General features: G+C 36.9%; 9 protein-coding genes, 1 long non-coding RNA gene and 2 other non-coding genes across 16 annotated transcripts; 6 read left to right on the plus strand and 6 right to left on the minus strand.

Moving 5' to 3' along the window:
- Nucleotides 1-14439: 14439 nt before the first annotated feature.
- TRNAW-CCA (transfer RNA tryptophan (anticodon CCA)) lies at nucleotides 14440-14511 on the minus strand. Its single transcript has one exon. It is a non-coding gene; the product is annotated as a tRNA-Trp (tRNA).
- A 266-nt stretch (nucleotides 14512-14777) lies between these two features.
- On the plus strand, nucleotides 14778-14849 carry TRNAW-CCA (transfer RNA tryptophan (anticodon CCA)). The gene has a single exon. It is a non-coding gene; the product is annotated as a tRNA-Trp (tRNA).
- Nucleotides 14850-41300: 26451 nt separating this feature from the next.
- mad2 (mitotic arrest deficient 2) lies at nucleotides 41301-42437 on the minus strand. Its single transcript, XM_090158789.1, has 5 exons — nucleotides 42286-42437; nucleotides 42011-42157; nucleotides 41825-41942; nucleotides 41668-41771; nucleotides 41301-41591 (listed from the first exon to the last, which is right to left on the minus strand). The coding sequence occupies exons 1-5, from the start codon at nucleotides 42368-42370 to the stop codon at nucleotides 41425-41427; spliced, it is 621 nt and encodes a 206-aa protein (XP_090014915.1). The 5' UTR covers nucleotides 42371-42437; the 3' UTR covers nucleotides 41301-41424.
- Nucleotides 42438-42613: 176 nt separating this feature from the next.
- LOC149926530 (mucolipin-3-like) lies at nucleotides 42614-45088 on the plus strand. Of its 3 annotated transcripts, none has more exons than XM_090158732.1 (2): nucleotides 42614-42874; nucleotides 42937-45088. In XM_090158732.1, coding segments are annotated over exons 1-2 (1971 nt in total). In that variant the 5' UTR covers nucleotides 42614-42873; the 3' UTR covers nucleotides 44907-45088. The 3 variants fall into 3 exon arrangements, with proteins under 3 accessions (XP_090014858.1, XP_090014857.1, XP_090014859.1); XM_090158731.1 differs by having other exon boundaries at nucleotides 42614-42831; XM_090158733.1 differs by having other exon boundaries at nucleotides 42615-42851.
- A 99-nt stretch (nucleotides 45089-45187) lies between these two features.
- On the plus strand, nucleotides 45188-46536 carry LOC149926531 (epimerase family protein SDR39U1). The gene is made up of 6 exons (XM_090158726.1): nucleotides 45188-45304; nucleotides 45360-45466; nucleotides 45525-45610; nucleotides 45671-45792; nucleotides 45866-46012; nucleotides 46072-46536. Exons 1-6 carry the CDS (start codon nucleotides 45277-45279, stop codon nucleotides 46485-46487), a joined length of 906 nt encoding a protein of 301 aa, XP_090014852.1. The 5' UTR covers nucleotides 45188-45276; the 3' UTR covers nucleotides 46488-46536.
- A 244-nt stretch (nucleotides 46537-46780) lies between these two features.
- Nucleotides 46781-47968, minus strand: LOC149926532 (uncharacterized). The gene is made up of 2 exons (XM_090159117.1): nucleotides 47816-47968; nucleotides 46781-47743 (listed from the first exon to the last, which is right to left on the minus strand). The coding sequence occupies exons 1-2, from the start codon at nucleotides 47873-47875 to the stop codon at nucleotides 47030-47032; spliced, it is 774 nt and encodes a 257-aa protein (XP_090015243.1). The 5' UTR covers nucleotides 47876-47968; the 3' UTR covers nucleotides 46781-47029.
- Nucleotides 47969-51388: 3420 nt separating this feature from the next.
- MED16 (mediator complex subunit 16) lies at nucleotides 51389-55182 on the minus strand. The gene is made up of 19 exons (XM_090158948.1): nucleotides 55042-55182; nucleotides 54818-54964; nucleotides 54653-54758; nucleotides 54496-54588; nucleotides 54293-54427; nucleotides 54123-54228; nucleotides 53978-54061; nucleotides 53835-53915; nucleotides 53451-53775; nucleotides 53304-53368; nucleotides 53111-53239; nucleotides 52960-53055; nucleotides 52647-52898; nucleotides 52383-52579; nucleotides 52193-52307; nucleotides 52044-52130; nucleotides 51914-51979; nucleotides 51668-51857; nucleotides 51389-51585 (listed from the first exon to the last, which is right to left on the minus strand). Exons 1-19 carry the CDS (start codon nucleotides 55101-55103, stop codon nucleotides 51462-51464), a joined length of 2460 nt encoding a protein of 819 aa, XP_090015074.1. The 5' UTR covers nucleotides 55104-55182; the 3' UTR covers nucleotides 51389-51461.
- An 18883-nt stretch (nucleotides 55183-74065) lies between these two features.
- On the plus strand, nucleotides 74066-74484 carry LOC149926534 (uncharacterized). The gene is made up of 3 exons (XR_016474027.1): nucleotides 74066-74166; nucleotides 74274-74303; nucleotides 74368-74484. It is a non-coding gene; the product is annotated as an uncharacterized LOC149926534 (long non-coding RNA).
- On the minus strand, nucleotides 74424-76090 carry Fam92 (CBY1 interacting BAR domain containing protein Fam92). The gene is made up of 5 exons (XM_090159170.1): nucleotides 75937-76090; nucleotides 75637-75877; nucleotides 75401-75571; nucleotides 75010-75228; nucleotides 74424-74950 (listed from the first exon to the last, which is right to left on the minus strand). The coding sequence occupies exons 1-5, from the start codon at nucleotides 75951-75953 to the stop codon at nucleotides 74633-74635; spliced, it is 966 nt and encodes a 321-aa protein (XP_090015296.1). The 5' UTR covers nucleotides 75954-76090; the 3' UTR covers nucleotides 74424-74632.
- Nucleotides 76091-76270: 180 nt separating this feature from the next.
- Nucleotides 76271-77664, plus strand: LOC149926536 (uncharacterized). 2 transcript variants are annotated; one of them, XM_090159172.1, is made up of 7 exons: nucleotides 76271-76351; nucleotides 76452-76708; nucleotides 76764-76879; nucleotides 76942-77035; nucleotides 77092-77249; nucleotides 77311-77431; nucleotides 77492-77664. In XM_090159172.1, the coding sequence occupies exons 2-7, from the start codon at nucleotides 76490-76492 to the stop codon at nucleotides 77567-77569; spliced, it is 786 nt and encodes a 261-aa protein (XP_090015298.1). In that variant the 5' UTR covers nucleotides 76271-76351; nucleotides 76452-76489; the 3' UTR covers nucleotides 77570-77664. The 2 variants fall into 2 exon arrangements, with proteins under 2 accessions (XP_090015298.1, XP_090015297.1); XM_090159171.1 differs by lacking the exon at nucleotides 76271-76351 and having other exon boundaries at nucleotides 76361-76708.
- A 985-nt stretch (nucleotides 77665-78649) lies between these two features.
- On the minus strand, nucleotides 78650-94368 carry Snx16 (sorting nexin 16). 2 transcript variants are annotated; one of them, XM_090157649.1, is made up of 9 exons: nucleotides 94263-94368; nucleotides 87440-87975; nucleotides 81013-81102; nucleotides 80782-80930; nucleotides 79932-80001; nucleotides 79727-79863; nucleotides 79494-79658; nucleotides 79362-79430; nucleotides 78650-79296 (listed from the first exon to the last, which is right to left on the minus strand). In XM_090157649.1, exons 2-9 carry the CDS (start codon nucleotides 87944-87946, stop codon nucleotides 78903-78905), a joined length of 1581 nt encoding a protein of 526 aa, XP_090013775.1. In that variant the 5' UTR covers nucleotides 87947-87975; nucleotides 94263-94368; the 3' UTR covers nucleotides 78650-78902. The 2 variants fall into 2 exon arrangements, with proteins under 2 accessions (XP_090013775.1, XP_090013774.1); XM_090157648.1 differs by lacking the exon at nucleotides 94263-94368 and adding an exon at nucleotides 93867-93942.
- A 496-nt stretch (nucleotides 94369-94864) lies between these two features.
- LOC149926538 (tRNA (guanine(37)-N(1))-methyltransferase) lies at nucleotides 94865-96557 on the plus strand. The gene is made up of 3 exons (XM_090157650.1): nucleotides 94865-96030; nucleotides 96099-96245; nucleotides 96375-96557. The coding sequence occupies exon 1, from the start codon at nucleotides 94903-94905 to the stop codon at nucleotides 96019-96021; it is 1119 nt and encodes a 372-aa protein (XP_090013776.1). The 5' UTR covers nucleotides 94865-94902; the 3' UTR covers nucleotides 96022-96030; nucleotides 96099-96245; nucleotides 96375-96557.
- Nucleotides 96558-104778: the final 8221 nt, after the last annotated feature.

Raw genomic sequence — 104778 nt, forward strand, 5'->3', positions numbered from 1 at the left:
CGCTACAATGATCGTAACCGTACTAAACAATCTCGGGTGAGTTGAGTCATCGAGAATTGTCAAATGTGGCGAAGAGACAGTGACTTAATAAATATGTTAAAAAAAAACCTCTTGATGGAGATTTCGCGACGCCATCAGAGTGAGATAATCCACGATGAAGGGGAACTTGACGCAATCAAGGCTACACTGAAATAGAGTGCGAAAAATACCCGCCCGGAGGCGCCGAGAAGACAACTAAGTTTAGAGACAGCCTCTGGCTATTATTGTCTGGTAAAGGTGCCAGATTCGTTACGCGCTGTTGCGACTAGGGTTTGCGTATTTGACATTCTCATGGACCATAAAGAAAATTCACTTTCTAGAGCACTGACTTTAGAACAAAATAAATATCCCAAAGCAAAACAAACTAATACATTTAATTGACATATATTAAGTTGATGATTTATTATTTAATTTCATATAAACTTACAAACAAATAATTAATTACTGGTTATCTGTCGTGATAAACTAAGACTAGATTTCTTCTACTGTTCTTTGTCGTACACGTTTTAGTTTAATTCGGTAATTATTTTGGAAAACTTCAAAATAAAACATTTGTGTCTAAATAAACACATCTAAAATATTTGGATTTGAGTAAATAAACTTCTGTTAAGTTTAATAATAATCTTTTTCATCGTTTGGATAACATCAAAGTATAGTACATTTTCGAATCAGCTGTTAATAAAATTTCATCGTCCATCTTTTAAATTGTTTCGAATATATCAACAAAAATGCAAAACCTAGACTCCTCATGAAACATTTGTAGATTAATTAAGGACCACAAAATCTTTTGAATTTTGTAAAAAGGGTTTGAAAATGCCAAATTATTATTCGTGGAAGGAGAGGAGGGAGGTTAAAGGGAATATAACCTCGGGTATTTGGTGTGGAATAGCAACGTTTGCAGCTCTGGCCGCTCTTGCCTTTGGCTTTAAAAATGTTTGGCGCCACTGTACAGGGTAATTAAAATTAAAAGGGGTCTTCCATAAGGTTTGCTTTGCAGGTTATATTCCCTTTAACCTCGATTCAGACTAATTAGCCGAGCTCCTTAACGTCACATTCATACTAGGCGTTGAGAATTGGTCAGATGATATGCGTACGGAATATCGAGATTGGGACTTGGACTTTGTTTTTTCACCCGCAACTCTCCCGGATTTTGAGGGAAGTTTACCGCGGGATTCTGTGGGACGTTACCGGGAGATTTTGAGGGAAGTTTACCGGGGGATTTTGAGGGAAGTTTACCGGGGGATTTTGAGGGAAGTTTACCGGGGGATTTTGAGGGAAGTTTACCGGGGGATTTTGAGGGAAGTTTACCGGGGGATTTTGAGGGAGGTTTACCGGGGGATTCTGTGGGACGTTACCGGGTAATTTTGACGGACGTTTAACGCGGGATTCTGTGGGATGTTACCGGGAGATTTTGACGGACGTTTAACGCGGGATTCTGTGGGATGTTACCGGGAGATTTTGACGGACGTTTAACGCCGGATTCTGTGGGATGTTACCGGGAGATTTTGAGGGAAGTTTACCGGGAGATTTTGAGGGAAGTTTACCGGGGGATTTTGAGGGAGGTTTACCGGGGGATTCTGTGGGACGTTACCGGGTAATTTTGACGGACGTTTAACGCGGGATTCTGTGGGATGTTACCGGGAGATTTTGAGGGAAGTTTACCGGGGGATTTTTAGGGACGTATACCACGGGATTTTGAGGGACGTTACCGGGAGATTTTGAGGGACGTTTACCGGGGGATTTTGAGGGACGTTTACCGCGGGATTTTGAGGGACGTTTACCACGGGATTTTGAGGGACGTTTACCACGGGATTTTGAGGGACGTTTACCACGGGATTTTGAGGGACGTTTACCACGGGATTTTGAGGGACGTTTACCACGGGATTTTGAGGGATGTTTACCGGGGGATTTTGAGGGACGTTTACCGCGGGATTTTGAGGGACGTTACCGGGGGATTTTGAGGGACGTTTACCGCGGGATTTTAAGTGACGTTTACCGCGGGATTTTGAGGGACTTTACCGGGGGATTTTGAGGGACGTTTACCGCGGGATTTTGATTGACGTTTACCACGGGATTTTAAGTGACGTTTACCGCGGGATTTTGAGGGACGTTACCGGTGAATTTTGAGGGACGTTACCGGGGAATTTTGACGGACGTTTACCGCGTGATTTTGAGGGACGTTACCTGGGGATTTTGAGGGACGTTACCGTTGAATTTTGAGGGACGTTAACCACGGGATTGTGAGGGACGTTACCGGGGGATTGTGAGGGACGTTACCGGGGGATTGTGAGGGACGTTACCGGGGGATTGTGAGGGACGTTACCGGGGGATTGTGAGGGACGTTACCGGGGGATTGTGAGGGACGTTACCGGGGGATTGTGAGGGACGTTACCGGGGGATTGTGAGGGACGTTACCGGGGGATTGTGAGGGACGTTACCGGGGGATTGTGAGGGACGTTACCGGGGGATTGTGAGGGACGTTACCGGGTGATTTTGAGGGACGTTTACCGCGGGATTTTGATGGACGTTTACCGCGGGATTTTAAGTGATGTTTACCGCGGGATTTTGAGGGACGTTACCGGTGAATTTTTAGGGACGTTACCGGGGAATTTTGACGGACGTTTACCGCGTGATTTTGAGGGACGTTTACCACAGGATTTTAAGGAATTTGATTTTAGGGATAATTACCCTTGATAATTTAGAGGAAGATAACCACAGGATTTTGAGAAAGGTTGGGCCACAAGATTTCGAATGATATGCTCGGGCTTACGCTAAGCGCACTGTTTACGTCGCAACTAAAATCCCTGACTCTCTTCAAGGACAAACAAGATTCGGGTCGCTGAAACGGAGTCTATTTTGGTCACGGAACAGACCCCTTCCTTTTAAATTACCAAAAAAAAAAACACAATTTTGATAGTTGTAAATAAAACAAACTGGAATGAGCGTAAAAAGGGCTGCGCGTGGATTACGTGAGAGGGAGCACTAATATTCGGAAGGCGGTCCTCGGAGCCCACGGCGGAAGAAAGAACCAAAATCCTCCCCGAACGAAGAAACAAGGTCAAACGTATCGGGAAGTCAAACTCCGTAAATCGGCCATTTTCCGCCGAAAGAAATAAATTACATTTTCTCGCCATATGCAAATTATTTAAGCGAAAGAAAAAATCGGATTCTCTTATGCAAATATTGGCAAAAGTACGATTCCTTTATTTTGGGGGGAGGGAACGTAAACGCTGCCGAATAAGTTACGACAGTCTGCTTCGGGTGTTTGGGAACCCTCGTGCCGAAAACCGCCTCCATTATAAGGTTAGCCGGAGGTCAAAATGCCCCTTCCTCGCCGAAGGTAGTCGAATTTCCCGTACGAAACACCTGTGCCATAAAAGAACTAGCTGGCCTATCTATTAGAATATACGGGCACTAAATTTGGCTAGCTGAGATGAGCATTTGTAAACAATGTTATTTTAATACAACTTTCACACGATGGAAAACTCGAGGAGAGCTTACCAGGTTTCGCGGCTCCTCCCAGTTCTGATTTAACGTACCTTGATACGGTTCCCCCGTGGGCTACCTCTTGTGGAAGCTGACTGATATGGGTATAATTATCAACCCGGACCTGCCCCTTGGTTTGTAGTCCGCGACGATTGATGCTAAGACACACTGTAACAAATATCTCATATTTAAGCGGTTTATCTTACTCGTTAATGTAAAAATTAACTTTAAACACGCGAGATTATTCTTTTCCGTTAAGATGTAGTTACAGATTTAACTAATATTTCTTCAAATGCACTGAGAGAAAAAACATTACTGTCCAAATTACAGAAATATTCTGGGAGCACATGATGCCTGAAAATTTCAGTAAGATTTACGGGTTATACTGCTCGTAGAGTTTTCAGAAATAAAATTATGAAACGATATATCGTTATCCGCACTTACAGTAAATGTTCTGTTAACTTTACCGCGTGAGTCAGTGTTTCAAACCTCTATTTTCTAGAATTCTGTATCTCTTACCGAATGTTTTTTTTTACAGAAATACCCGTAAATTTTACTATTCTGTGTTTTTTACGGAATTTTTTGCGGCTAATACCCAAGGCACCACCTTAGACCTAAGTCATCAAGCAACTTTTAAAGACATTAATTCAGGTGGCCGGGATATAATGCGTAGGAGGGTGGTGGCAAGCCCTGCATGCCACGCGAGCCAACAGCTCCATAAACTAACTATTACCGTTAACCTCAGCAAGTTTTTATGGAAGGGGAAACCGAAGAGCTCGGGGGAAAACCTCTTAAACCAGTGGGGAGAGAACTTGCAAACTCAACGCGGAAGGAGTAGTTCCGGGTTTCCACCCAGTGCCACAAGTAGGGATCGAACCCGGCTCCTCTTGCTGCGAGGCGAAAGTGCGTTGGTATTCAGTGATACCAAATTGAAAATTTCAGCCAGAGATTACAACAATAGATTAATTGCGCCCTTTACGAACTCATCATGATGGTGTAAGAACTCTGGCAATCCTCGAAAACACCCGATATCAGTAGAACTAATACACAACTATGTGGTTCTATATGTCCATTGCAATTAATAGTGAAAATCCTCACAATTATTGTACGGCGTTTCGATATCCATCGAACAACGTCTATGCAGTGGCGTAACTAAGGACCCGCAGACCCCGCGACCATGACATTTTCACCAAATAGGGGGCCTTTTCGTTTTAAGTATTGATTTTTTAATTTATTTAAATTTTTAAATAAATAAAAAAATTATGCTTTAGCTATTGGTAAAAATGTAGAAATTTGGCAATATTTTCAGATAACTTGTAAAAATGGGGAAAATAAAAATAAAATGTTTTTTTTTATAAAGGCCCTTTTGATATCTCGCGGGGGAGCCCAAATTTTGTCGTTACGCCACTGCGTCTATGCTCGGGCATCCTTCGAAGTCCGACGTTCAGATAAATGTCCCAAAGTCAAAGGCTACGTTCAGCAGTAGTCAACGGGAAAAAACCCGATGGATTTGATATTTTCCACGGATGAGCTTTTTCGTCAAAATGACGTCGTAAGTTGCTGAACGCTTTTATTCAATCATCGGTGTTTTTTTAAATGCCGTAGCTTTTATAGTAGTTTTACGTCAGAAATGACGTCAGTCATCGGAAAAACCGACTCTTCCAGCCGATGACTTCAGTGAGTAACCGATGACTATCGTGACGTCAAAACCGGCAACTCGACAAAGCGTACAGTAGGAACCGATGTCACCGATTAGTAATCGGTGAGTCCGATGAGCTCTGCTGAACGTACCCAAAATATGCAATGGACAGCTCACTTATAGGACCACGTAGTTGTACATTAGCAGAGGTTCATAATAAACCCCTTCAGGGGAAGTATTCCATTTCTCATTAAACCCATGTTATTTTGAAGATAGATAATTCTGCGACAGTTCAAAAACCGCGGGCGCTTTCCATTGGTCCTTAGTATAATGACGTATTTGAAAGAGAAAAAAACTGAGAAACGCGTCCTAGCGCGCGCCATTGGAAAACAAGCTTTACATGTTGCTCTTACGTCACAAGACTTGGCTTTGGTAGAATTATCTTAGCACGCGCGATTTGCGCGAGCGTTGGAAAATAAGAAGCTCCGCGTCATTCGAGCGCGCGCTCGTTGTGAAAGAAAAGGTAAATATAGTGACGTAAGAGCAACATTAAAACAAGTGGGCTATGTTACTTTATAGAAAGAACTATTATAATTTGATTTACTGTTTTTCCTTATGAATTAAATTTACAAGTTATTGTTATGTAATTTTTACGTTAAAGTTTGTTTAACTAATTAAGATAAATAATAAATATGAAACAATGTCAGGAGTCTTTGTCAGAAATTAAACTTGAACCTGCAGTCTTGAGGATAAAGTATGTAATTTTTTAACTTTGGCTGCGTGTATTATATTACTAATTTTAACTGGTTTTCATTAAAAAATGCGATACATTTATTGTCTAGGAAATAAATATTATTGCTGAAGACTGTTTCGAAAAATTACCATCTGAATCAACGGAAGGAAAATAAATTAACAATATTGTACAACCTGAGAGAAAGTCTTATTTAGAAACAACCAGACCTGTTTCTGTTTTGTATCCAGAATAATGACAATAATAATCTCATAGTGGAGATATAGTTAAAAACATTGATTAAAATAATATAAATATTATACATTACATGAAGTCAATAACTAAACACTGAAGTATTCTTCAAATATTTTGTTTGAAAAATGTTGAACACATATAATCATGACAGAGCTGTTTTTGAAGGCTATGAAATGAAGTTCAAGCCAATTAAAAATAAAGTGTATATGATTGAAGTTTAATTTACTTTCAATACAATTATATTTAAAAATAAATTTTGGTTTTAATTAAAATACAATTTATAAGAAAACAAACTAATGTAATTACACAATAATAACAATAGGTATGAAATCCTATGTTTTTTTTTCATTGTTTTTATTTCACATAAATTTAATATTTATATTAAATAAATTATTTATCTCTTTATCACAGTTGTTCTAGTAGGATAAGTAACATTTGTACAAACTAAGTTTTAAATATATAATTCCCCTCATAATTAATATAATTTTCTCAGATGCATTATCTTCAATTCTTTACCTTACTTATGATTCTTTGTAGAATTCATATAAATTGTATTTCGTGATAAGGTAAACTTTTTACAAAAACAACCAAATTATTTCCCCAATATTTTGAATTACATTTTCCATTCACACTCTTTCCTATATTTTAAAAGATATTAAATATTAAATTTACTAAAATATTTTAACTTATTAAAAAGTATACCTTTCATAATTTTAAGAGCGATGTTAAACGTAATCCAAGACGCGTTGTTTTAAAGATCTTTACGTATGCCGATCGTAGACGACGGGCGGCGAACACGCGTATGGTGTAGGGTTATCACCATCCGCGAGTAGGACGCGTTTGTATTCCGCCGCGTTTAAAAAGAGCCCGTGCATGAGTGCCGCGGAATGATCTATCATGAATAAACCGAAGTGGGATACTTCCCCCGAAGGGGATTATTATGAACTTCGGATATTAGTTATATTGATATCGGCAGTTCCCGAAGATAGTTAGAGTTACTACGCAGTACAGATGAACCCCGAAAGGACGTAACCGGTCAACTGTCGGAATCTCTGGCGGAAATTCGTTGGTAATATTTACTTATGTGTTTTGTTTTTAATGAAAAAATCTCCGTATATTCCAATATTGTAAAATATTTATGTGAAAAATACAGAAATTTATCTCAGTGTGATTGAGATTAAGTCTGTACAAAAATATTTGGAAAAATCAGTTCAAGCGAATAACATCAGCAGTATAAGGAAATAGATATTATATACTTCTGATAGGACTATTCAAAAGCTCGCGCATTGGAAAACACAGTAGCGGAAAAGGTCAAAAGATGAAGCGTAATTAAAGATAATCAATTTATTTCGGAGGGAGAAAGGATAGGCTGAATAACTCGGGGCGATTGTTCTAAAAATAGTCAAGGGGCCCGCGGTAGCTTTGAAGGGCTCCCCGATACGCCAAATGTGGGCGTGGCCAGCCAATAAATTCCCGAATCCTTTCGAGAGCGCGCGCGCTTTGGATCCGCCGATCTGTCAAGGGTTCGATGCGTTGATTAAGATTTAACGAGATTTTAGCCCATTTATTTCCAAAGGTGTGAATTGACCAAGACATCCCAGTAGCACTCCCCCCTCCCCCCTTAATTACAGAAACGGGCAAACGATATAGCCGATCATCACAAATCACAAACGCTATCTGAAAAGAGCAGTTTCCGGACTTCAGATAGTCCCGTTTCTCCATTTGAGCCAAAATTACAATTATTAACGCTATCAACCTTGTTTTGGTCGACGTAAATTGCTGGCTTTCAATGGAGTTAACTAGTTCGCGGACGTCTCAACTCTCAGCTTTTAACACTTCCTTAGAACTTACATTAATCAAGGTATTAACTGGATAGCCAGAAAAATGTCTAAAAAACGAGATAGTTTTATAAAACGAACGCAGAGCAGCGATTTAGATGGAATTTGTAATGAGCTTAAATGAACAATGAGTTCAAAAATCTATTTTTATCACCAAATCAACTTAAAATTTTCCATTATTTCAACAAGCACTATATAAACAGTAACTTGTGGGTCCTGGCTCTCGGAAATATTACTTCTGGGAAATTTCCTTAAATATGTTGTATTTAAGCGTCTATTGAACCGAGAGAGTATCAATCGAATAAATCAATAAAATTTTAACGGTGGACGCGGCGGCAAAAATTTAACAACTATTACTAAAAGATACTACACTTCGATCTTATCCAATCAACTTGTTACTCACTTTCAAAAAAATATTTCATACGTAAAATTTGTTACTGCGAAAGATACTAATATTAAATATCAAAATAATTTTCTTCAGTTTAATTTTTGATACTTATATTATGTCATGGTAATTAATAATTTAATATTTATCAAATGAAATATTCGACGCTAAATCTTCGTTTTTTTTTACAAAACAAGATAATTTAGAAGTACTTCTCTAGATATAGATCTGTTTTATTTAAACATTTTTGATAAAGTATGTTATAAAATTACACCCAAAACTAAACAACATAGAAAGGACCTGAAACAAGCACGCCAAAAGATATCAAAGGTCCAGTTGATCTAAAACGATTCTTCATAAAAACGGGTGGTCCAATAAACAAGAATATACTTAAAGTCAAAATTACAATTCGGAAGTGTCAAATTGCGGGGTTTGGGGTCTCAAAGCTCAGTGATTATGTGGAAAAGCCGACGACCTTCCCCTCGAGAACGTCAAATTACAGCGCGCTGACAGTCTTCAACAAGCCACCCCCGACCGAAAACGAACTTGCCAAACACATACGAAATGTCTCTTCGATTTCAAACGAATCGGCAAGCCCACATGACCGACTAGTTAAGCCCGCCTTAGAAAACCTACAACCTCGAACTTCTAGCCAGTGATGGGCACGCTCCTCTCATTTTGAGCGTTAAATATCTTTATAAAAAAGGGCAAAACAGAAATGAGAGGAACGAAAATTTCACCGCTCAAAAAAGAGCGAAAAGAGAGGAGCTAAAATTTCACCGCTCATAAACGAAAGAAAATAACCGCTCAAAAAGAGCCAAGATAAAGGAGTTAAAATTTCGTCGCTCATAAACGAGCGAAAATTACCGCTCAAAAAAGAGCCAAGATAAAGGAGTTAAAATTTCGTCGCTCATAAACGAGTGAAAATTACCGCTCAAAAAGAGCCAAGATAAAGGAGTTAAAATTTCACCGCTCATAAACGAGCGAAAATAACCGCTCAAAAAGAGCCAAGATAAAGGAGTTAAAATTTCGTCGCTCATAAACGAGCGAAAATTACCGCTCAAAAAAGAGCCAAGATAAAGGAGTTAAAATTTCGCGCTCATAAACGAGTGAAAATTACCGCTCAAAAAGAGCCAAGATAAAGGAGTTAAAATTTTGTCGCTCATAAACGAGCGAAAATTACCGCTCAAAAAAGAGCCAAGATAAAGGAGTTAAAATTTCGTCGCTCATAAACGAGTGAAAATTTCGTCGCTCATAAACGAGTGAAAATTACCGCTCAAAAAGAGCCAAGATAAAGGAGTTAAAATTTCCACGCTCAAAAAAGAACGAGAAAAGAGAGAAGCTAAAATTTCACTGCTCATAAACGAGCAAAAATAACCGCTCAAAAAGAGCCAAGAGAAAGGAGCTAAAATTTCACCACTCAAAAAAGAGCGAAAATTTCATAATCGCGAGCGGATAACACACAAGTGAGCGCAAGCTGAGCGGTTCCTTATCAAAAATGCCCATCCCATTAGCAGTGTAGAGGTAGCATTACGGCGTACAGGCTTAACTCCTAGACGTTCCTCGTGCACGTTTCCGAGAGGTGGGCTTAACCAGTTTATTGAAACGGGACCGCCAGCAAGATTCACACTTCGGTGGTCTCGTTAAGCGCTAAAAGGCGAGGCGAAATAAAGAGAGCCGCTTTGAATAATACAGGCGTCGGTGTGATTATAGAGGGCCACGGGATGACGAGACCCCGGGGCCAGCGACACTAGCGCCGCAAACGGACAATTCCCGAGTGAGACATCAAAGGTGTTTCAACTCGTTTCGAGTCCGCTAGGACTACCCGGACAATAAAAACCCGACTTTCCATATCCTGTTTCGAGACTCGAAAAAAAATTACCGTATTATATTTTAAATTTTTAATTGAAAATTATTTGGCTCTAAAATTACAATACGCTCGTATTTTAAAAAGGTCAAAGGTCATTTTTAGTAACGTAACCACGAATTTAATTAACCCATGAATATTCAACTCTATAATTAGCCATGGTATACTCTGAGAGAACAAGGGGCGGAGCCTAATTTCGCGACATACGAGTGATTTACTTTTTAAGCCAATAAGAACTAATTCAGAAATGATGTCACTTTAGCGCAAAAGCAGAATTACTGCGAAATGACTTCTTACGTACGGTTCGGGTTATTTTGTTAAAAATAAGGTTTAAAGCTATAAATATTTCTAGAATAAAAATACGAAATGAAGGAAACCACTTAAACATACAAACTATTTCTGAAAAGCTAAGCCTAAGTGATACTTTGGAAGAAAACCTGAGACAGGGTTTGCCATATTATTATTATTATTATTATTATTAAATAATAAATTATCTGTTATAATTTTACTCTCGATTTTACTACAATAATAAATATTCTAATAATAATATTAAATAATGATAAATACTGCAAAAAGGAACCATAACGCGTCATTTTAGGAACTAACGCTTCGACTGCTTATAAATAGCAGCTGAGTTCTGCTTTGACTACGTCATTATAAATTGGCTCCGCCTCCCGCGTCACCGGAGGTGACCTTGGATATTCCAGTTGAATATTCATATGTTAAATACAGTAGATTCAAAACGTAAAGAAATAAAAAATGGGTGTATGTTTTTTTTGAACTTTTTATAAGTTGTTTGCGCAAAATCCGAGTGGCAAAATTGGACATAATAACAATAGAATAATTTCACCATTTTGTGCGGGTTTTTTTCTCTATGCGAAAAAGCATGGATGACGTCGCGTCACGTGAGACTGAAATCACTGAACACTGTACAATAGGCCTTTTTATAAAGTAACATTGGCCTTATTGTTTTATGTTGCTGCTGCGTCACGGGTGACGTATCGATGACGTTTTACTACGAAACGCCCTGGACATAAGAGTAAATTCGACGAGACACCTTGTTTTTAAGCATAATCTGAACTGAACTTCTACGTATTTCGTGACCAATGAGCTACATAAAAACAAGCTAAGCAAGGCCTAATAAACGTGCCTCTATATAACAATATAATTCGGCTCTTGAGATAAGTTACAATCGGGTAGAGGTCTATAGGCTTCGTGCGTAGTTTAAATATTGGTCACAAGTATCGCCGCCTACCGAGTTTTAAATTGAATATATGAAAGCTGTCTGCTCGTTCAAAATTATCTATGCACAACAGCTGAAGGTTTAAACCCTAAAACATTGAAATTCAAAAGTCGTCTGCTATTTCTTCACATATATAGTTGACTATAAGAGCTTCTTATCCGATCTTTTATTATTTAAAAGTATAGAAATTAAAGGGGCTCCAAAGTTCGGTGGCAAAAAAAAAAGAAAATTGAGCATTCTTTTCATTCCCCCCCCCCCCCCCACCCCTCACTCGGCCTTGGCAGAGGCGGGCAGAGTCAACCGTACATTTCGCACTTTACTGACTTTACGCCTATTTTGCCACCGAACTTGGGAGCCCCTTTAAGCCATTCATCTAAATAGATAAAGTGGATAGTGTCCCTTTAAGAATCAATAATTCAGCTAAGTTGGCTAATGTGCTCTGGGACTCTTGGGATCCAGGATCATCCAGCTGAAGTGTAGTGTAATAAAAGAGCTAAAGTGTACAATAGTGGATAGAGCCTGATATCGAAAAGGCGATAGCATAAATTGCAAGGTATACTGGGTAAAATTTATTTCGGGGAACATTTAAGCGCCATCAAACGGTAGAAACCTTTAAAAAATGTCACGTGGTTATAAAATTGCTTTAAAGATTACCGTTGAACAGCGACTTCCTGCTTCATTAAATAAATCTTTAAAAGTTTAACTTTTAAAGAAAGTCATACTTAAAATTTTGTGGTAAGTTATGTTTTTAAATATTTATACTTTTTTAATAGAAAAAAATTTTGCTAAACTTATTTTAACGACGACTCGGTTATTAGAATTATTACTGATATAGCGATGTTAAGTCTCTGACTATAAATTTGTAAAAAAATAAAGACTTGGAAGTTGGACTAGAAGTTCCAGGACGTACCGTTTCGCGGGACAGTATTTTTTGAGTTGGAGAATTAGGCCTAGTAAATGCACTTAATCAAATCGTGTTGGCGCCATCTATGGTGTTATTGGAAAACAAAACCTTAATATATTTTGTAAAAGTGTCTGCTTATAGAAACAGATGGCGCCAGCATGATTGGATAAAGTTGAAACTTAAAGGCATAGGTTTTCTTCTGCCTGTCCCCCTTTAAATTAACTTAGTGGAGCACAAATACCCTGGTGGTAGGCTAACCGCTGAACATGTTGGCCTAATTTAAAGGGGGACAGGCAGAACAAAACCTAGGCCTTTAAGCCTAATTCTCTTACTCTAATAAAACTTGTCCCGAGAATCCCAGATTTATTTGTATCTCTAGTTCATATTCTACCTCATTGGCTACGACCAAAATAATTTATGCTATGCTGTTAAAAACTACACCTAGTGAATGACATGAAATATTGTGAATTGAAATCTATTCTATTCACATACAAAATAGCTCATACCGACCAACAGAACCGAAGCTGTAGTAAATTTAATAAATCGTGCGGTCGCCATCTTGAAAGAATCGACATCTTGAAAAGACTTTAGATGTCTATCAAGTGCTCTCTGATAACCCATGACATAATGTATCCAGGCTTGGAAATTTTTTGATTTTTTAAAAAAATCGGATTTTTATTGATTGAATTTTTATTTTTATGGATTTTTTTTATTTTAATTAAAATTTCAAAGTTTTATATAATTTAGTATCATAATTTTACTTAAAACAAATGTTTTAATTTTTGAAGACTTAATCTATATATATGTATAATGAATTTATTAAATTTAAGCTAATAATCATATAGAAGTTTTTATTTTTAAAACCTTTTTTTGGTAGAATCCAATGCAACATTAGGGGGGCAAGTACAAGAAAGATTATATTTAAACCTAAATTATAGCTATTGGCGAGGTTTTTTCTTTTTCAAAAATTCTATATAAAAATTGATTTAAATCAATGATATTTTTTGCTCGTGATTTAAATCAAGTAGATTTAAATCATACAACCCTGAATGTATCAACCTCAAAATATTCGAATCAAACTAAAAACCACAATATACAATTGAACAACTAAAACCAATAATTAAGTAGTTACAATACTAAATCAATTTCACTTAATATAAAATTAAGCTAATATTATTAATTATCAAGGAAATTAAATAAAAAAAACAGTTAAACGTGAAATATAAAAAGGTAGCTAAAAAACTGAAGAAGATTATTATCGAAAAATTCATTTCCAAATAAATGGGTCAAGGAAAAGCAAGACCAACAGACAGCGAGAGGAAGATTTTTTCTTCGCGTTAAAACATTATACGAAAATTAAGAGAGAAAAAATATTGTCAAAGTACTAAAAATGGTCTAATAACGCGTGTTGGAAAAATTTCAGAATTAGTTATGGATGGGGAATATATATAAAAAAGAACTTTTAACAAGAATTTCTTTATTCTAAAAAGAACTACAAAGGCCTCTTATAAATTTTATTATTAGGAGACAAACATGGCAGATATATTTCAACATACAACGGTCTATGATAGCTGCAATATATAGGTTATCTCTTACCAAAATCTGACAGGCTATAAACGCCTTAAAGGTGGGCTTGCGGGCGGGGGGGGGGACAATTGACACCTATAAAATAACACTACGCCAATGCTCGCGCCTGTTCGCGCCAAAAATTAATTACCACTTCATGGCAGGAGGGGCCAGGGGTGCCGACACTAGAAGCGAAAAAAAATGACGTACTGTTGAGCTTTAATTTAATGTGACATTTCAGGAAGTTATTAAAAATATTTTTAGATAAATATACGCTCTCTTTAAGATTAGAGGTTATGATTTATTAGTCCTATTTTTCACCTGTCTACAACGTAACGAATAAACCAGGTGAAATATATAAAAAAAATTTTGGGCCAAAATATAAAAAGTTGTATTTAACATAAAATAATTTACAGGAATTTTACAACTTTATTTTTTAAAACACAGTTGAATTGTGAGAATAAACAAAAAAAAATAAAAAGTATCATGACCCGGACGTGATTCGAACACGCAGCCTTCTGATCTGGAGTCAGACGCGCTACCATTGCGCCACCGAGTCATATGATGCACTAGACTATCGTTGTCTTAAGTAGAAAAAACAGCGTTTGTAAATCGATTTATACAAATATATTATTTTGAATAATGTTAAAACCACTTACGTAATAAAATAGTGATTACAACGAATATAATTAAAATAATATCTTATTTATTTTAAATTATCAATTTTTGTCAATCGATAGGGCCGCCATTACGCACTAGATGGCGAATAAGTAGTAGCAATAGGAAAACGCGCGAAAATAATGATTTTTACTCCCATTCAATGTCGACCCGGTGGCGCAATGGTAGCGCGTCTGACTCCAGATCAGAAGGCTGCGTGTTCGAATCACGTCCGGGTCATGAATAATTTTATTAAACTTTTGTCTTAAAACCGTCGTGATAATTTGTGCGCGACAGCAGCAAACGTAGCGCCATCCATAGATTATTTGCTGAACTTTTATTATCAAGGCTAGCGGGATTTAAAAAAAAAGTCGTCTGCTAAATATTGATTCCGCAACGAATCTAGAGATGTCGCTAATGAAGTTACAAAGTTTCGTCTGCTATGACATAAATTTACAGTAACTTAATTCTTAACATATTTTTACAGTAGTTATTTTAAATTATCTTTTTAGAACCCCAACAACAATTTTACGGTTATATTTTTCCAAAAAAGATAAAAATATCGATATCAATATTTTACAGCTTTAGCTAACATATCCTAAACACAACCGTAATCTATTTAGGTTGTTATAGGACATTAGTGGTAATCAGAACGTATTATAGGACCTCCCAGGAGTCAACGGGGAAATACATGAATGATGGCCAAACATTGTTCTTTTTAAGAAACCAACTTCCATATCTAGCCCCGTTACAAAATGACAAGAAAAATGGATCTATATCTCTCTCAGAAATGGTGCCCCCTTTCGGTTGAGGTGGGGGTCACACGGGGCATTCTTGCGGGAAAAAAGTCATTTTCTTTTCTCATTCTTCGCTTAAAGGATGTTCTAACAATGTTATACGTTTATGATTGAGTGACTTGGTTTCGTACATCTTTTCCCCGTTAGCTAATAACCACCGTGACTTCAAAAGGTTAATTAGAAAGCTAATTAGAAAGTTCATAAGATGTCTTCATTTATCCTTTAAAAACTTACTAGTTTTTGGGAGGCCCTTAATTACACGATGTTGTAAAATAAGAGAAAATTTATTAATTGTTTCGCGTAATTTTAAAATTAATGAAAAAAGAAAATTTTTGGTTTTAAATTAATATAGACCCGAGCGGCCGGGTTGTTGATATTTTGATTTTTTAAATCAAATTTAAGCGGTATTTTGATTTTAATGATTTAAAAAAATATTTTGCCTATTTTTCTTGACATACTAGCCCAAAAGTATTCGCTTACAATTTTACACTCATTACTCTCAACCGTTAACTAGAGTTTTAGTGTATTTGGGACGTTTTATGTTATAATTATTACTCCTTAATTACTTTAAAATTGGTATAAATAGGAATGAAAAACGTCTGATTGGTCGGAATTGTAGTCTGCTACATAAATTCGTCTGCTGCTTGAAATTGGGTTAAGGTTAGCTAATGCAAAGTAATAACACTTTTGGGAATAATTCGTCAGGTCAATTAGGAAATATTTCCCTATATTGATTAAGGATTTGTATTGGTAATATAAACTAAATTTTAAATTAATCTTAGTTAAAATTAATTGATATATGTAATATATTTGAATTGCCATTACTACCTTTTCCATAACTACATTGAATCAATTATTTAAAAATAACTTGATTTAATTCATCGATTTAAATGAAATTAATTTATATCAGACAACCCCGCAATTAAATGTTCACCACCTTTTGGGATTCCTCGGCAATTTAACCCCCACCGTTGGTGAATTTCTGTCTACACCACTGAAGTCTCCAGAATACCAAACAAAATATACCATCTCCCACGCGATTGGTACAATTATTTATAACAATACCGTCCTAAGTAACACCAAAGAATGTATTTTTGCAGGATGACCATGTCGAGACGATCCGTGGGCACCATGGTCAAATTGTCCCCCTGTCACGAGAGGCGGAATGAAAAACGTCACCAGCTTTAATCGCATCGGAACTTCGAAAGATGTTAGGGAACCAATGAGAAAACGGGCTGATTGGATATTTTTTTGGGGGGAGGAGTTTACTGTTAGAGCGTGGGGTGGAAGGGGAGCTAAGCTAAAGATCGTCTCCACAAAATCATTCTCCCCAAGTAGAAATTAATTCTTGGTAACAGACATGGTAGACCTAATCGAAAATAAATGAAAGAAAATAACAGAAATTATTAATGTTCGGAACTAGAAACTTTTCTTCGGACATTTCTCAGATTTAAGTGGAAATAAAGGTGGAAAAAATCAAAGGAATAGCCGCCGCATGTAGGGTTCGCGAAAAGGTGAAATAAAATCTTTGTTTAGCGTACAAAGGCGGCCAAAAAAGGGGTACCTGACTGCGAAGAAAGGAACAGAGCTAAAAACTCGTTACGCCGATGATCGATCGGTTTTTGAATGTCGGGTTTGAGCTTCCATGTTTGGAGCGGACCCCTTTGACCACAGCCTTCCGAGACCATCACCCTCCAAAATGCAATTAATAGCCTCTAAGGCATATTTTGGGTTCCATCCATCGGGTCGCCCACGAACTAATAAATAGTTATTATACCCGACAGAAAACTTGAAGAAGTGTTAATGATATGTGGGTGTTTTCAAACGGGAATTCGATACCTAAGAAGGTGTCGGGTTTGGGGTGGTTTCAGTCACGTGATGTTTACCTAAAATGGACAACAGTGAACAGACAGTAAAACTGGGCGAGTCTCATGGCGGCGATTTGGAGTGGTTTATCTATATGAAAAAACACGAGTGACTTAGTGTCACGTGGGATTGTTAGTACCATAAGCCTTCAATTATCTCCCATAAGTATGTCAATTAGTGATAGTGATATTACCATAAGACTATAATTATTTACTTATAAGTGTGTCAATGAGTGACGTCATACCCCAACTAATAAGAGCCTCTAGCTAAAGAACGAATTATCAGTCGCCGGTCCAGTGCCTCGGCGCGCTCACACTAATTATGACAACGAGGCAAAGAGTGAGTATTAGGCCTAACGACTTAGCAACGGCTCTCAGTAAAACTTTAATGCGCGGAAGACAGGGAACGTACATGATTATGAAGTATAATTATTAACTTAGTGCACTTGGTTTACAGGTTTGTTGTGACCTTTTGTAAGTTTCACATACGTACCATGACCTTAGGTTTTTACGATTGCTCCGACATTCGTAAAAATCATGTACACTCTAGAGAAAAATGATGTTAGAAATCGTGAAATCAACTTAAAAATCCGAAATCTTGGCGAAATTCAGTTCTAAAATTTGGAAATCAGTCTTAAGAAAACAGAAATCAACTCGAAAATCGTGATCTGAAATTTTAAAATCAGTTTCTGATTTCAGAAATCACTTTGAGATTCTAAATCCCGAAGCCAAAATTTGCATGTGTCCGACCCACCATGGCTATAGCCGTGAATGATGTGAATAGGGGGAATGTATAAAGTTTTTTTAATTACATAATTATATTTTTAATTCTTTTAACCAGTGCCTTCCACAGCCAAACTTTCCACCATGAATTAATTTATTGGTTCGTCACTGCGTGGTATTCACGATAAATTTATACGAGATGGTGACTATGGCCCGAAGGCAGAATCAACGTCAGAGGGAAAACGGGTCTGACAATGACTGTTCTATAAACAATGATGACGCCTACGGAATACTACCTAAAACCAAAAATGTCAACGACCATGTTTCATTTTAAAGTAGTTACTATCACAAGGAAAAAATAATATTTGGATAATTTAAACATTGTTCTGGTAGCACTAAACCTTTATGAAGTTGTACCATCCCAATAGTTAAATAATGATGTAGAGATAACCCGGAGTGCAGTGCCGTATTTCCGCCTAGGCCAACCTAGGCCGCGGCCTAGGGGCCCATTATTGGAAGGGGCCCTCCAGTGACCGTAATTACTGTATTCGAAGGCATAAATCTATAATATCAATCGTAATTTATATTGGAGAAATTCCTAGATAGAAGATTTCGTTTTAAAATTACCAAAAATTCTGCCTGGCAGTTTACGGACGCAGCCTTTAATCGCAATGTTGCATAATTATCGCGTATTTAGTCGACGATTGTCAAGAGCTTTTATTTAGTAATATAACCGTAGAGCTCAGACTTCTACGATGAAACAGGGAAATTCAGACAGAGCCTAGTTCCAGGGATAAGAGTAAATGCAGCGCGTGAAAAGGGGCCAGACTCCTTATCTGCCTATGGGCCCAGGATCTCTAACAAGGAGAGTACCCGAGGTGTTTATTGCCGATTTAGTTCAAAGTCGGCCGTAATGTAGACCTATATGAGATATGAAATTTCCCAAAAGGAGACGTTGTACTACCCATTCGATTTGCCATGGCAACCGAAAATGTTTTTGACCACTTACAACCAAAATAAGATTTTTTTCCTTATTTTACCCAAAATGTGTTACAAATTTCCCCTAAAAATGTTTCAATTTACCCAAACTTGATGAAATTTACCTAAATGTGGTCCAAATTACACATTTCGTGATTTTCAAAATTTTTAAAAATTTTCGTAGCAAGGACCCTGTGAAACCGAGAAAATCCCATGCTTTTTTAAATGGAGATTTTAAGTGATCAAAAACATTTTCGGTTGCTATAGCGAAACGAATGGGTAGTGCAACGTCTCCTTTTGGGAAATTTCATATCTCATATACATTACGCCCGACTTTGAACAAAATCGGCAATAAACACCTTGGGTACTCTCCTTGTAAGTTTGACCTTGCCGGAGTGAACGAAGTTAATTTACTTCTGATCTAGCCAATCCGACATATCAATCATCCAAAAGTACAGTTTTAGTATACCAAAGAAAATGGTTACGTACAAAAACACCTGGATTTTGCAAAACAGTTTAGCAGGCTATTAGGAAATACAAATGACCCATTTTGAACCGAAGATCAAAATCATCACTCATTTCACCAAAAATAACAAAATAAGCAGGCGTATAAATTTACATATAAGTTCGTTACTATGTTAATTTTCACTTCCCTTTCGGTATAGAGTCAAAAACTAAGCCTTGTCTACAAAAACTACGAGATAATAAGCTCCAAGTCGGAACAATAATACCAAAAAACACAAGCAATTACTGTTCCTTTGGCTGTAAACAAAGGGGGTTCATTCCAGTATCCAGACTGGGGCAAAGCAGCTTCAAAACAACCCGGTTCATCCATGACTAAAGTTAAACCCTATAAAGATAGTTTGTTTCTATCATGGTTATACCTAAATCATGGTAAAAATTTCGTGAGAACCGCCTCAGGTTTTTTGCGCGTTTTCCCCCCGAATATAATTAAAAAGGTGATGAAAGGTTAGCTACCGTGGTGGCGAAGAAGAGTTGATTTTCGGCTTAGTAACGTCGCAACCTGCATCGCGTGTTCGGGACATCGTTTGGAACTTTTGGCGCTCATAAAAAATGTTGTAGCTATAGGCCTAGCAGATTTAATGCTTTTTCTTTGGCCAGATTTGGCGATAAAGTTACGGCCCAACACGTGTGTTTATGATAAAATACTTTAGTCGGAAAAAGGGCACACAACTACAGAAAGGGCAAGATGTAGTTTAGATGTAAATAGTTTTTTAACATAGCGCGCTTCGCTTTGTGTCTTGAGATATTTAATGATTTACCAAGTTTTAAAATACGATTACAAATTACGAACAAGCTCAAATTATTAATCTTATGAGATGTTTCAAAATTTGGTCGTTAAATATTGCTTGAACATGTCGAATTACGTTAAAACATGGGTGCTTATATTTATAATTTAAGATTTAAGTATTTCCCGAGATGAAAATTTTGAAGGTCGAGATTAGAGATTATGTTTTTATCCATAACCGAAAATTATCCGAAAAAAAACTTTTTTTTGCATATTAAATCGTTTTATGACAGCGAATAATATCCATAAATCAAAGAATATAGACCCCAGGAATCGAAAGAAAAACCGTTAATGTCTCGGCTCTCGAGTTGACGGTAGAGCTTCCGGCTAGGCGAATCAATAGAACCGGAAATAAGCCAGTCAACCTAGGTTTGCCTTCGGAGGCTAGAGACAAACAAATTATACTAGATGGAGCTGCAGTTTCCATTCCTGGGGTCTAAATTCTTTGCATAAATTAACAGTTAACCGAAATTTTTATGAATAATCGAAATTTTGGCGGTTAATTTATCTGTTCCGCCGAGCTCTAGTCGAGATAGCCATTTACTTTTAAAGATGGCCCATTTGGAACCCCTTTCCCTATAAAACCTCCTAAAACATAGTAAATTTTCTCTATTAAGGGGGAAGAATACAGTAAAAGCCTCTTTTTCGTTCAAGCTGAACGTTTCTGTTTTAACAATTACATAATTGTTATTAGGCTATATTTTTATTATTAGGCTGAACCTTCCTCTAGTGCTTAAAATAATTTTGATAATTCTAATATTAATAGTTAACGAGATATAAGGTCCTAACTAAAGGGTAGTTTGGGCACTTGCCCAACTTGTTTAGCTCCGGGGTCCAAATTAAAACGTAATAACTTAATTACTTTTAAATTTTAAATGGTCAAAATTATTTTAGTCACTAAACAAGAGGCTGTTCTACACTTAAATATTAATTTTATAAGTTAAAATACCAAATTAAAAGAGTTCAGCTTGAAATAGCGCGAAAGTAGACAATGGCTACTGTAGTCTTCCCCTTAATGATTCTTATAAACTCCAGAGTTTCCAGGTATAAGTGACGCCCTCCCGCCGAAATAGGAACAACATTTTGGTTGTCGCTTGCCGTTTAAATCACGATTTTAAAAATTAGCTAAATTATCGGGCATTTTTTTTAAAGGAGCCTTGTTTGATAGCAGCTTAAAAAAATTCGTAAAAATTTTTATACTTGTAATGCTTGCTTTCCACTAGCGGGCGTCATAATGCATTTTTCTTTACGCGCGTCAAAATGTTTGTACGCCCCAAAGTTGGGTGACGCACCGTTACGCGCCCTAGTGGAAACCAAGGCTTACATGTTGAGGTTAGCGGTAATAGTGAGTGTGGGGAGCTGTTGGCTCGCGTGGCATGAAGGGCTTGCCAACAGCCTTTTACGCATCGCAAACATTACCACCTAATTTAAAAGAATTAAAAGTCGCTCGATGACTTAGTACTAAGATGGTGCCCTGGGTATTACCCTAGCGGATTATTATTAATATGTTATTATTATTATTATTATTATTATTATTAACAGTTGGAAATATTTTCGAATAAGAATTAATTTTGCGAATATTAAAAATATTAAATAGCTACTGTAGTTTTTACCCAGAAATAATGATTAGTTATTATAATGTAAACCCTCCCAAGTAAGCCTTAAAACCGACATCCACCCAAGCAGATTTTCCCACACCATCCTTTTGAAAGACGCACATTCAGGCGGGATTTGGCCCAACTGGAAACTCTTTTCAGTTCATAGAACCTATGTTTTATTGATCCACAATTTTCAAACTCTGTTGACATTATTTTAAAAGAACCATTTAATTTATTGTACTAAATTACATAAAATAAATATTGGACAATTCAATATAAATTTGAGCTGTTTATCTACACTAACTTTGCTAACTTAATAAATTCATTAAAAGCTCTGTGGGTCATGCAAGGAAATTAATAAACAATAAAAATAAAAATGTAATTTCGAACGTTATTAAGTAACCCCCCACCCTCCCCCGCTTGGATGCGCCACGGCGACTAGTTTTAACTAAGCCCAAAAAAAATGCCCGGAAAATAGTCTAACACCATTCAAATCCAAAACAACAACTCCGGGATTAAACCAGAAACGGCAATCTATCGCGTATATCCATTACGTGTAAAAGTGATCCCGTTACACCACCACCACTCGACATGAGAAAAAATTGCCCTATTGTGAGTATTTTCTCTTTAGAATCCCGCGCGAAAATGATCCTAAAAGTGGAAGAATGAAGTGGTCGGGTAGAGAGTCTCGTTCCGGACCAACGAATTCACCTGCCTTGGGAATAAAAATATTCATGGACGTAGAACACACGTTCGTAAGTGCTGTTCGGGGACTAGCACGGGCGCGCGGGGCACAACGCGTAGTTTGCCCGAAATACAATAGACCTTTCGTTTTATGATGAGGGGCTCCCACCGTGTCCCGACGACGTCACAGCCTCCCCATTCGGAAGAGACCCCGCTCTTTAAAAATACAATACACTGGGGAGAGAGAGAGGTGTAAAATACGCGCTTTTAAATGATGGGTACTCCCCCTACCAGGACTTTCCTGGACCATTCGCTTTAATGGTTATGGATGGAAAAATGTACTCAACGCGGATTATTAAAATGATGCCGGGTTTACTCTACACTATATCTTTCAGGGATTTGACAATACAATTGGATCATTGGTTTAACCAGAAGTCTATAATATTTCGCGTAAGTTTGTCACTTTGAGGAATATTTTACTGAGAGCTAATAACGGAGTGACGTCATCACGAGAAGAAAATCTCCCCCTAGCGAGGCGCTGTCAAAGGCCACTTGTGAGGCCAAGCGCTCACTGCTCTTCGTAACGTCTACGTACTACTTTCCACAAGCCTTTGCCTCGTAACGGAGACAATGCCCTGTGGAAGGCAGGACGGATACGAAACGGAGAGCCAGTGGGCGCCTAGCCTAACGCGGGAGCAAGCGGACGCAAAACGGCAACGAAGCCCGTAATGCAGTCTGTCGTGTGAATATCTCTCAGTAAAACTTTTGCATGTAAAGAACTAGGAGCAACAAACACAGCACCCCACACCAGGAAAACGCAACCCGTCAAAAGTCGTGTATTTTCTTGCGTACAGTTTTCATTGGTTAGACGCTTTAGCGCCTGCTGCCATCGGAAGGGGAAAATTCCGAAATTGTCTTCCCCCTTTCCGTAAAACGCTCAGCGCACAGGCTCGTCCAATGAAATTTGTATACAATTCTGCGTTAGCGTGTTTAAAGGCTAGCTGCGTTCTCCTTCTGTTTGTTGCTGAAGAATAGGAAGTGTCACACTTATGTAATAATATGATACACTTATGGTTTAACAGTTCAGGGCAGAGTCACTTACAGAACCGTTGTATTTGGATAAATTCTGTTAATAATTTAACACTAAAATTTAAACAAAATTAGCGTATACTTAGGATAGATCTATTCTTGATTTTAACCACTTAATGGGCGTTATTCATATTTGCCTCAAGCGGCGGCTTTCGGAAGCTTTCGTGTGGAACATGGTGAAGCAGACGCTATTTTAACAGGGTTGCCACGCATTTTTCGTTCTAAATTATTTATTTCACATCGAAAATATATGGCAACCCTGTTAATAAGTCGCAGGAAAACCAGGCTGCCATCCATTTTCTAAATTATTTAGAACGAAAAATGCAAGACAAATCTGTTAAAATAATGTCTGCTTCACCATGTTCCACACGAGCATTATTTGTGTTTACACCAATTAGGACATGTTCCACACGAGCATTATTTGTGTTTACACCAATTAGGACATGTTCCACACGAGCATTATTTGTGTTTACACCAATTAGGACATGTTCCTCACGAGCATTATTTGTGTTTACACCAATTAGGACATGTTCCACACGAGCATTATTTGTGTTTACACCAATTAGGACATGTTCCTCACGAGCATTATTTGTGTTTACACCAATTTACGACATGTTCCACACGAGCATTATTTGTGTTTACACCAATTAGGACATGTTCCACACGAGCATTATTTGTGTTTACACCAATTAGGAGATACCGGTTTGATTACGTTATAAAAAGGGGGGGCGGAGCTTACTGTTAGAGAAGGAAGTTGAGAAACACTAAATATCATCCCAACATAGTCATTATTCCTCACTGGAAATAAATCCGGACGCAATAAATATCGCATAGATTTCTACCAAAAAAGTTTTAATTTTAGCCATATTTTGTTTTGTTCAAAATAGATTTTACCGCAGAAGATGGCGCTACACAACACTAGGGGAGCTTTCCCGCTTTTATTAACTAACGGCGTGAGATGCAAGATTGGTGGCACGTGGGAATTGGAACGTGCCAGCTAGGAGCAACAAACACAAGGAGAACGCAGCTAGCCTTCAGACACGCTAACGCATTGTTGTGTACAAATTTCATTGGACGTGCCTTTACGCTGAGCGTTTTACGGGAAGGGGGAAGACAATTTCCGAATTTTCCCCTTCCGACGGCAGCAGGCACTAAAGCGTCTAACCAATGAAAAATGTACGCAAGAAAATGAACGACTTGTAACGGGTTGCGTTCTCCTTGTGTGGGGTGCGGTGTTTGGTGTTCCTAGGTACCACTGAGTATGCGTAGCTGGCCAGTTTATTAAAAAGCTGGGTTGGCTGCTTAAAGGCCTAGGTTTTCTTCTGCCTGTCCCCCTTTAAATTAGGCCAACATGTTCAGCAGTTGGCCTACCACCAGGGTATTTGTGCTCCACTAAGTTAATTTAAAGGGGGACAGGCAGAACAAAACCTAGGCCTTTAAACCAAGTTATATTTTTTTAATAATTGTTTTTTTTAATTAACTAAAAATTATTTCAAAATGTTGGTACATTTTCTTATCGAAATAATTATATTTTTAACGAGGGGTCGGACATTTATCAAAATCCCGTACACTCAGTGGCGTAGCTGATGGTCCGCAGGGCCCGCGGTGCGGGGGGGGCCTCGAGCTTCGGGTGGGGCCCCCGCTAACCATAAAAAAAAATTAAAAAGGGGGGCCTCATAGAAATTTTTGCGGGGGGGCCTCTGAGTTCTCAGCTACGCCACTGCGTACACTTTGTCTAAAATCGCAAAATCTTTAAACTCTATCTATGGTAAATTAACATTGAAATCCCAAAATCACTTAAAAATAAAATGATAAAATCGCCAAAATCTCTACGAAATCCCGAAATCCCGTACAAAATAATGGCAAGTGTCCGACCCCTCGATTTTTAAAACATTTACAAGGTGACCACATTTCCTATATTTTCAATACCTTCCTATAAATTCTCATGTAGGCCTAGTCTATAACCCGAAAACATTCCATCGTCGTGTACCCTTCTTCATCCAATATTTCACTTTATTTTATCTACTGATTTTCGATAAGAATCCTTATTTTTGCTTATGGTTTTTCCTATATTTTCCTTTAATTCGCTTGAGAATTTCCTATTTTTTTTATAAAATTTTCGAGGCATTTTCCGGCATTTATACAAAATCAAAATTGAAACAAAAACTAAAACTTCGTTCTGGTGAGACTTGTAAAAAACGAAACTAAAACTTTTTAGTTGATTGTTGATATGTATACACGGTTAAACAAAGTCGAAAACAGATAAAAAGTAAAATAAATCAGTAAATTATAAAAATAACGGTTTTTTTCCCAACATTGTTATGTAGCACAATCTTCTTCATAGTCGGAGTAAAAATATTCTTCATTATATTTTAGTAGCAGAGTTGCCAGATTGTGGGAAATTTCCCATATTGTTGGAATTTTGGTGGTCGATTTTGGCTTTGTGGAAAAAATGTTTTTTTTTTTCAACAAATTTGATTTTGTGGGAATTTTCATGACTGTGGGTATTAATCCTATGGTTTTTTTTTTAATTTGGCTATCAATAGAAAGCTCAAAATTATCTAGAGCATTGTATTTTCGTGAATCTTCGGATTTTATAAATATTATAAAGGAGGCGCTTCCTAATACTACAATCAATCAATGCATAGGCCTAACAACCAAAATTGTAATTTCAATCAAATTTAATTTTAAAAAGATCAATTATGGCATGTTTTCCGTTGAGTTGTCGTTGGGGGCGGAGCTAAATATGTTTGTGGGATTCGTGGGAAATCTACTATCCAGCAATGGGAATTTCAACATTCGAAAATTGGCAACACTGTTTAGTAGTCGTACTAAGGTCCGATCAAAGTGCCTTTTCACATAAGCGGCTGAACATATCACACCAAGTATGATAAGAAATTGAATTGATCTGCTATACATACTCACTTGTATCATGGATCCAACTAAAATGAAGATGGATTTACGATTAGACCACAGATTTTGATCTGTGTTTTAACAAACCAAGTAAAAGTAACTTAGAAGTGCGAATATAAATGTTGGATTTTGTATCAATTCTTCCAACAATTTAAAAAATAAATAAATTTTATCCATTTAATTATTTTAATTTTTAATAAAAATACTATAAATGTAGGATTTGTATCAATTCTACCAATAATTTTAGAAATTATAATTTTACCCATTTAATTATTTTAATTTTGAACAAAATTCTTGGAACTATAATTATTGGATTTTGGCATTTGCATAAATTCTACCAATAATTGAACAAAAATAATTTAATTATTCAATTATTTTAATTTTGAATAAAAATATGAATTTTGTATCAATCCTACCAATAAATTTAGAAAATAAAATTTTACCCATTTAATTATTTTAAAAATAAAAATACTTGAACTATAATTATAGGATTTTGCATAAATTCTAACAATAAATTAACTATTTAATTATTTTAATTTTGAATAAAAAGTACTCGAAATTTAAAGGTTGAATTTTGTATCAATTCTACCAATAATTTTACAAAATAAAATTTTATCCATTTAATCATTTTAATTTTGAATAAAGCTACTTTAAATATAAATGTTCAATTTTGAATAGATTCTATCAATAATTTTCCAAAAAAAAAAACTTTAACCATTCTTAAATATAAATATTGATTTTGGATAAATTCTACCAATAAAATTTTAACCATTTAATTAGTTTAATTTGGAATAAAAATACTTAAAATGATAATTCTAAGAACGAATACAAAGAGTTGTATGTGTAATAAAACAGACGGTAGTTCCGTCCAGTTTTCCCGCCAAAAAGGTGGAAAACAATACCCCGATTGTGAGGAATTTGTGTAAATAGCGACAGCACGCGTCCGCGGCATACCAACGGGGACCACGAGCGTGTCCCCGCGATGTTGAAACATAGCTCTACTCATCGTGTCTTTGGGATATTCAATTCATTGAAGCATAAAGAGCCCATCAAGGAAGAGAGCGGGGAAACTATGGCCACTTTGTGCCTTTATTATATTTCTAGTTGGGGATGATCCCGACAGGTGGCGTGTGACCGGGGCACGTGGCGGTCACGGCTTCTGGCCACCCGGAGAAGACCCCTTGCCGAGAGACCAGACACCGAAATCACCTGCCCGCGAAACAGCCGATGGACAGGCCAGCAGCGTGCTCCTCCGCGGAATCATCAACCGGACAAGTATCCAATTGTGACTCATCCCCACGAGACATTTAATGATAAAGATTAGGAGGTGGAACCTTGTTTTCCCGCCAAAGAAATATTGAAATTTCTCTAAATTAATTTGCGTTATTTTCCTAGTGACCAAAGCAATAATATTTAGCTGAAATTATTATAAATTAATTGGAAGTTTATTCCTATTACCTACAGTGAAAAAACAATACCTGAAATGATTATGAAGTAATTTTGGAATTTTTCACCACAGTGAATAAAACAATCCAATTTAGCTCAAATTATTATAAATTAATTGGTAAAATTTTTCCTATATTAAACAAATAGTTTGCCTGAAATTATGATAAATATATTGTCGAATCCCCCCTCCCAGTGACCAAAACCATGAAATTTACAAAAATTACAAAACAATATTTCTTAAATTAATTTTACCGGATTTTATTTATTAATTTAACTCAAAAGGTGACCAAAACAATGAAAATTTAACTAATTCAAAAAATAAACATTTTAAATTTTATTTATTTATGTTATCAGATTTTAATCATTTAACTCAAAAAGTGATAAAAATAATAAAATTTAACTAAATCAAAAAATGGAATGTTTTAAGCAAATTTTATCAAATTTTACTCACTTAAAGGCCTAGGTTTTCTTCTGCCTGTCACCCTTTAAATTAGGCCAACATGTTCAGCGGTTGGCCTACCACCAGGGTAATTGTGATCCACTAACAAGGAGACTACCCGAGGTGTTTATCTCCAATTTTGTTCAAACTCGGGTGGTAAGTAGACCTTCATGTAACTTGAAAATCCCGAAAAGGGTGGACAAGAATGGGCTTTCGTTTTGCCATGGCAACCAAAAATGTTTTTCACAACTTAAAAACTGATTACTCGTATTTACCTAATATATGTATATTTACTCATATTTACCAAAATTGGCGTATATTGGTCCAAATGTACCAAATTTAGCCATGATCTGAATTATGTATCTAATTGATGAACCTTTTTTATTTTTTTGAAAAATATTGTTTTATGTAAATTTTCATAGAGAAAATCCGTTTTTAAGTTGTGAAAAATTTTTTGGTTGCCATGGCAAAACCAAAGCCCATTCTTGTCCACCCTTTTAGGGATTTTCAAGTTACACGAAGGTCTACGTACCACCCGAGTTTGAACCAAATTGGAGACAACCATCTCGGGTAGTCTCCTTGTAAGTTAATTTAAAGGGGGACAGGCAGAAGAAAACCTATGCCTTTAATCCAAAAAGTGAAAAAAATTATTAAATCCTTGAATGAAGTATTTTAAATGAATTGATTAGATTTTATTCATATAATCCAAATAGTGACCAAAATAATAACATTTAATTAAATCAATAAATGTAATATTTTCAAAATTAATTTTATCGGATTTTAATTCAAATTGTAACTAATTATTAAAATTTAACTAAATAAAGAATTAAAATATTTTAAACCCACTTTATCGGATTTTAATCAATTAATCCCAACCGTTTCATCAATTTGAACTGTTAATATATTTTTAATATAGTTTCTTTTAATTTAATCAAGTCAATTAATAAAAATAAAATTAGCTAGGTAAATATTTTAATCGATAAGTTTTCTCTGATTTTTAATTTATCTGGCCGTTTGAAAAAATGGTAATAATTTCCCACAATAATCCTATCTTTTTTCTATTGTAAACGGGCATTATCACAAAATAATAATCCAGATATATAATATCACTTTTTGATTGAAGTTAAATACGTGAAATAGGGCAAAATAATACAAAAAACAATGTAAAAGAAAAACTAATAAAGGTGCAATATAAAAAGCTACGTGCGGGTGGGCAAGTAGCCGTGACATATAGCACGTTTATCAGTGTTTTGATCCGGCTACGAACACGCGGATGATATGGCCACGAATACGCTCAAAAGCTCAACTAAAACAAGCCGTTCCCAAAACTATAAACCAATCCACACATCAGCAACCTCAATAAGATAGGCAAAAATGTTGTACACTAGATTTATGATTACCAGTTTAGTTTCCTAATATTTGGATTGTATTTTCTTATTTTGGATTTCCCGATAATTATCGATATTTCTTATAATTCCGACATATCTCAAACGTTTCCGACATATCTCAAACGTTTCCGACATATCAGAAATGTTTCTGACATATCACAAACGTTTCCGACATATCACAAACGTTTCCGACATATCTCGAACAGTGGCGCCGATCCCATGGGGGCGGCGGGGCCGAAGCCCCCATTGGGAAAAATCAATCGAGGGGCTAACCACTCTTAGAAAATCTGTACACCGGATTACACTTAGATTAGCACTGCCAAAGGCAGGGACTTCAAAGATTACGCGTAATCCCATTAGTACAGTCAAAGGTACGGCTCTGTACACCGATTACGCGGAGTGATCAGCCCCTCGAAATCAATGGGGGCTTTGCCCCCATTGGTAAAACCGCCGATGTTAAAGGCCGTTTACTTTTAAGCATCCGTAGCAAGAACGTGTTGCCAGCAGCCTCATTCCAAGTTTATTAGTGAGCTTCGGCCCCCCTTGGGAAAAAAGCGATCGGCGCCACTGATCTCGAACGTTTCCGACATATCTCGAACGTTTCCGACATATCTCGAACGTTTCCTACATATCTCGAACGTTTCCTACATATCTCGAACGTTTCCGACATATCTCGAACGTTTCCGACATATCTCGAACGTTTCCGACATATCTCGAACGTTTCCGACATATCTCGAACGTTTCCGACATATCTCGAACGTTTCCGACATATCTCGAACGTTTCCGACATATCTCGAACGTTTCCGACATATCTCGAACGTTTCCGACATATCTCGAACGTTTCCGACATATCTCGAACGTTTCCGACATATCTCGAACGTTTCCGACATATCTCGAACGTTTCCGACATATCTCGAACGTTTCCGACATATCTCGAACGTTTCCGACATATCTCGAACGTTTCCGACATATCTCGAACGTTTCCGACATATCTCGAACGTTTCCGACATATCTCGAACGTTTCCGACATATCTCGAACGTTTCCGACATATCTCGAACGTTTCCGACATATCTCGAACGTTTCCGACATATCTCGAACGTTTCCGACATATCTCGAACGTTTCCGACATATCTCGAACGTTTCCGACATATCTCGAACGTTTCCGACATATCTCGAACGTTTCCGACATATCTCGAACGTTTCCGACATATCTCGAACGTTTCCGACATATCTCGAACGTTTCCGACATATCTCGAACGTTTCCGACATATCTCGAACGTTTCCGACATATCTCGAACGTTTCCGACATATCTCGAACGTTTCCGACATATCTCGAACGTTTCCGACATATCTCGAACGTTTCCGACATATCTCGAACGTTTCCGACATATCTCGAACGTTTCCGACATATCTCGAACGTTTCCGACATATCTCGAACGTTTCCGACATATCTCGAACGTTTCCGACATATCTCGAACGTTTCCGACATATCTCGAACGTTTCCGACATATCTCGAACGTTTCCGACATATCTCGAACGTTTCCGACATATCTCGAACGTTTCCGACATATCTCGAACGTTTCCGACATATCTCGAACGTTTCCGACATATCTCGAACGTTTCCGACATATCTCGAACGTTTCCGACATATCTCGAACGTTTCCGACATATCTCGAACGTTTCCGACATATCTCGAACGTTTCCAACGTATCTCAAACATTTCCGACGTATCTCAAACGTTTCCGACGTATCTCAAACGTTTCCGACAAATCTCAAACATTTACGATATATCTCAAACATTTACGATAATAATTATCAAAACAAATATTTTTTCTTTATTTCTCGAGATTTCAAATATTTTTCAAACTTCCTGTATGTCTAGATTTCCAGAAATAATAATTTCGATTTATCACTATTTAGCGCACCAAATATTTGAAGTGGCTTCTTCCTCGCCTCATTGCTACTATAACATCAACACTTATGAAGGCCCACCTATAAGGTACGTCCCATTTCGCTTCCGCCCGAAGCGCAGGTTAAAAAAACCGATCCCCTTTGCTTCACCCTCCCCTCCCGAAACTATTTAACGCAACGATTATTTCATTTTGGATTTAGCGAGGTGTGCTATATGAAGAATGGCCTCCCTTTATAGAATACAATTATCGAAATGGCTCGATGAACATTACGGCGCTGGCCGTCCAGTTCAAATGGAAAGTGATTCGGAGCGTTTAAACAATAAAAATAACGAGCAGCTGGGGATATCCAATTTCAATTCCCGTGAGAATCTATTTCCCAGTTCTCCCAGACTTAAAATCATTAACAAACGCTATTTAAAAAATCGCGTCGCGTTTCAAGTAGGAGACCCTAAATCCATATCGATCCACTATAGATATTCACTCTTCCCCTCAGGGCCGCCAAGAGCGAGATCGGGCCCCGGTAAAATTATAATTCAGGGCCCTAAGAGAGCCTACTGGAGATACGAATACGTTTCGGGAAGAAACCGGAATTCTCGGGCCCCGGTAATTTGTATTGGCATCCCCCTCCCACCCTCTGTTGTATGGCCTGCTTCCCCTACAAACTACAATGATTATAAGCAGGGCCACCGAGAGCGGGCCCGGGCCCCGATAAAATTATAATTCCGGGCCCTAAGAGAGCCGTTACTACTATAGATACAAATACGTTTCGGGGAGAAACCCGGGCCCTCGGAATTCTCGGGCCCCGGTAATTTGTATTGGCATCCCCCTCCCCCCTCTGTTGTATGGCCTGCTTCCCCTACAAACTACAATGATTACAAGCAGGGCTACCGAGAGCGGGCCCGGGCCCCGGTAAAATTATAATTCCGGGCCCTAAGAGATCCGTTACTACTATAGATACAAATACGTTTCGGGAAGAAACCCGGGCCCTCGAGATGCTCGGGCCACGGTAATTTGTATTGGCTTCCCCCTCCCCTCCTCTGTTGTATGGCCTGCTTCCCCTACAAACTCCAATGATTATAAGCAGGGCCAGCGAGAGCGGGTCCGGGCCCCGGTAAAATATAAGTTTCGGGCCCCAAAAGAGCCGTTTCTACTGGAGATAGCCATACTTTTTCGGAGAGAAACGCGGGAGCAGTATACCTCGTTTGATCAAACACGAACCCGCTCGTCTGTATTCCCCCCCCCCCCTCTCTTGCCGAGCCTGATAATAAGGGCCCCCAAAAATGGGTGAACATACCCACTACATGTCTAAAAGGAGAGTGAAATAGGGTACTTCACGGAATTTTTTTTATAGAGTCATCGAAAATTTCACTCTTGCACGCGTGTCATGCTATAGCGTTATAACGGATAAACGTCCACTTGGAACCTCAGGAGCCTAAGCAACGTTAAGAAACTAACCTGACATCGGGAGGAAAGCCGGGAATAGACTCTCTTTACATTAATAAAAATTTGCAGCTGGTAGCCCGAAACATAATTTCAAAAAAATTCAAATTTGAAGAGGGTAGCGGTTAAAATCCTATTTGAATACATATAAAGTCTCTTACAGGACGGGAGTGTGAGCTAACACAAACGTATACAGGGTGTTTTATAAGGTAATGCAAAAATGCGAAGGATTTGTAGGGGTGAGTCGAGAAGTATGCCCGTTTTTTCCCATTTTCCTACGTTGAGTGAAAAGAGCGTAAGAGAGCTTCAAAAGAAGGCCTACTAGCCCCTGGAAGCAGGCTGCAACAGGGACTTTAAATACTGTTTAAGTTTACTTTTTTACGCTGGCTACCTCGATTTGTTTACAAAGTCCTTTTTTACCTATCACACGAACCCAAACCTTAATGTTCGCGTTTTCCCGCTGCTTGGTTTGTGCTTGTGGAAAGCCTACTTCCAGGGGCTAGTAGGCCACACTTTGAAGCTCTCTGGTGCTCTTTTAACTCCTTGTAGTAAAAACGAAAAAAAAACAGGCATACTTCTCAACTTACCCCCTACAACTCCTTCAAATTTTTGCATAACTTTTTGAAACACCCTGTATATTTACGTCGACGAAACGGTAACGGTGCGAATATATTCATCAAAGCAACACCGACAGCATTAAATCTAAATTGACCTTGTGAAAGCGTACTCTATATTGGGGGGACACCCTCCACACCGGAAACACCAGCTACAGTGCGGGACAGTATTTTTTTCCCATGGTCAGTGTCTCTTGTATGTTAGAAGGGCAGTAGGTTGTAGGCGTTATAGAAGTGGCAATTGTCATAAGGATCGTGGAAGAATGCGTTTCATAGCACGTTCGCAACTGTACAGAGCTAATCTGCTCGCTTGGTTGGATTCAATAAACGGGAGCGCAAACGTTGTCTTATATTGTATCAGAGTGATAAATGTACAAAGTTTATTAAATAAATTCGATTGGGAATATAAACTAAAATGAAATTCTTCTAATTGTTTTTAACGTAATTAACGCCAATCACGCCAAATCATCTATTTAAATCTGCTGAAAGAAATATAAAATTAGGTAAGCCACCATAAATATGTAAATTTATCAGCGGCGCAGCATCGTTTATTCCCATTCGACCGAAATCCCATTCGACCGAAAGAATTTTAAAATGTAGCCCAATTGGCGGGGTGATTTGGTATTTTATTTATGTATGTACTATCGAAGATCCATGTTTAGGTTAGGTTAGGTTAGGTAAGGTTAGGTTAGAGTTGGTTAAGTTTACTATTTCAGTTTTGGTTCAGTTACTTTTCTTGACTAGGTGAAGATAAAAATAAATACCCTCCTTTATTAGCTATCCGCTCCATTGCAAACGACTTCAGTAGCCTAACTAAATTGAAAACATAGCAAAAGCCAATTTATATAACAGCGTTCAGTCGAATGGGACACATAAAAACCGCACGTTTCGGCGGAATTCGGTCGAATGGGACACCTCAAAAACCGCCTTCGGTCGAATGGGATTTCGGTCGAATGGGACTAAAGCCGCATCATCGAGGGAGACAAGTTCTACAAATGTTCTACTAGGGGACAACACCTGGGAAATTGTGAATTTGTTTTTACAACCATTCTGAAAAAGATAAATTTGTCGTTTAAAACTTTTAACAACAAAGTAAGAGCGAATTCAAATTCAACTTTCGATTTTTGTTCAAATAGAAGTAAAATTTACAAATATTTGTCCCCCCAAACTCAAAAGCGTTCCTACGCCCCTGAAAATTATTGGGGATAATTGGCTTTCGTGATCACTAGAGCTACTTCAATCTTAACGAGCTTGTTTCCTTTCTAATTTGTACTCAATAAGCTCAATAAAATTAAAAAATAATTGAAATAATATAATAATAATAATAAAACCAAAATAATGGGAATACGAAATTATTATATTTGAGTTCTGGTATTAATGCATAATAAAGATTACACCCGCGCTGAAGCAAACAAATTTCATATAATTCAACCTATTTGAAAAATTTAATTTTTTACATAAAACAATGAGTGATAACATACAGGAATAGGTAGAATAGTCCATAATGAAAAGGAATAAAAAACTAAACCCTAAGCAAATTTGAAGAAATTAAAAAACTAAATAAGTTTTTAATTTCTACAAATTTGTTTGGGGTTTAGCTTTTTATTTTATTTCACTCGTTTTCTTTACGATTTGAGTCTGCGTTTTTAAGAATTTTGGCACACTTTTATTAAATTATACACCAGACATATTTAACACAGAATTTCTATTTGTTACGTTGATAGAGTTAAAAATGAAATCTTTCAATATTTAATTTTACTCAGAATTTATTGTAGACTTTAGATCGTATGTATTAGCTTGAGTCAAAAATAAATGTTGTTCTAGCTTCTATGTGTTTGGGAAGGGTTTGATTTGATAGTTCTATTTCAGAAATTCAATCTAAGTTATTTGATATGGCTCCGGAAATATACAGGTATAGGATAAAATGAAATATTGGACACAAATTTAAATAATATGATTTTATAGAACCATTTCAGAATTAAATTAAAACATAGATAAACGAAATATAGGATAACAATGAAATAGTAGAGTTATATAGACCATTTCAGAATTAAATTAAAACATAGATAAACGAAATATAGGATAACAATGAAATAGTAGAGTTATATAGACCATTTCAGAATTAAATGAAAACATAGATAAACGAAATATAGGATAACAATGAAATAGTAGGATAATATAGACCATTTCAGAATTATTTATTATTATAGATAAACGAAATATAGGATAAAAATGATATAGTAGGATTATACAGACCATTTTAGAATTAAATGAAAACTTAGATATACGAAATATAGGATAAAAATTAAACTATTTCAAAATTATACGAATATATAGAAACCATTGGGAGACCAGCCTGTGTGATGATATTATCAGGAAAAAGTGCTAATTAGGGAACTCCAAGAAGCGAAAAAACGTATCAGAACCCAGCCATTCACCTTCAGCCATGCCTGGCGTCGGAGGGGGAGGCGTCACCATAATTTAGCACCCCACCCAGCCTGGGGACGCCGGCTCCTATAAAAGGCCACGCCGCGGGGATCCTCTCGATCAGAATAGACCCGGGACCTACACCCGAAAGCGGCGCTTTCTCCAGCCTGCCGTAAAACATTTGATGTTTCGCGTAAACAATGGAACCTACCAATTACGTCCATTCGCAGAGTTCCGTCTTTCACCGCGTCAATCACGACAACTTCGTCTCGAGAACTTTGACCGCTTTCCCCTCAGAATTTGGTTTTCAAGTTGAACATATCAATACCTACGACGGTCATTGTGGACGGGTCAAAGTTCAAAACGTTCCTTACCAAGAATATTTACAATTCGGACTCGAAAATGTGCCGGAATTGTCAGAGGACGCGTTCGATAACGACTTCCTTACGAACGACGATGTTCAAGGTCAAGAAGTCCTCGAAGGTCATTCAAAAACGACAATTACGCAAACTACCAGTTTTCGCGCCTCAACATCGTCCCGCGATATTTGTTCGTGCAAACGGCGAAGATCGTCTTCCACGTCGTCTAACACATCGTCCGCTTACAACGATCTACCATTCGACACCGTCCACGGGGATTGTCAACAAAGTGACTGCCATAGACCAGCCACGGTGGTCCTGAAGAAGAGGCGTTTAGCGGCCAACGCGCGCGAAAGGAGACGGATGCAGAGTTTAAACGTAGCCTTCGACAAACTGAGGAAAGTGGTGCCTTCCATCGGAGCCGATCAAAAACTGTCCAAATACGAGACTTTGCAAATGGCACAAACCTACATAGTCGCGCTCAAAGACTTACTACATTAAGCACTCGCGTAAAGCTTGTAATATGTAAATAATAATTTGTCTATAGTACGTTCAATAAATTAATTTTTCTAAAATATTGGTATCCTTATAGTTTGTTAATGATAAAATCTGTATTCAAATGAAACCATTTTTGGTATAGTTTTGAAGTAAGCGTAATAGTGGCGTGACAAAGTAGTTGCAAGGTAAGATTAACTTCACATCCGCTAACCGGGGTGTGAAGACTGTGGGATAAACCAGTGGCGCAGCCAGGATTTGGTTTCGGGGGGGGGGGAGGCACACCATTGAAACCAAAAAGTAAAAAAAATAAAAATATTTGTACGTACGACCATACGTTTCGGAGGGGGGGGGGGGCATGGGCACAACATTAAAATAAAAAATAAATTCAATATTTGTATGTACCACCCAGTCGTGTAGGAACGTTTTGGATTAAGGGGGTACAGCTTGGATGCTAAATTTGGCACCACCCTCATCGGCAGGCTTTTTGCGCCCCTTCTAAAATAATTTGGCAAACCTTTCAAATTTCAAGGGGGGGTACATTGTACCCCTGTACCCCCCGTTCCTACGCCACTGGTACGACCATACGTACGTCACTGGTACCTGTTGTTACTATATGGACACTCAGGGAAGTGTCCTAGTGTTTTCATAAGAAAAAATAGTTTAGAAATCGAACGAATCAAGCTGAATATCTAGACTAAAATTGGTCCTCAAATCTAGACATCAGCAAAAAATGCAAAACAGTACGGCAATCATTCATTAAAATCTATTTGATATTTAAGACATCATTTTCAGATACAAAATGTTAGAAGTTTTTTCAATAAACTAACAAGAAATTTTCATAGAATTTAAATATTTAGGAATTACATATTACAAATGCCAAGTCTCCCAATCATTTTACCGCTTACGGAAAAGACTATTCGCGACCGAAAACCATCGCTACGCCCCCTTTGGTTCATCATTGAAAGCTAGATAGGTATAGCGGCTAAAGCAGACGTTATCGTCATTCGTAAATTTGGCTTTATAAATAATGATACTTGCATTTTAATATAATTTTTGGCATCGTTTGTTATATTTCGATCAGATTATTAAAGAAACAATGTTCTTATGACCTTTTAATTTCTCTGTAGCAGATGCTAGATCATAGGTGCAACTAGCTAGCGCCGTTACGCCACCTAAACTCGTTTCGGTCGCGAATATTAGGTCCGAAAACTTTTGCATCGACGCGAAAAAATTGTTAGGCCTAACCAAGATTTTTGGCGTCAACGCTCGCCATCGCGACGTTTTTTACCATTTTGAAAAATTAAAACTAGCCCCAAGGACAAAATGAGCTTATAAAATGATATGTCGAACCTAGTTTATTTAAGAAAACCGTACTTATGACTTTTTAATTTGTCTTTGTATAACTATGTAAAACGTAAAGATTTTACTGGCTAGGAATATATAGTTACTTGCTTATAAACTTTATTTTCCTGTGTACTAGTTTTAGAAACGAATTATATGATGTATTTCACCATGCACTATTTTTTCTTCCGAAATATGTTTAAAAATCAATGAAATACGAAGGTTCACGTTTCGAGCGAATGACATAAGCCCAAAAGTGACATAATTACCAAAAGTGTGACAATCCCTGTACTTTCGTATGCTAAAGGTTTAATGAATGCTCGACTCGAGATCGACCACATAAAAGACTATTTATTGTCGCCTTTCTGGATCTTTTTTTTAGTCTATGGTATTATATCGTAGTTAGATGGCGATAGCATCTCCGCAGAACGACGAAAAATTAAAAAATACACTTAACTTTGACCAGTGCTACTTAGTTCCTCCGTTCCTCACTAGGAGGCGTTAATTCCTTCCCTCCCCAAGGCATACTTTCCCTTCTCCCCTCCCAACTTTTATTTCGCTCGTAACATTCATTAAGAAATAGGTCCGATTGACACACTTTTGGTAATTATGTCACTTTTGATAAGCCCTATAGGGAGATATATACTTAAATATAAGAAATGTTTATATACTTTTGGTATCAGTTACAAAACCAAGCGTAATCCTAACAATATACATAGCAAGAAAAATAACCGATCCTAATACGGGCTATTTAGTATCAGTTACAAAAGCAAGCGTAATCCCAACAATACGTATTTGAACGAGAGGGGGATTTTGGAACGGGAAGAAACTTTCGTGAGAAAGTCAAACAAACTCGCGGAAGCCGCCGTCCTCCCTTTAATCCACGCCAACCCGAGCGCGCGTGTCATCCCTAATCTCATCCTGTTATCTTCCCCGTCAATTATGCCATCTTTTTACGTAACCAGCTCAAGCGTCGCTATAGCTTCGATATTTGTATAAGGGCCTTCTACAAATCATACGAACGTAATCACGATAGGCCTAAAGGTGGACGAACTTTAGACTGGTTAATTGAAACCAGTTTGTCTACCGCGCAAACGCGGCCCGTCAAAATGGCATTAGATCGTGGTAGATAAAAAAATCACCTAATCCGTCAACAATGGTCAAGGCCTTTCTTTCATTTCAATGATGAATTATATTTGCACAATGAATTACGTACTTATAATTAGAAATTGATAAACATACTCTTAACAATTATTACCGTACCATTAACGAAGATGAATCTTCATTTAGAACACCCGAGAAAGTATTTGGCACATTAGGAGAGATAAATTCTAGATAACACGCTTTAAAATTTTCGATTAAACATTAGGGTCACCGACTTTTGGTTTTTGTCGGAAATTTTCATAAGACGGGTAGCGAAACTAATCGGATTAAAACGTTTTTTTAAAGACATTTTATCTTCGAAACGCTTTTCAACTTCCAGTCAAAATTGACGGGAACATTTACAATGTAAAGAATATTTTTTTTTATATAAATAAAACCCTTGTCATAACTTTAAGGCGATGTAATGTGGCGTAAAAAGTCTTTAAAACATATTGGAGGGAGGATAAAACTTTCCTAAAAATCTTCGTCGGAAGTTTTTTTGGTTGGTGGTCCTTTTACAAACGCGTCAGTTTTGTAGTTTCAATTTGAGGGTATTGTTACGAATATGATAGGTTTGCAACCATTCTATGAATATAGATAAATTATACCTTTAAGAAATATACCGTGTATAATAATTTAATAACTTTTATGTCGGTAAAATTAGTATTTCATTATTAGGGGTTGAGTCACAACGGAGACATTCAAGTAATAACACCTGTTATCGTCTACCATCGCTGTACCAAAAAATGGAACCGAGTTTGTTTTCGTATAAAATTTCACCTGCGCGAATTTCAGTACAAAGAAAATCTCCATGCGTTTTTAAATGTCCCAAAATTTAAAGGGCTTATAGTTTGTAGCCGTAAAATTTCTTATAAATCATTGGAATTATCCATACATTTTTCCATCTTCCTTCAACAATGGAATGTTATGATTCATAAAAAAAAAATGGCAATAAGATAACAACCATTCAATCATGACTAAACCAAGTGAAAAATGCTAAACAAATCGATAGATGAGTATGGTACTTTGGGTTATCACAGTTGTAATGTTCCGAATGATAAGGTCAGAAAGGCCACACGCATTGCAAAAGGTAAATTGGTCCTAAATACAACGAGATTAAGCCAGTTTATATCTTGTACAAACGTTTCCTGTGACGACGTGTGAACGTCAACTTTCACTGATAGGCTTGAATAATGGTACACCGTCTTTTGGGGGGTTTACGCGTTTCTATCTTTCATACACAAAAAATGTGACGAGAAATAGGCGTATTCTAGGAACATCGCAAAGGAGTCGACGTTGAGGACAATATTTAAAGTATTTTGAAGGCGGGGATGTCTTTTGTTTGAGAAAGATTGATAACAATGTCAGCATGATAATGAATTTCGTTGTCCGGTAGAAAAGACGGCGATGAAAGCCGATATCGAAAAAGTAGCACCGCTTTCAACCCGAGATTCAAATCTTGTTGATGTTTAGTTCTTTAGAAGGTTAGAAGTTGGGCTCTCAAAATAAACAACAGTTGTTTCTGCTATGAAATTCTATCTAAATGCCCCAGAGTTTGTTTGTAGTAACTCGATCGATGTTATTTTGTACAAAGGGCTCCAAAAACAGACATCAACCGAAAATTGCAGCCCTCCCACCCTATGCACTTGACCCTGAATGATGTTTATCGTGTCTTTTCACTATTTTCTACAATCACGACACGGTGGCGTCATCTATGCGCCACAAATTGAACTTTTAAAATAGTTTTATTGAATTTCTCTTAAAAAATAAAACAGGTAATAAAAAAATGGTGAAATTTATCACGAAATTTAAGCAGTATAGAATAAAAAATTAATTCAAATTGGAACGTCTCAATCATCTTTTTTGTAAAAGACCTTGGTTGAAACCCTATGAAGTGATGTAGAAAATGAACGTAACGCTACTTCTTCAGCATTGGAAATAATATGAGCTGTTGTATCGGCCCAATTTTCCGGTGGTTGAATGTCATTGCTAGTATACATTAAAATGTCAAATGAACCTTAAAATGTTTCAAGAAATGTTAGATGTACAGTTTTAATTTTTTGATAAAGCTAAAAAATAAAGAGAATGCTTACAAGACATTTCTATTAGTGGTAGAAATGTCACGCTAGCCGTTATTTGTCTTATTACATTTCTTATCTCACATTGAATCTCTTTAATATCTTTACTTTTTTGAGACCTGAAATCTTATTATTTAATAAAAATATGTAAATAATTAAATATACTACATACCCGTCTTCGTTAGGTTCTTCACATTCTAGATTGAATTCCCATCTTTCCAATGTTTCTTTAGTATCATTACTGACAATCACAACTACTAGTCTTTTCAACAGTTTTGCCAAAATCCATTCTGAAAATATGGTTGGATTTCAATAGCGGCAACTGAACCCCATTCTTGTTCAAAACAAAGACACCTACCTTGAATTTGGCTCAAAACAGTACTTAAGAACTCCTTCAGTTCATCATTATCTGTTTTAAGTATGGTTAAGCCATAATGTTGGCTACGAATAAATGATTCAGGTGGATAAAGCCCTCTTTGGTATAAAATTGAATTTATGGCATAATCTGAAAAGTAGTATATATGATTAAGCAAAGGCCCTATAATTTTTAATCCAACTTGTACTTCATCATCATCTATAGTAAACATGATACGGTTCTTCTAACACTATAGATACTAAAATTTAGATATTTACCAAAAAATTCAGTAATTATATCAGAAGAGCCTTTTAAAGTTATATTTTGTTCGGTTGACGTTGGAGCAGTAATTGTTGCCGCCATGTTTTCAAAATCGACTAGTGTTGCCAAACTTCAAGGAATAAAATTCACGGTTTTAAACAAAGACCACTGTATTATTTAACAAAACATTAAATAAAATGAGTTAGGTGCAAATTATTGACGCGAGCTGTAACTCACCTCAAAGTATAAATTATGACATAGGAAATCACAAAAAAATTCATTTAAAGAAAAATATTTCCCTCTTGAGAAAAAATTCCTTAGTATTAGGCACGTGATAAAACGTCGTCCGCTAAACCACAAAATTAATTTACGCCTCTCTTTCTTCCCTTTTCGACCCTCCTTGAAGATTGTTCATTTGATATTAGTGCGCAGTTTGACAGTTCTAGTCTTTCTAGATAATTAGACTTAGTAAAAGCTTGGATTAGCTGATAAGTTGATTGCTCAAATATTTCGCTTGGAAATACTATGAAAAAGTGAAAAAGGAATGCCAACTTCGGAAAGGAGTAAGGCAGAACGTTTCAAGGCAACTCTAAAATTAAATTTTGAGTATTTCTATGTATAAAAATCTAATGTAAATGATTTAAAATTAAAAAAAAAACATTCTACAGTGATTTTGAAAATGTCCCAAGTAGAAGTAACTACAAGGCCGCATTCTCAAATTACATCGAAAGATGACCCAGAAAATAAAAATGGGGAAAGTGAAATTACACTATCAACCAAATTTTCTGAAGAACCATCTTCTACCACCTCTGTTGATTTCCACAGAACCAGAGCAGCTTCAACCTCATCAAATCGTCCTTTGACACCTGGGGCGTCAGAGCACAATAGTTCAGTATCATGTAGTTCCACATTTTCAGGAATTGAAACTCAGCTCCAAGATTCTTCAAGGCAGCTACATGCCTTCACACCTCAATTCAGGGAAAGAATGAGGAGAAAGTTACGTTACTACTTTATGAACCCAATTGAAAAATGGAGGGCTAAAGGAAGAATTCCGTGGAAGCTTGGATTGCAGCTAATAAAAATATTATTTGTAACTCTTCAACTTATTCTATTTGGATTCGACAGCTCGAAATTTCAGCAACAACAATTCGACGCCATAGTTTCACTTAGGCATTTGTTCTTAAAAGGATGGGATTCCGTACGAGAAGTCACTTCTTATCCACCAGCAACTGGACCATATGCTGTATACAATAAAGCGGATTTCTTTGGACACTTAGATTACGCAATAAAAGTCTATTCCAACATCACAACCAAACCAATCGCCTCATTTGGCTATGATAATCCCAATGGCACAATTGCACCCATGTACTTTTGCAAGACATTCTATAGAAGAGGGAAAGTCTTTCCGTACAACACCACTCTGATATTTGACAACACTCCAATACAGCAATGTTTCACCATTGAAGAATATGAAGCTGGAGATCCACAGTGGAACAATTTTTCACTGTTCAACTACTTAGCCCAAAAAAATGGCAGCGTATCTTTCAACAGACTAATCGATGCCAAGCTGAACTTTTACTTGAAAGCTGTTTTTGTCAAAAGTCTCACAAAATTTGACTCTCCGGATTGTTACAGATATAATATAACAATCAATTACGATAACAGCAGACATGATGGACAAGTTAGTATATCTTTAGCAGTGGATTCTGACAAATTAAATTGCCATGTAAATGTGGAATACGCTGAAAATGATAAAATGGTGTACATTTTCCGTCAAGCTCTTAATATCTTGGTTGTCTTGCTCTGCTGCGCTTCCATAACATTGTGTTTCAGGTCTTTATACAATGCTCAGCTTCTTAGAAAAACTACCGTTCAATTCTTTCAAAAGCAATATGGAAAAACTCTTTCTTTACAAGATAAATTTGAGTTTGTTGATCTGTGGTATGTTATGATGATAGCCAATGATGTACTAATTCTGACTGGTTCAGCCATAAAGTTGCAATTGGAGCAAAGATCTATCGAAGGAGACCAGTACAATACGTGTTCCATTTTCTTGGGAAGCGGAAATCTGTTAGTATGGATAGGAGTCTTGAGATATCTGGGATTCTTCAGAAAATACAACATATTAATACTTACTATGAAAAGAGCATTGCCAAATGTGTTTAGATTCGTCTTATGCGCCCTTCTAATCTATTGTGGCTTCTGCTTCTGTGGTTGGGTAGTTTTTGGACCTTATCACATCAAATTCAGAGAGCTGAGTACCACTTCTGAATGCCTCTTCGCTATGATGAATGGAGATGATTTGTTTGCCACTTTTGCGATATTAAACACCAACAGCGATCTAGTGTGGTGGTTTTCGAGGCTATACCTGTATTTGTTTATCAGCCTTTTTATTTACGTCGTTATCAGTTTATTCATTTCTGTCATTATGGATTCGTACGAAACAATCAAAGAATACTACGAAAGTGGTTTCCCAATGAGCGACTTGCAATCTTTCATCGCAGAATGCACTGAAGACGTATCTAGTGGGCTTTATAGGCATGAACTAGAAGACAATAGCATTTTTAACATAATTTGGTGTGAATTTTGCAAATGCTGCTCTCCGCACAGTGATAATGGAACCTATGAGCAACTGTAGCACATTGAGATTTATCGAAAAACTTTATATAAATTTAAAATTATGTAGGAAAGCCAGTCTCAATAGTTCATTATCTCAGTTTAACGAGTGCTAATTTTTATTTTTTTAATGTTTTATATTAGTAGTTTGTGTGTTTCAATGAAATTATCGAAAATATTATTAAATTATATTCAAAATCTAAATTGCAATTTATTTCCTTTCTAAAACACATAACAGATGGCCCTGTGCCATTTCCTGACATTTTATATATAGCAGCTTAACTACAGGTATAAAACAAGCAACAAAGCTCAAAATTATTTGGAATGTGAATTTTGTTAATAGTTATATAACAGCCTATTTATAATCTAAGAAAAATTTACTTAATTCTGCCATGGTTAATCTGGGCACTGTTGTAATTGGTAATAGACATTTCTAAATAAAACTATCAATTACCTTAATATTTTATACTATTAGGTGGTGGAACTGGTTTCATAGGCTCTGCGATAGCTAATCGCCTAAAAAATATTGGATACCATGTTGTATCGATCTCCAGAAAATCTAAATTAGGAAGTATTACCTGGGTAACCTATTAGTTCATATAAACCTTTTAAAATTCAAATTTAATATAAGTATAAATAGGATGAGTTGAAGAAAAGTGGTTTACCCAGTGATTGCACGGCTGTTATAAATGTAGCAGGTCAAAATGTTCTTGACCCTACAAGGCGGTATGCAAAATGTTTAATCCTGTCTAACACAAACTCTTAAGATAATTTGCATAATTATAGTTGGACCGCCGGTTTTCAGCAAAATGTATTTGCGAGCAGAGTCTACACCACCAATGTTCTAAATGAATCTATAAAAGCATCTAACACCAAACCAAAAGTCTTTGCCACTATTTCTGGAGTTGGCAAGTAATCTATCAAACTATTATCATTTGCCTATCTTAAAAGATCAGTCAAATTAACTATGTAATTTTATAGGTTATTATATGCCAAGCGAAACGGTTGTCTATGATGAATACAGCCCTGGTGGAAATTCTGACTACTTTTCAAAGTTGTGCACAGAATGGGAAGGGGCTAATAACCTCCCCAAAGAATTAAACGTTCGAAGGGTTATTGTAAGATCTGGTACGATTAAATTTATTTCTTGATAGAGGATGCGTAAAGCTAAGCAAGTTTTTTTTCAGGGGTGGTTTTGGGAAACAGCGGAGGCATGATAAAACAACTATATTGGCCTTTTTACTTTGGTCTCGGGGGACCGGTTGGAAGCGGAAAACAGCATATGCCCTGGATTCATATTGATGACATAGTGGGCATTTTTGAGCACACCATTTCTTCCGACCAAGTACAAGGGGTCTTAAACGGGGTTGCCCCTCAAGCAGTCACTAACTTAGAATTCTCAAAAGAATTGGCCAGGCAAATGTGGAGGCCTGCACTATTGCCTATGCCAGTTTTTGCACTAAACTTGGCTTTCAATAAAGAAAGAGCTATAATCATGACTGAAGGGCAAAACGTCAAACCTAAAAGAACCCTAGAATGTGGATATAAATATAAATATCCTGATATTAAATCAGCTATTAAACAATGTATTACTGGAAAATAATTTTGTAGCCAACTTATTATAATAAAATTTAATTGTCGTTAAATTCTAATATACGAAATTTTTTTATTCCCAACCGATTTTTTAAAAAAAAGTTGAAAAAAAAAAAGTAACAGTGGAACTACTTGTTATGGTAAGACAGACATCACAAGAGTTTTCATTAGGTACCAATATTTTCGGGACAGAGGCCTAGACAAATGCTAAAACAAGAAGTACTTGGCCAATACTGGTTGTTGAGTGGAAGTTGTTTTATAAAAATAGTCTAAACGATTGATATAAAATAACTAAACACAAAATTATAGCTATAAAATAAACTTTATTTTAAGCGCTAGTAAATTTCAGCGTAGTCAAAAAACTAATTTACATATTTAATTCAACATGAAACCGTTAAAAAATTTAAAAGGATATACCTGATCTCTTTACATCAAAATAAATTAATACTTACTTAATTTAACGCGTCATACGACTTAAAGATCACAAACATGGAGTGAACAAAAAATCGGTTCATGAAAAATAATTATAAATTAAAGGCTATTGGCTTTAGCCTAGAAAAAATTAAAAGCCTGGAACGCGGGAAAGTCGTTGCCATCATTACTGCTATCGTTGATTTCGGCGTCATCCGTCGATGAACCCTTTGAACTGTCATTACTGTTCTGGCCAATGGCTCCAAACTGACCATTGGTTACGTATTCGCCGATGATACCTTCGAAAGGTGGAGAGGGACATCTCCACTCCGGTGCATCGGCGTTCAAATTGGATAAAACAGAACTCTCGACCATCTTCGTGAAACTGGAGGTCAAGGTTGTGTCACTAGAGCTGGGAAATGCTGGCGTCGGAATCGGCTTAGAGCTAGAACAGACATTCCTCGTAGGGTTTTGGATTTCTGATGTGTGGATGAAATTGCACCTGGGTCCGAAGGAACAGAAGCCAGTCTCGTGAAAATCTCGGCAAAGTTCCGTTTTGTATTTAGGATGTCTGGGCAGAGGACGTATTTCGTTTCGTCCATGAGCAAACAGGCACTTGTCCTCGAACTGGCAAATACCCTCTTCGTCGAATTGCCGACAAAGTTCGGTCTTGTAGCGGCTGGAAATCATCATATTCCAGCGGGAATAGGTCAAACGGGGTCGGCGTCGAGTTATGTCTTCTCGGTTAAATCGTTGAGTTCTGGGGAGATTCATTTGAGGGGGTTCGTAATCGTTGGTTTCTAGAATACCCATATCTAACAAACCGGCTGGTAGTTTAAAAGCCTCTAGCTGATTCTGAAAATTAGAAACGGCAATATCCAATTAAATTTCGAGTGGATCGACAGAATTGAGTTTTAAAATAATTACCTGATTATAGAATCTTGAAGTTTCGGTGCTTTCTCTCAAAGAATTCCGAATCTGAGTCATTTTCGTCAAATCACCGGATGAATTTTCTTAATAAATTATTTGATAAAACTATACACAAAGTGAAAGCGGTCACTCTGACATACGACGAAGCGAATGATTACTAACGAACAAAGACCACGCTTAAATATAAATTTCAGTAGGTCAAAACGGGCGAATGAATCAAACACGACCGCGAACAGGTCTCTGCATAAATAGACCTAAATACGTAATCCAGTTAATCTAAGGTTTTTTTTGGGAAAGGGGGGGGGGGGGGCGATAAAATAATGAGTGCATTTCAACTAATTTTTTCTCATAGCGTCAAACCCGAATGGGAGGTTACTTTAGTTATTATTCATTTTTTTATATAAAATTAATAATTTTATTATATCCCAAAAATGAAGTAACGGAATGAAATTGGTGGATGGTTGCAACTGAAAGTACGCCGCCATGTTAGGGTATAAAAGCAGGGAAATAAGCCTGCTATACCTCATGATGAACCATAAGTATTTCAATTAGGAAAAATTATCACCGAACTGATTTTCAAAGCTATTGCGCAATCTGTTTTTAGTTCTCAGAAAAGAGCCCCCTAGTGTCTAAATATGCGTAAGGTGAAATATACTACTACCATATGTAACATAATTTCTCATAAGTATGCCACTGTACCTTTATTCCATTAAAAAATCTTCACTCACGGTTTGTTTCACCACGAACCAGTAAAAAGGTGGACTACGTTAGATTTTAACCTTTTTATTCATCCTAGTAATTTTGGGAGTCACACTATTGGCTACTAACATATTTATTTAAAGGGAATATAACCTGCAAAGCTATCTTTATGCAAGACCCCTTCAAATTTTCAAATTTCCCTGTACAGTGGCGCCAAACATTTTTAAAGCCAAAGGCAAGAGCGGCCAGAACTGCAAACGTTGGTGTTCCACACCAAATACCTGAGGTTATATTCCCTTTAAGAAAATGGAAAACCTCTAAATTGAGAAGGAATTTTTTGCGTCGGAATTTTAGTCAGCCCAATGTAGCTTTATTGAAATTTATAAACTCGCTCGGTTTGTGCGGATGAAGTTAAATAATGAGTTTTTAGAAAAAGAAAACTTGGGGAAAATGATCAATACGGTTCGGTTCAGAGATCACTTTCCGAAAAGGGAACAAGTCGTCGAAGTGGGATATTCCACCAGCGTTTTTAAAACCCATACCAACCCTAGAAGAGTTAGGCCTAGGGTCAAAAGAATCTGCAAAGACTTTGTAGATGCCCCAGAAAAGCTCAACCTGAATTTCAACTATTTTTTTCAATAAACCTACTTCTTTTATTTGACAATGCAAATTTATTTTAGAACCTGAGTCTCCGAAAACTTTATTAAAGGGAATATAACCTGCAAAGCAATATTTATGGAAGACCCCGTCAATTTTTAAATTTCCCTGTACAGTGGCGCCAAATATTTTTAAAGCCAAAGGCAAGAGCGGCTAGAGCTGCAAGCGTTGGTGTTCCACACCAAATACCTGAGGTTATATTCCCTTTAATTGCATTAACAGCACTTGACAGTATATTGTAGTTCATTTAAGCTCCTAAGCCTTGGTTGTTCAAACCGTTCTGTTTACTAAAATAATGGCCGTCGGTTTATCAGAAGTAGAGCTAATTGAGCGACGGCATTATCGGTATTTGAGATTCGATGACGTCAAATATTACGTAGGGTACGGATGACGCAATATCTGTGAAACAAACCGTTAGTGAAGAAATAGAGCTAGTGGCATACTTATGAGTAATTATGTTACATCAAGAATGTATTGAAGTTACTAAGAATATTTGAGCATAGCATTAACCCCTGGTACCATCCTCACAGCTTTTGTGGAGAAAGTTCGTCTGCATTTAAGGCGCATTCAAGGTTATACCATATAGAAAACTTGAATTGGAAAGCAGACGAATTTAAGCTACAAAGGCTGCGAGGATGGGAATCAGAATCCTGTAGTCCAATATTCTTAGTAACTTTCATACATTCTTGGTTACATATGGTAACACTAATGGCTACTAACATATGTATTTAAGCCAATGGAAAACCTCTAAATTAAGAAGGGATTTTTTGTGTCGGAATTTTAGTCAGCCCAATGTAGCTTTATTGAAATTTATAAACTCGCTCGGTTTGTGCGGATGAAGTTAAATAATGAGTAGTTTAGAAAAAGAAAAGGTTGGGGAAAATTACCAATTAGTTATCGCTTTCGGAAAATTGAACAAATCGTTGAAGTGGGATATTCCACCAGCGTTATTAAAACCCATACCAAGCCTAGAAGATACTTCAGTGGCGTAGCTAGGGGGTGTGATGGGGGCGACCCGCCCCTGGTGCAAACCGTTTGGGCGTGATTTGGGGGTGACACCCGACCGTGAAAAAATAAAAACTTACACAAACTAGGGACTAGTAAGTAGCCCACCATGATATCCGCCCCGGGTGTCACCCATGCTAGCTACGCCACTGAGAAGAGTTAGGACTAATCTCAAAAGAATCTGCAAAGACTTCAATCTATCTTGTAGATGACCCAGAAAAGCCCAACCTGAATTTCAACAATTTTTTCCAATAAACCTGCTTCTTTTATTTGACAATGCAAATTTATTTTAGAACCTGAGTCTCTGAGAACTTTATTAATTTGCAAATAATTGCAATAACAGCACTTAACACTATGTTGTAGTTCATTTTATCTCCTAAGCCTTGGTTGTTCAAACCGGTTTGTTTATTATTATTCGTGATTGTAAGGTGTGGGACAAATTAATCAGGGCGAGATATGTGTAACGGCCACGCCAACGGGGGGATACGTGAGACACCCGTGGCGGAAGTATTCCGACCACCCGTTGGGGGATTGGTGGTCGTCCTCACACGGCTATCCACAAACTCTGCCTCCCAGACGCTTGGGATTACAGGAGTACGCCACTATACTCCCGGCACCGGTTTATTCACTAAAATACTGGCCGTCGGTTTATCGTAGAGCTAATTGTGCGACGGCATAATCGGCATTTGAGATTTGATGACGTCAAATATTACGTAGGGTACGGATGACGCAATATCTGTGAAACAAACCGTTTTTGAAGAAATAGAGCTAGTGGCATACTTATGAGTAATTATGTTACATATGCTACTACCAAAGACGATAACCAGATATTCAGTTCGAGACTTCGAGTGCAAGTCCCAGTTGGAGCTTGGCGAAAATGTCAGTGTCGAAAAAAGGTTCAGTCAGGAAATTAGCATTAAAACAATAGGAAGTGTAATACTTATTATTATTATGTTACTTATGACCAACTCATATACCGAATAATTCCCAGTTGAAATTCATTAGGAAGCATGACATTTGGCGGCATACATTCCCGCCACCGCTATCAGAAACGCGTCGTCTGATTTTAAACCGTCAGTTATTGGTTAATTTTCCAAGATTAACTTCTTATTGGCTATATCATAATTATTATCATGTTACTTATGGCTATATTTAATAGCTTTTGCCTTTTTGCACATTATTGTATGTAAAATACTAATACTATTTAATGAATAATAAGGAAACATTTATTTTCCATAATATTAAATTAAAAACTTGAAAATATACAAAGAATTTAACATAATCAACCCTTATTTATCAAAAGTCGCCACTGCCCACCACAAGGACAAAATCTTAACCAACGCTGATCCCATGCACGAGTAGCTGCTGATCTTATTACAGGTTTAACCATTGAAAACGAAGAACATCTAAGCATAAATTAAAAAATAATTCAAATTTAATTACAAAGAATATTGATCATGAAAATATTACATGTTAAATACAAAATACCTCGTGCATTGTCGAGATGAGACTGGATTAGCGCCTAAACTAATATGTCTTACTACATCTATTTTATGATGTTGGGGCATTGAACCTTCAACAGTATGAACTTTGCTAGTGTATCGCAGAAATTCTGGTTGACTGAAGTATTCAAATTGCAATGGTAATGAGTTCATAAACATAGCCGGACTTACGATGCCTGGAAAATTATGGTAAATAAAACTAATTTAAATTTAATAAGTAACAAAATTTTACCCTGAGCGTGAATTCCCAGTTCAAGTGTTGGAATTATCACTTGACTAGGTAGCAAACAACATTCGTCTAATAAACAAATTTAACTTTTAGTAAAAGTTAAAATATAAATTAAACGTTACTTAAGCCTCACCAAATAGTGTTTCATCAGGTTCCGAACCATGGCTTAAGAGGGTTTTTGTTAATAATTTAAAAAGCAATGAAAGAATGTCTAAATTTTCTGTAAAAATTAATACTTCATGAATCGAGAGTTATACTTCGTTATAATTTAACATTAACAACCTGTCATTTTTGTAAATACTGGAAGGCAACTTTCATTTAGTAAGCTCCAGATTCTGATTATAACCAACAGTTCACGCAATGTACTTAAAGCTTTGGTATCGGATATAAGTCCTCCCTAATTAGACAGATTAAAATATTTTACAATTAATAATAATATCGTATTTTGTAAATTAAATAATTATGTACATACTCCGGGAAACCTCATATGATTTTGATACTGGTAGGGCAGAGTGGAAAGAATGTAAAGGGTGCAGTCCGCCACCCATTGAGTTAAATGCTGCATCGATTGAACTATGGCTCGTTCTACCATAAATTCTTTACATTCGAGATGTACTAATGCATTGTCTATCGTCGTAGCCATTTCAACAATTTTAGTGGACAAAATTGCTGAAAAAAGGTTTATAAAAAAAAATAAAAAAATGTCTAATTAAAATGTTTTTTTTTTAAGTTTTACCGCTCATATTTTCAGCGGGACCTTTATCTTGGCTAGATAATTCCCTTGGACGAAGTAAACTTTTCATAGCAGTTGAAACAGCATTTAACATAATTAGGGCGTGACAATCTCCAGTTTTTGCTTGTCCATTACTCAGAGATCTATATAGAGATCCCTTAAGGGAGAGAAACCTGCCGTACCAATACTGTTGCGTTCCCAATGGTTGCCGATTAAATGAATCAGTTAATTTATCGCAAATACTTTCAATTACACCTAAAAGTTAAATATTTTAGAATTTATAGGGTAATGAAATAATAATAAGTAATATTTTTACCAGGTCTTAGGCTTAAAATAACATCCCACCAATCAGTCCCGGTTAATAAGCAATATTCTAGCATCATAATTGCGTAAGTGGGCGTCATTGGACCTCCTAAAATATAAATTTTTACATCATACAATAAAATTACGTTATTTTTATTTACAACCTGGATCATTAATAGGCGATAGTCGGTACAAAAATATTTGGGAGGCTGTGTCAACAGCTATAAATGCGCAACCAGTCCATGTCATTTGTAAACAACACATAGTCGCACTTCCAACATATTGTTTCAAACCTATTCAAAGATATTTAGCCTTAAAATAATAATTTAATGACCAATTGATGGTAAAAATTATTACTATGTTCATCTCTTCTATGATTTCCCGTATTAACATTAATACTACAGACTAACTTCAGAGATTCCCTGAAAATAAATTTAAGGAATTGAAGTTTATTACCATACTTTAAGGACATAGTAAGTTATAACTTGTATAAAGATCCTAAACCTTTGAAAACATTTAATGACATTGTCTTTATAGGCAACCATTATGTAAGATGAAGGTGGAGAAATGTGACTGTCATAAATTGAGAGTCGTGGAGTAGTCACTGCAACAACGGGAGATGTTGCATTGGAGGAGGCATGATGCTGCCAGCCAACAGTTTTTGGTTGAGCATCAGGTGCGTTACTTTGGAACATTTTGTGTAAAACTATGGGTTTCTCTCTTAGTTCCCATAATTCAACAGTACTCCCTAAAGGACCACAAGCAGAGATGACAACGGCATCCGCTGCTTCCCTTAGAACGAACTTTAGGTGAGTGATTTTAGAAAAGGCTAAAATAAAAGTTAATTAGCTATATTTTAACTTCAAAAGTTAATAGAAATTAACGCACAAGGTTTTTCTGGTGCAGAATTAGTGGTATGGCAATTAGGGTAAAAACTGGAAAACGGGTGACACGTTAGCGAACATTTATCTGAAAAATAATTAAATTTGTAAGTATATTAATAAAATTAAATGGAACATAAGATTTAGTACCTTGAGTTACTTTGACAGTAACACGGTAACAATGAATAGATGACTGAACGAAACCATCACTTGTTACGATTAAAAAATCACCATCTAATTATCAATTAAATTAATAATTAAAAAAAAAAATATTATGTGTGAATATAATAAGTACTTTTAGCGTAGCACATATCGACCACTTTTACTTTGCTGCGGAAATTACTAAGCATATCTGATGTCGTAATATTTGTTCCATCAGACTGTACTATCATCACACAAATCTAAAAAAATACTTTTACATCAATCAGAATTGTATTACATAGTATCGTGCAATAGACTAGTTACCAAGCCAGATCCACTGACAGTGATGCACCCTTCTGAAGGTCTTCCACCAAACTGACGGACAGAAGGTGCAAAACGGACATGTTGATACTTCTCTAAATACAAAGGACTGTCTTTCTTCTCATTATTCAAACTTAGCTATAAAAGTTTTTTTTAACAATCAAACAATTAATATTTCACTAATTTACAATATATTAGGGATTTACTTTCTTTCCATTATGGAACCATGATGCAGATAGAATATGCTCTCCTGGAAAATTACTTGAAGTTATTAAAACCCACTCATTCACTAGGAAATCCTGGAAATACATCATGCATTAGAATTACTTGTAGCCAAATGAGATAAATATGCCATAATCTAACTTTCATTCCCCATATTTGAAGATTTCCAATTGCATCAGCTAGCAGGATTTTAGAACCACTAATATCCCACTCAATACAAGTTATATCTTCATTATGACTTGTAACTCTATAATGAATTGGGATTACAGATATATCTATAAAGAAATCATGAATGAAAGTTCATACTTATATGCTTCCCACGAAATGTTCAAATCCGCAACGTACAGATATGAACGGCACATTTTATACTGAGTGTCACCTAAGTCGCTAGTTGATGTAAATGCCAAAGTATTTCTGCTGGATAAGGAACATACTATACCACTCTCATGCAACCTAAGTCAAAATTTAAATTTTCAGTTTTAACATCTGAAAGGCTTAATACTCAAAAACAATAATAAATAGTTCTTAACCAATCTGTTGTAAGTGCCCCCAAAGATGGCACTCTCCTTAAAACCGAAAAAACGTGGTCCATTTCTGATTACTAAATACTTTAAATTTTAAATGGAATTACATCAGAGAAATGAAGTTAAATAGATACACCGCAATTATGAAGCTGTCAGAAACTGAAGCAGACGATGCGTCTAAACCCAAATGTTAGTAAAATCGGAAGTACGAAACAGTGTGAGAAATAAGGCACTATCACAGGCAGCCTTGGAAAAAAGGTTTTTTTAAAAACTGGTCCTTATGACCAGTGACCCCCTAGCATATGAATTATTAAACAAGTCTTATATAAAATGTTCTAATGTCATTTATATGCCTAAAAAACCTATACTACATGTTTAGAAGTTAGATTATGTTGGTAACATTAACTTTACTCGTATTCAAAATAGTTAACTTTATTTTATGAGTACCACAAGAATAGTACAATATAGTACTATCTCACCTAAGACTACTACCATAGCCTAGAAGATCCTCGTAATTTACCGTATTATCTCTCTTTCTCTAGGCCCCGTAACTCCAGAGTCCCCGGTCCGTTACCGCGTAGCCAGGTAATGAATGAATGAATGATTTATTAACGCCAAAAATAAAAAATACATTTGGTCCCTTTTAGAACAGGGAGGAGTCGAAACTCGCCGTTACATAAAAATAAAGATAAAAGTTATACGATAAGATACGATGTTATAAGAACACCTAAAGCTGGATATTTACAATATTTACAAAGAAAAGGGAAAATTTCAAAATCGGAGACTGGCCCACTCCATTAGAACTTGTTTACAATTTGAAATTTTTGGCCAATCGTTTTCTCTAGAAGAATTAAAACCGAGCCGGGATAAAAAGTCTTCCTCGCGTGAGCTATGAGAGTCCTCGGGACACCGATAAGCGGATAGGTTCGGACAGTCGATGACCACGTGGAAGATATCTTCGACAGAATACCCGCACAAAGGACATTCCGGATCCGAACCGAAGACATCAGTCATTCGAGACGCGGTTTGGAGAGCTCCGGTTCTGGCTTGAAAAAAGAGATGGCTCGCCCTATCATTATTGTAGAGAGACTCGATGTTTGGCGCACCCTTTTGTCTGTACCACAATAAGCTATAATGGGAAGCGACTTCCTTAGTCGAAAACTCAGTAGAGCGTTGCAGTACGGCACTGTCGACTACGTTATTCCATTCTCTATGGTTTGAGACCTCCGCTCGGGAGACCGCTGATCCAAATTTCAGGTCCAGATTCGTCGTTCGAGTCGACCATTTAGATCTTAGGCTGGTTTTACGAATGTAGATATAAATTTTGTGAACCAGACGAGAATTATCCATAAACCTCAGTCTTCCCAAAATAGTAACTTGCTCTTCGCCTCTCTTTCTTGGAATGAGGACCACGCCATCTCCCCTTTTATCGCTGATTTCGATGTTATAAAATTTCCGCCGACCGCCATCTTCCCAGTCGCGAATTGAGCTTGGTCTAAAATCCTCAACGTTTCACTCGTTATAAAAAGAACCTCATTACAGTATGTTAGTGCTGGAACCGCCACCGACTTCCAAAGGGTACGGGTCACTTTGTACGTATCATACGAGTGAGCTCCTTTATGCTTCACTGCACCCATTAAAGTGGTGGCTTTGCGCCGGAGTTTCTGTTCGTGAATACCGAGATATTCCAAGGTCGAGAAGGTAATGCCTAGATATTCCACAATGTTAGAAACAGGCACAGAGTTTCCCTGGATGGTAAAATGTGGGATTATAAGGGTCTTTTCAAGCGTGTTCGCTGGGAAGACACTGCACTTATTCGCTCCAAATTCAAGACCAAACTACGTCGCGTAAGTACCGCAAATGGGGGAAAGCGAGACTTGAAGGATTGAGGGTTTGAGGCCAGCCGCCAGTGGGGGTTAGACAGTTTGACTCGTTTGAGGGATGCGAGCGAAGGGACTCTACATAAAAACTCAGCGGCGGTAGTAAGCGGAGTCGCTGTACATAGAAATCCAGGGAATAGGGAAATCAAAATTGATATAAACCTTGAATTAATAGGTCATCTCCTATTATTTGGAATTATTAAACTGGTCACCTTCTGTTTTTTTGTTATTATTTCGAATTAATAAACTGGACACGGTGACCAGTGACCCCCAAATTTTGAATAAATAAACTGGTCTGAACAATTAATTAACTGGTCTTTGACCACCTGACCACCGTTATTCCAAGGCTGATCACAGGCCAATCGCTAGTTTAAAAATTAGCTGGACCAGTTTAAAAATTAAATGGTTGGGGTGTTAGTGGCCCTGATGAGCACTTAATTATTTCAAAGTTTTTTCCATTCAAGATTTTAGTTCATTCAAGAACGTATATATGTATAAGAACGTTGAACAAAAGGCATCGCTTGGGCCACGATTTAATCGGTTTCAGAATAACTCCGCCCTAAAATCCGCGTACAGCGCGCGCTTGAACCTTGGAGTAGAGAAGTCAACTTCTCTACTCCAAGCTTGAACTAGAAACGGTTTTAACCTTAAGCGCGCGCCGCACGCGGTTTTTTGGCGGAGTTATTCTGCAACCGATTGAATCGTGGCATCAGGCACCAATTTGATCGTTTAACGTTCTTTGTTCATGAAAAAAATTATATATTAATCCCTAAAATTGTGCTTGGCCTTGTGTCAATTGCGTGTATGGGTGAGCGACTGGGTGTCGTGAGTCTGTCTATTCTACACTCTACACACAGTATATAAGAAGCCTTTGACTGTATTAGCGTCTATGGGAAGATAACATGGAGTGCTAACTCCCTATGGGTCGTGCAGCCCGAATTGACCTCAGCCTATAATAACTAACCTACTAAGCCTATGACCTAGCACATATTGTCAAGAATAGATAATTTTACCATAAATTATGAAAGCCTGATTTTGAAGATTGAAAATGGTAAGTGGCCAGTGGCCAGTTTGTTAATTAAACTACCTAGGATCTACACAGGTCCAGTTTAAAAAAAAACCTTATTTCTCAGCCACTACGAAAGACGAAAGGAACCAGGGTGAGAAATAAGGATTTTTATTGGCCTGTGATAGTGCCTTATTTCTCACACTGAAAGGAACCTCATTTTATCTTGATACTTATCACGATTGCGATACTATTGACTATTCGCGAGATAAACGAATCTAGGTGGCGTAACGGCGCTAGCTTCTCGGAGGTAGCGCGACCAGGGTTGGACATAAGGATATTTTTTTTAGTAGTCAGCCTGACTAGACGTGAGCCTTTTCTAGGAACCTTGCACGTGAGCCTCCTATCTTAATTTATTTTAGTAGTCACTGACTAGTGGGGGTAAAAATGGGGGTATAAAAACAAGAAGGAAGGACAGCCAACATTTTGCTTTACCCGTCAGAATTAAAATAGGAATTTATAATCACACTAGCCGAGAAGCCCGCCTTACAGGCGGGCCCTCAGCTAGTTGTGTGTTTCGAGGCACTCCACCCCAGTACGCCCCCCAACCCCTTTTTCCCACGCGAGAATTTACGTGGCAATTACCTATTCCCCAAAGTAGAACCACCCCAGTAAGGCCCTACCTCCCCTTTTTCCGCATGTGATAATTACCGGGGTACCCCCAGTAAGGTCCTTCATCCCCCTTTTCCCCATGTGATAATTACCGGGGTACTCCCCGTTTTTCCCATGTGATAATTACCGTTCCTCCCCCTTTTTCCCATGTGATAATTACCGTGGTACCCACCTCCCCCTTTTTCCCTTGTTATAATTACCGTGGTACCCTTTTCCCCATAGTAGAACCAAACCAGTAAGGCCCTTCCTCCCCCTTTTGCCCATGTGATAATTACCGTGGTACCCACCTCCCCCTTTCCAATGCGAGAATTTCCGTGGTAAATAACTCAAACTCGCAGTCGTACCAAACCCCTGTACCCCTTTAAACCCCCTGTATCCAAAGGCTGATGCATAAAGGCCACGGGACTTTCAAATCGGAACGACCCCGAAACCCCCCGCCTCCGCCTCCCACCTCCCCGTTTCCGAAACTCACAGTCCTTCTGAAACTACTCCACACGATCCCCCCCCCCCCCTTCCGAAATTCGCGGCGGAAACAGAGAAAATTTCGGGTGGGGACTAACACGGCCCAACTCTCAGGGGCGACAGATTTTGAGAAAATAGATAGTCGAACCACCTCAGTAACGAAGCCAAAGGCAGTCTCGGTTTCCCTCTGTTCCGCGGGTCGCTTTTTCCTCGCCGCCCCGCCTTTGGCTTCGTGACAGACTAAGCAAACATTCCTGAAAGCGGTTTCCCTCCGTTCCGCGGGTCGCTTTTTCCTCGCCGCCCCGCCTTTGGCTTCGTGACAGACTAAGCAAACATTCCTGAAAGCTCGGACGACGACGACCAACGTACCAAGCGCTCCTTATAATATAGATGACTTTAGCCGATCACAATTTTTTATTTTGGTAAATTTTTCACTAATCAAATTGACTAGTGAGCCCCAGATTTTTATTAATTTCAGTAGTCAGAGCATTTATTTTAATAGTTAAATGCCTTATGTCCAACCCTGAGCGTGACTAGCGCCTAATATGATCTAGGCCACACACTTTGTGTGTCAATAGCCACAGCCTTTTTTAAATAAGCTTATCAAAATATATATTATATCATATTATAGTAAAATTCAGGTATCATTATTTGTTCGTGACCGAAAATTATTTTTACGCCCCCTTTGTCTTCATTCGCCGTTTGGTTATTTATTTGTAATTTTCTGATTGTTGGTGGTGTACTTAACGCCTGTTGCTGAGGCGGGGAATGACCGCTTCAGCCTCCATTAGACTCATAGAGGTCGAGGGAGCAGGAGTCCCCAGGATAGGTCAACGCCAAGAGCTGGGCTCGAGCTCTCCTCGCTGAATTCGTAAAATAGCTTATGGGTGGTCTCGGGCTCACCTTGGTCTCACCAATTATTGGCCGGGTCTCGGACTCGAGCTCGCAATCTAAATTTCCCCGCTGATGTGAGGTCTCGAGCTCAGTAGATTTAAAACCTACACACAGTAGATTTAGAAATCGACGGGTGGTCTCGGGCTCGGGCTCACTATAGTTACTTACAAATAAAATGGTGGCCTCGAACTCTGTCTCACTGTTTTAAAACTACTAAAGGCTCGAGCTCGATGTTTTGTCGCACAATTAATTAATCAAATAGCCCAATTAGTGTTTTCAATCTACAATCACTGGCACACAGGGTGAGCCCGAGCCCGTTGTCATATGCAGCAGAGAGCGGACGCCGTCGAATAGAGGGGACTAGAGAAATTCATCAGGGAGCGAATCAGGTGAGTCACGTGGGTGTAGAGAAGCCACAATACCTTTCGGCCGACACCCTACCGAGTCGTAGAAAGCGCACCTAGAAGGATTTGGCGTTTCATCGAAGAGGAGCGGAGGGCCTCGATATGAGAGAGCCATGAGAAACGATCTTCGATAATACCATAGTGGTAAGAGGAAACCTTGGTGAGATAATCCGTAATCTCCCTGTCTTTGGTGAAAAGCATAAAGTTGCACTTGAGTGGTTGAAAGTTCAGTCCCAGTTTTCGCCATAGGTGGAAAAATGGTCTAGTGCGACATGCAGGCTTCCGAAGAGACGCCTAAGAAATTTGCCACAAATTCAAGCGGCAAGGTCGATTGTCGTCCACGTGTTCTCGTGTGAAGTGGCGGGCTGGTCGTCCCATTGTTGCACCTTCTGCTGGGTTGGGTGGCTTGCGTCAACGGTGTGACCATCAGTTGTGGGGTTCTTCCACCCATGCTGGTTTTGTCACCTGTCCGGACTGTGGACGCGGGCGTAGGGCATTCTGATGATAGGCCTCCGGTGGTGTGGTTTCAATCTTACCGGTACACCGGGCTATAAATTCAGACACCTGTCCGCGTGTTCTCCGTGGTCAACCGCCGCAGGGCACAGCTCACAGGAATCCATTCAGCATAACACTGAACAGAAGGGGGCTGATGACCCCGCCAGGAGGAAGTCACCTAATGACCGGAAAAGGCGGAGAAAGTTCGCCGTTGGCACGAACTTGAAAGGTACAATCGGAGATAGGAGCATTGTAACAAGTCGGAGGACTCGCCAAGAAAGTATCCGAGATATTCTGGTTCCGGCCGAAGCGCCGGGAGAGGATGAGCGTTCTCCAATAATTCCACCAAATGCCGCTAGATTTGAAAATTTTAACCAAATATAATTTTTTTTCAAATTATTCTACCAACCATAACGTTTTTGTGTGATCAACTTAGAAAACGTGTTTTCAACTTAATATATGGGTGTAAAAAATCATAAAATATATCAGTTAATCAAAAACCATATGCCAAAAAATAATTTATTAATAATTAAAAAATTATTGCTCAGTGCTGACTTTTCAGCATATATCAATATTTTATCGCACTTAATTTGTCTAATAATAAGAGTTATTTTTTATTCATTTCTCACCATATATCACATTATTTTTATACTTTTAAGTCAATGACCTATGACTAGATTTTAGTTATTTAGAAAAATAACAAAAGTTAATGGTACAAAATGGCTATAGATAAATTGGACTCCTTATATTTTAAGTTATCTTGTCCCTTTGCGGCGCCTTTTTTAGGACTGAGTGGCTTGCGTCGAATTTGCGATCGTCCAATTAGGTTTCCCTTGCTGTTCCTGGCTGTTCTGTCACCTGTCCGGGCTGTAGTCGCTGGTGTAGGGCCTTATGATGAGACTACCGGTGAGATAGGCTGATTGATATCCCAGGCTCACCGGTATATAAATCCTGACCGAATGCCCTTTGATGCTTCATTCTTAGTAGGAAACGTCAGGGCAACTTCTCATTGTTGACTTAGGTGGTGACCGTGGTGACACCAGACATCTTGGCATATAGAGATATGAAACTCCGCCGAAATCACGACAAGAAAAATCCTAGCATCAGCGACGCCTCGCGGCCAGGAGTAAGCGCGCATTCCGAACCGGGGATTTTAGACGCAAAAAGCTTAAAGTTTCGCATTTTCGTCTTGTTAATCTTAATTACTTTATGTGTCTGGGAAAAATTAGCGTATTTATTCCTAAAGATAAAGAACGATTGGATATAAAATAATTAATTTTTTAGGATTGTATTTGGTTAAATATAAGCCTAATAAAAATTACTTATTTTTTATTTCAAAATTACAGTTAACATGAATGGTTAGAAAATGTAGAGAGATGCGACCTTTTTGAGAAAGATACCGATTATCTTTATCATAATCACAAAATATGCGCCATACATTTTGATTTTTGATGAATCTTGTTTTATGAATGATAAAACAAAAAACTGACTTACACCAACAGCTATTCATACAATATTTTCTAAGACAAGGGAAGTGTCATACAATATCTGGTATTATAATAGCATTTATACAGGGGTCCTCCTTGACACTATAACAAATTCATTACAGAATTTAGGAAACGGTCACTAAAAATGTACGATGTTACTCCTACAAAGAAGGCTCGCCATGCTAGTGCCTTATCTTTAGAAGGTAAGTAAACAATAAACAAGTTGGCAAGCCAAAATATACCTCTCCTCGGAAGAATTGTCCCTAGTGGTATTAATTTCTCGAGATAACCCTTAAAGATATATCTCCGCAATTTAGAGTTATTTGTTAAAAATATTAACCCATTTCTATCCCGCCCGGTATAAAATTTTTATTATAATTAAAATAATTGAGACGAAACGACCAATTTTAATTTATTCAGAATATCATAAGTTAAGTAGTTACAACAGTAAGTTAGACGTACTATAACAATGCCCAATTGAATTTAACCCTTTTTACAGTACATGTTTATCAGTTGAATATAATACTAAGCAAATTTTAATGAAACAAATATCTACAGATGGTAATTGTATTTTTCTCGCTTACGAAATACTTGCCGCATCTTTAACGCTCATTTTATTTCAACACTCGTAGACTTCCAGTTGACGTTGTGACGCATACCACATGAAAAAGACCAATGCCGTCCAATTTCCAATATCATATAATGACTCGCACACCCAAGAAATCATTGACTGCGTTAGAAATCGTAGATATCCAAATATCCACACCAAATGTATTTACAAGAAGCAAAAACCTTACCATCAACAAAGCACAGAGAGCCACTTGACTAACCGCCAGCTCTTACAGCAATTAACGTTAAATTATCTCCTTTGAATTAACAGAACTATATATAGGTCGTTAAGAAAGTGGACCACCCACAGGGTCTACCCTTTAACCCTCTAATCTCGGCTGACTGCGCTAAAACAAGATTTAACCTTTAAAAAATACCAGATTAGGCCTTCATAAATTCATTAATAAAAAAAGACTTTATTACCTATTATGCTTACGATGGCTGTCTTAATTTCAGTGAATCTAAGCAGCTATCGGTGGTTCTGTGGTAGAGCGCTCGACTGCCAAGCCGAATGGTCTGGGTTCGAAACCTGGGTGGCGCATTTGTTTTTAATCAATAGAGAAACGCTAAATTAGAATTTCTTCGATGCAATAATTTCAATTTCAATTCTATTTCAATTAAACCAAAATTTCGTACTCTATTAAATACGCTTCCGATAAAGCTGAAGGTCTAATTTTCAATAAGGCGTAACAAGTGTCGGTGGTTCTGTGGTAGAACGTCCGCCTGTCAACCAGGAGGTCTCGGGTTCAAATCCCGCCCGATGCGATCGCAAATTGATACTAAGACGAATACCGTGAACAACTGGTGGAAACCCTGCCATTGGACGTTGAGAGGTAGCATTACACTCAGCACTCGGTCCGTCCCAAAGTCATTAAGAAGAAGTTGGAGAGAAAACGCCCATATAAACACAACAGACTCAACATGCACATCCATCAGAACACAAACACAACAAATTCAACACTCACAACCTACGCATAAACATTACAAAAACGTAATGCACCAAACCGTCACGACGGTGAGCGAAAAAACACCATCCAAACCAAACCGCAAATGCATCCGTTAACGCTCACCGTCACACGGTGGTTTTGCCAACCCTTTGAGAAACTGCGTACGCAGTGATTACACTTTGCACCGAAAATGCGAACGCGTTCGCAGTCCTGACAGACCCACAGACCCACAGACAGACCCACCCACAGACCCACCCACAGACACGGTGGTTGTATAACCCCTCCTAGGGGACTTTGTCCCCTCGGAGAGGTAAAAATAAATATAAATAAATATTACATTGTTATTATAAATAATATTATTATATTATATAATAATATATTATATAATAATATAAGCCCAGAATCGTTTATATAGCAAGTTGCTTAAAGTTCAACCAAAAGTAACATAAGACCCAAAAGTGTGTCAGAACGGCATAGTAGTTAATGAGAGTTTGTCGCAAAGTAAAATAGGGAAACGAAGGGGGGTTGAAAAATGCGTCATCAAAATCGAGGTACTCCAGTGCCGCCGAGTGAGGCGTTTTAGAACGTATGTCTACGGGCGAGTAAATCGAAGAGAGAAAATCACGCCAGACTATAGACTAAATATAATGTTGCTAGTACTATTCCAACTAGTAGGTTATGTCGTCTATAGTGTGACTAGGTCTCACTGGAAATTTTAATAGGCGTGAAGGTACAGCTGACACACTTTTGGGTCTTATGCTACTTTTGGTTCAACTAATTAATAATGAGACAAAATATAAATAAATTCACTATAATATTTATTTCACATCCAACGTACCAGAAGAACTATTCCTCCTTAGGGATATGTACACCGTTTTTACGCCTTATTATTAATTTATTTCGTTTCACAATGTGCATCTCATTGATCTAATAAATAATTATAAAATTTAATCCTTGGTTTTAATCATTTGTGTACCCAAATATCAAAATAAAACTCCTTATTGTGCTTAAATGAGGCCTAGAATACACAAAACGATAAATAGTTAAAATATGCATATTATTTAAACGAAATGTTCAATATTATAATTTAACAATACTTACTTATTTATATTATCGTAATTATATTTAAATTTAGTTTTAACGTGGTTTCTTCTTCGTTGGTTCTAAATTTTGATTTGAATTTGCGAGCGAAAACTATCGTTACGCCCCCTTTGGTTCATCATTGAAAGCTAGATAGGTAGCGGCTAAAGCAGGCGCTATTAGATTTTCTCATCGTTATTCGTAAATTTAACTTTATAAATAATGATACTTGCATTTTATTATAATGTTTGCATCGTTTGCTTATATATTGATAAGTTTGCTTAATAAAAAACGTTCTTTTGACTTTTAAATTTGTCTGTAGCAGACGCCAGATCATAGGCGTAAGCTCGGAGAAGCTATAGCACCGTTACGCCACCTAGACTCGTTTCGGTTGCGAATAGAAGAATGAGAATGGCGCATGCGATGTATTTTTTCATCAAGCAACTTTTAAAGCAATTAATTACGAACGTGACAAATAAAAATTACGTCGAGGTTTGTTTACATTGTATCCCTATGCGCGGAAATGCTCAGACGTTGTGAGCCGAAAATCTAACGTGCCGTTTCTCGTCCTAAAGCATTAAGGTCTCTGACCATGCAGTCCAGTCGCATTACTTTTTACTATCGCGCGACGACGTTTCCGGTAACTCTGCCTAACAAATAGTCCAAATTGGCATTGACGTTTTGAATCCTTTCGTCTCGTTTTCAATGTTTTCGTCTCATTTTCAATGTTTTCGTCTTAGTAAAGATTCCGACATAGAAAAAGAAAATGCTCTATTTTATTTTATGGCTGAAAAACGGGAAACATTTCAATCTTTCGGGCTAAATGATTCAAAGATTTATTAGAAGTCAGTTATTATCATATTCGAGGCCCATTTCGTTGTGAAGAAAAATCGTTGAGAAATTAAAAATAAATTTAACGTATGGAAAAATAACGCCTGTTTTGACGTACAGAGGTAACAAGTATTACGTCCAAGCTTTGATTGGCCAGATACACCCATTTCATTTGAGACTTTTGCGCATGTGCTAGATTTATTGCTTGATTTATCCACGGCCAACTTAGATCCACTGCTACTCGCATTTGTGCGAGTAGCAGTGGATCTAAGTTGGCCGTGATTCAATCAAGCATCGAATAACCAGCGGAAAGTGTCGCCGGGCTGGCCAAATTTTACAAGTTTAAAGAGAACAGAGCGAATTTCCACCCCTCTTATCCTGTACTTAATTTTTGACGAGTGACAACTGATTGACATCTCTGACAGCTTGAGTGAGCGCCTGATATGGAACCACATCGAGATATTTTTTTTACTTGACGTTTTTAACGCTTTTTTGTTTTTCTCCATAGGGAAAAATGGCATATCAGGTTTTAAGTAGTACTATGACACGTATCCCCGTAAAAAATTTCATAACTTTTCCACCTTTACAACCCGAGATACACGCGATTTACCATTTTTCCCTATGGAGAAAAATGAAAAATGGTAAAAAACGTCAAGTAAAAAAATACCTCGATGTGGTTCCATATCAGGGTTTAAGTAGCACTGTGACACGTATTACCATGAAAAAATTCATAACTTTACCACCTTTACCACGCGAGCTACACGCGATTTACCATTTTTTATTCCTAAAGTTGCGGAGATGCGGTGCAACGTAGAACACAGTATTTTAAAAACACTAACAAACTAAGATGCGCGCGTCCTCGGCAACAAGAGCGTTTTTTGCTTATAAAAGTTTTTCCAGTCGTTTTTTTTTAAAATAAAATTTAGGTAGTCGAGAGTATAGTTCAAGGCACGTGTATATTAATTTTCAGAGCTGTATACCAATTTCGAACAATTTATCACGATGCGCTCTCACTACCACCAAATATTTTATTTTCAGCACCGACAGCTTTATTAACAACGACGCAGAAATTATCGCCATCTGGTGGAAGTGGAAATATGAAAATACATTTCCTGAATTTTGATATATAACAATACTAGCACTAGAAACAAGCTAATGAAAATCATCAAATTCTAAATTCATATCCACGGCGATAAAGAGAAATTGAAACTAAACCAAAGCAAAGATAATATAATATAAACCTCGTACACTAGATTCTAAATAATTGCCTGGCGCCTTGTCAATAGCGTTTACGCACTTCCGGCCGGAACTCCGAAAAGATTTGCTCCATAGTTACCCTAGTAACCAACTATAGATAAGACCAAGGCCAACTTTGAAGACGAGCTGTTCGCGCAACAGTTGGCCGTGGTAGGACAGTACAGTGACTGATGGAGGCCTATTTTTCTGGGTTCACGTGCCGGAAGTGGGTAAACACTTCGTTACAAAACCGTCAAACAGAAAGTTCTCAGAATTCGAATCTAGGATACGGAGTTCTTTATTATCGTAGACCAAAGTCAGTGGCAGATTATCTACCACCAAAAGTGACATAATTCCCAAAAGTGTGACAATCCCTGTACTTTCGTATGCTAAAGGTTTAATGAATGCCCGACTCGAGACCGACCACATAAAAGACTATTTATTGTGCCCCTTTCTGGATCTTTTATTAGTCTCTGGTATTATATCGTAGGTAGATGGCGATAGCGTCTCCACAGAACGACGAAAAATCAAAAAATACACTAACTTTGACCAGTGCTACTTAGTTCCTCCGTTCCACACCATGAGGCGTTATTTGTTGGTTTTAAATTCCTTCCCTCCCCAAGGCATACTTTCCCTTCTCCCCTCCCAACTTTCATTTCGCTCGTAACATTTATTAAGAAATAGGTCCGATTGACACACTTTTGGTAATATTGTCACTTTTGCTACCACGTAGGTCCTTAGGCTAGAGCTTTATCTGGCTTTACTTCTTTTAGCTCCCCTACCTTTTGGCAAGTTCCGGGCACCTAGACTTAAATGTCCTAAAATTTAAGTTAATAAGAAATTTTAATTTCTTTAAATTTGTTTTAGGGTTTAACTTTTATTGCCCCTTTTTATTATGAACATTTCTACCTTTTCGCGTACTGTTTCATCATTAACTCTACTCATTCTATTGGTTAATCCACCGCTGACCAAAGTTGTCTATTATAAATGACTTTAATCTAATCTAAAACTCCCTCGTTAAAGGAACGGTCTTCCTTAACCGAAAAGGTTATCGGAAAACGTTCAGTTGATAATAATTGCTTGGCTAAGGTGCTCCACCCAACGACCGTACGATACCACAATTCAAAACTTTCGTGATACTCATAACCCGGAAGAGCAAAGAACATTGGAAGCGAGTGTAGCGTGACTGAACACCTTCGTTCCCACAGTAACTAAAAACTCTTCTCCAATATTCCGATCTCTATAGGCGAAAACTATCCGCTCTCTAACCGGATTATGAACACACGTGACTCATTTCTCTCTTCCAACTACTAATTTAAAATAACTTCGGAATAGACTGAACGACGAAATAAAACTAAATATTACTTTAATTGTTTGGAAACAATGATCAAATTGCCGAGTAGAATCACGCGAGAATAATTAAATGGTCAATGACTTGACCTATTTAGAGTTGCCGGTTTATGTTCGCTTCATCTCGCCTACGGATCGCGAACCAAACGGATCACGTCATTTCGCATTCATATAAAATTCATAATCCATGGAAAACCTGTTAGGATTCTTATGGATTATACTTCAATTTAGCGGAGGTAAGATAATTTTAAATCCCAATTTAGTCTAAATTTTGGCCTACTCGCCCCTGTATAAGCGTTTCAACCTCCTCGCCTCGGCGTATTACGATGGAGTTCGTTTACAGGGGCAATTGCGTTTTCCCACTATATTTTAGATAATTTATTTTAATTTTTAACTATATTTAAACAGTAATAGGCGAATGTAATGATACTACGCATTGCAACTGGACAATAGACAGTTCTGAAAGCCTAAACTGGGTTACCGAAATAAGTAAGTTTACTTAAAAATAACGTAGTAAGAAAATATTATATAAAGGGAGTAATGACCGCTAGTACAAATGTCTGTGTCTCATCAAAATCGATATTAAGCCTACTTGCTCGGATCAATATCAAAAAAGAAGATAAAGCGTTACTTTCGTTTTTCCCGGCAACCCCTTCCATTAGGCGAAGGCAAGGACTACTTGCGCGTCCAAAGATGTACTTATCCTCAATGTGGGAGTGCCACGATAGCCAGCCCACAATTACAATTACCGTGGGAAAAACCTTTCCAATTTGCTTACAAGCTTTACGGAGACAACCGAGTTTTTCTCAGACTTTCAAAGCGAGTGGACAACAACGATGGGACAATGACCATTTCACCCTTGTGGGAGAAGTGGGCGGACTGGGGTAACTCGATACCGTCACAGTGGACTAATATTACCGTCCTACTACCTCCATCAAACTACGACGTAATTAAATCGTGTCATTTTTTTAACATGAATGTATTCATTTCAACCATGACTATCGAGCTGTATCATTACTTTTTCTACCATCTGGGACTAGGGTGGGCGGTGCCTTGTTGCGTTTTACATAATAATGATTTGTCCATGACTCGATCAACAAAATGTTTCGGGATTTTTCTTTCCAGAACCTGCGAGTTACTGTTTATTTGGTGCTTGTTGAAATAATGGAAACTTTTCATATGTAAACCAAACGTAGTGTTTTTGCTAAGCCTTAATACAGGGTAGAAGCCTACGCCATGGTCCAGCCTCGGTGTTTCTCCTAGTACACCCGAGTGCTGCGGGTGGAACACTTCTACAGGCGCTGGTAGGCCAAAAATAGACCAATGCGAGAATTGGAGGCCTCAGTCGTGGTCCAGCCTCGATACTTTTCCTAGTCTAAAAATAGACCAATGGGAGAATTAGAAACGCATCCTCCAAATGCTTTTTCGGGCTGAGGCTTCCACCCTATGTATGTTAAAAAAAGCTATCTGGTTAAAAGGAAATACTTGTTGCATACCGTATTTCAACAAGCACTATATAAACTGTAACTTGCATGTCCTGGCTCTCAGAATTATTTCTTCTTGGCGAATTCCTTGAAGAGGTTTTATTGAACCGCCTATTCTTAGAAACTTATATATACTATTAAAAAATCAGTCGATTATCATTAATAAAGGTATAGACACTTCAATAAAACATCTTCAAGGAAATTTCCAAGTAATATTTCCGAGAGCCAGGACCTGCAAGTCACTGTTTATTCAGTGCTAGTGGAAATAATGGAAACTTTTCATCTATATGGTATGCAACAAGTGTGCCCTTTTAACCAGATAGCTTTTTTGACAAAATAAGGCTTAGCAAAAACACGACGTTCTGTTTATAGGTGAAAAGTTTCCATTATTTCAACAAGCACTATATAAACAGTCCTTGCAGGTCCTGGCTCTCGGAAATATTACTTCTTGGCGATTGCCTTGAAGGATGTTTTATTTAAGCGCCTATTTACTGTTAATTTTGGTCAAATAGAAAAGATGCGTATAAAAATTTGTCGAAATACATTTTGCGCAAAGCTTTAGTAATAAAGTTGCCTTTCAAAATACTACCTTGTGCAGTTCGTGGTAGAAATGAATAAATTCATACTTATAATTATTTTTTTATTAATTATTAATTACCTCATTAAGCTCGTTTTTGAAACCTATATTCCGTTCAGTGAAGCGTTCGTTGCCATTAAAGGAATTAGTATAAAAGGTAACAGTTTAAATAACACATTAGTTAATGAATATTAATTGAAGTTATTATTTAGGAAGGAAACAATTTACTTATTCGCCTCAGCTCGCGGAAGATGACCCAGAAGGTTTGTTAAATTTTTAAAACAAAAAAAAGATCAAAAGTAGGCCAAAGTTAAAGGGGAACGTTCAAGCTTTAACCAGTTAGATAGCCCTATAGCCCATTAAAAAACTAAAATTTATGGCGAAAACTGCATCAAAAAATATTGAGTGGTTAATTTTTAATAAAATAAAGAAATATCGGGGAATCGAAAAGCGCGCGTCCGCCGCGACACCTGGTGAGAAAAAAAGGTACGTGTTAGTATATTGAACGTCTTGTTAATCTTTTGATACGGAAATAAGGCCATATTTGGAAAAGCTTGGCCGTTCCCCTTTAAAGAAGTACTACCCTCTACGATTGAAGATCGGACTAATTAATGTACTTTGTACGGGACGTTTCCGGCTTTCGGTGACATTGCATTTTCCTAACAAGCGCATAAACATTTTCTAGCATACCTCTAGCGGAAAAATAGGCATAAAATTTAATGCGTGTGCCCGAAGCGCTCTTAAAAATAATAGCATTTTCCATTTGACGGCGCTCGAGCGCTCTATATCGCTCTGATCAACATTTAGTGTTCCATTTGCGTGCGCGGATCTGCGTGTTCGATTTCCCGCTCTCGGGTGCTCCGAGATCGCCTAAAAGCGATCTGTCGATTTCGACGGATCAACGTATCGAGATCGGGATCAGAGCAAAATTGCGTGTTCCTTTTAGATTTTTTGGCAAAATGGCAGACCAAGACGCGAAAATTCAAATTACTAAGGCAGATGGAGTTATATTTCCTAAGCTAGAAGCCTAATATATGCTTCCTAGATATAAGTATCCAGCCTTAGTAATTATTCCGTTTCATTTAGAAAATCCCGCTCATGACAATTATATCGGCCCAGCTAAAACCGATATGCATGGAGATTCAATAGGTTAGTTTGATAGCATTTTATTAATTTTTTAAAGTCTATAATAAAACTTTCTTTCGTGTTATTTACATTGTTTTAGATAATGAAGACTACGAAGATGATTTAGGTAATATTGAAATAAAATTATATAAAATGAATGTTAAAACTGTTACACTTTGCAGATAATGACATTTTTATGAGCCATACAACTGGTAAGGTTGCGCCATAGACAAATCATAGATTTTCCAGGTTTGGACTAATTAACATAGGGACGTTTCTCATGGTGTCCATGCTTCCACTGAATTTCTAAAGCAAGCGCGCGACACGGTTATTCTTATTCCGCTATCCGAGAAAATAGGCGTAACAGCCACTGCGCAAGTGCGAAGGTACACACCATGGAGGAATACATGGTATCACAAGCATTTTTTTGCCAGTAGAGGGATGACCCTAAGTGTGGTTTACGTTATAGGAAGCCTGTGTTAATTAGTCCAAGCCTATCCCAACTAAAAAATGCCAAACTCATCCGGCGCATGTGCGAAGGTATAAAAAAAGTGGCGGTCCTTTTTAAAATCTTGAGTTCGGTACTTTTTCATCTACTACTTTTGATACCTTTGCACTTGCGCAGTAGCTGTTATACATATTTTCCCTGATAGAGGGAAATGAAAGAGCTTGCTAAAGAAATTCTGGGGCACCAAAACGTCCCTGTAATTAGTCCAAGTTCGCGGTCTGCTATCTTTTCCAAAACGTAACCCTCGACTATACTAGCGCCACCTTTTGAAAAAAGGTGCAAACACAAAATTACGTCACTTTGGGTACAACCAGACTTGGAAATAGTGATATTTTTTACTTTAAAACAAGCAAGTATATTATAATATCACACATAATCATTTGTAACGCTAGATCCCGCTCTCGTATAGGGTAGGAAAACAGAGTTTCAAAAACGGCGTACAAATCAATATGTTCCAGAAATTTCCGTAAAATGTTTAATAATTATTTTTTAATTAAATTGAGAGCCCCGGTGGCCCGCAACCCCCGTTCGAATGATTTATTTTAAGAGCCCACTGATTTTTATTAAGAGCCATTGGCCCCAAGACTCCCGCTAATTCCAAGTCTGGGTACAACTTACGCGTCACAATGTTGCCACTCCTTGGCATTTCTCCCAAGATCTTGGCATTTTGAGATCGATCTTGGCATCTGGGTATTTTTTTCAACACCTTGGTATTTTACCTAGGGTTTTTCGGTTCTAGGATCTTTTATTATCCGTAGGATTTTCTTTGCGAAAAAGTTATTTTTTTTCATATTGAATCAAAATGAAAAAACAATAAGGGGAAATAAAAAAAACCAATTGAGCTACCTTATTTCCAAAACTACGTATCTTCTTATGATTTGTGTACAAAGTTACGTGGTTTTCGAAATAAGGCCATAGAGATATGTTCTAAGATGTCTTTATAACGAACGTCATCGTTGTTGATAGGTGGCGCTGACCACTGTCGACTGTAACTTCCAACCAATTTTAGTTGAGCTTCTACGTAACCAAGAATGTATTGAAGTTACTAAGAATATTTCATCATAGCATTAACCTCTGGTACCATCCTCACAGCTTATGTGGAGAACGTTCGTCTGCATTTAAGGGGCATTCAAAGTCATACCATATAGCAAACTTGAATGGGAAAGCAGACGAATTTAAGCTACAAAGGCTGCGAGGATGGGAATCAGAATCCTGTAGTCCAATATTCTTAGTAACTTCAATATATTCTTGACGTAACTTACGTCATTCAGTCATAGCATTGCTGCTATACCTGCTACTTGCAAGTAAAAAAATGTTCGAGACCGAAGACTATGGCTAAGACCTCTTTCGAACGTAGACGAAATCAGTAAGAGGTAGCGCATTAGCAGACAGTGACGTAGATAGCACCCCCGCAATTCCGGAGGGCCCCAGGGCTTCAGGGGGCCCTAAATTCTTCTCAAATAATATGCTAAATGCCGACTAAAACCCCGAAAAGACATTCTCTGAGGGGCTCAGGGTCTTAGCTTCGCCACTGTTTTCAGACTTGTCTTACAAATAAAGTTTTAAAACTGACGCGGCGTACATTTATGAAAAAGTATTGTTTTCCTTTGGATTACACGCTTTATTGTTTCAATGCACCACAGAACGGAAACGACTCCAAAATTAACCCATTTTTCGCACTGGTAGACGCTACATATACAATAAGTGGCAAAAAAACGTCGGCACCGCAACGCCACCTCGAACCGTTTCGGTAGCGAATATAAATATAAATATTTTTTTTAATGATTTTTAGTCAATTTGAGTCCACTCTTTTATTTATAAAACACGACGACCTGCATAAAACCAAATTTCCCCTCTTAATTCAATTTTCGAGCTTGGCATTTCTTGGCATTTTTTCGAATTCGATCTTGGCATTTTGTAAATCACAGAGTGGCAACACTGCGCGTCACTGACATTTATAGGGATTTTAGACCGACGAATACCGAATGGAATACAAGTACGTTGAGGCTTGGAGGAATAAAACAGTTGAGGTACCCAAATCCCGTTCATCCCCTTGGGGTTACGTTGAGGAGACACCAATTTTAGTAAGGGAAGAGGTCTTGGAAAATCTATTATTTGTTATGGTTATGTAATGCATAATATGCATTACAGAAAATAACTCTTTGTTTAATTTAAAAACGTATTTTTACAGTGGTTATTCCCAAAATATGCTCTAGCTATGGTAAAAAAATATTACATTTGGGTGGGCCTTAATATTACAGTAAGCTTATATCTTTCTTTTTTAGATATGGTATCAGATGATTCTGAATCACATAATGGAGGTTGAATAATTTTTTTTTAATAATTACTACTTCTAATTTTATATTACAAAACTGACCATTTTCAAGTCATTTAAAATTTTCAAGCATTCATATGTGATAAGAGTTATAATCTTTTTTAAATCTTGGATTTTTTTTGGACTAGTATTAAATTTGTATAAAAATTGCATAACAAATAAATGTGTTTAAAATGGATGGCATCTTTTAAGATATTACTTAAATTCATATTACCCTATTTTCTGGATGACTTTCTAATGACGTTGGATGATTTCTCATCACTTTCAATCTCTTCAATGGAGAGATCCGATTCATCATCTGAATCGGATAAGTCTTTCGTACTTAAATCCAGGCTTCTAGATGATCCGCGTAGAGGCATTTTCTTGCTTCGTGACTGGAACTCGCTGTCACGTCGTCTTTCCTTTGAAGAAGTTCCTTCGCCACTTGATACCTCATTCAACGATGACAAATCAGGAGCAGATCGAAACATATTTGCTCTAACGGTAGATAGACGTGAGCTTTGAAGGGGAGACCGTAAATAGTTTCTGAAGTTCTACAATTTAAGACTAATAGGTTAAAAAATATTTTATTAAGAATATTTATAGTTTTTACCTCTAAATCTCCATCTTCGTCAATGGAATTGATATTATTCCAGGCTGACGTATAGAGTTCTAATGCTTTGGCGTGATAAATAAGTTCAATGTTAAGAAACTCAAGGAAAGTTTGCTTAATATCTCGGATTTTTTGCTGTTCAAATTCTTCTATTTGATTTTCAAGTTGTCTAGATGAAAGGGCAGATTCTGTTGAAGCTTTCATGAAATCATTTTCAGCCTAAACACACAGTACATTGTAAACAATTAAAAAGCATCAAGGCTTATTATTAACTCGAGTCTTGGGGAAAATAAAAATAAGAACCTTGGTCTGAAATTAAAGAAAAGCAGTGCAAGGCTATGGAAATTTGACAAAAAAAAGGTTTCTAAAACATTCCGAAGTGACGACTTACAACTGTTTGCCAGCTTGTTGGATATCGACTGCGGACTTTATCCAAATGATTCTTCCTTGTAAGTTCCCTAGTTTGAATGGTGAAATTGTTGCGTAGATCTTCTTTGGCTCTCTTACAAATGTTCCCATATTTGAGCAAATTTTGAACAACTTTTGCATCAATTCTTTGGATCTAATTAAAAACAAAAATGAAATTCACCCACTTATACTAAACTAAGAATTAAGTGCAAGTCATACTTCTGCAGTTCTGTAATCTTGTAACGAAGCTATGTTATCAGCGAATCCCAACAATGCATTTTGGGTAGACATATTTAATTTTTCATTCTCTGCATAATTAAGAACGCATTTTGATAATTCATCCCCTTTATCTCGAGTTCTTGAAAGTTTTCTTATGTAGCTGGAAAAGCCTTGACAAATTTCTGACAGGTGCTTTTCTACCACTCCTATTCTATTGTTCACAATTCTTACTTGAATTTCTCTATCATTAATAATAAAATTTAAAATTGCCATAGAAACTTAACAAGAAAAATAACGTACCCAGCTCTGTAATCCATTTCAAATGACAATCAAAAGGCAAACTAAAGTAGATGCCTGGAAAAAGCAACAGCAGACTACAGAAAGATAAAAACAATGGAAAAGGATGCGTTGCTAGGCAACGCAGATTTCTGGTAGACGGCGCGGCTGTCGAGAAATGTAAATTCACGTTACTTAAATTCTTTAACTTCATTGGCTGATAAAAGTATTCTGCCAAAATTCAAACTTTTTTAAAACCAAAGAAATAGATGGCGTTAGTGCGCTGCTCAATACGAAAATATAAGCCGGATCAGGGAGGATTGCGTCGCCGCCAAAACAATAACGAGCCCAAATTTGAACTCTGATCTGCAACAGTTGAACAGTAACATATTTAAAACAACAGCGTCCCCTAAGATTTAAAAAAAAAGTTAATTCCCAAGTAAGTTATATTAATATATCCTGAAGAACTCGTTGCGGTTACATTTGACCTTAATTTCAATGATATTAAGCCTTAAGAGTGAATTTCATTTCATTTTCAGTTAAAGCCTAAAGGTGTTTTCATAGTAATAGGTCCCCAATGGCGCCCAAAAAGTCCAGAAATACAAGAAACAAAGCTGTTCGTTCTACAAATAATGTTTCAAACCAAAATAAAGAGAATGAAAAGAATTTTAAACTACTGACTGATGACTTTGAAGATCAGTTTCAACAACGGATACATGATTTGCAAGACAAATTTGACGAAGTGCTTAAAGGAATCAAGTCTGACTATGAGTTGGCCTTATACCATATTCCAGCGGTAATATTTTAGCTAATAAAAATAATAAGGATGTGGTAAACAAATTTATTTTTAGGGGCTAAAAGATCTAAAAATGAGTGACTTATTCGCTCTAGGTGAGGAATTTTGCCAGAACCAAATAAATGAAGCCAATAAAGATGACTGGCATGACGCCTCTGAACCAGAATCTGAGTAAAGTTATACAAACTTCTAATTCCATAACCACTTAAACTGAAGAATGTTTACATACTTAGTGAACCTGAAATTCTAAAGAAGACGAATAATTTTTCTGACTCTGCAGTTAAAACAACTGGAAATAACAAAAAGTCTGCAAGTACTGTTAAAAAGGTAACCTTAAATATATAAAAGTATTTTACAAAAACCTTAATTAAATATATTTGTAGAATTCTAAGCTACAAAGGACTGGTAGTCTTAAACAGCGAACTCGCAAATTATCTCGTAACCCATCAAAGGATAACTTATTTAATGAAAGTGAGGTCGTTTACACTCCCCAAGGAACCAGAAAAAGGATCACCTCAGTCACTCCAAAAGTGGATTTGAAGTAATTCAAAATAAACTCTCGTAAACTTGGAAGATAATTAAAATAGTAGACTTGTTTCCAGCAAACCCGTGCCAAAATCAATGACTAGAAAACCTCGAGTAGGTGAAATTCTCTTGTCTCTATCCGGAAGTCCTATTTACATCAATCCACGTAGTGGCTATGCAGAAATTGCAGGACAAACAGTAAATAGTATAACTAAAATAGCTTGATCATTATAACATTTTTGTTTCACGTTTCTTTAGGGCAAGTTGTACATCAGTCCCTCAGTGAAGCTAGGAAGAGCCAAAATACAATTGGCAGAAAGCATGAGAAAGCAGTAGCAAAATTTCTTATTTTTCGGAAACCATTTTGTATTTTTATATATTTTAAACATTTTCATAATTTGTAAAATAAAGATGTTCTACATTCTCTAATATTGAATTCTTATACAATATGATATTAACTTTTGTAAGAAGACTATTGGTAATCAAAGCAAATACATTTAGAGATTTGCTTGTTTACCTTTTGCCTAACAAATAGAGCCACATAGCAGCCAATGTCAAAAGCTCATAAACTGCTGGATTTTGGTCTGCAAGGGATAAATCCCGAACCATCTGCTTCTTGTGTTGGCCACTGATGTGGTTCTATATAAACTAATAACTGCTTTTGCAAAAGGGATTATTTTGCAGATTTAAGCTGTTTAATGCCATGGAGAGAAATTCAGGGATGGTGGCAAGCACGTAGATATAGAAAGTCTAAGGGGGGGGACGGGTTATAAGAGAACCAGATTAAATCGCGAGCGCGAAATTTTTCGTTAGCAATAACGCATATTTAAAGTATTGGCTAGACTCGGGATGGGTGACAATGACATTTCCGAACGTGTATCAAACGAAGTTTTTTTAATACATTTAATGTTGCGCTCCTTTCATAAGAAAGGAATCGACTCCTAAGGGGGTGTTTGAACCCCCTAAACCCCCCCCTTATATACGTGCTTGGATGGTGGTGTAAAACAATTTTACAATGTCCGATGTCAGACCACCAGTGAGGCTTAAGCCAAATGGGTAAACAGTCTTTTTCACTCATGCTTCCATAAAATCCTCATCCAAATTAAATATGGAGTTCATGCTGCTGAGACTGGACCTACAACCTGTTTTTCGTTAGCCTGCCATAGCGATCATCAAAGTTCTGGCAGCAATGATCCGTAGGGTGCAAATTATAGTTTGTCTTTAAGAGCCAAATGCCCGCTGTAGACAGTTTCTTTGTCCTCCTACTTACTATTACAATAATTTGACTATCCTGATACCAAAATCATATCAGTTTGAGTCCAACACTACAAAAACATGTTATCAGAGTGAAATCAACATTTAAACCTGGTATAACAGTTTTGGCAAGGACTTTGAAAAATAAATTCACACGTTGCATAGTACAAAAATGTTTATTAAACAGACTTAAAAAACATATCACTGCAAAAAAAATTGGATGACAAGAGTTCCTGCACTCAAAGAAGCTCGTTAAGCTATTTATATACTTCTATACATAACAGTAACGACGACTTTTTAACTTGGGCTAGCTTTCGAACAATCGGTAAGGCACTGCCGTTAAAACTTAATAAATAGGTAAATCTCTAATATCTGAAAATACCATTGAGTAACAAATTTTGATTTTCAAAACTGCTTAAGCTTCTAGGGTTATATTAGTAATTCCATTTTGGACAATGGCATTTTCAACAACATGTTTCTTGGGTGTACTACTTTGCACGGGGAGACGCATCTCTTCAATAAGAGATGCTTTATCGGGTAGAGCGCTTATGGAAATTTCAGGTACAGACTTTTCCTCCGTGAAACGCTCCTGGAATTCTTGGTTATGAGATTCAACAACACCTCCAACGGGTGGAAGTCTTTCGTTGGAGCCCGTACTGCCATCACCCGTAGATCTGGATATATTTTCTACGTAAGTGGCATGGACTGTTACTGGGATTTTTACCGCCCTTGGCAGTGGGTTGGATTCAACTTGAGCGGTATTATGCGAGGTACTACAATTTTTGGCAGCTTCTTCAGTCACATTGCAACTTTTGGAAGTGAAAACAAAAGTTTAATAATTCAATAATAATAATTGAAATATAAAATTATTTACCTTTCAACAACTGAGCCTAAACTGCTCTCAGAATTTGACAAACCTAGGTTGCTTAGTGATTTTTCCATTCTAAATGAAATAAATATGATTAATATTAGAAATAAATAGCATAACGACAGAAAAAATGCTTACATTTCTACAAAAGTGACATTGAAGGAATGATCCCGAATGATGTTGTGTAGGCTGGAATATCGGCAACCTGATGCATCTGAGCTGCAAACACTTTCTCGAGAAGTGCTTAAGTCTTGAGCTTTTTGAAGGCGGTTTAAAACCGTGGACGTAATGGTACACTCCATTCTAACATTGAAAAGAAAATTAACATTAATCCGTACCAAAAACGAGTTTGACGAAAAAATGTTAATTACCGTAGAGATTTGATTAACATTTTCATTTGAGTTTTAAGGTAGGCAACTTCTCCTTTAAGAAGTTCCGCCTCTTTCTCTTTATCTCTCCGGACACGCTGCATCTCTATCAGCGTCTCTTCTAAACTTTCGCATAATGCCTACATCAAAAAAATTTAATCTAGATTAACTCTCTGAAAACTTTACAGTAAGGGAATCACAAACATACCCTGCTTTCTTCAAAACCATCCTCTGGACCAGGTGGGTCGTCTAAACAGAAAAATTCCCTGACTGGTGGACTGGAATCAAGAAATATACTATTAAATTATATTCAAATTATATAAGCTTATAAAATTTATTCTTAATAAATTTTGATTAAGGGGGAAGACTACAGTGGCCATTGTCTACTTTCGCGTTATTTCAAGCTGAACTCTTTTATTTTGTATTTTAACTTATAAAATTAATATTTAAGTGTAGAATAGCATCTTGTTTAGTGCCTATAATAATTTTGACCATTTAAAATTTAAAAGTAATTAAGTTATTACGTTTTAATTTGGACTCCCGGAGCTAAACAAGTTGGGCAAGCGCCCAAACTACTCTTTAGGTAGGACCTTATATCTCGTTAACTATTAATATTAGAATTATAAAAAGGATTTTAAGCACTAGATGAAAGTTCAGCCTAATAAGAAAAATATAATTCAATTATGTAATTGTCAAAACAGAAACGTTCAGCTTGAACGAAAAAGAGGCTCTTACTGTATTCTTCCCCTTAAAAACAAATGACTTAATCTCTTTTTTAATGCTAACTTTTATTGTTCATTTTATATTTTTGCAATTTTTTTGTATTATTTGTTGAAATTGTTAGTTTTGTTAGTTATTACCTTAATATTGTTTAAAAATCGTAAAAAAAAATTATGTTGTCGACTATCCAAAATTGTTATATGTTTATGAAACTGTTTATTAAAAGGGGCCACAAGTCGCTTTGCTGACTTTAGCAGCCTCATTTCATACTCGCATTAAGCCATTTAAATAAATTTGATTTGAAAAAAAAATAACCATTAAAGGAAATAGAAAAATACCTTTTCTTAATGTCTTCATTCATCATTAAAGAATTAACAAAAGCTTGAAGGCCATTCAGTCGGTCCTCAAGAAATGCTGTGTCAAAATTGTCACCAAACCATCTTTTGGGCGGTATCGTAAATCTCACGGTGGGGAAAAGCGACTTTAACTAAACGAATAAAGCAATCGTAAATCAAAAATGCAATCGTAAATCAAAAATAAAAGATAGGCAACAGCAACAGCTTTATTACTTTTCTATTTAGTCTGGCGAAATCGGTGTATCTTCTAAAAACAAACCAATGTCTGCACGTCGTTGGGTGTTCTACTCGAACTTTGTAAATCTACATAAAAAAGAATGACCACGTAAGAAAACAGCGAGATTCACAGAATTTGGAGGAAAAATACAAAAAGGTTTTTAATTGAGAGGTTAAGCTCCTTATAAAAACGAGTAGGGAAAACGGGAGGGTGGTCAGACTGTAAACAATAAAGCTTAAGCTAACTCTACAGTCCTTCACGTTAGTCTAAGCCTCTAAGGTTGGCTTAACCTCTCCATTATAATAAATTTCGCTACTTCACAGCAAACGTCCGACAAAATTTTAAACTCCAAATAAAAAAAACGAATATCCGGATTAATAATAATAATTTGTTAATGGTGATTTATTTAAAAAATCAACTATCCGTATAAAAATAGAGCAATAAGATAACCAATATAAACACTCGACGATATTTCAAAAGTCACGTATCAGAACTTGCTTGACCTTGATTATCAGGTAGCAGGTTCTTTAAAACTAATGAACTCTTTAGCGCAGATTAGATAAAAAATCCGGGTTGGCTGACTTCAATCAAGCGATTTAAAAAAACATTTTAATGGAGGAATGTTAAAAAATTAAAATACCAAACTAAAATAATAAATAGTAATTAAAATTAATTACGATTTAAATTATATAACCCATATAAGCAAAGTATCCACCAATTTGACTTAAAAACAGTCATTAAATGTTTTAAAATTAATAAATTAAAAAAAAGCCAATTGATTTGATTTTTATGAACGATCACAAGACAAATACCAATAAAGTACTAATTAGTTACAGTTATCAAGTACAAAAGAAATTTACCCATAAATTAATATACGGTCGAATGAGAGATCTTAAAAGCTAGAGAGATCTATGTGAAGGTAATTTCGCGGTTTGGAAGTGTTTTCGTCCTTGAAAATTATTCATTAATTCATGATTATCACATTCTCTATAGTCTAATACCAGGGTTGGCCTACCTGTACATAAAACAGGATTTTTTTGCGGTAAAATGGTATATTTATATAGCGTTACTTTCATGGTAAGCGCGTGAATTGAAAAAAAATAATATAGGCCTATTTAATTTTGGTATATCTAGCGTTACTTCCATGGTAAGTGATTTCATTATGAAGGATAATTAAATAAAATAGGCGTATTGAATTACGGTTACTTTCATAGTAACTTTATCTATTGAGGATAAACAAATAAAATAATTATATTTAATTACGGTATATCTAGGGTTACTTTCCTGGTAAGCGCGTAAACTAAAAAAAATAAAATAGGTATATTTAATTACGGTATATCTAGCATTTCTTTCATGGTAAGCGCGTAAACTAAAAAATAATAAAATAGATATATTTAATTACGGTATACCTAGCGTTTCTTTCATGGTAAGCGCGTAAACTAAAAATAAAATAAAATAGATATATTTAATTACGGTATATCTAGCGTTTCTTTCATGGTAAGCGCGTAAACTAAAAAAAATAAAATAGATATATTTAATTACGGTATATCTAGCGTTTCTTTCATGGTAAGCGCGTAAACTAAAAAAAAATAAAATAGATATATTTAATTACGGTATACCTAGCGTTTCTTTCATGGTAAGCGCGTAAACTAAAAAAAATAAAATAGATATATTTAATTACGGTATATCTAGCGTTTCTTTCATGGTAAGCGCGTAAACTAAAAAAAAATAAAATAGATATATTTAATTACGGTATATCTAGCGTTTCTTTCATGGTAAGCGCGTAAACTAAAAAAAAATAAAATAGATATATTTAATTACGGTATATCTAGCGTTTCTTTCATGGTAAGCGCGTAAACTAAAAAAAAATAAAATAGATATATTTAATTACGGTATATCTAGCATTTCTTTCATGGTAAGCGCGTAAACTAAAAAATAATAAAATATATATATTTAATTACGGTATACCTAGCGTTTCTTTCATGGTAAGCGCGTAAACTAAAAAAAATAAAATAGATATATTTAATTACGGTATATCTAGCGTTTCTTTCATGGTAAGCGCGTAAACTAAAAAAAAATAAAATAGATATATTTAATTACGGTATACCTAGCGTTTCTTTCATGGTAAGCGCGTAAACTAAAAAAAAATAAAATAGATATATTTAATTACGGTATATCTAGCGTTTCTTTCATGGTAAGCGCGTAAACTAAAAAAAAATAAAATAGATATATTTAATTACGGTATACCTAGCGTTTCTTTCATGGTAAGCGCGTAAACTAAAAAAAAATAAAATAGATATATTTAATTACGGTATATCTAGCGTTTCTTTCATGGTAAGCGCGTAAACTAAAAAAAAATAAAATAGATATATTTAATTACGGTATATCTAGCGTTTCTTTCATGGTAAGCGCGTAAACTAAAAAAAATAAAATAGATATATTTAATTTTTATATATCTAGCATTATTTTCATGGTAAAAGTGTCCATTGAAGAAAACCTTAAATACATTGTCTATTTTGTATATTTCTAGAGTTCAGGTTTCCCACTCAAATCTTCAATTTCTTATAGGAAAAATAGGATTTAATTTCTAAAAATTTAGGACTATTTTTTCAAAATTATAGGATTTTATAGAACTATATATGCCGTTTAATTTACTAACTTTATGCATTTAAAAACAAAATCTATATTTAGTGAAATCTTAAATTTTCACTTAAAATTAGGAACTATTTAACCATTTTTTTACAAAAATATACTAGTACAATAACAAAAGTATAGACTAGAATGACTTTGTATAGGAATTTCCTATAGCTAAATCTAGCAATTTCACTGACAAGGAGGCGACCCGAGGTGATAATCACCGATTTTGTTCAAAGTCGGGTATAATGTACACCTCCATGTAACTTGAAAAACCTGCAAGAGAAAAGTTGCGACGGGCTTTCGTTTTGCCATGGCAACCGAAAACGTTTTTGACAACATGATTTGAAATTATTTCCATTGAAAATAACATGGGAATCTGAAGGATTTTAAGGGTCCCCCAATTGACCAAATTGCATTTAAACTTGATTAAATTAAATTTTTAAAATCAACTAAAAATTTTTTTACGTTTTTGAAATTTTCAAAATTTTTCATTTTTTAAAAGGTTTCACAGGGGAAATCCTTCAGATTCCCAATGTTATTTTCAATGGTAAAATCCCAAATCATGTTGTCAAAAACGTTTTCGGTTGCCATGGCAAAACGAAAGCCCATTGCAACTTTTCCCTTGCAGTTTTTAAGGTACATATGGAGGTGTACACTAGACCTGAGTTTGAACAAAATCGGTGATTATCAACTCGGGTCGTCGCCTTGTGAGTGGCGGGATTTGAAATGGGCAAAATATCAAAATTATAGGATTTTATAGGACTTTTTATGGATATAAATGTAGGAAGTTATAGGATTTTATAGGAATTGAGAGTTACTTTCATAGTAACTGTGTTCATTATGCCTATTTAATTTTGGTGTATCTAGCGTTAGTCTTATGATAAGCGTATAAATTGAAAAAAGGTAAATAAAATAAAGACCTACATTATTACGGTATATCTAGTGTTACTTTCATAGTAAGCGTGTTCATTGAAGAAATCCAAATAAAATAGACCCATTTAATTATCTACATTGCGCGCGAATCAATACAGCGAACAATATGACGTTTCCTTCAGAAAAATTCGTCAAATGGGTGTTTTCAAAAAATAGCATCCACAAAATGAATCCGTGGGATTTAAAAAAGAAAAGTGAACTAAAATAGGACAGAATCGAAGGAAAGTGAACCACGTAAAAAAACAATAGTAGGATGTGTTAAAATCAACCACACCACAAGATGATACATGGCATCTGCCAAGGAACAAAATATCGGTAAACTTAAAACACCTTTTAACAAGGAGGCCCACTAATATAAATTGCAAATTTTTTTTTTAAATAAATACGCCTTTTTTTTAACTCTCTCTGTAAATATTTGAAACGAAGGTAGAAGAAGAAAGGAAAAGTTTAACCCTAAAATAAGAACCCAATTTCCTCCCGTCAAAATAGAAATTTCACACTTTCACGATTACGCCGCGAAATTAAATTTAAGGGGAGGGGGCAATTAAAAATACTACAACGTAAACCAATTTAAAAAACCGTTTATATCGAGAATAGGGAGGGGGTGTATTTAGTGACCCAAATCTTATCAAACGGAACGCGGAAAAAAAACGAAGGGAAGAGTGTTTTTGAAGCCCCTTCTCCGAAACATATGGCTAAAGAAAGATAACATGATTTATATATTTCCAAATGTCTATAATTTTAAAGAATCGCTCTAGAAAATATCAGATTTTCTTATATAAACGATTTTTAGATCTGCTCCCAATCGCCTTTCCAGCTCTAACAGTAAACTCCTCCCACTTAAAATAAAATAAATTAGCCAGTTGCAGGGCCCTCACTCAAATCTCCAATTTTTTTATTAGGAAAAATAGGCTGGTATTTCTAAAATTATAGGACTTTATAGGACTATTTTTTCAAATTTATAAGATTTTATAGGTCTATTTTTTCAAATTTATAAGATTTTATAGGTCTATTTTTCAAATTTATAAGATTTTATAGGACTATTTTTTAAAATTTATAAGATTTTATAGGACTATTTTTTAAAATTTATAAGATTTTATAGGTCTATTTTTCAAATTATAAGATTTTATAGGTCTATTTTTCAAATTTATAAGATTTTATAGGTCTATTTTTCAAATTTATAAGATTTTATAGGACTATTTTTTTAAATTTATAAGATTTTATAGGTCTATTTTTCAAATTTATAAGATTTTATAGGTCTATTTTTCAAATTTATAAGATTTTATAGGACTATTTTTCAAATTTATAAGATTTTATAGGTCTATTTTTTAAAATTTATAAGATTTTATAGGTCTATTTTTTCAAAATTATAAGATTTTATAGGTCTATTTTTTCAAAATTATAAGATTTTATAGGACTATATATGCTATTTTATTTACTAACTTTATGCATTTAAAAACCAAATCTATATTTAGTTAAATAAATCTTTGATTTTCACTTAAAAACCATTTAACCATTTTATCAAAAATATACTAGTAGCTAACCGTGTTAACAATAACAAAAGTATAGACTAGAATGACTTTGTAAAGGAATTTATCCTATAGATAAATTTAGCAATTTCACGGAGTGGGGGGATTTGAAATGGGCAAAATATCAAAATTATAGGATTTTATAGTACGTTTTGGGGATTTTGCTAAAAATATAGGCAGTTTTAGGACGTTTTTGATAATATAGGAATTATAGGACCCATGGGGTCCCTGTCATTGGTTGCCATGGATAGATTCGACTCAACGGTGTCACCAAGTATAAAACATTTTACGAGTTATCTACGTCTAATATAATCTGCGGACGGTTTTTGGAGGTTCCAATTTTTATTTTGATATTCCAGCGTATCTGGCAGGAAGTTATCAAGTACAATCAACCCGTCTATTGTGAATTTATGATTGACCCTGCATGCAAGATATATTACAGATTCGTTTGAGTCATCGTAGTGCTGCTGTTCGACGAACCCTTATAAGCCTAATCGGATGTATCTCGCCGCTAATAGACCTTGTTCGGAGCTCATTTCAAAAGCGCTTTAATTATATCGATACCTATCGATACAAAAACTGGTTTTTGTGGCATGAATATTCCGTACCAAGAACTTTTTATTTAATTTATTTTTTTCCGCGTCCCGGAAACCACATTACCATCAACACTGGAAGTTATTTTTCCTAGTCCGGAATTTCTAAGTCAAATGTACTTCTGTATCGTTAGAGTCTGTCTTTTATCATTTGAACGTTAATTCCAGCAGCAGTTACAAACCATATTATCAACGTTATCATTGGGACTGAAATTTTGTCTATACTGTCTTAAAAACATTAAAAGTAAATCAATTAAATAATGCCTCAAATCTTGGGAAAAACACGTGCTTAATCTTCGCGGTAAAAACATAAACAGACAAGGTCTAGAATCGACAGTTACGCAATACAGAAATATATATTAAAAGTAAACTTTGGTTTACTAGCGCCTTGATTAAGAATAGTATAACGATTATAGAACCCAATCCGTTATTATCCATAGAAATAGAAATGATACTATAGAAGCACGATTAGATTGTGGTGAGATGTACGAGTTAGAAGGCTGCCATGAGAGTGGAATCGCCAATACTCTTTGTGGGAGCACGTCATCTATTTAATTAAAAGGTTTAATTTTTTTAATAGATGGCGCACTCCCGCGTGGATTAGTAGCGATTCCACTCTCATGTCAACCTTCTAGCATGCCCGTTTTCCTTGAGATTACCGGATAGCGCGGTGGTTCTAGTCTCATTTCTACGTTATTATCCCCCCAAAATATGAATTTAAGACAACTTACGGTAAACCGGGCGCGTTCTTCGTTAATCTCGTATCCAACGATGGGTATTCGAAATTCGGGATCATCTCCATTGGGCTGTTGTCCATCCACGTCCAAGGTGGCCAAAGACACCCCGTCCACACCGACACTGTCCACGCTATTCGAGGATAGTCCGTAGATGGCATTTCTCGACGCGGACTGCGAGCGGGTTCTGGCGCGTCCCGTTCGACTGAAGAGTAGTCCCATCTCTGGCGAGAGTCGCTCGCTGGCTGGGCCTTTAACTTCCGTCTCGAAGGTTGCGTCGGCGGAGGGTGACAAGGCCCGACGACGTCGTTGCGGAGGCGCCGCGGAAACCGCTACTCCCGTCGTCGGAGAAGATGGAAGCTCCGGAGATGTATCTGCGGTGGACGTTTCGTAGTCTTCGAACCCGCCCGAAGCCGTTTGGTAAGTAATACTGTCACTGTCGGAAACCATGGCTTCCGTTTCTTCCTTAGGAACAGCCAACGTACCCCTCGATTCTTCACTCATCACTAATATAACGAACGCTTCTAGGCGATCTACGAAGGATTAAAAAAGGCCAAGAAACCGGTTAACGTCTACTAACTACGCCGTTCCTTAATTAAGGATAAATTCCGCGATATAATCTAATAATTGCCGATATTAAATAACCATCGTAGTTGAGGAAAAATTAAGAATGCCGATACCGCTACTATAGTCTTGGCCCAGTCGAGTTCCATCTTTTAAGAACTTTAGACTTCGTTCCCGCGTGAATATCTCATGACTCGAAATAATCGTGCTGTAACCATCTTTTTATTTCGTCGGTGAATAATGGCGTAAGCGAGTGAAATGGCTTCAGGGCCGTTCGGTTCGGGGTTTAAATAATACTGGCTCTATTACGAGCCTCCTATAAAATACCTGTCAATTTTCGCGGAGTATTTTCTATCCTAGCGATAAAAGAGGTTTCATTTTACACCACGGACTTGAACCGCGAAAAAGCTCGCGTATCCATGGCCCCAAAACCCAGGATCATATGATCCTTCTACCCCCGACGGAAACCACCGAGAATCAAAACGATACTTTTCAACGATGAGACCGGAGAATATTATCAAAGTGATAATAAGGCTTTCCAAAAAAAAAAACACGAATACGCGTACAGTTGTTTCGAAATTCAAAAGGGAACATAAAAACTTGCCAAGTATCTTTTGCTTTTCTTTCCGACTGGTTACGAGGTCGGTAATGCTGGGCTCCGAAATAGCTCTTAAATGTCTCTTAAATATTAACCATCATTGGGTTGGTAACGCTTGGCTGATTTTAACCAAGAATCGCGACGATTTTGGTAAAGGAAGTTTCTTCAATGAATTGTTTTTACACGCGATACAAGGGATTTGTGTGTATTGGTTTCACGTACAGTGTAGCCGATGCCGCAGTGTCGTACATAACTCTTTACCAGTTAGGGTTATAAATTTCAACGATATCTAGCACGACCTCGTTATCCCAATATAATTTTTTTAAATCTGAGCCCAGGATGTTAATCATTTTTCCATTTAAGTGGATTTTCGCGATTTTCGCTTTAAAATCTACTTACTTTTTTTTAATTAAGACCTGTTTGGTTGAAAATTATATTTTTAGTTAGTGCTGATCATTTTTTAACTTACGTTTTCGGTCGAACTAAGAAATATTTATTGAGTTTGCAAGTTATCTCCCCACTGGTTTAAGGGGTTTTCCCCCGAGTTCTTAATCAAAAACTTGTAGAGGTTAACGGTAATAGTTAGTGTAGGGAGCTGTTGGCTCGCGTGGCATGTAGGGCTTGCTACTACCCTCCTACGCATTGAAACCCGGCCACCTGTTTAAAGGCATAATAAGTCGCTAGATGACTTGGGCCTAAGGTGGTGCCTTGGGTATTAGCCTAGCTGATTATTATTTCTGGCCAATTCGCGGGACCTCATAACAAGCGTACGCGTTATTGTGATATTTGAATTTCGTACCAATTGATACAGGTGCCATCTAACTCCAAAAACATGGCTAACTTATTTCCAAAACCAGGTAAATCGAAAAATTCGGTCTAAAAATTAATTTAAATGAAGTTTTTCGCGTTTCGCTACCTTATTTCCAAAAACCATGTAACTCGAAAAATGAAGTTCGTTTAAAAATTAATTTAAATTAGCGTGTTCGCGTTTCCCTACCTTATTTCCAAAAACCAGGTAATTCGAAAAATTAGGTTTGTCTAAAAAGTTAATTTATATTAGCGTGTTCGCTACCTTATTTCCAAAGCCAGGTAACTCCAAAAATTCATTTTCGATCAAATTCCTCTTGAGTTCATTAAGTTGATGTAAAAGATTGAAAATTGGTTCAAGTTGAAATTTAATATTTAAAATATAGTTATAACATCGGGGGGGGGGGGGGATTGTGTGTTGGTGACATCTTGTTTTTCGGCAAGTATTTTCACTCGGTACAAATGTTTTCAATCCAATCGGACATGATATATTGCCAATTCTCGGCCTGCCTTAGTGAATGCAGATTACGAAATCATTTGATGTATTTGTAAATAGGTTAACGTCTTTTCGAAACCATTTCTTATACAACTACATTGTTTGGGAAGTTATTGGTTCGTTGCAACTCCGTAAATAATATTAAAACGACCCACCGTTAAAAAAAAACTCATTGCAACTCCTTAACTTCAACAAAATTATTACAGTTACGTTTAATTTCCCTCATTAAATTTACAATTTCATAAACTGGTGACCGCTAGTTAGGGTTCAAGATAATTTGAACAATTTTCAACCCCCTCACTTAGTAGGTCATTAAATATACAAAACCCAACATTTCGACGTTACGAACAACCAAATTATTTACGTCCAAGAGGCAAAAATTCGCAAAACAAAACCTTATTTTTAACATGTCCGACAAAAAATAATAATTTCACTAACAATTTTAAGATGGCCCATATAAATTCACCCACAAGTACTTAATTTTAGCTCTGTTTTTTTAAAACCCCACGCGAAACTACAATTAGTATCAAACAAAACCAGATAGATCCAAGTGAAAACTTACATTCGAATGATTCGATATCGTTTTTTTCTACATCCAAAGATCGTGTCTTTTGGATCGAGTGCCCTACACGAATTAAGTGTCCATAAACGGACACAAATTTTTGAACGTTCCACGACCTGATTATGTCCCAAAAACTAACTGGCGACACTCATTGCTCAGAATGAGAGTATCAAATTTGTAATAAGCTTATCAAATTGTCACCGGATAAAGGCAACCTTTCCGATTCCGATAAAAATATGTCCAAAATCCAGGGTCTCGTATACGCGTTATTATAAAAACAAACGTCACCCGATATCGGTTAATTTGCCAAAGGAGGGCGTACATTTACCTACGTACTAGTGTTAGGTAAAGTTTACTTTCAATAAGAAATGCGGATTTACGCGTCAATCTCAATTACGTCATTTACAAGGAAAAATGGGGAGGAGGTTTGCATTTTACACAATACATTATAAGCCCCCACAAAATTTATTCCAATAGGGTCGCTGTTGATTATAAAATTAAAATAAAAACCCGCCATTTTTATATTTTCATTAGTTCCACCTACGCGATTCAATAAAGTACAAAAATTAAGGTAGCATTTTTGGCAAGCCCGTAACGGCTAATTTAACGTTAAAATTAACCCCTAAAAACAAGTTGGACTAAGACTACCTTTCAAAAAAGCGTAACCTTCAAAAGAAACCCTTTAATATATCAATTGCTAATTTTACTTACAAATTTCGAATGGAAAATTACCATAAAATGTAATGAATATGGAATAGAGGAAGTAGCTTCCAAATATATCTCTATCGTACGATAAACAAATCGGGATTTTAAAACTTACGTCTACAGTAGCGAGACGGCGGAGTCCAAATGGAGGGGAAGAATATACGTCAATGTGTTTTGGTTTACTGGGAGGGAGGAGTAGCAAACGGGGGGGGGGGGGGCATGGATGGGAGATGACCCGGGTAAAAAGTCCGAGAGTGAGCATCTTCCTCCCACCCACCCAAACCATCCTCAAACGGATCTGGCGTGACCAGCGGCACGCTCCCCTCTCCAAGCATCCCCAGCTGATGAGGATCCGGTAGGCGGATGGGGATCAGCCGAACTCTAAGCAACAGAGGCCATCGAAATTTGCACGTTTATGCATTTAGACACTTATAGCGGGGTCGCTGGGTTACCTACTATTTAGGAGCGATTGGAAGCGATAACGATGTCATTTTTGACAGAAATGTTAGGTGACTCGTTCTATCTCGAAACCGAGAGCACCCAAATTGTGAAGAAACAGTATGGTCAACAACGAATAGAATTTCACCATGGTTTAGAGGGCATTGGAGGTCGATAAACACAGGGCCGTCTTTACCATTCACGTGCCCCCGGGCTAAAAATATCAGGCACCCTTTTTCATATGGCCGAGTCATTATTGAATACTTTTAAATTAAATTATAAAAAAAATATAAAGGGCTTAGCCCAATGATACAGATGAGCCTGGACGGCCTGGATAAACATTTACTATTTAATATTTGAAACGAAGTTTAGAATTCCATATTTTAATTAAATATATAAACTAATTAAATTATTTAACATAACCCCACTTACGATCTTTCATGTATAATTCAATTACCGCTTTGTCTGACCCTATATTTTTAAAATCAAATTGATAATTCCAAACTCTTATTTTTGTAAAATTATCATCCTTCCAATATTTTTCCAATAAAAATTAAATTTCCCGACTTATTTATCAACTCTTCAAATTCCCTGGCTTATTTACCAGTTCCCAAAACCCGAATTATTTCCAGCTCGTAAAATTCCCCGACTTTTTTACCAGTTCTTAAAATTCCCCGACTAGCTTACCAGCTCGTAAAATTCCCCGACTAGCTTACCATTTTTAAAACTCCCCGACTAGTTTACCATTCTTAAAATTATCCGACTTATTTACTACGTCCAAAGGTTCCTGACTTATTTATCAACTCTTAAAATTCCCTGGCTTATTTACCAGTTCCCAAAACCCCTGACTTATTTCCAGCTCGTAAAATTCCGACTTTTTTACTTGTTCTTAAAATTCCCCGACTTATTCACCATTTCTTAAAATTCCCCGACTTATTCACCATTTCTTAAAATTCCCCGACTGATTCACCAGTTCTTAAAATTCCTCGACTTATTCACCAGTTCTTAAAATTCCCCGACTTATACACCAGTTCTTAAAATTCCCCGACTTATTTACCACCAGCTCGTAAAATTCCCCAACTTATTTACCAGATATTAAAATCATCTGACTTATTTACCAGGTAAAAAAATTATCTGACTTATTTACCACGTTCTAAAATTCCCTGACTTATTTACCACGTCCTAAAATTCCCTGACTTATTTACCACGTCCTAAAATTCCCTGACTTATTTACCACGTCCTAAAATTCCCCGACTTATTTATCACGTCCTAAAATTCCCTGACTTATTTACCACGTCCTAAAATTCCCTGACTTATTTACCACGTCCTAAAATTCCCTGACTTATTTATCACGTCCTAAAATTCCCCGACTTATTTACCACGTCCTAAAATTCCCCGACTTATTTACCACGTCCTAAAACTCCCCGACTTATTTACCACGTCCTAAAATTCCCCAACTTATTTACCACGTCCTAAAACTCCCCGACTTATTTACCACGTCCTAAAATTCCCCGACTTATTTTTCACGCCCTAAAATTCCCCGACTTATTTTTCACGTCCTAAAATTCCCTGACTTATTTACCAGAACTGTTCTTAAAATTATCCGATTTTTTTTAACTATGGCAACCCTGTAGTATTTACAAATTCGTACACTGACATTAAAATCTCATAAGAGTTCTGCTTCAAAACGAAGGGGCATCCAACAACGCACGGTTTATTTAGTAATGGGGACATAGAAAACAAAATCATATCCAGCTAAGAAAAACAATACGATAATCATCTCTCTGAAGAAGACCGTAGACGTTATTTGTGTAGGAGGAAATGGTCTATTACAATCCTTGATCAGAGCCAGATTTTTCGTCTAGAGATTAAACACTGAAATGAATTAGGGCTTAAACGCCGCGACGACGATCGCCGACGCAAAAAAATTGTATTAGGTCTAACGGAGTGAAAACCGGCCTTAATATATACACAAAAGTAACGCTGTAGAAGTAGTAGTTAAAAGTACGAGAGAAGACCCACGTAATAACGGTTTGTTGGTTTGTTTATCGAATTTTCGTACATTACTCATCCGCGACTAACGCCCCTGAAGAAAAATCACCTCAAAAAGAAGTATGTAGAAAAGGGAAATAATAAAGAACGAGCCCCCACGTTTTAGGGAGGAACGCGTAAAGCCCATAAGCGTGGCCAAAAACTGGAAATTAAGACGGCATGCCGCATTAGGGTAGGAGAGAAAGAGGTTTAAATCTCAAACCTTTGACCAAGACGAGAAACCCGACTTTTCGTGCTAAATTACCCCATTTAGTCAAGAACATAGAACGAATTGAAATTTGAACCGTTTATAATGACAGGGCAAATAAACAGTTGTCTTGCAATGCAAAAATATTAGCGCGCCTAAACGATCTGACCTAGAGTCGATATTCCTCTATTTAGCTCCATTTCGATGCTGTCTTATTTAAAAATAGGGCTTACCTACATATTAAACTATAATAATTTTAAAACAAATCCCTGTTGTAAATTTAATAGTCTATAGTATTTTCACGAACTGTCCACCGAAACTTTTTAATTTAACATCTACACTACTTAGCTAATAGGCCTTGAAAGAATTAATTTGAAGGAATGAAGGATTTCAATAATTTAATTATCTTACCAGTTTCATCAAGAAAGGCTTATGCTAAATTTCATATTAATTTTATTTACGTCAAAATATCTCGTTGTTTCGAAAAATATTAAAAACATTCAACCCTCAACGCACACTTCCTTTGTTTGTTTACATTTAGAAATACCTAAAAATTAAGTAGTTGGCGAGAGGGCAGCACTAGCGTTGCCATAGAAACTTCCTTTAAAATACCACGTGGTTAATGGATACAGTCAAAATATACACGTTTACGTAATTTCATAATTTACAGGTATTTATCGAATTTTTGGCCCCAAAATTGTCAATTAGGTAAGTTAGTGGATGATAACACGAAGATATACGTTAATGTAGTAAAAAAACTTGAAATTAGGTTTTGTATTTTTGTATTTTTAAATTTTTCTTCGTAAGCCTTGGTAATTTTGAGCTATGTAATAATACAGTAATGTTAAGAAAAATTTTAACTCTACCAATTTTTAAATTCTGGAAAAATCGACCTCTTATTATGGAATCTAAAAACGTGTTAGTTCCGACAAAACACGTACAAGGAATGAAAGAACTTGACAGAGCCGCTTTTGACACAAAAGTAACCATTCCCTACATTCAAATAAGTAATCAAAATATTGGAGTAACGAATAAAATTTTGAAACCATACATGTTGAAACTGGATAATATGAAACCGGTGGAAAATACAGATGATCCTAATCAGAAGATTATTCTACTAAACCCAGAAAAAGTCACCAACTTCCATGATATAAAATCCGAGGACCAAGTGAAATTAAATGACTGTGGAATTAGAGAAGACTCCCTAAACCACAAAGAAATTGTCATACAGTATAATAATTGGAAAGCTGAAATTATACTGCGAGCAGTGATACCCGCAGAATTACCTACTGTTTCTGGTTATAGTATAATAGGACATATTCTACATTTAAATTTACGTGACCATCACCAGCAGTATAAGAAGATTATAGGAGAAATTTTCTCAGAGAAAATGCCTCGTATCAGAACTGTTGTTAACAAAGTAAATATAATTGATTCAACGTACCGGAACTTCCAAATGGAACTATTAGCTGGGGAGAAAGACTTTGAGGTGACTGTAAAAGAACATGGTTGCCAATTTAAATTTGATTTTTCCAAAGTATATTGGAATCCTCGCCTATCAACTGAGCATACAAGAGTTGTTGAAAAACTACAAGCCGGGGACATTTTTTTTGACGTATTCAGTGGAGTTGGACCATTTTCCATCCCAGCTGCAAAGAAAAAGTGCAAAGTTTACGCCAATGATTTAAACCCAGAATCATACAAATGGCTTTGCCATAATGCTAAACTCAATAAAGTAGAACATATGATTGAGACTTTTAATTTAGATGGACGAGAGTTTATTAAAACTGTTATAGGTATTAAAATAAGAGAAATTGTTGAGTCTGACAACAAAAATTCCAATGTGCATGTAGCTATGAATTTACCGGCCATAGGAGTTGAATTTTTAAGTTCTTTTATAGGCTTATTAGAAGATGATTCGCACAATTTCTTGAATATTATCATACATTCTTATTTTTTTCTAAAAGATGTCAATGATTTAGAACAAGCCAAAGAGTTAGTTGAGCAAAAACTATCTTGCACTCTATCCAAAGACGATGTAAATGAAATAATTCATGTGCGAAATGTTGCCCCCAACAAAGAAATGTTTAGGGTTTCTTTCAAAATGCCAAGTACTGTCTTGAGAAATTGTTTAGAACCACCTGAAAAGAAACAAAAACTATCACTATGATTTTTACATGTATAAATTTTAAGTGATTGCTAGGAAATAAATTACTACCTAACTAATGTGCGTGTAATTATTTCTAGTTCAAGATGGGCAAAGCAAAGAATAACCAAAAGCCAAATCCCAATAAAGGGAATTCAAATTTGAAGAAAACTAACAAGAAAATGTCAAACATCACATTTCACAAGAAGAGTAAAAAAGCAAAACCAGTCATATCAAATTTAAAAAAAGTAAGATGAAACATGGGCCAATAAATGATAAATCACAAAGACCATATTTTTAAAGGTCTAAGGGTGAAAGTAGTTTTTAGCTTTTAAACATTCTTATCAGATTTAATCTAATTAATGTTTTTCCCTTAGCTGAATTTGAGGAACCAAGAGGTTATTGAATGCTTAGATAATACATTGAATATTCTAAATGTCAGTAAAATGAAAATGGCAAGCAAAGAGAAAAGTCAATCGGCGGTTGTAAAAAGGGATAAATTACAACGTTCAGTAAATGTAAACGATGCCGTTGATCAATTAAAGATTATGAATTGTTAATTATTTGCATCATTGTTTATAATTTTATAAACTAACCCCATCTATTACGAATTTACACATTAAATACAAAGAAAGCAAGGCTGACATAGATATTATATTACCTTTTTATCAAAAACCTTTTTTATGTGATTGTGTGGAAGAATTTGGAAGACTGCTAATAAAGATGATGATGAATGCTAGATTTGGAGATCTTGTCTTCTCAAATTTTACAGATGATCAATCAATGGATTTAGGAAAAGGAGAGTCATTTCTTAGAGACGAATTGTTCCATTTGAAGACTGCGAAACTCAAAGCCAAAACCATATCGAGTTGAATAACCCTCTCGCTATTTGTTTTACGCCTCTTTTGGTATTTGATTGAATATCAAATAGAATTTCTCAGGGTTGATTGATAATTATCCGACGAAAAAATCATAATTATCAAATTAAAAAATTTAAAATGAATGAAGTTAGCGACGCATGTTGAGCTGGATTTTGCAGTACAAGTTTAATTTCAAAGCAACACTCAGGTTATAAGCAGTATATACAGCAGTATTTAAATTTACAAATATCCAAATTTAATATTATCAAATTTTAAGTTGTTTGCTATGTAATTAGTCTCATTTCAGAGTGAGGGATAAGAGTTCAAAGTGTAATTTTTATTTATAAGGAGAAACAAAAGTATCGTTTAACTCCGTATAGAAATTTGACGGTTCACAATTTCGTATTTCCTACATAAATGCGGTTAAAAGGCGCGGATTTGTTATTTTAGAAAAAATCGGATAATTATCCTATAAATCGGATTTTTTTATTTTTTCCGAAAAAATCCGATATTTGGCCAACCGGGCCCATGGGCCCATGGACTAATTATGGACTAATTAATTAGTCCATGATGGGCCCAACCACCAAGGTTTTTTTTTTTTTTATTCAAGGAAGGAAGATACAAGGGCTGAGTGGGTCTGAGAAGACCGCGAGCCCGGCGAAGATTTTAGCTTGCCGCGTGAATCAGCGTTGCCAGATCGAAAATCTGAAATTATCGTATCTACGCCAAAAAATTATCGATTTTCCTGGAAAATTATCGTACATTTCTTTTTGGCGATAAATCTTAATTCATACATAAATGCGTTGAATTTAGATGATTTTTTAAAGCACTACAGGAGTTTTATTTCAGGGAAATAAACAAAATGTCTATTATCATTATTAACTGAACTTAATATGTTTAAAAATGTTTTAAAAAATGCGGTAATAGCTAGGAGTAATAAACTCACACTCTGGACTACGCTTACAGAAAATGTATATCATTCATTTTTAAGTAGAAAAATTATATATATTAATAATAAAATATAAATCGTTCGTAGGTTTTTAAAAAAATTTAAAGATTATCGTACATTATAGTACGTTGAGGCAGAATTATCGAAATAATGGTACGATATCGTACGCCATGAAAATTATAGTACGCCCTAAAAATTTTGATTAAATTATCGCACTGTGCGATAATTATCGTACGTCTGGCAACGCTGGCGTGAATTCTCTTCCTTTACTTATTCTTCCATGTCAGGGTGAGATATGTGTAACGGCCACGCCAACGGGGGAATACGTGGGGTAATGGGGGCGATTCTGTTAAAAATCGAATGGGAATTCGATCTCGATACCCTATACCATGTCGAGATCGACTTCGACAATTTACATTGATTTATGCTTATTCGAAATCTTTACCGAATACCATTCGTCGAGATCTCGAAGTTCGAAATCTAGTTTTCGATCGAAAATTGGATTTCGAATATTTACAGAATAGGCCCCCAGGGGTGGGGACAGCCGTGGTGGAAGTATTCCGACCACCCGTTGGGGGATTGGTGGCAGGCTTGGAAATAAGGTCTATTTCTAAACTGGTCTATTTGGCCGTGGACTCCCAACCATAGATATAGGAAACGTATATAAAGGTCTAGATAAAATATTTCAAAGGGAGTGAATACGGAGGTGACAACTAGCAGAAACGCGTAAATTTCTGCAGGCTATCCGTATAAGGCGGTAAGAAAGCTCGTGCTATCGTCGCGAGAGCCATTGTCTCCTGCTTAAAAATTATACTAAAAGTCACCAACCAATGGTGTCTAAAAAATGCCTTATTTCTCAGCCTGTAATACATTCTTTTATGTGCGTATCGGCCCCATTGAGTTGGGAATATATAACTAGAGATACAATTACAGCTTCAGAAATCGGGGTTTCGCGGGACAAATACTTCACTGACCGTAAATTAAATCATTCGGCGGTGGCGCTTTCTATCTTTTAAAAAAAAACCTATATTTCTGCAAATATCGTCTGCTTATATTCTTTTTTTGGCACGTGTTAACGTCAGCCTTGGAAATAAGGTTTTTTTTTATTAAACTGGTCCTTATGACCAGTGACCCCTAGCATATGAATTATTAAACTGGTCCTTATGACCAGTGACCCCCTAGCTTATGAATGATTAAACTGGTCTTATATAAAATGTCCTAATGTCATTTATAAGCCTAAAAAAACCTATACTACATGTTTAGAAGTTAGATTATGTTTGTAACATTAACTTTACACATATTCAAAATAGTGAACTTTATTTTATGAGTACCACAAGAATAGTACAATATCGTACTATCTCACCTAAGACTACTAACATTTCCTAGAAGACCCTGGTAATTTACCGTATTATCTCTCTTTCTTTAGGCCCCGTAACTCCAGAGTCCCTGGTCGGTTACCGCGTAGCCAGGGGGCCAACCGTACTCGGGGGAAAGCGAGACTAGAGGTTTGAGGCCAGAGGGGGGTTAGACAGTTCGACTCGTTCGAGGGATGCGAGCGAAGGTACTCTACATAAAACCTCAACTTGCGGCCGCGGCGGTAGTAAGCGGAGTCGCTGTACATAGAAATCCAGTGAATAGGGAAATCAAAATTGATAAAAACCTGAAATTAATAGGTCATATCCTATTATTTGGAATTATTAAACTGGTCACCTTCTGTTTTTTTTGTTATTATTTCGAATTAATAAACTGGACACGGTGACCAGTGACCCCCAAAATTTTGAATAAATAAACTGGTCTGAGCAACTAATTAATTGGTCTTTGACCACCAGACCACCGTTATTTCCAAAGCTGGTTAACGTGTATCTTATTGGTAATTTGTATTTAGATATATAAATTACTGGGAAGAAACTCAAAATAACTTTTAATATTCTGATTACAATAAAAAGTAAATATGGTATTATTCTAACATAACTCCAAACTGTTAGAATGAAAATAGCTTTTGGCCTTTGAACAATATCAATTTAGTATTTTCCTAATGCATTACCTTTTCACCTTCTCATTAATATTCTTCGCTATTTTACTGAGTCTTAAGTCGGTGTAAAAGTTAATTACTTTAGGGACGGGGATATTTAAATGATATAATTCAAACCAATCTCTTGGTCAAACATGTGATAATTCAAATCTGGGAGAAGTATTTCATCATGGTCAAATATGATCATGGTTGAGGCACTCAATTTTTAAGGTAAGGCGTTTATTTGAGGCCCTTTGATTCTCCAGTTTAATGCTTCTTATTCATTTTTCCCGAGGATTTTTCCTTTATTTGAAGAATTTTAACAACACTCTCAGATGGATAAATTAACCCTTCATGATTCCGTAGGATTATTAAGCCTTTCGATGTTAAGTCATAATCATGTTGGCGATATTCCTGCACCAATGGCGTAGCTGAGAACCAGTGACGTAGCTAGGGGGGGGTGGTCCGCCCCGGGTGCCACCCGTTTGGGCGTGATTCAGGGGTGACACCCGACCGTAAAAAAAAATCAAAACTTTCACAAACTAGAGACTAGTAAGTAGCTCACCATGATGTCCGCCCCGGGTGTCACCCATGCTAGCTACGCCACTGCTGAGAACTAGAGGCCCCTGCCAAAATCTCAATGATTAAACAATTGTTTAATCATTTTAAAATCATATGTATTTTCACCATAAAAAATGTTTTAAGTTATAAAGTACTTTTGTGATATTTCCATAATTAAAAATGTTTAAGTGATAGAGCGAGTATGTTTGTACAAATTTTAACTAGGAAAAGCTCAGTTTACTACAAATACGTTGATTTTCGTCTAAGTTCAAGGTATCTGGAATAATTTTCATTGTCATTAGGAATCTTCTCTAAAATTGCCTGTTCCCATTTCCAGTGGCGGCTTAAGAAGGCTGGGTTCCCGGGGCGGCGGCAGTGTTTTGTGACACCCCCCAGGACCGTGCAGAAGTTTTCGCGGGTCCGTCTTCTTCAAGTTTAATCGTTCTGATTTGCACCCCCCCCCCTCGAGCTTCTCCGATGGTACCCCCTGCTGCCCTGGTACCCGGGGCGGACTGCTCCCCGCCCCCCCTTAGGCCGCCACTGCCCATTTCCGTCGGAAGTTTTTCATTTTGAGGAAATTTGTGAAAACTAAGTTTAGTTAAAGCAGTGTCAGTTTGCTTGTTAGTCGGCAAGCAATTTTTGATCAAACAATAATGAACCACGGTGGAACTAAATAAAAGCAGACAATTCTTTCATGTCAGCCTTACGAATTAAATCGCTCCCAATCCCAAAGCTTTCTTTAACCATGTGAATAGAATCCGTTAAACCAAATTCACTATGACCGAAATGGCAGCTTCTGGTGGTACCACTGCTGCTGACCATGCCCGTATTTCTGATATCCTCAAAAAACACTTTATCACAGTATCATCCAGTGGTGGATACATATGGGTGGCGCGTTGGGCGCCCGCCTTGACGCTTAAGCTTTGCATGTGCTTTGATAATTTGTTATTACACCCATAGCTCAAGATGTCTTTTAGCCAGTGCCGTATTTGCGCATAGGCCAAACTAGGCCGTGGCCTAGGGGCCCATCCTTGGAAGGGGCCCTCCAGTGACCGTAATTACTGTATTTGAAGGCATAATTTTTTTAATATCAATCGTAATTTTATTGGAGAAATTCCTAGGTAGAAGATTTTGTTTTAAAATTACCAAAATTTATGCCTGGCAGTTTACGGACGCAGCCTTAAATCGCAATGTTGCATAGTTATCGCATATTTAGTCGACGATTGTTAAGAGCTTTTATTTAGTAATATCACCGTAGAGCTCAGACTTCTACGCTGAATCAGGGAAATTCTGGCACAGCCTAGTTACCGGGATAAGAGTAAATGCAGCGCGTGAAAAGGGGGCCCAGACTCCTTATCTGCGTATGGGCCCAGGATCTCTAAGTCCGGCCCTGCTTTTAGCGCCCCCCCCCCCTTGATTTTTTTCTGTATCTGCCACTGGTATCCTCTAACCAAGTAGAGTACTTATTGAATTCCGTTGTGATGCTTATTTCGTTTTTCGACAACTCCTAACGCTGAACCACAACCAAGCGGCTGGGCCCGATGACTTACACCCTTACCTGTTAAAAAAACTAGCCCCATATCTTTCCCACCCGCTCGCCGCAATAATCAACTTAAGCTATAGTGCTGGAATTGTGCCAGGCTCCTGGAAACAAGCCACTATCACGCCTATCCACAAAGCCGGGATTCATACCAACCCTTCTAACTACAGACACATTGCTAATACTAGCCAAGTTGCACGAACCTCTGAGCGACTTGTGGATGTACACATTCGTCATTTCTTGGATGAAACTGACTTCCTTCACCCTTCCCAGTATGGGTTTCGACCTAAACATTCTTGCACAACAAACCTACTTTTGGCTACCAATGATTGGACAACGTGGGTCAATGAAGGGAAATCAGTCAATATCATCTATCTTGATTTTTGTATAGCCTTTGACACCATCCCTCACCAAGAGCTCGTAAAATCAGTAGCTGGAATAACTGACATGGCGCTATTGTGGATCTCAAGCTTCTTAACAGATAGGCAACATTCTGTGGCTCTCCAAGGACATATGTCTCGTCCCCTAACTCCACTGAGTGGAGTACCTCAAGGGAGTGTTCTAGGCCCTACTTTTTGTCCATTTTTATTAACTCTCTACTCAATGTGGTTTCGCACTCTCATATATACCTTTTTGCGGACGACTCCAAAATAGCGCATCATCTGGTGGATACGGTTCAAGATAACCTTCTCCTCCAGCAAGACCTTGATGCCGTTTCCACCTTGACGAAGAATCACTGCATGTCATTTAACATCCAGAAGAGTTGTGTGCTCTATCTCGGTAAACATAATCCCTCAACCACATAATGGGAAGTCGGAGTAATGGAAAGTTGGAGCAATGGGAATTCGGAGTAATGGAAAGTTGGAGCAATGGGAATTCGGAGTAATGGGAAACGTAAAGTTGGAGTAATGAACCAGCACTGGTAGAGCAGCCATTTTAAGTTTTGAAACGATAAAATTGTGAATAAACCTTGGCTACGGTGCTAAGGGCTCGCGGCGGAAATTCCTTCCGCGTGGTTCCAAAGATAATTTAAACTCTTACCCTAGATTTGAAATCACTCTCTCGCGCGTTGCCGATAGCGTTTACCCACTTCCCGCTGGAACTCCGAAAAAATTCGCTCGATGGTTTGCGCCTTACCGCAACCGATGGAGCCCGATTTTTCTGAGGACACGTGCCGGAAAAGGGTAAACGCTTCGTAACAAAACAGTCAATGGGAAAGCTCTCAGTATTCGAATCTAGGGTACGAGTTTAAATTATCTTTGGTGGTTCTAAGTTTTAAAAACGTTCTTGCACGGCTTATGCGCATTCATAATGCGTTTCGCGAAATTTATTTCAGAAATGCATAGTTGAGAACATAACCACTACGAGGTGCAGATTTTGAATACCTACCTCTTAATAACGGGTAAAAACCATTGAATTGGGAATAATACTGCTAGAATTACAATTACGATTTCGGTTACCATGGTTACGCGGGACCTGTTCTGATAAGACTGTACGAAATTCATCTTTATAATTAGGCGGTAGCGCCATCTATACTTTGTAAAGTTATATGGATAAAAATAAATAACTATTAGCTAACTCAACCGTAACTTGAGTTAACAAGTTGGCAAGCCAAAATATACCTCTCCTCGGAAGAATTGTCCCTAGTGGTATTAATCTCTCGAGATGACCCTTAAAGATATATCCGCAATTCAGAGTTATTTACTAAAAACGTAATCCCGGTTCAATCCCGCCCGGTATAAAATTTTAATTTTAATTTAAATAATTGAGACCAAACAACCGAGTTTAATTTATTCAGAATAATATAAATTAAGTAGTTACAACAGCGAGTTAGACGTACTAAAACAATTCACAATTGAATTTAACCCTATTTACAGAACAAGTTTATCAGTTAAATCATATGTAACATAATCACTCATACGCACGCACGCACGCACGCACGCACGCACGCACGCACGCACGCACGCACGCACGCACGCACGCACGCACGCACGCACGCACGCACGCACGCACGCACGCACGCACGCACACACGCACACACACACACACACACACACACACACACACACACACACACACACACACACACACACACACACACACACATGACCTTCGATGTTGGCCATCTTTCTTCCGTCAGCCGAAGCCATCGTGGGCCTTCCCACCAGGTTTTCGACTGCTTCAGCTCTGCGATCTTAAATCCTCGTGTTGGGTAGTCGGCTCCCTTGACATGGTTCCAGTCTGCTGGTTCAGTCAACGACTGAATTTCGCTAACGCGATTGCTTACGAACGGTGTAAAGTTCTTTGCGGATTGACGAATCCACCCGAGAGCTATGGTAGAGTCTGTGAACAATCTTACCCGATCTAGTTCTTCCGCGAAATCGTTGTTCTTTATGTGACTAGTTAGGCGGGCTCCCAGTAGCGCACCCATCAGTTCTAAACGCGGTAAGCAAATTTTCTTTTTCGGTGCGACTCGCGCGCGCGCGTGTGTGTGTGTGTGTGTGATCGGGTACGATTGGGAACGCGAAAAAACGTAGCCAAGCGGGGGAAATTCCTCTTAGTTTGCGTTGTGTAGATCATCAAGAGCCCTATACAACGGCAAATTGACGTGGCAACACAGGTTGAAGTATATTCGTTTCACGACTGCGCGCATGCGCTTTTCGGCTTCCCGGCTAGAAATGAAATATAAAAAGATGGCCGAACGTCGTTGAGAAAATACGAGCATTCAGGCAAAACGGGTTTAGTTTCTAGTCAAAATTAAAGATAATTCATAAATAATACAAAATCTAGTTGCAAATTGAGTTTGTGCAATAAAATAATTAGCGATTTGACCTGTATGTAATTGTAATTCGGTTATTTC

The sequence above is a fragment of the Leiobunum rupestre genome, chromosome 9 (genome assembly GCF_980474605.1).
Source record: "Leiobunum rupestre chromosome 9, qqLeiRupe1.1.hap1, whole genome shotgun sequence".
Lineage (NCBI taxonomy): Eukaryota > Metazoa > Arthropoda > Arachnida > Opiliones > Sclerosomatidae > Leiobunum > Leiobunum rupestre.

Coding starts and splice junctions, on each gene's coding strand:
- mad2 (XM_090158789.1), bottom strand. CDS start 42,370: ATGGCGGCAACAATTACTGCTCCAACGTCAACCGAACAAAATATAACT. Junction 42,158..42,285: donor TATAATTACTGAATTTTTTG/GTAAATATCTAA, acceptor ACTACTTTTCAG/ATTATGCCATAAATTCAATT. Junction 41,592..41,667: donor ACCACTAATAGAAATGTCTT/GTAAGCATTCTC, acceptor AAACATTTTAAG/GTTCATTTGACATTTTAATG.
- LOC149926531 (XM_090158726.1), top strand. CDS start 45,277: ATGGTTAATCTGGGCACTGTTGTAATTG. Junction 45,793..45,865: donor TGCCACTATTTCTGGAGTTG/GCAAGTAATCTA, acceptor GTAATTTTATAG/GTTATTATATGCCAAGCGAA. Junction 46,013..46,071: donor AAGGGTTATTGTAAGATCTG/GTACGATTAAAT, acceptor GTTTTTTTTCAG/GGGTGGTTTTGGGAAACAGC.
- LOC149926532 (XM_090159117.1), bottom strand. CDS start 47,875: ATGACTCAGATTCGGAATTCTTTGAGAGAAAGCACCGAAACTTCAAGA. Junction 47,744..47,815: donor CTTCAAGATTCTATAATCAG/GTAATTATTTTA, acceptor TCTAATTTTCAG/AATCAGCTAGAGGCTTTTAA.
- MED16 (XM_090158948.1), bottom strand. CDS start 55,103: ATGGACCACGTTTTTTCGGTTTTAAGGAGAGTGCCATCTTTGGGGGCA. Junction 54,062..54,122: donor CGATATGTGCTACGCTAAAA/GTACTTATTATA, acceptor ATTGATAATTAG/ATGGTGATTTTTTAATCGTA. Junction 51,980..52,043: donor ACCTGATGAAACACTATTTG/GTGAGGCTTAAG, acceptor TTTGTTTATTAG/ACGAATGTTGTTTGCTACCT.
- Fam92 (XM_090159170.1), bottom strand. Junction 75,572..75,636: donor AAGATTACAGAACTGCAGAA/GTATGACTTGCA, acceptor GTTTTTAATTAG/ATCCAAAGAATTGATGCAAA. Junction 74,951..75,009: donor ACGAAGATGGAGATTTAGAG/GTAAAAACTATA, acceptor CTTAAATTGTAG/AACTTCAGAAACTATTTACG.
- LOC149926536 (XM_090159172.1), top strand. CDS start 76,490: ATGGCGCCCAAAAAGTCCAGAAATACAAGAAACAAAGCTGTTCGTTCT. Junction 76,709..76,763: donor CCTTATACCATATTCCAGCG/GTAATATTTTAG, acceptor ATTTATTTTTAG/GGGCTAAAAGATCTAAAAAT. Junction 77,432..77,491: donor CAGAAATTGCAGGACAAACA/GTAAATAGTATA, acceptor ACGTTTCTTTAG/GGCAAGTTGTACATCAGTCC.
- Snx16 (XM_090157648.1), bottom strand. CDS start 93,927: ATGTTCTTGACTAAATGGGGTAATTTAGCACGAAAAGTCGGGTTTCTC. Junction 87,976..93,866: donor GTTTCTCGTCTTGGTCAAAG/GTTTGAGATTTA, acceptor AATCCTTCGTAG/ATCGCCTAGAAGCGTTCGTT. Junction 80,931..81,012: donor TCGCCAGACTAAATAGAAAA/GTAATAAAGCTG, acceptor TTATTCGTTTAG/TTAAAGTCGCTTTTCCCCAC.
- LOC149926538 (XM_090157650.1), top strand. CDS start 94,903: ATGTTGAAACTGGATAATATGAAACCGGTGGAAAATACAGATGATCCT.